This window comes from Sturnus vulgaris, chromosome Z, assembly GCF_052056855.1.
Source record: "Sturnus vulgaris isolate bStuVul1 chromosome Z, bStuVul1.hap1, whole genome shotgun sequence".
NCBI classification, from domain to species: domain Eukaryota; kingdom Metazoa; phylum Chordata; class Aves; order Passeriformes; family Sturnidae; genus Sturnus; species Sturnus vulgaris.
The window spans coordinates 60,156,553-60,300,731 of NC_142283.1; the positions used below are offsets into that span (position 1 = coordinate 60,156,553).

The window sequence follows — 144,179 nt, forward strand, 5'->3', positions numbered from 1 at the left end:
CCTCACTGGAGTCTCCAGGCACCCCTTTGGCAAAAGCTACCCCTTTGGCAAACTAAGTTCTGTCTTTCATTCTTCCTTTACAGCTGCAGGTCTGAGCAGCTGCATCTCAACCCCCACAGAGAAGGCTAACATTCGAGGCCACTGCACTCTACAGCAAAAGAAATGTGGCATTTTCAGTCCTACTCTTTCTCATTGAAAAGGCACAGCTGTTGACACACAAAAGCAAACATAAGTGATATACACTCATTTATTATTCCTTTGTTCACTTCTCTTTTACTTGGAAATACTCTTATAGTATTACATTTTTACTCTCAATAATGTTTGATGCCAATTCTGATATGGACCCATGGAATGACTTGTATATGAATGTTTGGTCCAGATCATGTCACTGATATTTCTTCTCATCATTGCAGCATAACATAGTATACTTACATTTTCACTTAAACACTTAAATGACCTGTCACTTCTGCCTTGAAAAATCTTTTCCAAGCAGGGCTAGACCTTTTTCTGGAACATTAGCTTTCAATCTAAACCCTACCCTAAGACCAGCTGGGTCCTTTTCATGCTGAAAATACATCATTCAACATCTCCCTTTCCACACAGAGTATTTTTGGTCTCTGGCACCAAATAAATGCTGAGTGAATAAAATCACAGCTCTCATACACAGCCCTTCAATTGTAATTGTTCAGTGTGCTGACTTCATGCCTTTGGGCATCCCCTCAGACACTTGGTACACTCTGTCTTTCCTTCTTCTGATGCAATGCAGCTAGTGTTATTGAAACACTCCACTGCTGCTTTACTAATTAGCCTTTATTACCAGAATTGGTCTGACCTTATCTACTTTCAGTACTGTTCTTACTGGCTCTGTTCCTCCAGAGCATTATCATCTATTCTCATGTACAGGAGCTTGTTTGGGTTATGAGTCAGAAGGTAAGTCCGTCTCCCAGTCTCCAGCTGGAGCTCCTGAGGCTTAGCTGTGATCTCCAATATTCTTTACAGTAATTGTTATTTTTTTACAGGGTAGTTTGAGGGATTGATATCTAAAAGCAGTAGAGATATTATTATAATTTGCTTGACATTTGTTATCAAAACTATGGACTATACAGAAAATTTTGCAGCCATAGAAATGCATGTCCTGAATACTTTTTCCCTGCTGTTGGGCATAGGGTGAGTGTCAAAAGTCTCTAGCATGAAGTGGACAGTGTTTGGAGGTTAAGTAAGGTTTTTTTCTTCCATGTACTTCTTGGTCTGACAAGGATCATGAAGGCTGGTGGGAAGCTATTGTCCTACCTTCTACTTCCTGAGCAGCAGTGCCAACAGTGCCATGCCATAAATAATCAAGATAACAATAACTTACACTGTACTAACCAGCTCTCTGCTGGGTAGCTGTATGCTGCAGTCTCCTGCAAACATGCTTATTTGCTCACCAGCCTCAGGTGATGTGCAGGAAGCCTGGCCAAAGGGTTGGTTCACCAGCAAACAGCAAGGTTACACCAGATTATGGATTCATTTAGCTGAAAGGCTATGGTTGCTGCCAGAAGCCAAGGAATCCAGCCAACAAGAAAGTGGATGCTATCAGAAGAGTTGTTGCAGAGCACATGGGAGACCGCTGGTGCTTGGAGATTTCAAACAGACAAAAGAGCAGAGTGTTTCTCTGAGAGGCTGATTTGTTCATTCCATAAAACTTCTCTGATTTCTTCACACACCTGAGCCTTTTGCCTTAGTGGACCAGCAGCACCCTAAAGAGTTCAGGGCCAAAGCACAAGGAATAATGTATTATTAAATTGCTATTCCCACCCTGCATTTCAGAAATGTCACTGCATTAGTGTGGTTGCTTGTCAATGTTAATGTTTTGCTACCTAGACAAAAAGTAGGAGGAATTCCCTGCATTGAATTACTGTGATTACATTACTCTGATCACAACATGATTTAACACAGAGATTTGGGAAAGATTTTCTGTAAGACACATTTTTGCACTGGAAATTGAAGAATTTCCCGCAAAGTGGGAAGTACTTCTCCAGAGGGGTCTCTGCCTTTGGCTGCCCCTTCCCCCTCATCAGACAGATGCACTTTATACTGCTTTTTTATTATGCTCAGCATATTTTAAAGCACAATGCATTATACTTCTAACACAACATTATGGATAAACCTGTGTCATGTTGTCCCCCATATTTGAATTATAAGCAGAGCAGACAGCTGGTGCATGGTATATACTGTAGGCGAAGAGGAAAAACTATTTTCTTGTGAGGCATTGTTAAATACTGACAGCATAAAACTGCACAGTTTTTAGCAGGCTGGAGCATATTGTAGTGTTTGGAAGAACATTTGCAATTTTCCCTGTAGATTTTGACCTAAGAGAAGATGGTGTTGCCATTATTCATTCTCTTTATAAAGCTATAGCAATTTGGCAGTCAGTCCCTCAGATAAGAGGGAAGGCGACTGTGGTCTTTACTTAGATGTAGCCATTTTTCAGAAAAATACAGCTGACAAAGACAGAAGACTTCCCAAAAAGTACAAATCAGAGTCACAAAAAAACCCTCTGAAATGCTCCCAACAGTGAAAGCTAAACTCCTCAAATGATGAAAACAATCTTGTGGTTATGACCAATATCTTATTCCCAATCAGAGGCTTTTGAAAAGAGATGAATTTTTCAATTCTTTTGACAAAACTATTTTCTTTTGATTGTGATGGAACAACTAAAAGACTGCAAGAAGCTGGCTAAAAAAAAAGAGAAATTAAAATTAAGGACTAGATATAGTATTAGATGGTGGCAAATGCCATCACCTGCATCAGCAGCATCTAGCAATGGCAGACTGGAAGGCTCCATCCAAAATCCTAAAATCACTCAAAAAGCACACTCAGCTCCCCAGAAACATAAAGCAATCATCTATTTTTTGAATGAGAGTACTCAAAAAAAGAGAGAACAAGGGACTGATCAAATTATAATGAAGGCAAAAGGACTGACTTGAGCAAGGACCAAGCTATAAAACATGAAACAGTCACATTCTAGATTCCTAACCAGGATGAAAGGCAATGGCATTCAAAGGAGAATGACCAAAGCAGCCAAGTAACTCCACAAAGACTTGGGCTAGTCTAGTGCACAATCTTCCATTTGAAGACAGAGCAAAGATAGGATACAAAAAGGAACTGCTGCCAGAAAATGTGGTGGCATAAACAGGGAAAGCATGCCCAAATAGAGAGGATACAAACTGCAGACATTCTGCATGTCATGAGGAAAAAAGTCTACAAAAAAGGGAAACAAAGGAACAAACCCACAAAAACAAGCAGGCATCCAAGGACTGCACATACATGAGGTCAGTGTAGCTCAAAGGAAACCACAACCACAAAACACACATATGAACAGAAGATTTCTGTAGAGCTCAGTGTGGAAGCAGATGCAAGAGAAGGGCCGAACCCATGTATAAACTAGAACCACCAGAACAGTTAAGGTTGAAAGGATACTCTGGAATTCATCTGGTCCAATAGCCCTGTCATGGCAGGGTTACCTAGAGCAGGTGACACAGGAACATGTCCAGGTGGGTTTGGAATGCCGCTGGAGAGGAAGAATCCATGATCTCCCTGGGCAGCCTGTTACAGTGCTCTGCCCTGCTCAAGGTAAAGAAGTCCTGCCTCATGTTGAGTGAAAGTTCTTGTGTTTCAGTTTATTGCCATTGCTTCTTGTCCAGTATCTGGGCACCACTGAAAAGTCTGGCATCATCCTCTTGGCACCCACCTTTGAGGTATTTATATGCATTGATGAGATCCTCTCTCAGTCCTCTCTTCTCTAGACTAAACAGGCCCAGCTCTCTCAGTCTCTCTTTGTAAGAGAGATGCTCCAGACCCCTCATCATCTTCGTGACCCTTCACTGGACCCTCTCCAGGAGTTCCTTGTCTCTCTTGTCTTGAGGAGCCCAGAACTGGATGCAGCACTCCAGGTGTGGCTTCACCAGGGCCCAGTAGAGGGGGAGGATCAGCTCCCTTGACCTGCTGGCCACACTCTTCCCAGTGCAGCCCAGGATCCCACTGGGCCTCCTGGCCACAAGGACTCACTGCTGGCTCACTGTCACCTTGAGATCCACCAAGGCAGCCCCAGCCTGTGCTGGTACTTGGGGTTATTCCTCCCCAGCTGCAGGACCCTGCCCTTGCCCTTGTTGAACCTCATTAGGGTTCTCTCTCTCCAGCTCTCCAGCCTACCAAGGTAAAGGCAGCAGAGCCTTCAGGTGTATCAGCCACTCCCCCAGTTTGTGTCACCAGCAAACCTGCTGAGGGTGCCTTGGATCCTTTCATCCAGGCCAGTGAAAAGCAAGGTGAGTGAGGCTGGATCCAGTATTGATCCCTGGGGAACACCACTGACTGCTGGATTCTACTGCCCTGATCCTGACCCTCTGAGCTCTGCCATTCAGCCAGTCCTTGGTTCACCCCACTGTCCATTCATCTAAACCACGTTTCCTGTGCCCACCTGTGAGGATGTTATGGGAGATGGTGTCCAAAGCCTTGCAGAAGTGGAGGCAGACAGCATCCACTGCTCTCCCTTCATCTACTTGTCCTGCCCTGCCAGAAGGTTGTCAAGCATCATTTCCGCTTGGGGAATCCTTGCTGACTACTCCTGATGATATTCTTTTCTTCTGCATGCTTGGTAATGGCCTCCAGAATGTTCTGTTCCATCACCTTTCCAGGGATGGAGGTGAGACTGACTGGCTGGTACTTCCCTGGATCCCCCTCCTTCTTGCCAGTTTTGAAGACGAGAGTAACAGTGGCTTTCCTTCAGTCATCGGGCCCTGTTCCTGTTTTTTGTGATTTTTCAAAGATGGTTGAGAGTGGCTTAGCTGCAGCATCTGCAGCTCTCTCAGCACCTGTGGGTGCATCTCATCAGGACCTGTGGATTTATGTGTTTTAGAAGTCTGCACAGTTGATCTGTCACCAAACGCTTTATGACAGGGGGAGGTCTTCTTTTCTCCAGCCTACCTCTCCTTGCCCCAAGGTCTGGCATTCCTGAGGGCTGGCCTCAGCAGTTAATGCTGAAGGAAAGAAGGCATTCAGTAATTCTGCCTTCTCTCTGTCTTCCTTCGCCAGGACACCTGTCTGATTCAGCAGTGACGCCACATGTTCCTTACTTTTCTTTTTGCTGCTAATGTACTTGAAGAAGCCCTTCTCGCTGTCCTTGATTTCCCATTATATACTAAATTCCACATGGGCATTGGATTGCTACATCCTCTGACAATGTGACTATAGATGTCCCACGTGGCCTGTCCTTTTTCCACACCCCATCAATTTTTCTCTTCTGTTTGAGATTTGGTAGAAACTCCTTGCTCATCTCTGAGGGTCTCCTGTCCCCTTTGCTTGATTCCATGCTCATGAGAATACACTGGTGTTGAGTTTGAAGAATGGGATGCTGGAGATGAAGCCAAAAGTGAAACAGACAGTGGGATATGGCTTTGTGATTTATATCACAAAAGTATCTCAAGTCTTTTGCAAGGAAAGAAAGTGAAATTGCAGCAAAACAAATCAAATTAAAATCATATGATAACATGCTCACAAAACTAGAATTATAGTGTAACTTAAAAGCAGAGTACAAGGAAAGAGGAAGGTTGACATTCAGGTAGAGAGAGAGAGAAAAAAAGAGAATGAGAAATCTCTGATTTTAATAAAATATATGACCCTTACAATCCCAGAGCCAAAAGAAATAGTCCCCTCATAGAAGTACGGCAAACTGAAGGTATAGCAGCAGGAATTAAATTTTATGTTCCATCAAGGAAGCTGGAAGGTGAGTAAATTACCATTATGTTTTAGTCTTCTTTTTTTTTTGGTGGGCAGAAGTATCTTCCAGACCTGTTATATGTAATAATAGATGAAAGAGTTTGGCTGTTATAGGAGCCAAACTTACAAGAGCCAAACAACCGACTATGGGAGTGGAAAAGAGAATGGAAAACAGATCATGTTGTCACAGAAGCCAACAGTTGGATGAGTAGCATGGTACTTCCTCAGAAATCAGGCAAGCTATTTGCCAGAGACCCTTAATGCTTCAAAGTACTAAAAAGAGCTCAGCATCAAAGGTCTGCAAAAAGAGACATATAAACTGAGTTAACAACAGCAAAACATGTTGGCAATCAGTGCCAACAATGGATATTAATAAAAGTAATTAGAGCTACTTTGCCATATTTGGTATGTCACTAGGTTGATAGGAATGGCAAAGAATAACATTTGGGGTAAGAACTGAGGGCAACTCCCAATGTTACCAGACAGATATATAAACAAAATTCCTAGGAAGTTGCATCATAGCAGATGATATTCTGGCAACATAGATATAATTGCTGGGGGAAGGCTGATGCAAATCATGGCAGAAATCCCCATTGTCTTCTGCAACCATTCAGGGATGCAGGACTGCAGTTGGAAGTGGTGTCACCGAGCCACTGACCACATAAGGCTTGTGATCTGACCTTGAGAAGGCAGAAGTAAGAAAACTCAAATCCGTGCTAAATGGATTCAGTCAGTTTATAAACTATAAACACTGCTAAACTATCTTCACTTCTTTCCCTAGAATCTTTAGGTGAAAGTAAATTTTCGTGGTTACTATTACACAAACGAGCCAGATATTTACTTTGATGTAGCATAACTATGCCACATCTCCAACATTAACTACACAGCCAAAAATACTGTGATGTGAACAGAAAAATGTGATAGAGAAGACACCTATTTCAGAAGTGGCAGTCGGTGCCTTCTGTGTTGAAGGCCACACTGAAGCAGGAGCCTTGCAGGACCTTGTACACATGAAAAATGCATGAGAAATATGTTCAGTTTGTCCAAGCACTGGAAACCTTCAAAGAGAAGGCGACAATGAATGACAAGCCTTTATAAAAAGACCTTACTGGAAGCTTCTAGAAACTTTCATCGCATGCCATTGGTACTGCAGAGCTGGCACTTATAAAAAATATGCTTCAGGGTACCAAAGGATACCTAGCTGGCTTCTTTTCCAAAGAGATATTGTGACATGAAGCATGGCAGCTCATCAACTTAAAGGAATTACTTCATCAGCTCTCAAGAAATACAGGAAGCTATGTGACACAGAACACTTCAATTGAGGTAGTTATGTGGCAGTTTCAAGACAAAGGTTAGAAAGAGTCAGAGAAGAAGCTGCATAAAAGAACAAATTTCAAGTGTTTTAACCAGCTGTTCTGTTGGGAGGACAAACAGTAAAATCAAGGCATGATCTTCCTCTGAGGACGGGTGAGATGAGGTGAGTGGACCATGGTAACATCACATGTGAAAACAACCGTATCACAGTAAAAGTTTTCTCTAGGGCATATTTGAACCAATCTGGAACAAAATCTGGAAAAGCAGAGAGGCCATAGACACCTAACCAAAATATCCTGTAATGACTTATGATATGAATGGGAAAATTCAAAAGACAACAAAATAAACCACTTGTCTAGCAGACTTGTCTTCATTGCAGAGATGGAATCTTTCATTGTAATTTTCTAGTGTTCTTCTAATAAAATATGCTTCTTAGACTCCTAGGGACCAGAGGCATGAAAAATATAATTACAGCAACTGCCCTGGATAATGCAAGGAACATAGAGAGAGCCTTCAATCTCACAGCATGGTTTCACAGGGGAAAGTCAGGTTACACAAAGCTTCGTTCAAGCTACCTGTGTCTGTGAAGTCACATGTATCACATCACTGGTAGTGGAAGGCCAGCTAGAAATGTTTTGGTTCTTTTATGTTCATTAGAAGTTTTTGTAGTTACCACAGTTCACCACTTCTGCAGTAAAATTTACTGAAGGCATTAATTGTGAAAACCATAGAAGAAGAAATCCACATGCAATTGTAGCCCAAAGAAGGGGCTTCCATTTTTACCCAGGTGAGAGGACAAATTTTCTGCTGTGGCTTCCATATTGCAGAAGAACATCTTTAACTGGAAACATTCTGTGCTGAGACCCTCAGTGTTACTCCTTAGTTTCTCCCCTTAATCCTTTGTTTTTCTGCTCTTCTGGGGAGAGAAAAATGAGGAGACAAAACAACTCTTACTTTTGGTAAGGATAGATTGAAAAAAATCAGTGAGAGCAGTGCCCGTAGGGGAGTGTCAGGCCATAGGATATTGCCCTAAGCATTCTCCCAGCCTAAACTACTGCAGCTTGGGGATATCCTGACTTAAATGTGCCTCAGATTATTTGTTTTTTAGAGGATACTTGACCAGTGTCCACTTGAGTCCCTGTTAACCTTTAGTAGTTACTGCTCTGTCACACTCTTATTTTATGCTTGCACACTGAGCACAGTCACCCACCTTAAGCTTTTGCTTGATTTCTCTATGTGGAGAGTTATAAACAATACTTTTCAGTAAAGAAAATCCTTGAAGTGGCACAAGGCTCGTGGTCTGTAACTACATTAATTTATAGGAAAGTCCTTGCTGAAGACAAGGAAAATAAAACATCTTAGGTTTTCATTTTATCAGATCACTATACCAAAAGGATTACTTCCAACTTAGATTTTATACCCACTGAAGATAGTTATATACTGAACAGAAAGTTACATCCAACAGGATTTATAATTAAATTACATTAAAACATTCCTTATTAATTTCTTCAGGGTTCTTGGACATCAGCCTCTGGCTGCATTTTTCTGCGATGTCCTGAACACTAGCTGATGTGGAAGCATCCGTTTGTACTGACCATCACTTATTATCCATAGGCATACAAAGCTCATTCCTAAATCTACCTATGAGAAGTTCCAATATCTCTAGTGACAGCCAAGAGCAGGTGTGGGCTGAACACAGCTGGCTGGCAGTACACACTCTTCCCCAAGCTGACCCATCTGCCATCACCTGCACTTCTTCTCCAAGGACAGATTTGAGAATAAGGGTTGGACCTTAGAGGGAAGGTAGGTCTGATATTAAGTGTTAAAAAGTTAAAAAGGCTAGAACTGCCTGCCATTGTAGACAAGAAACTTTGATCTGAGTTTATGACAGAGATGTTAATAACTAGACTGCAACAGATTCTTTTTTCTCAACCTGAGGGAGTTTTTAGGCTTTCACAATTCTTCTGTAGCTCACATCAAGGCAGAAAGTTGAAATCATGGAAGCCAAGACAAGTACTTCTCTTTTCTTCTGTGACATGTTTTTCAGTGTCTTTCACTTTAATTTTTCCTTTTTCTTTTATTTTTGCCCTTAGGAAGAAGTCATGTGTTATCTTTGATTTGCTATCCCTTTCCACTGGCCTTCCCCATCACAGTAAATGCCCACACCTCTTGCTGTGTCCTCTCACCACCTCCTAAAAACAGTGAGGCTAAGTTGGTGTAAGGTACTCAACACCTTCCATCTAACTGCTACTGTAATACCTCCTCAACATAATATAAAAAATGGTTAAAATTTTAAAAAACCTAAATGAGATATTTCAAATGTAAAGAGAGATACGTTGCAAGGCAGGAAGGCCTGCCACTGGGTATAGTGTCATAAACATTAAGTCTGGATAAAGCTCTACTTTGGTGGCTGACCACCTCTCAGGTAAAATGCAGTGGAGTTCCAGGACTGATATTTGTAAGAGAGAAGCAGGAGCCGAGCTTTTGCACCCTACAAGTGACTGTAGAGGGAACTGGCCTTGTTTTCCAGTGCTGGTTACTCTAGGAAGTCCAAATAAGGTTTAGCACTTTTGAAAGTCAAACCTTTTTATCAGGTACTCAAGCACAGATCCTGGATTTATCTTCACATGTAAATGTTTGTGCCCAGTGTTTTTCTAAAGACACCTGCAGGTACAGCCTTCACTAAGATTGCTGTGGAGGTGTCTGGACTACTGTTGATTTTTCTCAGACTATGACTATGTCATGTAGGGATCTATATTGTTGTAAGCTTCTTCTCAGAGCCCCTTTAGCTCCTTTCTTCTGGAGTCTGATATGTCTGTTCTCTATTTATCTCCTTTATTAACTCCTTCGATTATTTTTCCAGTTGATTTGCTTAAATTTAAATTAATTTGTTGAATTTCTTGATGCTCAACCTCTACAGAAGAAAAAGGGGCAAACCCATTACTTCTTGTTCTGCTTCCATCACCAAAGTACTGAGTATAGTCATGTCTGTGGTGGGCTTATACATACCCTATTAAAGCCAGATTTACTGTCCAATACAAAGATAGAGAGCAGTTTTATTAAAAAAATATGTGTTAGGCTTAGCAGCTTCTGGTATATTCTCTCTTTGCTCATACCACAGATGCTGAAGGGTGAACACACCTGCAGGAATATGAATACTTAACACCAATAAGGACTGTCATCCAGGTGGAGGTGCATACATTCTGTTGTGATCAAATGACATTTTCTTAATATGTTGCCTCCTTTCTCATTGCTCATTAGCATAGGAAGCAGATTGTAAGGGACCCTTTACAGACCGGGAATAAGTTGTCTTCCTCTTGAAGATTGCTTTTGTGCACTAGTACTCCTGCTGTGTCATCTAAAAGCTCTGCTCAAAGTCCATGACATTCTGGTTCTTGCGCCAGATAAGCATATCAAATCCACAGTGCCATACCTTATTTTTTGCTCTCACCACATCTCTTTTAATGACAGGACACAGCAGTCCAGTTAAGACCCCTAGCCTGCACCTTCTCTTGCTCCAGCAATGGAGCAGTGGTAGTCAGCTAATGCTATTACTGCAGGAGCTGGCAGTCAGCTTGCACACTGGGACACAGTGCCAAGCAGTGAACAAGCACAGAGCAAAGGCACTTTGGCACTTGGAGACTGCAGCAAAGCAGAAAGAGGAGTCTTAGGCAGGTGGAAGATGGGGAAGCAGAAGGAGGGAGCTGGCTAAGCAGAGAGACTATTTATAGTCAAAACAGCACATGGGCAGTCTAATGCTGTCAGGTTGTTTCTGGACAGCTGCAAAAACCAGCCTAGCCTCCCTCACCTGCAAACTACTGCAAAAACACCTGTACCTCCAAGATGCCTTGTGTTCAGTGAGCCAGCACCCGAGTACATAGAACTCAACCAGAAGGTAGAATGGAATCAGAAGTCTGCTTAAATCCATTCCTATGCGTTTGGAGATGGGAACAACTAAGTAGGGTTGGTAGTCAGGAATGTGCTGAATTCCCTGAAACCCCAAGCACTTTTGTCACCATGAACGCCACTCAAAAATATCTCAGAGAATACAACCATGGTCCTAAAAAGTCTTCTGGGCACCTGAATGCACAGGTCCCAGGACTGGCCATTGTCCTAGAAAATTTTGCCAATGATACCAGGAATAGAAGTTCAAACAGAGACCTGATTCACTGGCGTTTGTTCTGTGAAATCTCACACTGATGCAATTTTGAGCAAATGCACATAGATGGAGTCAACCCACTTCTACTTCAGGTAAATAGCATTTATTTATTTTCCATGCCCATAAATAAGCAGAATCAACCTGCTCCCTCCTTTAGCCCTGCACAATAGGCCGAATACACTAATCCAGAAGTAAAAAGTGATTTTTGCAAACTGACATGGGTTTTCAAGTCAACACCATTTCTGCAAGAATCCTAGAAGAATGAAACTGCAACAGAACATAAGCAAAAGGGGTGACAGCAAAATTTTAAAAACCCGGTTACTGGACACTCAATTAAAAAATCTGATTAACAAAAAATTACTGTGATTGGTGTTTCTAATGTCTTGGCTTAGTGCTGTGACTTAGCAGACAGTACGGGAGAGCACTTAGCCTTGCATTCCTAGCTGTGGCCCAGATCAGTCCTTCATGTAAAGTAATTCCTCGAAGAAGCTTAATGAGGAGCAATGGCAAGGACAGGCAAGGGAGTCCCCCTGCCAGACGTCTGTCCTGGTGGATGCCAGCAGCAACACACTGTGCATATACCACAGACACATAACATACTGTGTCATTTGCACTTCAGGGCATGTGTAAAACGGCTTGTTCCAGCCTCTTCCAGCTCCTCCACTGCCTCAAAGACGAGCAAAGAAGTATCAGAACTCAACACAAGGGTGTTGCATATCCCTTGGCAGTGCAACAAAGTGCACTTCAAACACAAAAACGAGCTCTGGTGTTTGCATACAGGGCTGCTGGGCTAACTGCAGCAATGCACACTCTCATCTCCTAATGCAGTCTTCAGCAGGTTTTTAATTTATTTGCTCAGAAGTATTTATCTGCCATTTTTAGATCCCACACTCACAAGGTTTCAGCCATTGAAAAAGGTTTAAACCATTTTCACCTTTCTACTTTATTCTGATGTTGAAAGAATGGATACCTCGTATGCATTATTGAACACTGAAGTCAGGGATAGAATAAAAAACCAGAGAAGCTAAATCTAAACAAAATATAGTCATCGCTGTTCTTACAGCTCAGTAAGACTCAGACAAAATTGCCCTGTGATACCCAGACTGTGCTGTGTACCATTTAGAAATCAGAAGCTGAGGAAGATCTTTGGCAATGTTTTGTCAGCAGATAAGCCGGCTAAACATTAACCTCTTTTTTGCAATCCCTAATCAGAGGTTTCCATTCATATAGCTGCTCTGTACTCTGAACCTTGAGTTAATGTATCTCTATTTCTCAGGAAAGCTTTGCTCACACTGCTTTTGGACTCTGCAGACTTGACAATGTGACCTCCTGCTGCCAGCTCAGGAGGCAACCTGATGATGCCTTTGCTTAGGTCATGTTAGTTAGCAAGTTCACGTCAGGCCCAGTGCTTAGCTTGCTAGGAACAACTTGTGGTTTCCAAATGAAGTGAACCTTCCTGAAATTAAGATTTTCCTTACTGAAAAGAAGCATGATGATTTGGAAAGTCATATTAGATATACAAAAGTATTTCCAAATCCCAGTGCAGAAGTGCAGCAAGCTGAAAAAAGTTGCTTCCCTGGAAAAGCAGACCCTGCCAAGAGAGCATCTACAAGTTTTCGGGAGAAAACATGAGACATATTGGTGTTTATTGATAGTATATCAATCTGGTCTATTTTTCACATGTAAATAAGAGAGAGAGCTAATTGTTGTCATTTATCATTATTAGATATTAAAAATGAAATAGAGATAAGGTGCACAATAGCAGCAGAAGTGTTGGATTTGGACTATGAAGACTGAATTTTAATTTTGGTATTTTAGAATGTTTTGTGATTTCTCAGTAGTGTGAAGCAGATGCAGTTAAACTGATATGCAGGGCCCAGGGGTCAGAGCAGCTCAGTGGCTCTCTGTGACAGATCCTGGGCGGCAGAATGCAGTGGGAAAGATTGGAGGATCTGAAGAGGAGGAAGCATCCAATAACACTCTCTGTCCAACCTAGCCTGCCTGAATTCTGGTAAAGTTTTGTGGGCAGTGCTGGGCCAGCAAGTACCACACAATGGAACCATTCTATCTTCCCCTCCCAAATTCTCCAGCTCTGGGACTTGATGAGTGTGGTGAGAGCTTGGAGGAAGTCTTACTTGCAGTGTCCTGAATATCTGACCCTCATGCTTAAGTATGCCTCTGCAGATTTGGTCTGTCTCTTCTGTATCCTGAGAACCTAGTTTTGAAATGCTCTTCCTCAGCTCCTGCTCAGACATTTAATTTTCCAGGCAAGAAATATAGCTCAGTCACAATTCCATGAACAATTCCTATACCACACAATACTTCATCACATACTTAATCGTAACTTTAGCACTGACCTGAAGGGGATGTGAACACATACTCAACTTGCTGTCCATGCTAAATTATTTTCCTGAGCGAGGAGTGACAGAAGGATCAATCCTCAGCTGAACTGAGGTCTTGTCAGATTTTATTTTTTAGAGTTCAGCTGTTTTTGCTGTTGTTTACCCTAACCCCTTGGCCCCAACAACAGCATAACAGCATTGCAAAAATTTATTTTGCAACACAAGGAAAAATATGTTTTATGTATTCTGCCTTAACTCAGTAACAATAGAAAAGACACGGCCCACTGAGATAATTTATTTCTGGTTGGAAATCAGAGAACATTTTAAGCAGAAAAAGTGAATGTTTTTCAGACTCACAAAAGGTGAGAACTCAAGGGTGATAACTGTAACTACCTTGTGGTCTTACTGCAGCCTGCATGCAAAAGCTCCTGGGTAAATTAGATCTTCTCACACGCAGTTTAAGGCAGTAAAACCTCTGTAGAGGTACTTACAGCACTGCAAAGCAGTTGGGTGAACATAAGACCAGGGATTATATTTATTCTTCCAGTTGCACAGCTCCAAGCATACTGACATTAGCCAAGTAAGGGACAGTAGCAGAGCAGGACAGCAGGGTCAAATACAGATCCACATTAAGAATGCAACACGAGTGATTGCATTAGCTTTGGATTTGAGTACAGATAAAGATACCATTTTCTGATTGCATTACAGCTGTGGTCAGGATGAGCTTTACACCAGCTCTCAGCAACCACAATTCAAGCCTGAAGATCTAAGTTTTAGACTCATGCAGTGAAGAGCAGTAACACAGAAGCCTTCCCTCTCTCTCCATGTCATTTCTGTATGCACCACGTGGCTGAGGCACAGTGTGCTCAGCTGCAGCTAGCCAGCAGCTTGTAAGTGTGTGGAGCCCTACTCCTGTTACAGGCACACATTCTGATAGAACAGCCCCAGTGCTGTGCATGCAGGATGGAGCAGAACCTCAATGTGGAGCTCAACACTGACCTAATGCCCTGCTGAACTGCCTCTCCAGATCCACATGGAGTCGTCCCTGTCTTGGCCCTACTAAAAGTAGTTATTTCCCAAGATCTTTCTCTTATAGACCTCTATAAAGTCTTCCTACAAGCTGTTTCTCCTCACTTAGGTGGATCTGTTTCTCTCCAGAATCTTGCTGTGCTCATTTAAGAGACTAAGAAAATAATTTCACCCTAAAAAATCAACGCAGCTTTACTCATAAATCCCCTGTGACACAATACCCTTGTGAGCAGATTTCTTTACCATTTTTTATGTCAGTTACAATCTAGCTTTCATTTACATGTGTCCTAGGCTCCTGTAATACAAAAGATTTCCAACACATTGAAGCAAATCCTGGTAACTGTTTAGGACTAAGCAGTATTATCTGATTTTTTTAGTGTCTCAAGAATGGTAGCATACATTACTCTGCAGTAAAGCCATTATAAAATGACCCATCTGTGGAAGAAATGTTCTCATGAACCTAGTGGTACAGGGACAACCCATTTTAGGTGTCTATCTCTTCTATATGAAACAGAAGAGTATGGCTAGATTGCCCAAAGCTGCCTCTTCCATGAAGGCAAATGAGAAGTCCGTGGATGGACCCCTGGTTTGCTGGAATACAGTTTAGTATGGACAGGCTGCATCATTACAAATGTCTGTATCTGTTTAAATTTACCTCTGTGGTCACTGAGGGACAGCAGAACCATACAGTGTCATGTGCAAATTACAGACTTCATCCTTCTCTGTGTGGGAGGAGACAACACAGTTTTCATTAAACATCTTTTTATCCCAAACTAAGAACTGTCCACAACAGATCAATAAACTGGAAAGCAAATTATATCTTTTATTCAAACTAATGAAATCTCAAACTGAAGTATAAGCACAAAAGGTCAGACTATGATGTCAAGGCCAGAGAACAGCACTTAATATGGAATAATGTAGGTTAATTCTGGGTGCCAAGGAGATAAGGGATCAGCACTGCCGTGAGGCAAAACCAAAAAAATAGAATGAAAGAAAGAAAAGTAAAAGAGAGAAGTCTGATGAAGTGCTGTCATGGTTGTATGGATCTGAGTGGGTTTTCCTCTGCAGAAGTATGTGAAAAATATTTGCTTATATTCTGTGTGTTGGTGCACTGACCCTTCTCTCTTAATGGATTTTCACAAATATGTCCCATTTCAGATGAACCCAACTGAACCTATATGATGTATTGCTACATATGCTTATGTGTGTGTATGTTATGTACAGTTATAGGGTATATACTAGAGACCATAAAATATGTGTTCTCTGCTTCAGAGTGACCACAATATACAGTAGAAAACCAGCAGTGATGTTTTAGAATATCCAACCTGCTGAGTAAGCCACTGAAAGTGTCTTCCTGCCCTTTCAGCACATGCAGTAAGGCTGGACCTTCTCAAGACTGAAGTGGCTCGGCAACTCTTGTTTTCATTGCTACTGTCTGAGTTTCTACCAGTTTATCTGATTTGTCTCTCTCAAGACAGCAGTTGGTGATATGAAAGCTGCACTGTGAGGTGTTTTCTGAGTTGCTTGTACTTACAGGTGATCACAAGATTTTTGGTTGTTAGTTTCCATGGCAAATTTTTTTCGCTTGCAATTTCCCTCTTTTGGCTTGTAGGTATGATTTATAGCTTAATTTATTTTTTTTGTGTGTAAGAGCAATTATTCATTTCCTTTCTACATGAAAACTTTTACATGCTCTTTTGTGCCTGCTTTCCCCACCAAGTTTGCTGTTTCAGATGATATAATAGCTCCTAACTTTAACAGCTAGAGTTGTTGACTGCTGGTCAACAGTTGGAACACGTGGGGCAGTAGGGCTAGATGCAAGCTGCAGTGCTGATGGGGGAAAGGAGCTGAACAAACCATGCCAACAATGCCCTACTTGCTGCTGTGAGAGCCAAATGCACACACAGGGACAGGCAGGACTGTCTCTGAGGGTGCATCTCTCCCTCGATCTCCATGTTCCCATGGAGGAGACCTCAGAGTGATTATTTGCAGGATTTGATAAGCCTTCCTCTGTTTGAAGAGCTATTCTCTTTAATCAAGAGAAGACATTAGGACAGGCCCTCAGCACACAAACAGTAAATGATGTTAATCTGCCTTTTGCTTATTTTACACCAAAATGACTACTTTAATTATGTATGTCAAAGATAGACATCCTCCTTCCTATCCAGCTTGGTATGCACTGCCAGCAACTTCCAGTGTCGTCCCTGAAGGTAACTGATTCATTGAGAATTATTTTAAAATCTAGTCCCATAAGCTTTATGCTTTGCCACAAAGCATAAATTCCAGTTTATCTTCATGACCATGCACAACTGCAAGTATAACTGACTGTGACAAAAATAACCACCTAGCACCCAGACCCAGCTTTTAACTCTATAGCCATTTTTGAAGTGTGAGGCACACATAGGTACAGTTCTGCTGCAGAAAGGTGGGGTTGGGAGGTCAGTGTGTTCTTCTGTGTAAACAGGGCACACAATCAAAAATAGCTGACCATTCTATCATTTCCTAAGACAAAGTGTCCAAATGAAAAGAGCCAGCAAAAGACACAAAAAGATAGATCTGGAACATTCAACTGAAGTTGAGTTTGTCTCTCATAACTCCAGAAGCAAGGCCCATTCTTGTAAGCATGTGGAAAGAATTTATGAGCACCAGGGGTTTGAAGTGACTGACTTGAGGTCCTGCCAAATGTGGTCAGTTAGTAGTAAGGTATCTGCATTGTATGAATAAATCCTCACATTCAGGCAACACAGCTCTTCATTCTGCTGCTCACAGCACACTTCACAAAACATGAATTTGCATGATCTCTAGGCATGAACAGGAATTCTCTTATTTCCAGGCATGAGGGAATTACATCACAGAAAAGTCAAACGATTTTCCCTCAGCCACACAAAGTCAGAAACTAATTGCAGGAACAGGTGATTCATCTTCCTGTCCTGAACCATCAGATGAGATCTGTTTGGGATGAAGAAAAACAGGTTGCTTTATCCATAGTAAGTCATAACTGCTCCACCACAGGGAAGATTGTAAAGCCATTTTTCCTGATGTTTGTAGACATTAAGGACACCATTTTAAGAGTTTAACAAAATGTGAACTATCATTATGAAATGATGTTCCATTCTCTGTCCTTCTTGGCGCTGGCATTAAAAATATAATCTTCTATTTCGTTTTGAAACCATGTCATTTTTGTATCTATTCTTATGCTCTAAGGACTTATCTCTTATGAGTTCTGTGGATATATTTGCTATTTTTGATAAACAGTCTTGTGAGAGGTCTTAGATAATGAATGCAAGTGATCAGTCCTAACTGCCTGTATATGTGCTTCCAGAGCCTCTCACAAGTCAGTGTGCCAACTCCTGACAAAGACCAAGGTTTGACTAACCAAGTTCTTTGATAAACTTAGAGGGACACTGAGCAGAATAGGTGCAATCTTTCTTTCCTGAAGTGCTCAATTTGAGTCAGATTTAAAACAAAGAAAGGCAGGGGAAGTAAAGAAAAAAATACCAAACCCATGACCTAAATATGGAAATAAAGAGAAATTAGTAGAGCAAGGAAAGTTTTAAATAATGCAGGGATCCAGTTCTTCAAGTAGAAAGAGTTTTTTTAAATTTTAAAATATTTAAGCTAGGAAATCTCCAGTAGGAACTATTTCAGATAATTCATTGCAGTAGAAAAGAAATATTATCAAAGGTATGTGTGAAAGAAGGCTAGAATGAATCAAACCCAGGATGATGAGGGATTCCTGTTATTTTCTGGGCCAATGCTTCTTATCATTTCCTGGATCCAACTTTTTTTCTAATTCTGTTGCCAGTTGCCCTGCAAGCAAGAGGAGTGAGCATGCTGGCTGAGGAGACAGAGCAGACTGGAAGAGACAGAGGCAGACTGGTTGTCAGGAAAGTATCTGCATATGAAATAGCACCAGGGAACCAGAGCACTTTACAGAAGAGAAGAGGTAGGGGAATGCTGCAGGGACACTGCTGTCTTCCTTGGATGAACTGGCCAGAACTTCGCTATTTAATTTCTGGGACATGCTCTCCTCTTTGTGCTTTGCTTTCATGTCTCATTGAGAGGGGAAAGAAGGAAAATATTTGGACACAGTTTGATTGTAAAGATTGTCTATTATTCATACAGGTATACAAGAAAAAGAAACTTAGTTGAAGGCCCAGGCTAGTAAAAGGACTGCAATGCTGTATCTACTTACAATGGAATATTTGGTGGAAAATCATCCCAAGAAAATATAACTTCCCCAGAGGAAGTGTTTTCTTCCTTCTTATGATTTCCTGTAGGCTCTTCTAGTCTTGGGGCTATAAGAGAAAATGCTTTCAAAGAAGTACAAAACAAATCATCAAATCATAGAATGGTTTGGGTTGGAAGGGATCTTAATGATCATTTAATTCCAAATCCCCTGCAATGGGCAGGGATACCACCCATTAGATCATGTTAAGTGAGAAATACCTTCCCTGTCAAATATAATGCCATTTGTCATATAATCATTGTATTTAGGAGCTCTCTTTGCTTTCTAAAACTCTCTTCTGGGTTCAGTTTTTGGGAGAATGAAGTCATTAGGCATATCCAAAACTATTAAGTCATCTACATTTCCCTGAACCTTTCGCTTTGCCACCCTGTGGCACATCTGTGTGGTGAGACAGTGAACAGTGGTTGGTACAAGTAGAAAAAGTCTCATAAGTATGGTACCATAGGATGGCTTTTGCTTGTTTGCTTCCAGATGCAAGATATTGAATGCATTTTGGGGTTGCAGTTACACATTAAACACAGCATGCACTGCTCTTCGTATGAATCCAATGTTCATCTAACACTCAGTGTTTGGCTCAGGCAAACACTGAACAGGCTGAATGAGACAGTCTGCTGAATTATAATGTATTCTGATGCTGTAAGAGCAAATTCTTTTGATGTAGAGGCATGTCACAATGTTGTTTGCTCATCTACAGTATTTGTACTCAGGTATTTTTATTACCTCCATTTGGTCTTCAGACAAAGTTCACCCCTTTCCTGTTATTTTGGTGCTAATCAGAAACAATATTTTTCAAAAGTTTCTCCTTCAACCCTTTCTGAACAATTTCTGAATGGAGATGAGTATCAAATCCTATGAGCAAGAATAAATATTTTTTAACAGACTATAGGTAGATGTTAGCATGTCAACATGCTGCAAAACTATAATTTAGTCTCAGGGGTTTACCTGGTGGTCAAAAGATTTAGAAGAATATATTTCTCTAGTTGCTTCATAATCCCATTACTGAAAGTTGTAGGTGGTTGCAGTCAGGTGGGGTTGGTCTCTTTCACCAGGCAGCAACTGACAGAATGAGAGGACACAAGTCTTAAGCTGCACCAAGGGAAATATAGGTTGGATATTAGGAAAAAGTTTTTTTATGGAAAGAGTGATAAAGTACTGGAATTGTCTGCTTGAGGAGGTGGTGGAGTCACCCTCTCTGGATGTGTTTAAAAAAAGATTGGATGTAGCACTCAGTGTTATGGTTTAGTTGAGGTGTTAGAGCATGGGTTGGACTCAATAATCCTGAAGGTCTCTTCCAACCTAGTGATTCTGTGAATTCTTTAAATTCTGTGAAGTGCTTTGGTCCCAAGCACAATTTATAGAATCAGTTGGGTACAAAAAGTTTTCCCAGGAGATTCCCAGCTCTGGTTCAGGAGAACCACCTTCCTCATGGCAGGACAGACAATGTCAGTAATGCTGTTAATAGCTATTTTTCATTAGCCATGGCTGGAATGGGTTTGACTTATATCTAGTAACTCTGATTTCTCGCGGCACTTCTCATGATGCATGTTAATGTGCTGAAATGTGAAAGAAGGGGAAACTTACAGGTTTTTTTGTTTCCAGTGTGGTGTCCCACACGGAAAGGTCTTCTGCAGTGCCAAGGATGCCTAATACTTGTATCTGCCATTGACAATGGGCAAAGCCCCCAACATTGTGCTAAGCTGATCTCTGGAGAGAATGGGGAGCACTCAGGGCTGAAAACTGGATGCAAATGTTGGGACAGTCTAGATTGCGGGAAGGAATTTGATTACTGCAAAGACAGAACTGAAACTTCACCCTAACTTCGACACATCCATTTTAGAGGATGTGGGGAACATCTGAAGCATGTCTGAATCTGGTAATTTTTTCCATACCTTCTGTTTTATTCTGCTTTTTCATATTGAAAACTGATTTCTTCTGCATGAGTGGTTTGGGGACAGCTTGCACTCCAGTGTTAGCAGTCCTTGTTGGTACACAGCTATAATAAGTTTTCAGGTGCTTAAAGAAGGGGGCAACAGCCCTACAATGCACACTTCAAATGTGGAGAATGAAACACTTTGTGGCTGAAGGTGGAAGAAGTTAACCCACAGAGAGGAAGTATTACTCTGTTGAGTTCTAAGGTGCAAAGGGAATAGTGCTGTATCATACATCTCTTCATCCATTCTTCCTGTAGTATAAAATGCTCTTTTTCTGTGCTTCTTTTCTTTTCGGAAAGTATATAAAGAAGAACAGCAAATGATTAAAAGAGCCCTGCTGCACTAAATAAATAACAAAAAACCTCAAAAAAAAAACAAAACCAAAACTCAAACCAAGCCAAACAAAAAACCCTCACCCAAACCAAACCAAACCAACAAACAAAAAAACCCCCCAAGAAAAACAGCAAAAAAACCAAAACCCAAAACCAAACCAAACCAAAAATTAAAAACTCTATCACACTAGGATTGTTAGGAGATTTATGCTGCCTGCCTTAACATTATGAATACCAATCCTTTCTGACTACACAGAAGAAGGTTGGTAGGATGGTTACATTCTTGTTCAAGTAATTACACAAGAAGCTTTTTGGTTTGGCTGAATACTTAGGGTACTTCAGTCTTCCTATTCATAATTTAAAAGAGTCATACACAGATCCTGAGAGTTCAATGAAAAAATAAAAAGTTGGGGTAATGACTTAGGTTGTAAATTAAATTTGGATTACCCAAAAGAGTGAAAGTCTTGAGAGAAGCAGAAAAGCTGAACAAGCAGATTGAATTCAGTCAGTAAATTTGTTTCTCATAAACACAGCCTTAAATACACTTATCAATAGAGAGTGATTCCACATTTATGTTCCTTATCCTACTGTTCCTGTGCTTTTTTAGTAGAGGGTCTAATCGGCTGTGTTAATGCAGTAAGTCACATCTTGCTTCTCCTGTGTCTGATCAAGTCTTTAGCATAGGATATAAAATCTCCTAAGCACAATTCTCCCCTTCTGCTTGGCCCAAATACAGTCCTTTCCCATATCATCAGAAAGACTAGCTTAGTCCTCCTTTAGGAGTCTGGTCTTTGGCCTGTGTTCTCTTTCCGTGCAGCACTTTGCTTCCTGCAATGCTGGTGAGTTAAAGTTAATCAGTGTAACTTGCGGCAAAAACCTTCAATAGAAAATTGTCAAGCTGACAATAAGGTGATGCACCTGCTGCCTTGTGAACAATAAAAGATTTGTTCATTCAATGTCCTATCTTTTAGGCAGAAGACCTTTTTTAAAATGAAGTGATTAAAATGTAACAATTCCATCATGAATCTTCATTCAGAAATATTGGTGTCCTTAGGAGACTTGTGGCTCCTAACCAAGGCTCATAATAGCAAAGAGGGTAACTGATCACAGAACTCAGCAGAAAGGTGAAACAACTTGTGTGTTATCAGGCTGAGAAACGAAAAGGTGAAGTATCCATAACTGATAAGGAGTTGGCAGTTAGAGATTTGCCCTGGTTTTACAACCTCTCACTACTTTTAAGACGAGGAACAGTTTGATCAGGGGTTTCCAAGATATAATTAATTAATTGGCAGAACTCTCTGGACTACGGTGGCTTGGGCAGATGGGTGAGATTTTAGCATGCACTGGGAAGAGGGAAGATGCCTTCTCCACACCAGGTTTAGTCGAGACAGAGCAGGTCTGGGGATGGAATTCTCTACTCCAGGTAGGAGAGACAGTGAAAAAGTGGTCTGTAGACAGCTGCAGCCATGGAAGAACAACTCAAAATGAATATGCAAGTAGGAAAGATATTTTCTGGAAGAAAAGCACAGGTTTGGAAGGAGCACAGAAAAACTGAAGAAAGAAGTAGAAAATGCATGTCTTCCTCAGCACTGGCATAGTGAACCTCGTAAGAGGAGACAGCTATGCAATGAGCTCTGAATAAAGTCCATGTTTGGCTTTGCCAACATCCTGTGTTGGCAAATAATTTCATCTTTCCTGTGTTTTTTCTCCTTCTCACTTTGGCAAGTCTCTTGCTCAGGTTAGCATGTGTCCTGGTTCCAGCCAGGATATTTTTTGCAGTAACTGTAATGGGGTGTAGGCAGAGCACAGAGGTTATTCTATACCACCTCATGTCATGGCCGGGAGCAGGGGAAAGGAACTCTCACTTCCAGTGAGAAGGAATTGCTTCTAGTCAAGAAAACGTGGTGGAGGGAGCTGTCCAGTGTTTTTCTGGGTATTGGGGATGTTTGTCCGTGTGAATAACTTATTTTCTTATAGCTCTCGTCAATAATATTTTTGCTGTTACTGATTGTTTTCTTATCTCACTGCTGTTTCCTGTAAATTGCTCTTATCTCACTCAGCCCATGATCTTTGCCTTTTGTGCCTCCTGTAGGAGCAGTGTATGGTTGGGAGAGTCTCCATGGGGCACAGAATTGGGAAGTACCATTCCTAGACCACAGCAGCATGGCTCCAGCACAGGAGAGCTCCAGGTTTCCTGAGCCCTCCAGACACCATGGCAATGAAATATTACCCTACTGAAACAGAAATTATAGAAAGGAGGCCAGGTCCAAGCACAGACGTGTAATATGAAGGTAGTAGAGCAGAAGGAAAACACAAAATGTCCAGAACCTTTTCTAGGAAGGAGGGGTGCTCATGGCCTCTGAAATGTCTGGATCTCCTTCTTTTGTCCATCCTTCCCTTCTTCTCATTCCCCTTGTATTGTGCCTTCATTTTATAACTATCAGCTGATACCCAGCAGCTAAAATCTACACGTATCATTTGCCACTAAAACTTGCACACGGCTAAAAACTGCCTCTCTGTTTCCATGGAAATGAAAGCTAATAGCATGACAATAAAATAGAAGAAAATCATCAAAAGAGAGCAGTTGAATACCTGTATCTTATTTCTGCTTAATATTAGCAAGAAGGCAAATGCATTCTGTCTAGAGCAATTTCCAGTGGTGGATCTCAAAATTCTTTCCAAGAGTAACTACAGCTGGCCTCAAAATGTCCTTGTCCAAATTGTCCTCTCACTTCCTAATGGACATTTCCTAATGGACAAGTGGGCTTTTTGGACTCTCTTCCCACGTAGGTGTGAACGTCCTTGTTTGAGACTGGACCTTTCAGACACAACATAGCAATGTCATGTAGCATGTGACATGACAGGATTTTATTAATATGATCAGGAAAAGATTCCTCTAAGACATGTCTACCTCATCACATCAGTTTCCCTCAAGAACAATCTTCTTCCTAGGTGCAGAAGGAAGCAAAATGGCCTTTCCTGGCTTTGTGGGAGTACAGATTGAAATTAAATACCACCAAAAATAACAAGTGGGGTGTCTGACTTTTATTCCCACCACCATTCTCAGACGAAAATTAGATCAGGGAATAATAAAGCCTTTCAAGCTCCTTTAAAACAATTGCTTATACCATATGCCTGACCTTCTTTCTCCCATTTCCATGGAAACAGAGCAGAAAAAATGCAATACAATGGGACAGAGGACAATTATGCCAAATATATGTAATAGTTCTCACTAGTATTTCTCACTGCAATTTCAGGTTGAGTGCATTTCTAGGAAGAGGAAAGTTAAAATCTGATGGGTATCTGAAGGTGGATCACTCACCAATACAAATCTTCTGCAGCTAGTCAAATGTCTTTTTCTTTATCATTCACATCATGATAAACTTTATTGCACTGATATGAGTGTGATTGAGCACTGGAACATGTGGCCCATAGAGACTGTAGAATCACTTTCCCTGGAGATATTCAAAACTTTCTGGGCACAGTCCTGAGCAATATGGTCTAGGGGACTCTACTTGAGCAGGGAGATTGGTCTAGATGCCCTCCAAGGGCTCCTTTCATCTTTAACCATTTATTGATTGATAAATCTTTTCAGCTTTGTTCTTGGTTGCACCAAACTTGGCTTCGTGGAACAAATGTATTAGAATATGCACAGATAAACACCACAGCCTTAAAACAAGTGCCAGACACATTGGAAATAAGCCTATCTATTTGTGGGTCTGTGCACTTTTGCAATACCTGTGCACTTATGTGTTTCCACTGGGTCAAGCATGTAGCACTGATTTCATATGCCAAATTCCACATAATTTCTTTGCTTTCTGGGGTGATACAAATGCTTTAATGAAATACATAAATCATTCTGGATGATTAATCCCACAGCTTAATGGGAGCACAGCAGCATTTTTCCTGTTGGTGAAATATGCACACACTCAACTTCCCCCTATTTTTGGCAGAGAGATGAGGAGAAACTGGTGATCATGGGTTCAAACACTTGCTTATTTTGTGACACTTACAGAAGCAACAAAAAATTCCGAAGCAGTCAGTAATATACAGTAATATACAGCTGTAATATTTTAAATAGATGAAACTGACATTAGGAAAAAAGGAAGGAAAACACTTCCAGAACTTTTTGATGTCATCCTGGCATGGAGGTGGTCCTGCATGTGCACGAGGTCTGACATCTGCATGGTCCTGTCTGTTGAGAAGGTCTGTTTGGGCTCAGAAGTTTGCATTTGAGCATGCTTTTGCAAGTTAAACCAGTCAAGTTTTCCAATGAAACCCTCCTAAAAGAAGTAATTCTCCATAAAAGCACATGCTCTTACACAGAAGGAAGAGAGGGGCACGGACTGTTAGAACTTTACCCAACTGAACAGAGCTCACTCTCAGGAAAGACTTTTTGAGCAGGAAGAACAGGTGGCCTTAAGCAAAAATTTTGTAAGATGCTGTAATTCCTTATTACAGCTGCTTCACAGCAACTTCATACTCTCTTCTGTCCTCTCTATGGACCATTCAGTCAGAAAATAGAGGGAAAAATGCCCTAAGACCAGTAGCAGCCTCCAAAGTCTCTTGTTAAAATACCCAGTATTACTCAGAAAAGGAGACAGAGAATTTCAGTGAGAAAAGGGGAGTTGCTGAGGACATGAGACAGAGAGACTTGGGGAAAGAAGAGCCATTTAAGGCTCTTACAAAGAAGAGTCTGCTGGCAGGAGGAGGAAGGGAGCAGGTCACTGAGTATTGTCTTGCAACATACTCATTGGGAAAATGCAAACAGAACAAGTGAGGGAGAGCTCTGGTCTGCTTATGGATATTGTGGAAGCAGACAAATAGGCTGATTTACGTGGATAAGTTATTAACCATGAATTACTCTTTCCACCTGGATGATTAAAAAGTCTGTTTATCTTTGTAGCCCATTTTGTATTTCTTCACAGACTTCACAGGTAAATGCAGAACTGGTTACTTAGGTAAGGCATTTTGATAAAGGGACAAGGTAAATTAGTCAACTTGATTACAGTGGCTTCCTGCCCAAGGGCATTTGACAGAGATTACGTTACACAAAGAAATAATTCAGATGTGCCTCTGAAACAACCACATGACTAGTTCTGACCCTTTATAAGCAATTGCTTACCTGCACAATTAAAAGTCTGTATCTCACTTTGGCCTGAATAGAGCCAGTTCAACTCTCCTTGAACTTTTTTACTCAGAAAACTCTGAGTTTAGACCAAGCAAAGCAGATATATCTTTACTGACAAAGCTGAGATGTTTTTGCAAGGTTGATCTGAGCTGTAGAGAGCTTTAGAGAGTTGTTAAGTGAGGGTGTCCTTTCAGTTCAGCAAAGGAAAGTGGGAACTGCTAACTGCCGGGTAATTTATTTATCCTAAGATACTGCACAGAAAGGGAACAGCTGTCCTAGGAGAGCCCTACTTTTGGTGGTAGGAAACAGTCAGAGCAAGGTTGGTCAGAGGAAAAAAAAAAAAGGTGCGGCCTTAAAATTAATCTCCTCTTTAAACTCTTTAGGAAAGCTTTGCTTTCTGCCCCATCTAGCTTTGCAATAAAGTGACATCACAGCAAATCAAACAGCTTTTGCCTGGAAGCCAGGCCACCCTGAGCAGTTTCTGAGAAAGGGAAGACAAAACTTTGTTCTTGGACTGATTGCCATGGCTATCTGTCTCTAGCCTGCTAGACCTGCTTATACCCCTTTAAGGGACAACGCCCCCAAAAACACCTCTTCAGATCCAGTTTGTACTTGAGGCTCTCCATGTGGCCTTTTAGTCTACATAGGTCATGTTAGTCCTCCTCCCATTATCACAGCTCTGCTGTGCTTTGACCTCCTTTGTTGCTGTACCCCACACTGACTGCAGAATGGAATATGTAGTTCCCACCACCACCAGTGCAATGATTTTTTAGTTGCTTACCAGAATATTTTAGTTCTGTTAACAAAGATTGTCTATGTATGAAAGATGAGGGTGGGTGACTGATGATAGGTCCTCTGCTTTTTAGCCTCCGCACTCCTTGCTCTATGCTCATGTTTGAGTTAAATACTTCTTGTCTCATGTGCCAGCAGTGGTTTTGCAGTCACTTGTCTCCCAGCTGCCTTAGGAGGAAAGTGCAGGGAGTCCAATACTGCAGGGAGGAAGGCTGATGTTCACCTTTGTGGGCTTTCTTTTCTCTTACTCTTGGTTAATACTCAGGTGCAGTAGTTACCTTCAGACCTAGATGGTGGTGTCTCTGCTGTTCTAGGGAAGCATAGGCTTCCTTGCCATGGACAGCTCAAGTCCACTCCTGTGGGGAAGGGGTGTCCTGCAGTGGGTTCTGTGCTGCAGAGTGAGGTTGCTCTTGGCCCACTAGGTCACTCTGCATTTGTACATTTGTGCTTTGCACATGATTCTGGGAACCTATGACAGGTCCCTTTCTCAGAAAATTCTCAGACATAAATTCTGGCTTTCTTCCAATGACCTCAAATTAATCCACCAAAACACCAAAGAAGGCATACGGTGGAGTGAGGCATGGTAAAGTTGAAGGTGTTTTTGCTTGATTCTTATTTTGGAAGTCATATGCCTTTTTTCCAGGAAACCCTTTGGGTCTTTTGAGGAGGGAGTTAGCTACTTACAGAGAGAGACCTGCACATCCCTGGATCCCAGGATCCCAGGATCCCAGGAGCTGTTTTCAGAGTTGTCTCTTTGTCCCTGAGACCAGATCAGTTCTAATCCCTCTATGGTGCAGTGCCTCCAGACTGATGTGGGCAGTGTGGGGTGGTCCTGCTGGGAGGCAGCACCCCCTTAGAAATCACAGCTGTGAGACTAGGGTGTGGGGCCATCTCCCTAAACAGATGTAACTGCAGCCCTATTACTTTTCTGCTTATGAGCTCAGGAATGTAACCTCGGAAATGCTGCTCAGTTTTCCAAATATTACCTCTTGCTCCCAAACATTCTTCAGTAATATTATCAGCAATGCTGTACAGTTTTTACATTGAGCTGGATTGCCAAAATAGCTGTTTAGCTGGGTTGTGACTCAAAAGATCTGGTGTCTGTTCCACACTCTGCTACCAAGATCATCTGCAATTGTGAGCAAATCCCTTCTTCTGGCTGTAATGCAGTGAGGTGAGCTAACAGCAAAGTGAGGGGATTTAATCAGCTAATGTTTTGCTTGTTCAGATGCAGAAATTATTCTGCCCCCACAACATGATAAGAAATAATGCAGTGAGTGAAAAACACAGATAAGGTCTGCAAACCTTCAGCATAGCACGAGAGAACACAGAAAAAGAAAACACAACCTTCTAGAATGTTCCATCTAGTCTTTCAGCTACCTGGAGCCTTTTGAAATGTTTTAGCATTTATCAGATCAAGCTGATATTTAAATTTATTGATAAAAAAGCTGTATAGTTAAATAATTGTAATTATAAACATAAGATGCAGTTTTAAGATAGTTTAAAGCTCAATAGTTTATATATGCATATAGCTCTACACAAGCATAACTGGAGAACCAAACACTCTCAGATGTATAAATCTGTTTTTTTTCTCTTTTAAAGGAATGAAGACCACTTCTAGTATAATAAAGGTCTTGACTGAAAAAACCCAAACACAAAATCAGCTCACATCTAGCTCTCTGCCTTTCTAAATGTGGTAGAAATCAACCAATCTACTCAAAATATGTTGAAGAGACAGCAGACCAAAAACATAATCTTTGTTACTTTAGATAACTACGCCAAAAATCAAGCTTAGACTTCCAAAGACTTTTATAGCGCTCACACTCTACCATTTGCATAAGAAGTAATTATTTTAAAACAATTTTACAGAAAAAAGGTCTATCAAGTTGTTTACTTTTCTACACTCAGATTTCATTAGATTACTTACTGTATTTTTCACACTTGTCTCCAAACCTCTGCCCCTTTACTTTTTACTGTTGAAAGCAACTTATGAAGGAGCCCATTAAAAGTCAGCATAGCCTCAGACTCAGGTTAGTGATACAATGGATCAGCTCCTTCCTACTTAACAGCTTTATCTTGGTCTACAAGCAATTTTCAAATTAAACTTGTCCACCTGGCTGATCAGTGACTATACCCACCCTGTGAGCAGATTATGTACAGCTTCTAAAGAGAGCTCACATGTTTCCGCATGTTTTGATGGATGTCTGTGCCCTGAGTCCCTCATTGTTGTGTCTATACAAATGTCCTCAGCCTCTGAGCCATTGCTGCATCCAACTGTCTGGTCTGTAGTATGGCCCCAAACATGACACCACACCTTTGGAAAGACTGCTTGATGCAGGACTCAACTTTAAATGAAAAACTTCTCAGTTGCCTTTCAGCCAATACCAAGAATCATGGAATTATTAAGTTTGGAAAAGATTGCTAGATGATCAAGTCCTAACATACAATAGACCCTAAGGCCTCTTCTTACATTGCCCCAAAAATCTGTGAAAGAGTACTCTGAAAGTTGAGCACATTGAGAAATAAAAATAGATAGTCAGAAAGAATGAGGAATATGGGAACAGGACAAAACCACTAAATGATTATATTGTCCAGTTTTGTTTTGACACAAAGTGTTTATTCCTTCTAATTAATCCTAATTATAGAATTCTTTTTCATTACTATCTACATGGCATAATTTTTTCTTATTCTGAAGAAAAATGTGAACTTATTACTTGTTGTCACTGAGAAAGCTTATCCAAATTCTTACTCAGATTCTCTGTGAAAGGAACTAGAGCTGTTCCTTCAGCTTTCCAATCCTGGACTGCAAGCACATCCTGTCCATACATTTTCAGCAGTGGTCATAGGACCAACAGCATTTTCTGGGGACATCCTCACTAAAGAGATCCCCAGTACTGTTACTTCTCCATTCTACTGAAATTTTTATGGACATAACTCCCAAAAGTGGCCAAAGATGCAGAACTATATAGACAGACTGCTTGTCATCTTCATGTAGTCCTGAGCACTTTTCTACCAGAGGCTCCAGCCTGACTCCAGTGACATCACAGAATATTGAAGGAATTCAGCACCTTGTATATAGGGCTTGGCCCAAATAAATTATTCATTGCCTCTGGATGAAGCAATTTAAATTGACTCTCTTTGGAGCATGAAAGACACATTCTAAACAGATGATGCAATAGATAATAGACTAACTGAAAACTGGGAAAAAATTTGTTTTAGAAGACTTTTATAACTTCAAACAAAAAAGCCCAACTTTATGTATTGATGAAATTGTCAGTTTTATATAACTTTCTTTAGTGAACAGGGATTGAGAGAATCTATGACCATTTCCAACAGGTGTACATTTCTTGTTACTTCTCAACCACAGGAAACAGTGCAAAAGGTTTCTATTAGTCCCACCCATACATGAGTAGCCTTCCTTTCCTCTCTCCACTCCTCATCTGTCATCCTCATTATCAAACACAGTTTAATCTTCCAGAGTTTCTTATTCAGCAGCTACAATTCCAGGAATAGGAAAGTCATTGCAGCCTTCTAATGTGACCATTTATTAAACTTTGTGTGCTGGCCCTGCTTCTGTTTTGGGTAGTTGCTTATATGCTGTGCAGGTGCTGGCTTTTGGTCACATTTACATCCTTTTGTAGCAGCCTTTGTGCACTTTGTCCTGCCTGTTCCTCTTCTCTCCCTCTCCTCCAATATCCTGCCTCAACTCTAGTGAACACTGTATTATGGCAGAAAACATAGAAGTTGCAAATATTTACAACATCTCACAATCTACCATGGCATTAAAAAGACCAAGCACTTGCCTTTTTTTTCCTGAATTCTATTTCTTTAGGTCTTTCTGCTTTTAAAGTTACTACTGTAAACTTATAGAGATAAAGACAGCTTTTTAATTCTGGTTTTGCATCTTGTTGATGACAGTGGATTGTGTTCACAGCAATGATACAGTAAGTTGTTAGTGAGATGACAATGGTTTTATACGCAATAGGACAAAATGAAGGTAAACAGTGCCAGCCTGAAATAAACAATGGTTTTTGGAGCTTACTGGTAATCTCTCCAAGTCATTAGTTGATCAGAACCTGCAAAATTAAATGAATCATCAGATTCTGTGGACCTCTCAGGGTTTCAGTCACTATCCTGTCAACTACAGAAAATAAACATTTGCCTGAAGTTATTCAGTTACATGAAGGACCATTAATCCATTAGCATGAAGGCTGGGCTACTGCAAAACAACCATGTGGCACCTAATTTTTGAGAGTGTGTCTTTCTCTCATTCTTCTTGGCTGTACTAGTAGATCTCAATCTGACTTTTTTTGTAATCCAGTCCCAAGGATTAGCAAATGAAGATATTTTTACATCATGCAATGCTGAGAATTCCTTTGCTGTAGTACTGTTTTTCCTTTTTATAAGAGATCATCTGCTCTGATTCTGTTTATGAGCACCCATTTTAATAGAAAAAAACCCAATGATCTCTAGATTCAGTTATGGCCTTTTCCATTATCTTCTGGAGTTGTTAGAGCATAGTTTGTCTCCCTTTTATCTAGCTATTTTTCTACAGGGGAAAAGTTTCACCATCTTTGAAATGTTGCATGGTATTAGAGGGATTTAGGACCACAATATTTAATGAAATACAAAATGTCATATCAGATTATGTAAACAGACAATGAGGAAGGGGAGGTGAGCATATTTTAGCTTTGTAAAACAAGTGAAATATCTCAATTGCTGTGTGGAATAGCACTCAATGGAATCAGCATGCTGTTGAAGAATAATTTTTGCAGGGCAGCATTAGCCTAAATACACTCTCCCTGCTGCTGTAATCTGTATTGGTTGGCCATAGAGTCTTCAAAGAAGATGAAACATTGTTCTCTCACAAATTTCACGTTTATTAAAAGATTTCATCTTCTCCTGTACTATGTTTGCATCACAACACAAATCATCAACTTGCTTTGACCCTGACACCATTTTATAGGCTTAATAACAATAAATCTATGTCCTGAAATAGTTTCTGCAGATTACAGCAATCAATCAAAATTCAGGGAGCCTTAAACCATTAATGTCATTGGCAATGATCCAGCACCCTGGGAATCCATCTAAATCAGCCATTATTACTGAAAATGCTCCTTAAGAGCCTTAAGATAAAGGTAGTATTTGGGAGCATAAATTGCAGTTCTATTTTTACCAGCTACTGAGGGATGATTTTAATGGTGATGTTTTTTGTATCTGTTTAGAACAAGACAAAGCCAGAACAATTCCTGCTTTTGCCTCATGCGGCTCTTTTGGTTATTGGTACAGAAAAATAGAAGCCAATACATAGCAGATTGCTTTGCCTATGTGAAACGTGTTTGTTATGTAAAGGAGTCTCAAAATTTTTTGAAGGAAAAGGAAGGACCTGCTGTCACAAGCTCTTATTGTACTTCACGGAGACATTTCTAGTTCAAGGCAGTGTTTCTAAGAGAAGCTGTGCCCACTTTATGAGACTATAGATATCTACAGGTTTGGTAATTTCACACTCTCAAGTTTTGTTATGCAGAGAAACAATGCAAGACTTCAGGACAAAGCAACCTTTTCACTGAGAGATAGATCTACAACTCTTTGTCTCAGGATTTTCTGTAGCTGATCATTAGCAAACTACCTGAAAACCGTTCATGTAAAATAAATGATAATTTTGTAACATTGCAGAACTCACATATATTTATCTTTTATTGGTAAAACTGTTTACTGTCTGGTTTGTGCATAGATTTTTTAAAAATAGTTTTATTTTACCCGTTGTAACATGTTTTTTAATATTATTTTTTGCTTAGCTGTTTTGATTGAAGGATGCTAATGAAAAAGGAGGTCCATATGCTTTGGAACAGGGTCTTTTGAAAGCGTCTAAACTGTATCCTGCTGATTATTTTGCTTATTGTTGTCTGACAGCTTGTTCCCACTCAACTGTGAGCACACAGTGCATCCCAAACAAATCAATGCAGGCTCTGCGATCAGCCTTGTTCTGAGAACAGCTATCATTTTATAAAGATCCCATGTCCGTCACTAGTGGCAATGGATTCAAGGCACCACTGAAGATTAGGCCAGGCTCACAGGTTTGCTAGAAGCCTGGCCCTAATGGACAGTGCTGTGGCAGTCCAGCCGTCTCTCAGCACAGATCCAGCCAGATAGCTTATACAACCTGCTAGCAAGCTCAAACTAAAAATGTTTAGGTCATGTTGCAGGATTGTTAATCAGATGATCAGGCTGTCCCTAGTACAGGATGTGTCTGAAAAGGGAACTTTTTTCCTCCCCCTATGGCCTAATCCATCCACGGGTACAGCTACACTGTTTCCTTGTTCACGACTTGAACTTTCTGCAGAACACAGCAAGTGTAAACTGAATGGACTATTTTGAATCTTCATACCAATAAAACAAAATGAAAGATCAGCACCTTAAATTTTTACCTAATTCAAAAGAAATATATGTTTTAAGCTTCCCATTTCACACTGAAAAGTGGAAAATGTAAGGGAATAAGTTTCTGGTTCCCTGCTCTAGTCTGACTCGGTGGCTACCTGTTTTTGTAACTGCTTTAATTCCCTGGTAAGAGACAAGCTGAGTTTTACACTTGAAATATGACACAGGTATTGTTGCTAATAATGGTTCAAACCAAACTTCAAGGTGTCAAGGCAAAAAGATTTCGACAGCTGACCCATCCTCAGTGAGAAATCTCTAAACTTTTCTCCCAGTAACCAGGAGGTACCTGGATCTATAAAATTCTGGTCCCATCAGAAGCATGACAAGGTTCTCTACTTGAATCTGGATTATAGCTTGTGCAGTCTGTGCAGCAGAGAAAGAAAATTGTAAGAAAAAACCCAAACAAGTATTGTCCTTTTTCACCGGTTCTGTGAGTTAATGGAAGAATAATCTGTGAATATAATTTCCTAAGGAGCATGCAGCTAAATCTCCTTCTCTGGTTCTTCCCTTAACCTTACATTTCCTAAAATGGTACATTTGACCTTTTACATCTTTTAAATTTGATAGCAGTATCTTTTAAAAACAGACAGTCAATTGTGACCTTGTCAATGTCAAATAATTTTCTCTACCATTAGATGCCAGTCCTTCTCATTTAACTGATTTACATTTGGGACTTCAGCTCTGCCTGAGCTAGGTGGCTGCTAATGGGGCCTATTGCTGTGGTTGGTGATGCAATGAGCTATAAATGCTACCTTTTATCTTAGCTTTTACTATACAAGTGAAACCAGTTACTGGAAAAGTTGGTCAGATGGGTGACAAAGCCCTTCAATTGAACAATGTAGCCCATTCTACATCTGAAACTTTGCTACAGGCATTGCAATTAGACAGCAAAGGTGAGGACTAAAAAGCTGCAAGTTCAAGACTTTGGAGATGGATAGCTGCTACTTTAACTGAGCAGAACAAGAAGCAAAGTTTTTGTTAGGTTATTTCTGACACAAGTTTTCTAGACTTCTAGACTGAATGAAAGCATTCAGCTAAAAAAGAGCTACATGAGAAGGAGAAATTTAATTTCTTGGAGTTCATGATATTCCCCAGTATCCCAATTATTTGTCTGGTCTAGGATCTCACAGGTGCTACCCACGCAAGAGGACAAATGCAGGTTTCTCTGAGTTCTTGCTCTTTTACATCTCTGTGTGTAACACCTATCAGGCTGGACAGGACTTCTTCAGGCTCTGCTCTACAGCTCTAACTAATAGTTGTGAGATCAGTATCTGAAGTGGTGCTGTGATGTAGGAATGAGCCACAACAGATCCCCTGACAATGATGAAACCCATGGACCTGGGCTGTAAAAGAGCTCAGGGATGTGCTAGGTAATGACCTAATCCTCAACTGAGGGTAAAACTAGCTTCTTTCTGAGTGGCAATTTATCTTCAGCAGAGCTAGCAAAGGCTAGTGAAATACCTACATATGGTGCAAACAGATTTGGAAGATTGAAATCCATGCTAAGTTTTGGGATGAACATTTGAACTTTGAACATCTAACTCTTGACACAGTATCTCTGCTCTTAGAGGAGGGTTATCTTATCTAAAAGAAGTACTAATTTGCACTGAGTTATATTTCTATGCAATCTAAACAGGAAGAGGGTATTTCAGAACTGATATGTCTGGTGTGTGTGGACTCCCTGTACTTATGAATGTTTACTGTTTCATTTAATGTTTGACCTTCCAGTTCTGACTGTCTGGTTCTGGAAATCTGAGGGGTTTGATCTGTGAACTCTCATCTTTCTCCTAAATTTCAAATTAAGACATCACAACAAAGGAGAAAAGACGAGCAGGATCACCTGCATGCAGAGTATCCTGTATGGCATAGACAGTTTTTCTGGCAACTAACTTCATCTCAGAGATTTCTAACTCTCTTGGTTCTTTTAAAAAGCAACCCAGATTCTGTCATATTACAGTCTGGTGAAACTACATAAAGGAGATTTGCTGATGTAGTGACAGTGTTTTTACTACAGTAGCTAAATCAGATCATAACCTTATGAATCTACATCTGATTTTTACAAATATGTACATGTATTCGAAAGAGAGTACATTGCACTTAGATAACCATATGCATAAATTGTCTCTAAAAGCTGAACTTTTATTATTTAATGTATTTCATCCTGTTCTACATTCTTGCAGATTTACACCATCAAGAAAGTGAAAAACTCACAGCTGTGGGATACTCCTGAAGATAAATGAAGACAAATTAGTATAAAAAGGCCTAGCCTTAAAGTATATATGTCTTTCTAAGTAAATCAAACAGGATCTTTCTGACTTCAGATTGGTTTAATCTTAGCAGATTTCAGCTTCCTCATTTACAAGTTTCACACTCCAGAAGACTCAAAATTGTTCTGTTGCTTCAAAGAGCTTTGGGGGTGTCCCAGTTCTGCTGGTACCAGTAGCAATTGGAAGTTATACCAAAAGGCATCCCTTCCCTTCAAGTGCACAGCCTAGTCCCATGTCTAGTGCAGGGTAAGAGGCTCCCTAGGAATATCAAGTATCCTCTAGGATACTTGAGCAGTTAGAGGCATGAAGCCTTAAGGAACTTGAAATAAAGAATACAGATCAGAAACAGCACTGAGCTACTCAATGATTATTCCTGCCTACAGGAACTAGGCCTTTCAGATCTGGTACAGATACAAAATAAAATAATTAAGCCTATAAGTTGGCAGGGTGTGTTAAAGAGAAAATTGGAAAGTGAGCAAAGAGCTAAGTATAGTCATGCAAAAATGTATATAGAAAAAATCTTCAACATTTCTGGAGGCTTTTCAAATCTAATCTTCAAACCTAAATCATGCCCTCAAGTGAGCTGGTTCTCCCAATACCTGTCTCAGTCCTTCAGATTATTTCCTCACTGGATGAGGACCAGAGAGGAAAAGCAATATGTGGAGGCAGGTTGGTGATATAGGAGAGAGCAATACTTACACTATTGGCTTTATTGAGAGGATAATTTAAGGATTAATGCTTACTGCTTATTGCTTTTGAGGCCATTTCTGAAGCTGAAGGGAAGAATTATTATTTTAATTATTATTCTGCTAAATATTGTAGAGGGACATTTAATAATCTCCAAACTGTCCATGTGGAGGTGTTGGTTCTCTCCAAATTTCTAGGAGGTAAGGCAGGCTATCTGGTGTCTGTCTGTTGTTTAAGAGTTCTAAGAGATAGGGAAATTATGTAATGAACAGAGGACTAGAGCTCTTTTCCATTAAAAAAATAATGAAGATCTTGCATTAAGAAATTGTTAAAAGTGTCTCTGAGTCTTTAATTTTTTTGTAGCTATGTGTTGTCATTCCCATGGGGTCAAGTTGGAGTCTGGATGGGGCAAGAGAAAGCTGAGCATACAAAACAGTCTTATCTGCACAGTTGTAGAGTAATGGTCTACAGTTAGAAATTAATTTAAGCATTTCAGCTTGATGTTTTAGTGAGGATCAGTACACCCAAGGCCTAATGAGGCCTGTAGAACGGATTGGTCATAATAGAGAAGCAGCTTTTATCATCTCTTTTTTCATCCACATTATTCTATATATAATGGGAAACAACCTCAAGGAGTTACAGCTTTGAAGTGTCTAATAAAGACAAGTTTTTCCTTCTTTGAAATGTCAAGTGGAAGCATCTATATTGTGGATGATAATTTCTGAGTGAAATGAGTGAGCAGAGAGCTGACAAATATGTAGTGAAGGATTTCTGAAAACTAGCCATGGTTTTGAATCACCAATTGTACATTAAACCTGTACGTGACCTGACATTATGTGCAGCTCTTAGCAGAGGTGTAACAGAGAAATATATTGCATTCAGTGTTTCCTCTTTTAGACCTTGCCAACTATTGTGTAATTCCTTGTGGTGACAAAATTCTTTGAATCCTAAGAAGTTAAAAGAATCAGTAGGTGCTCAGCATCACTCCTCTGAGACGACTGCAAATCAGAACTCAGGGCAGTGCTGGTAGGGAAGTGATAACCTGCTGGTGGGCAGAGGCTGAAAGATCTATAATCTCCCTCATCAGCCTCACTTCAGGTAGGCTCAGATGCAGTCCTGAGGCAATGCAGCAATTTGTCTCTGTGCAATAGTGAGCTGGACTTGGCTGGACAGGGAGTGTCTGATTGAAGTCCCATCCAACCATGGTGATCCTATGCATGCCAGCTACAAAACAAGTTTTCTGTAGTTTTCTACACTGCAGCATTACAAAGTGTGCCACACTTCACTGGTTGTCTAAGGATATGGCTTCAGTTCAGGACTAGAAATCTCACTAGGTAGAGCAAAGAGGAAGTAGCTTTTGCACCACACCTATATGACAGCTATGATAACATTCAGAAACCTTCAGGATCTGACCTGATTATTTTGTTGGGCAGAAAAAATCAATCTCCAGCATAAATTTATCCTTTAATTTTGAACCCTGTTCCTGCTTCCTCAGAGATCCTGTTTCAGCATGCTAAAAGGCATAATTTTTCATTCATATTAGCTCAAGCAATGCAACTCGTGCAGTTCAAAAACTGCTATGTTAAGCTGCAGGCTAATATGCTCAAAAACGTGTTAGCTGCTCATATTTGGTTGGGGGGGTAGTGTAGGCTACAATTCGTTGTAGATCTTCAAACTTTGCTTTGCACTTAATGAAGTATAAATAAAATCAAGAAACCATATGAGTATAAATATATTCCAAGAGACATAACTGTCACTGATATGTATGTATGCAGGTAGATGTACATACAGTGTCACTAAGTTCTCTAGCAAATTTCCAGTGGCATTCAAAACAGTGATATGAGAGCCCACACAAAAGCTACGGGGTGTAAGAGAGTTACTAAAACATTTGAAGGTTTCATCTGTGTACTGCGCTGAGCTTTTCAATTACCATAAGTTAACCTAGCTGCAACTTTTCTGCTCCTAAAGAAGAATGAAAGACCCATGATCAAAGACACCTCTTCCTTATTGCTGACCTGTGAAGAATGACATTCATCTGACTGAATAGTCAACCTAAATCAAATAGTTGTGTTTTGCTTTAATAAGTTTATACAAGATACATAATTTCCTATTGGTCCTAAAGCAGATGTCATGTTGATGCAAGTAAATTTCGGCAGGGGTTTGCTTCCTGCTTTCTGATTTCAAACCCAAACTAAGAATCAAGGTTCAGTTTTCAAAGGATTTAGGATTATAAAGTCATTATAGAATGGTTGGGATAAAAAGGGATCCTAAAATCATCCTGTTGCAGCTCCCCTGCCATTGTCAGAGACAACTTTCAGTAGACCAGGTTGCTCAAAGTCCCATTCAGACTGGCTTTGGACACATGCAGGAATGGGGCAATATATGTAAAGTTCACTGGATATCCTTTAAACTGAAGTTTTCTTTTGTGAGGCTAAAGAGAAAACAGAGTTCCTTTGGCCCCACTCTGCAGCTCCTGCAGCTGCACAGACTGGCAGCTCTGCCCCAGCACTGTGGCTGCTCCCTGTCCTGTTTCCAGCTGCACCCTTCTCTGGGTCTCCTCTCTGGCTCTGGCTTAACTGCGGCTTCCTCTGCACCTGGATGATGTGCGGGCAATGCAATCCTGTTCAGTGCCTCTGTTTGGGTGCTCAGGTAGCATCTGTGCCTGTAATGTCCCACAGCCCAAAGGCAAGGCAGGGCTGTCCTTGCTCTGAGCTGGCCCTCGTGCCCAGGGAGAGCGTGTTCCCTCAGCCCACTGCTGCAAGGAGGCTCAGGAGGAAGGGCACACGGCTCTCACACTTTGATGAGAAGGTCTTGCTTGCCAGTTCAGCCATCCTCTGTTGCTGCTGCCATGCCACCTCGGTTTATGGACACGGGAGCACTAACATAGGATTTCAAAAAGCCAGGCCCAGTCAGCACTGGCCCTGGTTGCAGCAACAGGAATTGCTTGGATGGTTTCCAGACACCCCTGTGAGTGCAGAGCCTGGAAGGAATGCCAGGCAAGTGATGCTGGCCAGCAGTGCTGTCCTGCCCTGAGCTCAGTGGGCTCGCTGCAAATTCGGCGACAGCATCGCCTCTCACCAGGGCTGTCAGAGCCTGGAGGAGCCAGGGAAGGTTTCCTGCTGCACTGGGGACACGGCATTGCTCACCACCCCTGCAGCAAATGGACACTCTCAAGCGTGGAAAGCTGCCACATCCTCAAGATCCTTCCCACCCAGTGTGTGTCCCCAGCCCAATTTGGGCACTTGATGGCTAGAGCTGCTCCAAACCACAGGTGGCTGCAGCCACGGGGCAGGACACGGTGCTTGGCTGTTCTGTATTGGCATCCAAGGCACAGGGCAGGGGGCTGGGAAGGGACAAACAGAAAGAAAAGCTTTTGGGGCTGCTCCCCAAATGAAGTGCACAAACAGCAACACAATTACCATCGATGCAATAATCATTTCATGGCCCCAGTGTAGCAACGCTGCTGTTTTTAAAAAGGGGACGAAAATGGAAGATCAATTCATGATTTTTCACAGAAGGGAATTGTCTATTCCTCAGCTGTAATGGCTTATGTGCATTTTTCCTGACAGAGAAATAAAATGACTCTCTATTCTCTAAGTCCTTGCACTGCAGGGTTCCTGGTGCACCTTCCTCTCCACTCCCTTCCTCCACCCAGCCTCCAACAGTTTTAGGAAACTACAGGAGGGGGCTTTGTACTGCTCTAATCACCTCTTGTTTGTGCTGGAAGTACTCACGGTCAGGCCTGCTTCACATCAGGCCAAGCACAGGTCAGGCTCCCCAGAAGGTCGAGCAAAGCATGGTTTACCTTTCCCTGATGCTGTTAGCTTTCTGAATATTCTGAGTTGGATTCCTCTGCCCACTGCAACTACCATGTCTCAAAATTTTGGAATTGCTAATGCTTTCATTGCCAAAAGACAGGACTGCTACAAATCTAAGCCCCACCTGCAGCAGCATAGCCTGACTTTGGCATAAACTACAAGGTGTGGTGTAACCACCAGCTGAGCACCAGCTGGAAGTGGTCCAGCAATGAGCGTGGTGATGGTGCACATGGACACCTCGTTCTTGTCCTCTGAAGGACTTGATCCCATGCCCAAATCAGGAGAACAATTGTCACAGAGAATTTCATTGTCAGAGAAACAAAACAGGGCTCTGGAGAGCCAGGGGCCCATGGGGCAGGGCAGGGATAAGCTAGAATCTCAACACCTTGTGCATTGTCCCAGCAATTTTCATCCCTGTGAAAGAGAGCAACAGAGCTGGAAAACTGAGTGCCAGGCCTCCAGTTTTGGACAGCTGACTTGCATGGTGTGGCAGGACTACTCTGGCAAAGGGTTCTCCACTGCTCAAATGAGTTTTTCTCAAAACTTAACTTACTCCTTGCCTCATTACACCAATACTTACATACTTCTTAGGGGGTTACTGAGGCCCGGGGCACAGGAACCACAGTAATTGCTCTGTGATTTCTGATCATATACTGGGACAATCTGATGGCCACTTTGCTGGCTCTTTTTTTTTCTGCTGATCTTTTAAAAATTATTATTTTTTAAAATTTCTGTGCAGTTAAAGTAAAAATAGTGGTGGCAGATTGCCTAGTGAGGGATGAATTGGAGTATTGGTACTGCACAAGCCCATCACAAGCATAAAACATGATACTGATTTTGTGCCTCCCAGAGGTTTTTGGACAGCTGTTATGGTTTGTTGTTTCAGTGTTTCAGTTTCTGTTTGAGATAAACTGTAACCATAATACATAATTAAAACTAAGAAAAATATTTCCTATTCCAAACTGGAATAACAACCTATGTGTAAGGGCATTTCCTAGCCATATCCTGCCCAGCACTCTTTCCCATGAGAGAGATTCCTGCACCAGCCCTTGTGGTCCTGTACCCCTGCCTGATGCCTTGTGCTCATATTCACACGACTTCCTCCTCAACACAACCTTGGCCACCAGTAAAGCTTCTTGAGTGCTTTCTTCGAAAATCTAACACAAAAAATATCCAGAGCACTCTTTCAGTCTCTCCTATTAGTCATAGCTTTAAAATATCTAAGCAGTTTATTTTAAGCCACTCCTTCACCTAATTCCATGTCTCTAATCAAATTATCCTGCTGTTAGCTGTTCTCTCAGTAATCCTCAAAAAACTGTTTTCCAGCTGAGCTGATTTGTAACAAAGTCTAGTCCACCAGCCTTAGTGCTGGGGCCAGAGCTCTTGGCCCCTCCACCCTGACCCAGAGTTTGTAATGGCTTCAATGTGTATGCTTATAAAGCACAACACTCTTCCAGAAGTACTGTGTCCTTGGTCATTTCTCCCAGACACTGAAAGTGGAAGCTCTGCAGTCACAGGGCTTGGCCAAAAAGCTTCTTTTAAGAGTGTTTTTTTCGTTTTCCATGTGTGTGTCTAATTTTTTACTTTTCATCTTCTATGGACTGAGTGTTCTCTTATGCCTTTCCTCCCCACCTCAATGAAGCTTGTGGCAGAAAGCTAAGAAATTAGGCTCTGCTGAAACAGAGAAAAGAAGAAATGTGACCAATTGCAATGACAAGCTTGCACTGGGTAATTTCATATACACTCACATGAATTCTGCTTGCCTAATACGCTGTGTTAGTGCAGTAGTCAGATGGCCACAAGGAAAACAGAACAAAACAGAAAGGAGAAAGAAAGAAAGGATCTGAGAAGGAAAGAACCCACCCGTATTTCCAGGTAGGGGTGAGTACATTTTCGGCACATGAATATTTTAGGTGAATTATGTCTCCTTCCCAGAGTCATCTAGAACAAAGGAGACAGGCTGATAAGAGTCATCAAGCTTTCTACAAGCAGCCTGGTCTAACAGAAAAGCCTCCCAATTAACTTCTATTAACATAAGGCAAAAAATTAAGTACGGTGGCTCTAAGGCTACTGAGTGAGACAGGAATCAAGGAATAGACACAGGTTAACAGGCTCATGTAGCACAGTGGGTCCTCTGACAGACCTTCATCTAGTGCCTGGAATGAATTCCAGATGTATATGCTCTCCACTGAACAGGAGGAATTGTGATATCTGCTTTGAAAATTATTCAGGACGATATAATTTTTACTAGTAGGACTAGTAGGACTCTATCTAAAAAGCATGAAGGAAAAAATTGGCTTGTCACTGTGTTAATCTGAAAATTGTTACTTTTAAAAAAGCTTTTTCTAAATTAGGGGCTTTTTTAGTTTTGTCTCTTTGTTATTGTTTTTTGTTCATTTTCGTTTTTTGGTTTGTTTCGGGTTTTGTACCTGCAGTGTACGGAATAGAAGCAGATTCTATTTTACTCATATTTGTTCAAGTTATGAAGAATGACAAAGAAGACAACGGGCAAGAGGGAATAAAAATTTAGAAATTCATCAGGTGGAGAAACACTGACTAATCTATGATAATTCAGGGATTAATGGGCTGAATGCAGCATAAGCCTAGGGCTTTTGTTTTCTCTCCTTCAACCCCAAGACAAGACTTCCCCTTATGGATAAATGTAGGGAAAAAATGAAAGAAAAAATCCTCATGTTTATTACACTTGGTGAGTGTTTTCCAGAATGGAAAGGAGGAGGAAGCTCTGTTTGAATGACTGAAAATTTAAAGGACTAAATTATCAGGAAAATGTTTCTAACCAAGTAAATGCCATTTTCATGCAGTATGAGTTCTGAATATATCTGAGCAGGCAAATACTAAATCTATTATAGCCCACTCCATATTGGATGGCAGCTAATGAACTCTTTCCTTCGACATGTTAGGATAGAGTAGTACCTTAATTCTTCTTCCCCTTCCTGTTAATGGGAAGAAGAGCAGCTGGGAGGAACATTTGCTGTGGGCAGAGTATAGACTGCATTAAGGATCAAAAATTTAAAATTAAGATTGCATTTACCCTTGAAGCAAAAGATCATATGAATGAAATAATAATATTTCCTTATTTGTTTATGTTAAGAAATACATGGTATGATTTTAGTACATGTAGTTATGGTACTGCACACTCCAGAGTCTGAAAGTGAGTCCCACAGACTCTTGCAGAGATGGCATTCCTACAGATTTTTCCAGAATTTTTATTAAATCTGTCATGAGCTCTGGGAGACTAAGTGACGAAAAAAAAAGGAAAAAAGTAGTGTTCTAAATGTAAACCAAAATTTTGTGGAAAAGGCAAAGCATAACAAGACCTGACATTTCTGAATGTAGAGCTACGTGGAGTTGATCATCGCAGGTGATGCTATAAAGGGTCCAACTCCCAAAACTTCAAAAATTTGGCATCCAGGTCCGAACTATTTTAGTATCTTTTTATTATGTACTTGATTAGTCCCTGTATAATAGCTTCTGTGGTTTACCGTTCCTTCAGTTCTACCCAAGTCTAAGGATTTTACTGCCTGTCGTTGTAGCAGCAGTTTTTCAGTTCAGTTGTCCTGCTGTATTAGACTGCAATGAATTTGTCTAATCACCCTTCAGTATTCGAGGTTTCCCAGGCTAAAGAATTTCACAGTTCATCTACATATTATTTGTATTTGTGTGCTTTAAATTAACCACTTGTTAAGTTTGTTTGATGCCCTTGGACCTTGTGTTCTAAGAAGCAGTAACTAATTTTTTTCTGTTTGCCTTCTCTCTTTCAGAAGTGGTTGTACCTATCACACCTCCTTATCAGCCTCTTTTCTGAACTAAAGCACCCTAGTCAAGCTTATGTGCACTTTCAGTGAAGTTATACCACACCTTTGACCACATTTGTCATGCTCTCTGTAGTTTTGCTAGCTTTTTCATCTACTTTTCTCCCTGACAAAAAAGATAACAATACGTAGTCAAAGACTCCTACTGTCTGAAACAGCTGAGTTGTTTACCAGCTTATGAACTGAGCCTGTTTGGGATGGGTACTATATAAGGTTTTCTCAAAGGTTCAGGTCTGATAAGGCAACACTGAAGCGTGAAGTTCCACTACCAGCCCGAGGAAAAAAAGGTGGGTCTGTACGGGTCTTCAGGCTGATTGTCCTCATGTTGCCAGGTGGGACTCTAGCACTGACATTTACTTATTCACTTGTCCTATATGCCTGGGTAAACACTTACCAAAAAAAAAACCAAAAACCAACTCAAAAAGCAAACTAAACCAACCAACCAACAAACAAAAACCAAGCAGGTTTTAGAAGAATTGCAATTTTAGAAGAGGAAATGTACACCTCCCTTTGCCTTCATGACTAATGAAAAAACCACTTCCTCCCCACACCCTACTCCAGCTATCTCCACAAAGAAACAAGAGATAAAAAATGTTGAACCCTCTAAAATATGGTAACCACCAAGAGAATATTTTCTCACCACCCTCTGAAATTTGGTCTCATACCAACTACTTGCCCCATCCTGAAAGGGTGGGGCTTCTGATGACGGGCTGAGACAAGTGTCTGATCAGACTGTCAATTTGCCCTCTCTCCCTCACTCCCACCAGTTTATTTTTCAGACAGGGAGATGAACACACAGAAGAAATTAAAAAGACAAAATTCACCTTGTGTGGACAATGTATAAACAAAATTTATAGCTCAGATCCAAAGGACAAAGAGATCAAGAAACTTGGTCATCTGTAAGAACAGTCAAGCTCCCTAATTGGGAAAGGCAAGTTCTCTTTTCCATTGCAAATATTATTCAGGTGCGGTAGGGGCCATCAGTCAGCCACAGAAGGGGAAAGGGTTCCTATGACACTACTACAAAAGCAGTCCACAGGAACTTCTGGCAGAAAAATTATCTGAGACAGATAATTTACATTTTCTCACTTACAAAAGCAGTATCATCTGATTTAGATAAATTATTGAAAAAGTTTTCAAATAAATAGCCTAATGGATATGATCACCATTTTGCTGGTTGAACAGCATTTGAACAAGTGTTCCTACAATAACCTGCAAAAGGGATTGTCTGAGTGAAGTTTTAATGTGACTTTTCTTCTGCTGAACTTTTAAAATTAATACACCTGATGCAATTTTATCATTCACTCATAATTTTTGCACTTTGATACTGCTCCCTTGGAAATTATAGGAGAAGACTTTCTTCTTAACAGACTATGCAAGTTTTCAAGGCTAGGAGGCCTGACCAGTGATTTTAGTTCAACCACATTTAAAAACGTTGGTAAAGAAAGCAGAAATAATTTAAAAATATTCTAGTGTAGCAGGTAGGCAGGGCTATCACTTCAATTTAACACCAGAAATAGTGACCTGAATGGCAGCCAAGTCTACCTATAGGGTAGATAATTCTGGGGAGATGTTTTGTGCTGAGATTAGATAAAATCAGTGAACCTAAAGAGATTTTTGGCACACACAGCTCCACATGTGTATTTGTCCATTTCAAGTTCATACCAATTTCTGTTGTGATTGGAGTAGTCTGGAGGGAAGGGGTCTGAAACAAATAGCAAAGGGTCTTTTCTAATGTGGAGTTTCCATCAGTGTAATAGTTAGTTATGCGTTATGGTTAGTTTTTTATGCATCCATAAATGATTCTAACACATTTGTTGGCCCTTTTTTTCATTGCTGTGTTCAAATGTTTGTGTTTCCGACCTAAAACACTATGCAGTAACGAGTTTTTCAGTATAACAGAGCCAAACAACAACACCTTTGATTTCTGAATGGATAAGATATGATTATGAAAATACCAGTCAGTCTGGTTTCTGTGTCATACTCAAACCTGGCTAGGTTTGGTTTTCTGTTCCGTTTTCAAGTTACATATGTCCAAAGCAAAAGGCCTGTCATTTCTACAATTGCATATGATGGTTTTCCATGGTGGAAAATCTCCTAGACTTTGATACTTTGGCATCCAAAGCCAGACTCACACTGCAGACAAATCAGGCCTTAAAATGTGAATATTGATCTAAAAATAGTTCTGATCCAGATATCACTTCTTGAGCTGTAATACCCAGTAAAAACCAAAGAACTCAAACCGTCTATAGGAAAACATCACCATCTTAATAACTATACAATTATCCATATCAGCCAAAGCCTGCCTAGTTTTCCTGCTCTAGACATGCAGTAATCACTGAAGCAGGGATGTGAATTCTATCTTCCCTTTTCTCTGCTGAGTGATGAAATAACCAGGCATTATAATCAGTTTTCTTAATCCAAATGAATATTTTTATTTATTTTATTTTATTGGTGGACTAAAACCACCAGTGAATTGAAACTATTTTTTATAGTTTTTATGCTTTATAGCATAAAGCATTCACCTAGAGCATCTTCTCTCTGACTTCAGCTTCTGCTCACAAAAGATACTCCTAGATCTCACATGCACTAAGTGACGATCACTGTTGGCTAACAGGCTTTATTAGATGGAAAATGAAGTCCTGCTTTTGGTTTTAACCTCCATATGGGCCATTCACTTAGGAGTTGGACTTGATTATCCTTATGGATCCCTTTCAACTCAGAATATTCTGTGATTCTGTGATCTGTAAAAGAGTTCTGCTGAATTCATAACCCTTGAGAGGATTTAATATGAAATAAGTGAGGGTTTTTAAATAAGAATTTCTCTTGAAGAATGAGTCTTCATCAACTCAAATTTGTGCATACTGAGCTTATCTCTTCTAGTCTCTTTCAAGGTTTATGATTAAACTAGTTTCTAGGAAAGGATGGAGAATGACGACATCTTGTTGCCGAGTGTGTCATTTGTATGATGCAGAAATATAACCTTGTATTATAAAATGCATCAGCACTAGCAAATACACACTAACTTTGAATTGATAAGGATATTGGGCTGGAAAACTTTATCCTCAATTGCCTGCAGAGCAAAATTATAAAGATAAATAAATCCAAGCTTTTAGAAGACTGTGTGGACACCTGGTTATATTTTCATGCCTTGATCTTTCCACTTGCATTCAAGAAGATTCACCAAGAATATAATCCACTGAAAATGGGTAGCTCAGGAAAACAATGGAAGAAAACTTTTTTCATGTCTTGTGGTCCTCCTCTTGCAATGGGAGCTAGTTCTCAAAGATCCAGAGCTAGATTTGCATCAGAAACTTTAGAGGTGAAAATGTAGATAAACTTCAGATGTCACTTATATGCTGGGGCTCTGAAGATGTCAGCTCAAAGAAGAAGACACTCATGTTGAATTGGGCATGGACACAAAACAGTCAAGGACTATGTATGCATTACCAGATGGGAGAGCACTTCCTTTGAGTTTCTGGATCAGGCACGTTTCTCACATGCATCCTGATTTCATATTAGGGCGTAAGTCAGCCATCACCTTCCCTCACAGCTCAGTTGTCATCGAAAACAATCCAAGTGCGTGGGTAGGAGTAGCTTTGGCTGCTTCAGCTGATCAGCAGCCAGAACACTAAAATCTGAGCGCAGTCAAAAAGACCACAGCTCTTGTTTTTTGACTGGAGATAAATATGTCAGATCTGATCTACAAATCGTAAATATTGTCTTAGTTTGAATGGCAGGTGTCCGCCAAGGAACAGAGAATATCATCTCCTTCCCTCCAAATTATTGTAGCTTTGAAATTAAGGTGCTCTCAGGCAAAGAAATGGGAGAAGGAATAACAGTTAGAACAGAACAGTTAAAACAGAATAGCTGGTATGTGTGTGTAAAACAAGGCAGACAAACAACAACAACCACCAAAACCCCGGAAACCCCAACTGAGGCTCTCCCTCCTCCCTGCAGTTTAATCCATTGCCCTTGGTGCAGTTCCGGGCACGGCCAGCACGGGGCGCTGCTGCTGCCCGGGCAGGGCGGGGGCGGTGATTCCTCCGCTCCGGCAGGGGGCGCTGTGCGCAGGGCTCGGGCAGCACGCGGTGATGGCGGCCGGGCCCAGGCGGGAAGGGATGGGAGAGAGGCCTTGGTTCACAAACCCTGGGGCAGCGTCGGTCCCAGTGCCCAGGCGGGAAGGGATGGCCGAGAGGCTTTCTTTATAAATTCCCAGCGGCAGCTGATCGTGGTACCCCTCTGGATAGTGGTGAGTCATAGCAGGGACCTTGAAGCAGCAGCTGGAATGGCAAGGATGAGGAAAGTCCCGGAGTAGTAGACGAGATAGATGATGAACTCCACAGCTGTAGTGGGAACCGCAGGAGGTCTCGGCAGGCAGGGGTGTGGGCTACAGAGTAGCGGGAAAAGAGCCCGGAGCGGCAGAGAAGCGGCTCTGGGCAGTGGCAGCCTGGCTCCTGAGCACCGCCGGAGAGGCTCCCTTGGAGGGGGAAAGGGGCTCGGGAGTCCCGGCGTTTCCCCTGAAGCACTGAGCAGATGGCGAAGCGTCTCCTGTCCCTCCTGAGGGAGGGTGTTGGTAAGGCCCCAGTGCAAGGGCCGCTGCCATGAGCAGAGCTCCACTCGTGGTAGAAGGCAGCAGGAGACAGAGACCTGCAGTAGGGGCAAATTCTTCCCACAGAGAGAGACCGCAGCCTCTTTCCCCCTCCTGCAAAGGCTGAGAGAGCGAGACAGATTTAGGAGCTGCTCCCAGCTCCTTCCCCCAGCTTTACGGAATCTCTGTCCTTCCCAGGACAATGTCCCTCAGCTACCATGGTAAAGCTAGCTGCACTCCTCCCCCTTTTCCACGGTCACTTTTCTTTCTCTTAAGTACCGATCGTTACTGCTTTTTTAGCAACAAAATGGGAGAAAATGCCCTAAGAAAAAGAAAACAAAAATGGAAAAATCCTAACCTCCAACAAATATGTACAATACAGATGGGATCTTTCAAGCTCCACAAGTGTCCATAGGGGAAGATTCCTACAGCAATGTGTTTCACCTGGGCAGCATTGTTACTTCTTTACTGAGGCATTGACATGAATTTCTTTGGGTTCTCCAGTGGCTTTTCATCAATTTTATACCAGTTTCAAAGAATGCTTGAATTTCAGAAATTTTGGGAGAGTGGCGTTTTGAAAAGAATTCGTGGGCACAGCCTGGCTAAGAAACTGAACACATTTTCCATTAGTTGGCTTGTCTCCAGAACTAAGGTCACGTTATTGGGTGTATTCCACTAAGAAATGTCAGGTGAGGTGTAGGTCATGGATATTGAAGTCATTGTGTCTCCAACAGAGACATGCTGAAGGGATCATGTGCAAACACATTGGTATAGTGAAAATAAGGGAGGACTTGTTCATGTAATTGCCACAGCTAACCACCTTCCCCAGTAAAAGGTGCTCTCTTCAACCATCTTGATAGAGGATGTGCTCTTTGGTATGTGACACTAAAACGAAAATTCTTACTATCAAGGCTTTAATAGCAGTCCCTTTCTTTCCCTGCCTTCTCCTATACTCTGGAAATGGCTGTTTGGAGTCAGGATTACTCAAGAGTTGACTCACACAGCTGTCAGAAGGGTACATAGGCAAATCGTGTCTGGTCTCTGGCCACACCCTGCTGGAAGCACATGTGGCCCAACCAGATAAGAGGCATTTTTTTCCTATGGACAGCCATAGACAAGACCTAGCTCATCCGTGCCTGCCAAGATTACAGTGCAAATTTGACAGACCATGACAAGATTTCAGTTTTAGTAACACTGTTATTGGCAATGAAGATGAAGACATTTTGAAATATCAATGTAATTTAATTGTGTGTATTTGTACACAGGTGGCTTCTTTTTTTCTTTAGATTACTTTGTCCTCTCATTCTGTCTGAAATACTCACAGTCCTGCAGGAGAGTGGCTGTACACATTTGCTCACAAGCTAGGTCAGTCTGTTTTCACCTAGGAGCAATATGCTTTTGTCCAGAAATCTACAGTGCCTACCATGAAGATGTGCAATGCTGTGAACCCACTCTGAGGATTTTACTCACATATTCTGAGGAATCCTAGTGCTCAAGGGTTGGTAGTCAGTCCCTGGCTTTCTTGTTTACATTGCCTCTTATCAGTAGAGCAACAGGCTGTTTGCATAGCAGCTTCTCTTCTTTCATCTCAAGACTTCTGAACCTTCTCCCTAAGATGTTCCTGCCTTTGACTTGACACTGAATCTGCTCTAGAAACTGAGGTTATTAAAGTCCTGATCTTCCATTTCAATGCACAGGGAAACTCCCCAGGCTCTCCACAGACTCTTCCCAGTAGAACATTCTGCACTGAAAGGTTTGGCTTAACTGCAGTGGGTATGCACACTCTCATGTACCCAAAAAACACCATGGGACCTGCCACCTTCTTGAATTTTTCATGTAGTAGATGCCTGGGGGATTTCACACAGTTCTCCTGCCTTGAGGTAGAACTCAGTTTGATGGGGAGTTAATTTGACTGAAGTCCTTCCTATCTTAATTTTACTATCGCAATACCCCACCCTGTGGTCTTGGCTATGAACCAACTGGAAGGAAATAAAGTCAAGTTCCTTAAATTTCCCCTGGATAAGAAAGGAAATATAGATGTGGTGACTAACAAACAGATCTTACTTAGAAAAAATAGCAACATCTTCTTCATCCATGTCTTTTCAGTGACCACATGGCTGGCAAAAGCCCAAATTATTCCTCAAAAGACAGGTCTATAGCCCTCACAAAGACAGACTGTTGGGAGGCACTGATAAGGCAGGTCTGAGGCAGTGCCAGGTTTTTCCCTGAAGCAGTCAGAGAAGGCGGTAGTGTCATGGCATTACTGCTTATCTGTGTTCCTCTTTGTGGAGTCCAGCATTGCCTCTCCAGGGAAGATATGGGCCAGCATCTTTTGAACCTGTCTGTCACCTTTGCATTTATTATGAAAAACCCAAGTTCTATAAACCAATTGAAATTCCAGACCCAAATTAATTGTCCTTTATCATTATGCCTAAGAGCAGAAGACATTGCAGCTGGTACTGGAAAGATTAAAACTGAACTGCCTATCAGCAGGGAAGAGACTGAGTTCATCTAACCTTAGCCACATTGAAGGTGCACATCTAGCATATGCCATTTGCCTGGGCTCTCCTTCCAGTCAATGGAACAATTCCATAGAGTGATTCACTGCATCCTAAGAATAGTGCCTGAGGTAGGTGGGGTGAATCACTCTGAGGAATTGCCTGGCTCTTTCTGAAGAGAGTTTTGCCAGACAGCTTTGATGACAAGCCTTTCTTTATGTGGTTAAAATTAGATGAGATGAATCCCACCTCTAAATGTTCAAACTCACCATCTTTCTGAAACAAGGAGGAGCTGCAAATTGCATGAGAATGCAAACAGCTGATGCATTTAAGTGACAGCCTTTACCCAAGGCCAATCCTGCATGGATATCACAAGGAAGGTGGAAGGTAACTGGACAGTGCAGTCTGGGTGAGAGGTGTGAAGCTGTTCTTCTTGCCTTTGCTCCCTGATTTGACTCCCGTTCTGACACCTGCTGATTTGCATTCCTCTCGTATTTCCACATCATGGTCTATGAGGTCTCTACTCCCATTTAGCCTTGCAACAAACAAGCTATTAGGAGTTGCTATACTTTTTAGATAGGTAAAGCTTACTGCTCATTGTAAGTGCAGTGACAGGCATGAGGGCCCACGAAAGACATCACCTGTATGAACCACTGCCATGGGAACTGGGCAGGCAGGGGTAATGGATGATCCTGTCACACAAACAAGACACACATTTCCCTGTGGAATTGACTCCAAACATTGACTCTCAGTGTGTCTGTTTCACCTAACACCCCATGGATGATTGCTGAAGGACTTCCACCAGTCACAACATGAAAAAAAATGTGAAAAAGATGAATCCAGCAATATTTGTTTTTTACCAAACACAAGATTTTGGAGGGGTGGGGGGGAAGTAAACCATGTAGGAAACAAACATTTATAGAGGATGAAATGCTCTCAGGTATGAATTCATTATCTTTCTTCTCAGGCTGTGGTCTTCTTCTTCTGAGTTAGGAATACCAGACACACAACAGTGAAATCATCATCTGAATTAACTGTATTCATGTCCAGTTTTGTCAATATTTTTTGTTCAAAGACCTGAGAATGGAAGGCTTTAGATCCTGTGTGCTCCCTGTTGAATTTTAGTCCTGTCAATATTTGCACATTTAAATCAGTAGCCCTAAACACCTCAATTTTTAGTATGCAAAGGCAATTTCTTCATACAGGACAGAATGGCACAAGTGGTGTCCTTGCAATGCCATTCTGGCAGAAAACAAGCCCTGGAACAGCCCTGGATAAAAATCTGCTTTTCCAAAGAAGGGCATTTCTGGTTATCTGATTGCTTGATCAGAGGTCAAAAGGCTTGTCCCTGCAAAGATTATCCAAAGTTTAAATAGTGGCTGATCAATTAATATCTGTTTACCTAGAAGGTCCCAACAGAATTTCTCTTTTTGGTCGTCTATGTATGTGAGGACACAAGTCCTCAAAGGGATTTAAAGAGACACCAGAACCATGTGGTGCTCCCATGGTTCCTGCCTTTTGTTGTACCAGAGGCAGTAAGGGAGGCCTTATGCCTCTTGCACAGCCCACGTCTGTCTGGAAGCATGTCTGACCTTCCTCCCCCCACAAGCTTGTCTGCAGCAAAAGCAAAACCACTTATTTTTAGCCTTTGCTCCAGTCAGGGTTGCTGGCAAGTCCCTGCTGTTTGCTGTTTCCTCAGTCTGCAGCCTTTAAGTGAGGGAATGGGGCCCCTGTGGTAAATTCTAGGTGTATCCTACTGGCAATCATCTCAAAAGAGTCCCCATATGAGCAAGAGGGGCTCTTCTCCCATGACGGCTGGGAGGACCATTATGGGCAGTGATAGGTGGCCCAGGGCTTCAGAAGAACAGCTATCCTTGCCCCTGCCCTTCTGTGCCTGGCTGCAGCCCTGGGAGCACCTGTTGGTCCATGCAGAGCCATGGAAATGGCAATAATGAGTTTCAAAACGTTCCCTCCCCTTTTTGGCTTCACAGCTCAGATAAAGAGGTCTGTGTGAAGTTACTTGCACACGACTTTGCACGAACTTGGGAGAAAAAAATCCCAACCCATGAGCATTCCCAGGCCTTTAAATGTATCATACCCACTTGTATCTGCACAAAGATAGATTAAAGCAGTTTTCCCCATGATTCTGTGACCATCAAAGTTTAGCAAGGAAGCAGAGAGGGAAAGTGGGGGAGTGTTTGTCTGCAGATAGTAAAAATAGAATGGCATTTTTGCAAACCACATTTCTAGTCTGCCAAGTGTGATTTCTAGACAATGTATGATACTGACAAGAAATCTACCAGTCCACAGATTTTTCTGGATTATGCTGATTAGTCTTAATTTCTCTCCAATAGATGATGATAGATGATACATGATTCATCACCTAGCTCACCTTATTTTTCAATGACTGTGGCTGCAGAAGCCTTTGTGATCCCCAGCATTGGTTCAGGGGGCAGAAGTGAGATAAACTCAGTGTAAGTATAAAAGAATCAGCCTTCCAAGAAAAACTGCAACAGATGCAAGTGCTGGAGATCTAGCCCCACTTGCTATTAAGCAGGCTAAAAATACAGTAATAGCCCTTAGTCTAAGTTTCTTGTAAGAATCTCTAAGGGCCAGTGACAATGTTGTGGTTGTTAAAAATTATTCAAGTCTTTGCTGACTATCTCAGTCCAGGGTATTTCCACATTAGTGTGAGCAATATGTAAGCAAATTTTAGAATGGAAACCTTGGACAGATGGGAATAGGAATCTCTTTCTTTTTCCAGAGTAGCTAGCTGACTTCCCTAGAGGACCTCTCTTGGGGCAAGATATGAATGAGCTCTGAAGAAGTCAGATACCATATACCAATAATGAGGGGAAGCAAACAATAGTCACAATTGGCCTTACCCAATTCCCTCTGCCCATACTTAACCTTCTTCAGTCTTATGCTGGTTTTCACAATTAGATGCTGACAAGAAACTGGTAAATAATTTTTAGTAGCAAAAGCTGAGAGGCCAGCTTCATGGAAACCAATGAAAAAACTCACACTCTTTTCAGAAGAAACTGCATAACTTTATCTGCACTTCTGCACTGCAAGAGGCAGATAACAGATCATGAGTATTGTACTGTTTTTGTACAGTATAGTATGAGATGAGCAAAACTGTCGTTTTGTCACTGTTTGACATGAGATTATTTTGGAGCTACTCAACTACCTAATTCAGTTCAAGACACAAAATGGCTATGAGTCAGCTGAAACTATTTGCTCCCTAGTTTCCCTAATAATAAGAGCATTTGGATATCATTTTCAAGGAAGGCCACATAGAGATAAGAAGAGTTAGGCAAGGATGCTGGAAAATAGACATCACAATCCTTATTGAAACCTCAACAACTGAACTGCAGTTTCAAAACAACCTTTATTCTGCTTGAAGACTTATTACAATTTTTAAAGCAACTCAAAAACAAGACACAGCTCCATCAACTCTACAGCTTGAACAAAATTTTAAGGAGGCATGTTTTCACTGTTGCCTTGTAAAGGCAATTTACAATCTGCTTTATCCTCCACCTCCTCAAGACAATTTTAAAACAAAGTAATCTTAATGTTTAAAAGACATGTAACAGAACAGAGCTTGATTTTCCAAAAACAAGAATTACGAAAAAAAATAGCAGCATCTTGGGCAGCTAATGCAATCTCATCAGGACAAGTGCGATGTAACCTTACCAACTCCTACAGCTGAGTCTCAACTGCAGTAGACAGCACATGATTCTACATAAAATGTTGCACTTTGTAACCTTGTCCCAACGGAGGCATTATGCTTTGAGCTGCCCATTTCTAAAGTGACCCTGAAAAAAACAGAATCAGGATTCACTTTCCCAACTTAATACCATGCATAGCAAAAGCACTGTGTGAAAATCGGCAGTTTTCCCCATTAGAAGCATCTGAATGTTTTCCCAAGCATTATTTCATTGCCAATTACAAGACGAAGCCATTTTGTCACTACAGAACAGTTGACACCAAATAGAAAATCTGAAGATTTGGTTTTACAGATTGCTTGACAAGATAACGGAACCATACAGACAAGCTTTTTTTTTTCCTTTTTTTTTTTTTTTTTTTTTTAAAGAAACTATCCAACAACACAGAAACTCAGTTTAACTGTATCTGGAAACATGCTGCACCCACAAAGGTCTAGTGTGCATGTGTGCGTCTTTAAACAAAGTTAATGATATCACTTATTAAACTCAGCAAAATGATCATGTTCTGTGAAAATGCATCTGTATTGGGAACTGTTCATACATAAACACAGCAAGTGTGTACAAGTATGCACAGACACGCATCCCCAGCTTGCAAATTCATATTTCAACTTAAGTAAATCAGAAACTCTTAATTTTGCTTGTGAGTTTTGGTTCTCTTTGCTATGTCTCATGCCTTTCAAAGGCCTTGTAAAACTGATGCTGCAGTGCAGCATAACTCAGGGATTTAAAATAAAACAAAAAGTTTCCAAAACAAAACAAAACAAAAAAAGAAAAAAGTAACAGAATAAAGCCTGTCCATGAGTTATATTAGAAGAAAAAAACTATGCATCAATAGAAATACAGAAAAACACTGTGTTTCTTCTGTTATATCCCCATGCTTTTTTTTCTGTATATAGTAGTCTGAGATCAAATCAAAACTGGAGTGAACAACATGGTACATTAAAGACAAACAACTCTGCAGTGAATAGGGCCTTTGGCAGGACTTAGCTCTGTGCATTAAGGAGGGAGAGAAATGCAGAGGCCACACAATATGTAAGTACCAAAGAAAACCCACTCATGCCAATTTGAGGGCGTAAATGATCCCTGCAAATTGCACAGACCCTGTGTAGGCAGAACATCCCCTTAAGAAGCCCTAAGCACTCATCCTTACAACAATAGTGGTTATTTCTCATTGTTGCTTGTGCAAGAAAAGCAAGTGTCAAATCTGCACATACACTATTTTTTTTTTCTGCTACAGCCACACACAAAGAGAAGTTGCACAGCACACAGGAACGAATTATATTCCATACTGGGCTGAGCATGCTAAGGATATGGCCCACTGACATAGCAGGGGTTTTCTTAATATGAGGAAAATTAGATCCAAATGCTTTAACTATGATAAAATTTCTTGACAAATGCTACGTGAAACATCAATTCATATTACATATATTTTGCCTACAGAAAAAAAATGCGATTTTACTCTTAAAATATTTAACATTCAGAAATTAATATATATCCAAAGAGTATCTTGGATTGCTATAAGTGTTAAACTGCTGTATATTGAACTAATCTGTAACTTCAAGCCCAGTAGTATAACTGGCGTGCTAGAGTAATTGTTGGTGTTTTTCATATATACCAGTTATCAGTATATCAGTATCAGATTCACATGGTCCTACAGGCCTGAAAAAAGTGTGGAATGAGGAAGGGAAGGCATGAAGACTAAACTTCTATTCAGGAAAAATATTCAGAATTATTTTCTAAGTGATGACTATCATGAAACAATATTTGTTGAATCTTGTTTCTGATATAAATTCTAGTAAGAAAATACACCTATAGGAAAGCAAAGACAACCCACCAAAAAAAAAAAAAAAAAGAAAGAAAAGACCACAAACTCAAAATAAAATCTGAGCCTTACAGCCTCAGAACTGAAGTAACAATGACAATGTAAAAAAGAAAAGATAATACAAAGATTATTGGAGACTGGCAAATTTCTTATTATTATTTCCAATAGCTTATAAAGCATTACGTACTTTGAAATAAAAAACAAGGATCTCTAACCAGCTATTATGAGAGAACTCCATGGATCTCAGTCTTTTGATTGTGTGTGCAACTCTCTTTACTAGTAATGAATCTTATCTTTTGCATCTTGGGGGGAGAATAATTTCACACGTTCACTTAAATATTTTCTGTGATTTCTCTGAATTTCATTACTTTATTGATTTGCAACGTGTGCATTTCCTCAGTGGTCAGGACAATAAATAACCATTGCAAACCATTGACAGTGAACCATCCCAGGATTATGGGTAACTCTTTTTCAGTGAGATTTATGTATTTGTTTCCTTTAACTGAACAATGATTTTGCAAGTCTCTGGTGCCCTAAAATTATGGAAGCGTTCACTTTGATACTGCCTCAGCCTACAGACTTTTGAAAATACATATTGTAGCCTAATCTTTTTCAAGTCTTAATTAGTTCTATATTATATCCAAATATTCTCAGTAGAGGTGGAAACTTTTTTTTCCACGATACTAATACAAAAAACAAACCTAGGCAACAGATTAGAGAAACTTCCTTCATGTGAAATGAAAATACCTTTACAGGCTGACAAAAATTCTGTCACAGGAGGTCAAGAAGTCATTTATTTACTGTGAAGGTGGATTCATTCTGAGATCCAAACTACCTACACTCTACACTGCAGTAGCAAAATATCCCCATTTTTTTCTGCAGTCACTATCAAAGAAGGATATGCTATTTTTCTTGTCTTCCACATATAAAGACAATCATGATAGAAGTTCAAAATGCTTCAAGAAGCAAATGTAGCATGGTACCGTATTCTAAAGATATCTCTGAAACAGTATTGTTGGACTCAGTGATATTTTGTAATGTTCATATATTTTTTATTGAATTAAGCAGCTTTGAAGCTTATCAGGCACTGCCCAACAAAATATTTAGTCAAAAAAAATTTACTAACTTTTTAAACTTTGAGCTAGTAGCTCAATATTCTATATAGTGAAAATTGTAAAATATTTCATAGTTTTAATTCTCAAGCCAACTCTTGCTGGCTCCCTGTACATTAAAACAAAACAAAACAAAACAGAATTAAAAAACCGAAACAAGCAAAAAAACAAAAACAAAAAACACCAAGAAAATTATTAACAAAAAATAACCAAAAAAATATCCTTAGGCAAAAGAAAGAAAAAAAGAAGACAAAAAAGTAAGAAAAACAAGCTTAATCCGTAGATATGCTTGAGAGAAGACTACAGCCTAAAGAAAATCCAGTATTGCATAGCATAGTCTAAAAGTTCAGCTTTCAGCGAACAGAAAAGGAAAAAACAAAGCAGTTTGGTATTGACAGTTTCCATCAATGACAGTTAGTCATCCAGTACTATGTACATTATTATACACTGTATGCCATTGAAAATCCTGTTTTCTTCAGTCTTAAATATATTCCTTAAACAGGATTTTTAATCATCTAAACAAAACACTTCCTGGCACTTCACTATTAAAATTACTCTGAACAACATACTGTAACTGAAGTCCTTTTAAAGTGTCCCTTAGAAATGAAAGTGCCACTCTGCTACATATCATTCACCAGAAACCAAAATAGAACCACAATTCTGTATGTCTGGATCCACTGAGTGCAGCAACACCATTCCAAGTCAGTTGTGACCACGAAATTCCAATAACTGAATGACACAGATCTCATATACCTTGTGTCTGGATAATCCAATGTTCTAGCTGGTAAAGCTTCAGAAGTGGTCGTAAACAAGCACCATGCTTAAAGGCCTCTATGTCCCTGCAGGGAGATCAGGTTTGGATTTTTCTCTTGTGTTTTTCTTTTGTAATTACAAAAAAAAAAAAAAAAAAGTACTTCAGATTACAAACGTATATTCACAGCATAACGCTGTGATCTCTCCCACTGCAGTTGTGAAGGAAATCTCTAGTCCCATCTGAAGACAGATAGCTTTGATACTGCAAATTCTTGAGTAAAGCTGAAAGGAGCCTTTTCTCTCCAGAGGCCTCAATGTTGCCAAATAATTTCATTAAAAAAAAAACAAACAACCCCGAGTATTAAGATCTTCATCGCCTCTGCTGTGCATATACTGGGTAGGCTAGTGTGACATTGAGAGAGTCATTGTGCTGCACAAGTGACGTGTGTTGGTAATGTAGCACCAGTTCTTTGAGCGAGTTGTACAAGTTGTATGGCTCTGCAAATCCATACCCAGTAGGTGTTTTGTTTATCACACAGTGCTTTACTTCACCATCCACCCTAAAAAAAAGACAAAAACAACCAGTTTTCAGTTTGCGAATACAGTAAAATTAAGATAGAAAATAAGGTATTAGCAAGGCATCATAAGATGCTAGTCAGTACACAGAATTCCTCTGCAGTAGGGTAATGATAAAAATCTATTTAGTCCAAATTTGTGAACGTCATCCTAGCAGGAGATAGGCAGGACTTAGCAGCTGCACAGAAAGAAATGTACACGTTTTGGTTTCTCATTCTGAGTGAGACTCCTCTGTGGAAGTCGCACAGGTTGGAGCCATGTAGGAAATGGAGCAGCAATAAGAATGGCCTCAGGACTGCTCGACCTGCTTCTGAGCATAAAGGTCCAAGAGGAATTGTGCACATGCAAATGTCTATTTGTCCCCAACTGAAGGTAGCCCCTCACATGTTGGTTATATCATTCACAAGTTAGGCTACATACACAACAGAGCAGGCATAGCAGCCTTGTTTGCTGCTCTCTCGAACAAGGAATGTTCCATCTCGTTTTCCCCGTAGCAGATTTTCGGCTTGGCTTCTGTTGATATTTCCCACATTCCATGTTCTCTCATCATGATGGGGCAAGTCCTCATCATCTTCTACCATAGAGTATTGGCTGTCGGAAAGAAAAAATGTGTTTGTGAAACACAGAACAAAATCCACTAATTAAGTAGTCTTTATTCCATATTACAGGATGCCTCCTTGCTAAAACTAGAGATTTAAACCACGTAATACTGCACTCTTTAAACCACTGGATAAAAGTAAAATATAAGCTTTGTTTCTTGTTTCTTTGAAAATCACTCACATAAATTTTACGAAGAATATAAAAAGATGATGTGTTATTTTTCAGAATATGCTGTGAGCACTTCAGTACTTCTGCCATTTCTCACTGTTTTGGTAAATAGAAAGCCCAACAAAATCAGTACCCTCTGAGTCAGCTTCATTTCCAAAGATCAGAACACTTGGTCAGCAGTGAAAAATCATGCAATGTATCAACTACAGCTGCTGCTTGGAGAATCTCTGAACAGTTGCACAGGGAGACAGATTAATTATTTATAGGCGAATGGCTTTGTGAAAAAGGTGCAATAGTAGAGTGCTTTCTCTCTCTCTCTCCCTCCTTATAAGCAGATTATGAAAATAGCATGCAATACATGCTTCTCTACTAAATCAGCCACCAACTATAAAGCTGATTCAGAGTTACAGAGAATCGTCTGAACTAAAGCCCACCATGAAAAAAGAAGCATCTGTTTCAGCTGTGTGAATATCACATTGGAATTCTGCAGTTCCAGAGCTCCCCGATCCCATAACAGCCTGTACTGCTTGGCCCTGCCTCTCCTGCTCAGCTTGCAATATGCCTGTGTTAGGCTAATGCATTTATTCTCTCTGTAATAGGCTTTTAATTAGTATTCCTTGGTCTAAGAAAAGATGACTTCTCACTCATCCATGGTTCTGCTTTTCTGAAGATTCTCAAAGTAGTCTACAGAAATCAGCAACTGCACACAGAATTCTATTTTTCATAAAGAGAAAAGGGTTCTTTTGTTTCAGATAACACTATCTCCAGGTCCCTTATCCCATCATTCTTTTGACCTGCACGACATTCACATACATTCAATAGTGGCTCTGCTGGTTTTAACCAGCATCCAGAGAAAGCAATTCTTGTTTTTCATCCTGCTTATTATATTGGGAGATGTTTTTCTGCAAAACAACTTCAGAAGGAAAGTCATATTTTAAAAGTTTAATTTTTCAGCAGTTACCAGACTTGTCAGCAAGGGGTATCATAGTGAGAGAAAATTAAGATTTTTTTTTAAACAGTTTCACTTACTATTTTGATGCTACACTAAACCCACAGAGTGTTCTTTGTCTACTGTTTAAGTGATAGGAACATTAGTGGGAACAGGTGCCTACGTATTTTACATCTCATCTTTGAATTGTGCTAAGACTGAGAAAACAACACAGCTTTAAAATGTGTATGTCATTTTTATCTCCTGCTTCTACCACAGCGATGAGCACAATTTCCAGAATAACAGCAGGAGACTCAATAAACCAATACAAATTAAAATAAATGTGGACAAGGCCAGAATGCAAGGCAGAATGCACTACAGTCATTGTCAGTCTGCTGCTTTCATTGTATATTCAACCAGGCAGCATAAAAGGGATGCACAAGAAACTACATAGGGAGAAAATGTTGATACAAATACTACTGAGACAATTTTGATTTTTCTATTTGTTCATTTTTCACTGTTACTGTGCTTCAGATATTATTCTGTGTCTTGCTTTTGTTTAAATTTGGTCTGTGTTTACACTACCCAAGCACTTCTTGCCTTTTTTCCCCGGAAAGAAATTAAATGTATTCATCAGCCTAGCCTCTGTCAGAACCTACAGTAAACTACACTGTTTAAAATAACAGAATACTACCCTGCCATTTTCCAGAAAAATAAAACAGACCACAAAACCAGAGGTTATTCCTCAGCACATAGAAATTTATCATCTTCAATAACAATGTGACACAATGATGTGGGTGCCCCTATACTAGATAACATAATGGTACTCACAGCTGAGATTTGGAAAAAGCCTGCTCATGACTAAGAGACCTTCTGAAAAATTTATCCAGCTGTATGACATCTCTCTAAGATACTAATAGCTTATGAACTTAATTTTGCTGGTAAGAAAAAAGACACGTTACATTTCAGTGCCTTGTTACAGTAACTTGATTATGCACTTCACTGAAGAAAGGAGAGTAGAGGGTGAGACAGCATCCTTTCTAATACAGGCATTATGTAGGCTCTCATGTCTTAACAGTGTGCATTGTTACAGAAGACCTAGGCTTGAGATTTCCTGTGTCTGGTCCAAGATTTAAATATGCATTATCTCACTTTGCATTCAGGTCATTTGAAACACCAGAAATATCTAAATCTTTCAATACTTACTCTTCTGCATTTTCATTTCCAAGCCATTCATTTAGCTTCTTTTGCCGAACGCCTTTTTGAGTCAGCCACCTGGACGATAAATGCAAATGAAATTAATTTTTAGTCATAAAAGTTGGATACCATTAAAGAACCAAACAACTTAAAATTTGTTAATTCTTGGTACTCACATCAAGTACTGATCTCTTGTCTTCCTCAGCTGTATGAGGTCTGGCTTAATGCTGTTCATACGCTTGTCTATCTCTCTGTATTCAGCTGCTTGCTTTTTTAAGTCTTCTTCTAATCTACGCCTGCTGTCCACAATTTCACTTATCCGAGACTTCAGTTTTTCATAGTTGTGCATTATTCTAGATGGAACAATATGTTAGGTTACACTCTGATTTCTTATTTATAACTTTATAGTCTGCTATTTAGAGGTGTAGACACCTAAGAGAACAGATTATTTCTCTAGATGTAGTTATAGATTTTGCCAGTTCACATCTACCCTATTTGAGGCTTCTTTGCTTACAACTGAACAATTTCAAGCTTGTCATCTTGCTTCAGTTTTAGGCAGACCTATACTTGACATTGTTTGTTTTTTCCAAAATCATACAATTTCATATGCAAAATCAAATACTGACCTTTGTATTTCTTTGTCATTTCCTTCCCTTTTAAATTTTTCAATGTATTCCTTACTGTATCTTTCTTGTGTTTGGCACTGCTCTTCAAATATTTTTATAGTTTCATTAAATGCCTCAATGGCTGTTCTTTTCATTTGAATTTCCTGAAAATAAAATAATTGTTATTATAGTTGTTATCAGATAAAGGGGAAGATTTATTGGCTTGTATCACAGAAACACTTCAGTGTATTGTAGAATATCTTTTCAATATCCCTTTACCAAAATGTATTCTGTCTGTTGAACTTCATGGCATAGAGACAACAGGCCTGTGCAAAAGGCTACCATGATAAGATTTCTATGATGAGGTTTCTCAAGAAATAGAACTGCTAAAAAAAAATCAGTTACAATCTTTGCTTTGTATAAATAAATTAATGCTTAGAATCTTATGGCAGTGCACTTTGCCCTTTGCACGAACTTAAGTCATTAGAGGCACAGCTGGCTTTCTGAAATAAGGGTGGCCTTGACAGGTCTCAGGAGATTACCTAGTTTACCCTCCTGCCCCTACATACCTAGCTGGTAGCCAAGTCTTAAGTCATTAGTTCAAGTTGGCAGCAATTCTCCAATTTTCTTCAATTCTTTTTAGGCATATTTTCTGCACACTTTAAGAAGCAGTAAAACTGGACTGATTCAGAGCACTTCAAGGCATGGCTAAAAATTGATTAAGCTGAAAGACGCAACTTTTCATTCCTGCATTTTGTCTACACACGTCATCTCTTTATCCTGCATAGGTAAACCAAACCCTTCAAAAACTCATAATAAAATGCAATACTTCCCTGCAAATGTGCCTTGAAAACTGTAATTCAGCTTGATGAGGTCAGTATACAGATGGTAAATCAAGACAGTTATGTGCTTGTTTTTGGTGGAGCTGTCAGACTTGGGCAGAGGGTGGCTTAGTTTACAGGTGGTGGCTGTTCAAACATGAGTAAGCAATTGCACTATTCTGAGCAAGCACATCAGGGCAATGCAGTGGTGGTGGAAGAGAGGAGTAGGAAGATGACAGTATGAATTCACAAAAATATTTAAAATCTGCAAAGTCTGCCATTCTCCCTTTGGTTCAAATCTACCTCACCTGAGATGTTCTTGTGTAGTCTTCATAGAGCCTGTCATATTCTCTGCTTTTTTCTTGGAACTGGGTATTATATTCATGTAATTTCTTTCCTACTGCTTCAATGTTATCCTCTTTTACAACTTGATCCTGGAATGATAAGCAGGAAGAAAGACATTCTGTTAGGAGACAATTATATTGCACAGCTTTTCTGGATAAAACTGCTTTAAAATGCTTAGATAATTACATGGAAATGTGATTCCTCTTTCACCAATATGGAGATACACTAAATGCATAATATGTAAATGAGAAATTAATGACAAAAAGGAATTTTGCATTGCAAGTGTTTAGCTTTATACTGAAAATTACATATTTCACCATTGAGTGGGTTAATAATTACAATGTTTATTTCCTCACAGTGTGTCTGCAGTATTTAAAGTTTTAAATATTTACATGAAAAGCATGTAAAATTTTGCTTTTTTGTTTGGAGTTGGTTTCAAACAAAAATATCAAGTTTTGTACTCACTTAATTTTTTCAAACATTAACAGAGCTGAAGTTCATGTTCTGCAAGTTCTGCAACAATTTCTCTGTATTTAAGTAAAACATAAAGAAAATAAACCAAATTACCTGCTGGTACTTAGATACTGGATAGAGTAATTTTACATCCAGTTTAGGATTATACTGGGCTAGGGATTCATTCCGGTAGTGGTTTATTAGCTCGACCACAGAGTTGAACGTTAATGGGTCAGAAAAGCCATATTTTCCATCTCGGTGAAAAATTTTGATTAATTTGTTATTTCCTCCTTTCCTGCAAATAAAGTATATTGAAAAGTTAGGCATGCTTCAAGTACTATTTCCTGAAGAATACTCTGCATTAAGTGCAGTTATTGCATTTTACTGTCAAGTATTACAGACCCAGTGTAACTAGTCTTACCTCAGTGTGAGTGTGTAGTCCCCATGCATTTTGGTTGAAGCATCTCGTACCAAAAAGGTACCATCAGCTGTGTCTCGAAGCTTCTCATTTACTTCTTCTCTAAAATGAAAGCAAAAGTAACCAATCATTTAAATTAGTTCTCACACACTTATTCTTCCACAGTGCCCTAAATTAAAATTCAAATGTTTTGAAATAAGTGTGTTTTAGAAGCCTTCTGTGTCTCCATATTAATACAACTACGTAATACCTTATTTAAAATTGTTAGAGAACAAGTGGGATGAAAAATGGCATACTCTGTGCTCTCACTACTGGACAAAATTATTATTCATGCAAAGCTCTTTCTGCTTGTTCATACAAGCCTATGCAACTGGAGCAGACAGTGCTGGTCTAGTATACCTATATATAGTACAGACAAAAATATTGCTTATATATGTCACTTGTTAGTCTGACTTGCTGGCTATTATAGGCTTCAGCCTACAGCTGAAGTTCTGAATGAAAGACCAGAACAAAATTCTTTCTTAGTGCTATCTTTTCATGCTAGCATTTCATATAAGTCTTAAAGTGACAGAACAGTCATTTCACATACTACATTCTAAGTGACTGCCAGCATCTTTTTAGTCATATTTGGAATAAAACCAACGTAATATGTTTGTGGTGGAAACTATCATAAAATTGCTTTTACTACTGTGAATTTTCTACACTCAGAGCATAATACATATACACAGAATAGCACAGCAAGAATAGCACAAAGCCAAACATAAGAAATACGTGTCTTGAGGTGATTTACCTTGAGATATCCCCCCAGTACCATTCCGCGTCTTGTAATGACATGTTGTTATTCATGCTATTGTTAGTTACGCTATTAGGTTTCGGTGGCTTAGGAGGCAGTGCTGCAAATGAAAGGGGGGAAAAGTTGTAACTTACTGAAAACATGACCATATATTCCTTGAAATGACACATTTTAACATAAATTTTATAATTCTATGAGTGCGTTAAAAAAAAAAAACTGGTTGCCAAATAGAGTTGTCCATCATTAACAGTGTTTAAAAGACACTATAGGAATTAAGAAATTTGAAAACAAAATAATTCAAAAATGAAGTTGTACTGTTTAAAAAAATTATGTTATCTTGCAATAATATATTTAAGGAAAATATTACACCATACTCAACTCCTGCCCCTGTGAAGAAAGCATTTGAGAAAAAAAAATCTGAAGTTTTGCTTTTACCTTGTTTCACCATCTTTGGGTGAACACAAGTAATAAAACATGCCACTTTTTTTCTATCCTCCTATGCAATGATCTTAAAGGAATTTTCCTGTTTTCTTACCTAGAAGCTGAGTAATAAAAGATGCAAACCCATAGTAATACAGTATATTTGAAGAAGAATCAGGGTTTTGTGATCCTCAGCATTCTGTGCAATGATTTGCAAAAAAATAAAAAAAACAAGCCCAACAGTTTAAGAAACCCATCTGTGACCCAAATATCCCCTGTGTTAATCTTAGTATTCTACAGAATAAATTGTGTTCCAAATGCCAGGACTGATTAAAAAACATCCCCCCCTCCCCCTTTTTATTTCAATGTCAAAGCTGCATATGTACACCAGTGGGTGCCAGAGAAGATACTGCAGCACTGACTTAGTAACGAGAGGGACTACACTGGAATTAGGATTAAAAATCAACTATCAACTCAGCTCTTTCAGTTCTCCAGTAAGTACATAATTCCTGTGCTGTATATTATGACCATGCTCAAAAGACAATGCTTTTAAAGTTGCAAGGAATATCAGGATAGTGCAATACTTTCATGTGATATGAAAAAATGATGCTACAACAGGCATTCAATTAGTATTTCTAGATTTTAGAAATGTTTTTTCCTTAAACAATCCAAGCCAATGATTTGCAATTGCTGTTTCAGGAAATGTGAGTGTTACTACAGCATCTCCTTTTAGGCACAGTGTGGAACACAGAGAGCAAAAATAGTAATACAAGAAATACAATTTTTACATGATAAAATAGCAGGACTAAAACTATATCTGATATAATAAAATCAAAACAGAAACAGGTCAATTCAGTAAAAATTCAATCAAGCAGTCAGGTATTTTAATATGTTAAGATTCTAATTACTACAACCATGCACTAATTCACAATTTTATTCTAATTTATGAAAAAAGGAAAACTATTTATATCAGTAACAAAGTAAAGAAATCCTACATATTCAGTAAGAATTTTTCAGCAGCTATAGTAAAGACCAAAATTAATTAAGTCTTCTATAATAAGACTGCAGTTTTACCTGGTGGATCCATTTCTATGTAAAACATCAAGTCTGTGCCACAATTTATATCTGTCTTAGGATAGTCTATGTCCAGTTCTTCCATATTCCATACAGTATTGTACATTTGTGTGAGTTTCACTGAGTAAGCTCAGATACAAGAAAAGAGTCAGGCTGTCTTTGTAATGGTGTCTTGGAATTCATTTTAAAACCTATAAGGGGCTGCACTGTAACCTATTACATCATAATCCTCAGCCAATCATGTCAAAATAATGCCACCAAACCACTCCTGCTTCCTCATTTTGTTCTACATTAATCTTAAAACAATTTCAGTTTTGGGAAGAATCTACATTTAGCAGAATTGCAATATAAAGCTGGTATTACACAAAAAAGGAGCAAGCGGGCTCTCCTTGCCCGTGTTCCTGGCTCATTTTCCTGACTTTGCAGCATGGTACAGTCCAATGCTGGCAGGATGACAAAAGGCTGATATGCTGCAGCACGTAGCTCTTACACACAGGCGCACACAACACACACACAGGGCAGCTCCCTTCAGAAGCAGGTCGGTCACATCTCAGGTGCATTCTCCTGCTTCAATGCCTGAAGTTTGCCATTGAAAAGGATTTAAAAGGATTCTAGAACTACTGCACATATTAGAAATGCATTAGAGAAGAGCATGACTGTGTGTGTACATCCATTACACATGCATTTTACACAAACATACAGAGAAATGTATATATCCACATAATGAAATATGGATTATATTTTTAAACGCTGCATATTTCTACTATTTTTATGGGCATATAGGTCTGATAGAGTTTATATTACTATATAAAGCATGCTTACTGCAGAGATGTCTTCCTCTATTATCATTATGTTATAAAACACAATTCAAATCAATCTAGATTAATTAATTTTGAAATCTAAGCCCCAAATATTGTAATCTTACACTCAGCTGATTCACTCAAATAATGGAAGAAAGTCATAAGTGAGAAAGATCTTAAAAAATGGTTTTGTTGAACATTAAAAAGGCTATGAGGATAAAATAAGTTTTAGTCTGCCTTTTCACACAATTTTTCTACCCTTTTCTCATTGATATATTTATCAAGTTAAATAATTTTAAAAGCAAGAGTCTCTTGTCAGTGTCCCCTTTGCCCCTTGACTTTATGTCAGCAGCATCTTCCAACCATTTAGAAATATTCCATCTTAACTGCCTCCATCACTGACTGTAACTCTTTCTGACTTCTTGGAATAAACATGGACAGAATAGGCTATTAACTTCAGAGAAGAATGCTATGTAAAGCAATATGAATGCTTTATACTTGCTACAATCTATAGGGGGAGAAAACCAGAGACCAAAAATAACTACAACAAAGACTTGCTGTAGTAACTAACTGTGCCTTACACCATAAGAAATTCTGGAACAGCTGAAATATGATGTATCTCACAAATACTAATTTAAAAAATTAACACAATTTATATGATTTCCAAATATTTTGCCCCTGCCCTCCCCTCTCACTCTGCCACTGTCTGTGCCTCTGAGCAGGTTATCCCTTTCAGACAAGCATCAACATAAAAGAGCATGTCTGTAGTACCAACATATACAAAAAGATGCATGCTAGTTTGCTTTGTACATTAAGAAGCTTCATTTTGAAGTAGACTCTCCTGTTCCTGTTGAGGTAGATCTGCTCCAAAGATTCTTTCCATTTCCAAAATGAAATAGGATACTTAAAATCACCCCAGACACAAGTCTAAACAATGAACACAGAGGTTTAGCCCACCTGCTACCCAAACAGTTATCTTGCCAAGGTAATTATTTCAATTAAGTTATACAGATTTCCCACAAAAACTGCATTTCTGCTTTTAGGTCTCATGTGGGATCAGTAAATTTTTTTATTCCATTGAATAAAGACTTCCCTAGAAAAATTACTTCCTTAAGAGTTTCACTGGTGGCCAAATTTAGGTCTGAACAAACTTGTATAATCAGGTTAGTGTTCAGCTCAGACTAGCCTAGCCTGCAGGCAAGAAAAGACAGAGAAGGCACATAGGCTATTACCTGGAGAGGTACTGAAGTACTTAAATTCACGTATCTTAAAAGACTCTTAAAGCTCTACCTGGTAATCAATTACAGTAAAATACTTCCAAGATTATGAAAAAAAACCAGAAATTCAAAATCACTTACTTTGTAAATTATGCATCGCAAATGATCGCCCTTGTGAAACAGTGGAAAATACAGTCCGGTATTGTTTTCCTCTTATAAAAATCGTGCTTAAAAATAAACTCTAAAGCCTCCATTGACTAGGTAGCTTCTCTGAAGCAATGAAGAAAAAGAGGCTGCTCTGCTTTCCATCCAATGTTCCATAAAACCCCCTAGAAGAGTTGTAACTTGCACTGAGAAAATCCAAGCCTTCTGTCTCAACTGCTTAAACCTGTGTGCTGTGCAGAAGGTATCTGCTCACTCTAGTTCATCATTAAAAAGTGAACCTGACTTCAGTACTGTGAAAAAAACTAAAAAAAAAAAAAAAAAAAAAAAAGAAACCACCACCCTCAGTAGCTTGCACGTCTCTCTCAGATAAAGATCTCAGTTTCATGATTAACTTGGGTAGGTTCAAATATTTGCTGAGCCAGGGATTTCAGTTGGGGGATGGGAGCCAGATTCAAAGTAAAAGTTGTCATCAGCTAACAAGTGGCCAATGCGGGCTAACTTTCTCATTTTAGCTAAGTAAATGAGAAGACCATTGTAAGAGGCCTTAAAATAGTCCCTATCACTGGCTGCTGCATGCAGTATTGAAGATGAGAAAAGCACCATGAACAGCCAAATACAGGAAGTGGCTAACTGCAGAAAAAAAATAGAATAAAAATTTTCCTTGAAAAGAGCTGCACGTCTAGAAGCAGCCCTGTGCAAGCAAAATAGAGTGCTTGCAAGCACAGCATCACCTTGTACATGTTCATGCTGAATCAGAAATAGATGTGCTCCTTCAAGATCCTTAGTCTGAGGCTGTGAGACTTTTCATCAATTTGCTATCTACATTATCTATATACTAGAAATATTAGGAAAAACATCTGTCTGTATTCATGGTGGTTTCCAGTATATCAGGATTGTTCATTTCTTGGGCAGGCAGGTGAGAAAAGGAATTTTACAGAGAGGGAGCTTTGGTTAAATCTATTTTCCTTGCCTTAGTGATTGGTGGAGATCAAACTTGTTAAAGGAATAGAGCAGCAACTGAAAAGCCTACTTCCCTCTGCCTGCAGAGGTTATTTTTTTTGCCAGTTATACTTCTACAAGGAAATAAATTCAAAGTAAAAGCAGATACATTAAGAGAAGGAGAGAAGGGGATTAATATTTTTCTCCTACTTCTTGCAAACAGTGAGAATTTCTAATAAAAATACTGAGAATTTATTTGAGATCTTCAAATAGTATAGAAAAGTTTTTGCCTCCTTAATACTTCACATACCTTAATCCTCCTATGCTGTGAAACACCACTTCCACCTAATAATGAAATCCCAAATATCTGCAGTACATTTTTGATGTTTTGCACTTGATTGACTATAATTCACCTATAATAATTCAGCTATAATAATCCCTTGCTTCCCTAGTTTTTGGCTCTGCATAATTGAACAATTGTCAGTTCTAAATATAATTTAAACCAGCAGAGTCATAAAGGTACAGCCTACTTCAAGTGGAGATGGAAACCTCTGTTTCTGAACTAATTCAGCTTCAGACTGTTGCTGATATACTTCTTGACTGTTAAAATAACAGAAGGGGCTGAGAACATTTCCTGGTTTGTAGGACCACATTACAGATGTATACAGTAAAATGAGAAAAGACAACCCAAACTTGGTTCACTGAACTTTTTCATCAATTAAAAAAGCACAGATACCCACACAGAGATAATGAGTTCTTAATTATCCTGCAGGAGAGAATCAAGTGTCTTGTCAAAAAAAGATACTGGCATGCACACACCTGTATTTTCAAATATTGCCCTGTCTTGTATTTTTATTTAAATTTCAAAATCCTGAGTGGTGCCTATTTTATTTTGCAGCCTAATATTCCTTGCAGTCATACTCACAATGTTCTTCTATTAACACAGCAACTTTCTCAAAAATTATGTCGGAAGCAGGAAAAGAATTGGTTAGGTTTGACGTGCTTCCATGTGTTTTATACATACGTACAAATACCTGCACACAGACATAACAATCTGTAAAAAAATGCTAATAACGTCGTATGTATTGTTTCACTATTATCAAATTCTTGCAATTAGGTATTGGAAAACATAAAGCACTGGCTTGTGCCAAAACTTAAGCCAAAGATACAGCATTCCAAAGTACGGTGGCTAGCCAAAGCATTGTGGTTTCCATTAGGTCAGGGATAAAGCCTGATTTTTATTAGTTTAGGCGGGGAGCCCTCTGCTGGGTAGGACACGGACGCACACGGTCCCTCCTGCCGTGGGCACCGGATCCGCTGTCCCTGGCACTCGCAGTCTTCTGCCTGCTCCAAACCACGCTCGGCGCTGCTGGCAGTCCAGCCAAGACTCTGACATGTTGCAGATAAGTTCTGACAACGGATAGCATTTCTACACATTTGTTTATGTCCCCAGGACAGCACCAACAGGACTGTGGTCTCAGGCTGATGCCTGTAGCAACACGGGTACCTTTGAGGAGGAATCAAATTCCAGGAGGAACCGAATTAGTCTTTACACTTCCCTGCTCTAGCTGTTATGCCACCACTCGTGAATATCTTTTGTAACTAAAAGCAAAGTGTCTGCACCTTGGTGATGCTGCCACGACTTTCACCTCATGCCCAACAAATGAGCAGTTACATATAAGGCAGCCTTATTACCTTACTCGTTCTTAGCTATGATGCTCTGAGTAATGAAAACTGCTTTTTCAGGCTACAGTATTTCAGTCTGAGCTGTTGTTTACAATCCTACATACAAGCCTGGGAAACAGGGATAAACTAGGATAGACAGCCCAGACAAAGCAGCTCAGCTCTAGTCAGTACACAGGCTATTGGAGGCTTTGATTAATTGATACAAGGCAGCTCTTTCCTTTGCTGTAGCTCTTCTTTTCACCAGCAATGCTACGAGCTCCCCACATCCCCTTGCTCTCTTGCCACATCCCACTTCCTCTTTGCCTTCCTAAGACAGACATTACTCTCACACACCCAGGCTCCAGAAAGGACCCCTGTCTCCCTAAACTCCCCACCCAAAATTATCTCCCAACTTTCTCTGTGTGGCCTGCCTTCACAGCTATGAGTGCTAAACTGACCCTGTTGCTCCAAGCACCTGCTGCACCTACTGTGGGCAGCTTTGGGATCTGCATCCAGGGCAGGCCACCTCCAGACAGAAAAAACAGGAGCCTTTAAGATCCTTGACAATAAACTGAAAAACTACCCTAGTCTTCTATACCTATAAATATAGCCAAATATAGCCTGTTTTCCACTATTTACCTTCTCAAGTCTGTATGATATGTGAGATTCTGTGAGACCAGAGCAGCACTATTTGCGAAAATCTGTTAACATTAAGATATTTTCTTCTAATAATATTGTTTTGGATGGCACATTTAGAGACTTGTACTTTGTTTCTCACTGTACTCTTTAATTTAAAATCTGTGCAGCTGTACATCAAGCTGGGATGCAAAAATCACCTACCTTGCCCACCAAAACCATCTTTTGTTTCTCCTATTGACAAACTTGAAGAATGAGACAAGAACCAGAAAATTGATCTAATATCTTCCAGTCTTATTTTTTCTGCAACATTATTTTGTCTTCATCTGCTACACAAAAATATATGATTCTATTAATAGGTATTGTTAACTTCAGTACTTTTATGTGGGACTAAGCACTATTTTAATCCACAAACTGTAATCTGTAGTTTGCTGATGAACACCACAACAGACAAAAAGTCCCAATCCAACTGTTCTGTGGTAATTCAAGTAACGGTCTAGGAGTAACTCTTCTTCTTGTGTTGTAACATCCAAGAAGCATCACTCTTGGCGAAAGATGTCCATCTGAAGATGCCTAATTTAAGATCTTAATTTTAAAATACAGTAAGATGTAAGGTCCAGCTGCTTCCTTTCTAGTGTTTTCAGGTAAGAAGTGTAATTAGTGGGTGATGTGGTAAGGAAAACACCCCACAGCTGTGCAAAGATCTACTTGCTATTCAGATCTGTTATCTCTTAACACCACATTTCATTTCATTTATATACTGCATAAGATACCACTAGAATGTCATGCACAGCTTGTTTTAGGCAGAATGTTCTCATCTTAACAAAAATAATTAAAAAATAATTTCACTCCAGCCTGTGAAAAAGAGATGAAACTGGCAGCACTGGCTTTCCTGTTATCACTTAGTTGTCATGAGGTTATTCTCAATCAGTAAAATTCTTTCTGCTTAAGACCTCTCAAATCCTCCACGTGTAAAATTCTATTTAGACTGTAATTCTCAAAATACTTACATGACAAATAAGGTGTATTGTATTGGGATTGTTTTATTACAGTCTATCTGAACACTCTTTATGGAAAATAAGGCCTCTAAAAGCAATAATCTTAAAGATGACAATTCTGAAAAACACACAGCATTTTTTATAGTTCTATGAGAACAATAAAAACAGACCACTTCAGGTGTTCAGGCCATTGAATGATATTGGTGTGGAAATGGACTCATGGCCTAATCCTGTAAACTCTCAGAACTTTCTATTAAGATTCAACTTCTGAAAATAATTTAAATTCTTTACAGGCCTGAAGGCAGAGACTAGCTAACCAGACACTAAAAAGCCTGAAAATTTGTATTTGAGGGTTTTTTCCAGCATATTAGTACATGTGCAAATGTTCTACTAAAAAACCATTTTACTAGATATGATGGACTTTGAAATGCACAGGGAAGGAGTTCTATTTTTGTAATATCACATGAAAAATCCTAGTAGGACAGTCAAAGTAAACTAGTGTATTATGCTATATTAATTAATGCAGAAGTAATATTAAAAACAATTAGATGTTCAATTATAATTATCAATGTAGTGCAAATCGTATAAATCTGATGGATATAATGGCATTTCTTCAAGCACCCTAATGACACTCTCAAAATTACTAGATTCCTAGTCCTCATTAGCAGTTCTAACATCAACACCTTTCACTTTTATACTTTCCTCACATGAAGCAGCTTAGGCAGATATGCAACTGAGTGATCTCTTAAATGCAACTTATAAAATTCTTGCTTTGAAACTGAATAAACTGTTGACCCTACCTTTGCAACCTCCCAACCAGTGCTTCTAGACATATATATTTGCATACTCCAAAGCATTTGCAAACGTGCAACTATAAAAAGTGCTATTAGTATTAGACTATTAGAATCCATTTTGCTTTTTAAGGCTTGTAGCATGTGACAAAGAAAATAATTCTTAAACAATTACCAGCTATTTGCTGATTCTTAGTAAAATAGTACAAATACTGTAAGTTTAGACTCTTCTAGTTGTTACAAAGCATTAGGCATAAAAATACACAGTAGTTCTGGAAATCCCTGTTTAACTACTTCACCAAAACTGAACAAAACTAAATAGCATGCTAAAAACAGATGTACACAAAATGTTAGGGACAGTTTCCTAACTAACAGAGCTTGCAAGACTAGAAAAGCCTTTCAAACAGAGCATTATAACCAAAAATTTTAGCCATTTTAAATTAATCTTCATTAGCTGATGAAGAGGATTATACAATGTGCCTACCTGAAATATAGAAAATAAAGCATATTTCTGCTGTGCTCTAGCTCTTCAGTTCTTAAGCAACCCTGCAAATCCTACTGCCCAGAACATTATTTTGTGCTTTGACTACAGAGGTGGGAAAATAGAGGGTGTCTAATGCTTTGTTCACCCTTTCCTTTGTTAGGATATTCTCTATTAATAAGCTGTGAAAGGAATTGCTGTCAGCTGATATGTAAAGTTTTCTGCATTAATAATTTCCTTTGCACATAGTTAGCAACTCTGCTTTGCTTCTACCAAATACTTGATTCAAACCCAGGGATTTTGCATAAATTTGTTTGACTTAATTAGATGCTAACTTACAGAAGCAATACAAGTAGGATCTAGCTTTCCTGGATGGGCTCTTAATATTTTTAACGTTATTGATATTGATAAATAAACTTTTTGCATATCTGGATTAAAAAATACATGTATGTAAATAATATCTCCATAGGGTATAGCAAATCTAAGAAAATTTGCCTGGGAGTAAATTGAGAGTTCAATAAAACCTCGAGAAAGACCCCTCACTACTGTATGATATACATTCTATTAGTTTACAGGTCTTAAAAAAGTCACAAAGTCCTATTTGCTGTTAACTGAAAGAGAACAAAAGTCCTAAGGCTGTACAAACTACTGGCACTAAAATGATTTTAATGAAAAAGACTATTTCTTATACAACACAACAAACATTGCACAGCACTATAATACATAAACAAATTCTGCTTAGCTCCGTAATTGTGCACTTTTGTTTTGCATTAAGTTTGATTTAAATAGAAAAAGCACAAGCATTTACTGTCCTTAAGTTGAATTTTAATGTTTAAGATATCATATAACTTTAAATTAAAAATATTTTTACCTGGTACGGGCTGTCTCTCATTCCATTCACTTGTGATTAAAACCTCTAGGATTTTTATGTGGTGTTCTGTATTATCAGAGCTGCAAGAGATGAATAAGGCAGTAAGAACTAGAAGAAATACAAAAGTTTATTTTAAATTATTAAAAAAATTGAAAGAATTTACTACAATGCCCTCACATCAGAAATAAGGTCAGAAAATTATTTAATTAATCTTACTTTGTATATAACTAATTCATATATATAGTACAAAATATGGTAAAGAAGACCCACATACCTTGCTATCTGGAATTTAAAAAGCAGAGGGCTGAAAATTTCAGCCAGAGACCTTGCATTCAAGAGATTTTTACTGGAGGCTTGACAAACTCTGAGGAAATGTTTGAGCAAATACTGGAGTGTGAGCCAATACTGGGGAGGTATATTTGGAGATCTGATCAGTTTCTTCAGCAACTGAGCATATTCCTCTGAGCTCTGCACTTCTGCAAGCAAACAGATAAATGGTTCTTGAAACAAGCACAGGAACATTCAAATAAAATGAAACTATATGTGACTCCTTTGGAAACACCAACTTTACAGAAAAAAAAATTCTGTCCTTCATTAGAGCCAAAAGATTTCTTTCTTCTTTTAAAAGAAGTGAAATGCTCAGGGAAGAGTAAAGAACAAGTATTTAAAAGTCAAATGGAAACAGATATGCATTTTGGTAAAAACCACAATGTGTTCAGAGTGTACTGGTAGAAGTCTGTCTTGTGTTTAGCGTCACACATGATTGGGTAATTCTGAGATGCACTAGATAAGTCTCACAGGTGCTGTTCTAACTTTGAAGGTTACCAGTAACAATATCCTGTCCTGAGATATATAACAGAATACTTGGCCCATGTGCTGAAAGCCTGTAAGCTGTGCTTGTTTGAAATGACCACTGTAGATGACGAATCTCACATGCATGTATTTCTCACTTCATAATCTGCAACCCCAATGTAACACAGCACTACGTGACCTCTAATACATTTACTTTGTCAGCACTGATAAAAAGTTAAAAATTAGCTTTCTGCATACAGGTAAGTCCTTGATTTTTTCCCCCAGTTCTTCTATAGTATTCCTATACTAGTTACTATCCTATCCTAGTTACTAAAATGAAGAGAACTGTGTTATCCCTTATATTTTACATTACATTTACTTAAATAAGTAACCGAATTATGCAGAATAATGTCTAGATCTGAACTGAAGCAGCTTTCATGGAATGGGGTAAAGGTATATTTATGGCTTCTGAGATGCTGCCAAGTTGTGTAGAATTTCTGCTGTTCTGCAGGTGACAGCTGGATCACCAGATATTCAGAATTCTAATAAAAGCCTTTTTGTTTGACATTGGAAATAATGCAATAATCATACCTTGAGCTACAGAAATCATGTCACTGTAAACAGCTGCTGGAATGATGGGATTCGGCAGGTCCAGGATATACCTCTTGAGAGCATCTGATAAAGTGTGAACATCAAATGTTTCTAAATCTAATGAGGAGGCATCTAAAGGGAAAGAGCAACATGGCTTTTAGACTTTGGAAAGTGGAAAAAATACACAAAATTGCTAACTTATATCTGGTTCATGGGGAACAATTCAAAAGAATGTAAGACACCAAGAAACATCTTTGAGATGAAGAGCACACAGAGTTTCAACACCATGACCAGTCCTTCGGCATCTGATGAACCAAACGGTTTCCACAACTGTGTGTGGCGTTCTGTCACATACAATTCAGGGCTGAACTCAGAGTAACAGTAGTGACTTGCTGCATCTTGGCAATGTTATGGAACAGCAGAATATTTTTAACAGGTCTGTGTTTTACGTGTAAATATTTTGTGTAAGAAGTAAGTATAATCAAAGGTTTAGTCAAATGCAGCATCTCTACAGGCAGCTACTTCTATTATGACTGAAAGTTTGATTAACATCTCAGGGATCCAAGTCTGCAAATATTTATGTAAGTAAGTTGAAACAAATATTCACGTGCAGAACTGTGTTCTTGGTGTTTTATGCAGCTGTTGGGATTTATCTTGTAAGACTTGATATCCTTCCAGGATAGTTATGACTTGGGATAATGTTTGGGAGTGTCATATAAAGGACTACTTGTTAGTGTTGGAGGAAAGAATTATTGGCAGCAAAAATAAAAATGGGAAAATACAGAACTCCATAGTAAGTGAAAGCAAGGTTAGGGTTCATCCTAGAACATGAAACTCTGGCACAGTGAAGTCCTAAGTGAATACGAAAAGATCCATATTTTATACAAATATTTAGAGCCATTAATGCTGATCAGCGTTCTATCTAGCAAGGTCCCTGGTAGAATAACTGTTGAATCCATTTGTCCAGTTTAAACACAGGCAACAGGGAAATAGAGGACTCAGATAAATAATGTGTCTACCAATACTGTGAAATAAGGCAGCCAAGAGGGGATGGTAAGAAACTTAGTGCTCCTCCACGTCCTTTGTTTTCCCCAACAAAAAGCGTGCAGTATGAGCTCAAATCTTATCAGACACCAAAGAATTTGCATGAGAGAAAAGGCAAACTGAATGTCGCAGATGATATAAAACTTGTAGTGTGGGAATGATTTCTGCAAGAGCAATTATGTGTCAGAGACTCCACAAATTCTTAAAGAAATAGCTTTTATTATTAGTTTGGTGTTCACTTTTTTATTTCATAAGCCACATTAAATCACGCTTCTTCAGTGTTGAGTATTTCTCTGAAGAATGTCCCAAATTACTATAATGAACACATGAGTAAGAATATACTTACTCTGCAACTCTCTCGATGCAATATCATAAATAGACCTGAATTCTTCCATCTGCTGACCTGACAGGATGTAAATCAGCTTTGATTTTGGAGCCTAGATAGTATTGTGTTGATGCTAACAGGCAGTTATCCAATTAAAAAATGGAGAGCATTTTAACCACTAGCAGAACAGCACACTGATGCAAGTTCATAACTCTGAGACCAAAGCTGATGTTGTCCTCTGAGTTAGAATTCTGCTAATTCAAAGAGAGAAGGCAGAGGAAATGAGATCGGTCTCTATCGCTGCACCTGCATACTGCACCAGCTCTGTCTTGGAAGATCCTAATCCTATCTTAAAGAGAAGTCCAAAAGAGACACTCTTACTAAAGGGAAAAGTTCTGTTTCTGTTACTCAAACCTAACTAGTAAGAATACATATAAACCAGGAGTTTTTAATCTCAAGAGACAGATAAACCTTTCATAACAGTATAGCTCGGTTTAGAAACTTAAGAAAGGATTCAGGTAAGTTAAGAGATACAATCGTAATGGTGCCACAGAAAATCTGGATTTATCTGGACTGAAAACCAAAAATATAACACTAAAAATGTGACTGCTAGCACGAGGCTGCTAGCACCACATGCCTACCTTCTTTCCCTGTACACATACACTTCACTCCTACCACAATCAGCATTGGACAGGATGCTCTTTTGTTTTGAAAAAACAGACAACTCAGAGTATCATCTCTTATTAACTTTGTTAATGTTTGCAATTATTAAAAATGCGGAGACTAAATCACTGTGTGAGTTTGCTTTCAACAAGATATGCAACCATTTTCATTTTCTACTTTATACTTTCATTGTATTTTTGCACTCTTTTAGACAAATGAAAGCTCACACCACACATTGCGCCCCAGCTTGTCAAGTCATGGTCAAATTCTTCTACTCTCATACTGAAACAGTGGTGCCATACCAGTACATTCTGGCCTGAAGGAGAAATTAAATATACCAAAAGAGAAGAGGAAATATATGTCAGGAAACTTGAATGGGTATGTGGTGTTAATGGTGCAGCTGCATTTTACTGTCTGAGAACTCAGCCTACAATATTAACTCAATTGTCTCTTTCACTCTATAGCTGGTAGATAATGGGCTGCTATTGACACCCCACCTACTGGACCAAAAAAATGCATCCCAGAACTGTATGCAAACAACTGGCCGTTTGTTTACAAAATAATGACCTGCAGCCTTTCAGGAACAATGTATCTTTACCTTGATTCTGAACAAAACATCTTGTTTTTTTCTATACAGCTAGACCATCAGTCTTTGAACAAGCGAGATGACAAGAGTTTAAAATAAATACTCTTGGAAAAAAAGGTGCAGTGGAGCCATGAAAAAATACAACTTGTAAAAGTGAAAAATACTTTTTGTAGCAAGTGTAAAAGTTAGAAAACTTTTTTACTTATATATGCCTTTTAAATAGTATATTATTGAGAACCAGCACATATGAGTGAGAGTGATCTGACCACAAATATCTGTCTAGTGCTTTAAGGAAGAGAACTGTACTTACCACATTCAAAAATTTGTCTTAATTCCACCGCGCTGCTTGAGCTTTGTGCTCCATACAAAGTTGAATACTCCAGACCTTCAAAACAAAATCAATGGGACACATTCAGGACAACATTAATATTTCAGTGACTGTTGCCCTGATGCCACATATTTCTCTTTTCTTCAATAAGTACTTACAGTATGAATTAACAACACTCTTTCACCTACAGAATGTGATTATTTTTTAAGGCTGTAAGACACCTCCTGAGTGCACTCAAGCTGCTGTGTCTGCAGAAAGAAATGGCCAAGGAAGATCAGAGATTCCAGTAGTCCCACTGGGAAACAGATTCACACTGGTGTCAGAGAAAATATCTGTATATATCAAATAATGTGTCTAATAATTCACCTGCATTATTAGAAGATACATCAATAAAGTGTTTTCACATGAAAGATACTGTTTACAACTTTGGTACATCAGTGAAAACAGAGAAGGCACAAGGAAAGAGACCATATGCAGCGATGCAGAGCACTGACAATTTAACACTATCAGTGGTGTCTCCTGAAAGCAGCAGTTCCTTATGCAACTGGTGCTAAATACTGGCCCTTCACGTTGATATCAGCAAGTTCCTACTCTTTCAGGACAGGATTATACTCCTTTAAAGCGCCAGAGGAGCATCTATGTCCCCAAGGACAGCAGCATGATTCTCAACAGAATAGCATTTTTGCTCTTGTTCCCCAGCTTAAGGCCCATAAATGAGCAGGACTCACTGAGCTGCCCCTTATCTCACCAGGACTATGAAAGCAACATCAGAGGAGGTGTCAGAAAGATAGAAATAGGGCAAAAGAAATATGACATCATAAAAGAAAGAGGAAAGCCTCAAAACGATGGAGAGACATCAGCACAGGAAAAGCAGATGACTGCAAAAAAAGCCATAAAAGCAACACTGGCTTATTATAGAGCAGCAATAAAGAATTGGCTCCTGAAGAATAAAACCAGCTCTCGAAACCTTTTCATATTTTATTCTTTCCTTTTTTCAGGACAAAACATTTTTTTTTCCTGCATGTCTGTTTATCCTACTCAATTTATGCTGGCATTTACATAACCAATTAAAGGTGCTTACTGGTTAGAAAAAACAAAACAATACCAAACCCTTCTCCCTTACCTTCCAATAATACTTATATTAATTATTAAATGCCATTTGAGGTAAGCTTCGGTTTTGTTCCTACAGTCCAAATAGCCTCTAATGAACAGAAAACATTAAACTTTAAAGGAGATTATTTTGGATGCTAAGTAATGTGATGCATTATCAGCTCTAGAAAGAGGACATGCCAGCTCTGGATCCAATTCTGCAGTCTTGGTTCACATTACCAAGAAAAAAACTTTGGTAGATCTTTCTTCAGCCTACCTTTCTTTTCAATTGTCTCTACTATCTTGACAAGAATCGGTGGAGCAACATCAGGAGGTGTAAACTGCTCTGTAAGGTCTGGAAGTGAAAAAGCTGTAAAAAAAAAAAGGAAGAAAAATAAGCCAAGCTGCAGATGAATGCAATTACTTGTATAAAAATCATGACGTGTAATGCAAACAGTTAATTTCTAATCACAGAACAAACATCCCACTTGTCAGGGCTATATGAGAAAACTCCATAGTTAATAAAAAAAATGGAATAACATTCTGACAATTGCATTTTTTACAGCATTTTCTTTCATAGACTTCAATCCTAGATTCACTCTCCATATCGTCTAGGAAAAGAAATCACAATAAAAGTTTGCAGTCTATGGATGTGCAGAAATACAATGCAAGTAAGGAAATAAAAAATCTTTTGGTCTGAGATATTTACATATGCTATGCATCAAGTGAAGGAGCTAAACACATAGCTGTCTGGGAGTGCCTGATCCCCTGAGTAAAACAGACCTAAAAAGGCCTGAAACAGCAGTAGAAACAAATATTTCACACTCATACACAAGCTCAGTAACTTCTGTGCATTTCAATTTTCAAGCATCATATTATTAACAGTATAGTTTACTTGAAGCAAGAATTTTCTTTTCTACATGGGCTGGTTAGGAATAAATAGCAGTATAATTGGAAAGGGACACTTACACAGATTCAAACAAAACTGCACACAGATTTTATACAAAGTCAGCTTTCATGCATTCTAGTTCCTTCATGGAGAGAACATACTCTATAAAGGTAGGTTCTGGCTCCATGTGGAAAGATCTATCTCTAAATACACAATTTTTGCCAAAAGGATAATTAAAAAGTTTTAGAATGGTCCTGTTTAACACTTGGAAACAAGAATATTTACATAAAGACATGAAACTAGTGCCAGAAACATCTGGCATAGTTTGATGGATTATGATGAAACATAAGATTAATCACTGAAGTAAAAATTGCCAGCTGCCAAAGCAATGGTGATCTCTGCTCAGTTAAACTCACCATGGACAAACAGAGAGCAATTCTTGAACACACATTCATAAAAGTGCCTGTATGGATATGTATAAATCCATATATGCATATCCCTCCGCCAATATTTTCGAAGACTGAAACAAAATTATGATGACAACTAAGTAGAAGGAGGAAAAAATCCCAGAAAATAATTTACAGAAAATTCTTAAAGAAAAAGTTTTAGTTAGCCAAAAGATATAATATATATTAACTGAGAAAGAGAGAGGATACCATTTTGGCTGGTAATTCACCCTATTTTGGATTACATGACTTCATAAAAATGCAAACAATTTTGCTGCAGTTTAATCCCAGCCAGCAACTAAGTCCCATACAACTACTCAGGCACTCTCTGGTGGCACACAGGTGAGAGTCAGAAGGCTAAAAGCGAGAAAATTAGTGGATTGAGGTTTAGATAATTTAATAAGGAACACAAAGGCTACACACAAAAGCAAAGCAAAATCAATTCTGTGCTATTATTCAGTGCAATTCAGTGGTATTAATTCAGTGCTTCCCATGGGCAGGCAGATGTTCAGCCATCTTCAGGAGAGCAGGGTTTCATCACTGGGAAGCCAAACACCATCACTTTTGTGCACTTTCTTATTCTTCCTCCAGATTTAATGCTGAGAACAGTGCTCTGTGGTATGGAACATCTCTGTGTCATTTGTGGTCAGCTGTCCTGGCAGTGTCCCCTCTCAATTTCTTGGGCACCCCATCTCCTCACTTGTGAGGTGGGGTCTGAAGCAGAAAAAGCCTTTACACTGTATAAACCCTGCTCAGCAATAATTAAAACATCCCTGTGCTATTAGCACTGTTTCCATCATGAATCCGAAATGCAGCCCCATGACAGCAACTATGAAGAAAATTAATTCTACCCCCATCAAAACCAGAACAAATTTTAAAAGCAGTAAGAGAGCAAGGAAGGGACAGAAGTTTGGAAATGTAGAGAGATGAAAGTGAAATGAAAGACAATGGCAGTAATGGAAGTGAAGCATACTGGCAAAAAGAAGGAAAATTATGGTACCATAATGATGGAAATACTTTCTAACCCATTCATAACTGAGGATAATAGAAAAACATCTGTTAGTCATAACAGTTTAACTTAGGAGGCCCAGAAGATAACCATTCAGGAGTCTCAAAAGAGTTGCCTTTGCAGATCTCTGGCCTGCTGATGCTTTTTAATAACTTGAGAAAATAAGAGCAATTCCCACAGATTCAAAGAGTTCTAATACCTGATCAGCACTCTGAAAGGACAAGTAACATGCCTACATGCTAATGTCATTATAAGTCCTGGGCAAAATAAAGAAAAACCTAAAACTAGGCTTATAAAATTCAACAAAAGACAGCAGACAGCACTGTAACTAAGGATCCTCTACACAGCTTTTTAAAGGATAGGTTCTTTCCTTAGTGGCATCTTTGTGAGCTGAAAAAGGCCAAAGAGTAGACATAATAAACTCCAAAATTCTGTCAGATAGTTTACTTAGTATAACACTCCAATTAAAAGCTAAATTCCACAAAAGCATGTCATATAGGTGTATTAATGCAGAACAAGCTACTCAGGGAGCAAATGGAATTTGAACTCTTTCCATCTTCAAATCACTTTCAGATTCCATTTGGAACATCTCTTTTACATCTGTTTCATCAATACAAAATGGGCTCAAATGGAAAATGCTGCACTCTAAGCAGTCTCTGCTGAGGCACACTGAAATACAGACCAACAGATTTGTAATATTCAAATCAAATAGTTCTTTTCAACCCCAAACTATGCATCTATGTTATGATATGGACAAATCTATTGAAATAATAAATCAAAGATTAGAGTAGTATCAAAGGGTATGCTATGAAAATATTCAGATTGTGAGATACTAAAAGACTCAAGAGAATGCTAAGGGCTTAAAATGGATCCCATGCATGGTAGCTGAGGAAGAACAGATTTTAAGAACACAGTTTACATATTTTTACCTATGAAAGTAACTTTCTGGTCCCTTAGGGAGCTAGTTACATTAAATTTCTCCCTCTTTCATAACACCAACAAAATTGCAACGTCTCTGAACAAAGATCATGTCTTAATTCCAGATGGAGGCAGCATGCAGCCACAGTCAGCAGTCTAAACTGAAACAGAGGAAGGAGACAAAGAAGGATAAATAGAGACAGAGGATGGAAGTCAAAACTGACAGACAGTTGAGCCTTATCAGGCTTGGCAGTTCAGGGACAGCCCATCCAGACTATTGAGCAGCACAATGCTTTCTTCCATTAATCAAATTATGCCTTGAAATGATAGCAAGACATCAACAAATACCTATCAACAAGGTCTATTTAGAAAAATAATTCCGATTTTCACTGAATTAGACTTTCTACATGAGGGATGGAGTCGAAGGAGAGCAAAGAGGAGAACCCAGGGTCAGGGGAAGATGTCAGTTTGGGAAGAAGCCGTCACAAGGTAAAGACAAGACAATACAGAAAACATTTTGTCTCCATGGGACATTAGGATGGTGCAGACCTAAAATTACCTAAGCAGAGAGGGCCTCTTCCTGATGCTCTAGGCTTTCATCTCAACTTTAAGCAGAACTTTAGCTTAAAACCAGGTTTGCATCATAATCTGTTACAAACATCTTTGTTGTGATTATTCATCAATGAATAGTATTCTTAGTTAAAGTGAAAGCCTTTTGGAAGCTATGCATTTCCCTTTATATTTACACAAAATCAGTACTATAGCCACAAAACGTGTATGCAATGAAAATGCGACATTGCTTAAAATGAAGTTTCCAAAACTTCTCTGTTAGCCTAAAATATGCATTAGGCATTCAGAGGATTTCTGATGTCTCTTCCTCTCTTTATCCCATTCCTTTCCAAAGCTGGAAACCTACCTAGCCAAAGACTAGACTTGCTGAATTTTTAGATATGACATGAGACATGTCAAGTGAACAACAATCCATTCCACAAATATACAGTCGGTAAAATAGATGTGTATTTGTCTGAAAACTCAGGTATTCACCTCTCTTTTACGCTCTACATCAAAAAGACAGAAACAACCGAGAGACACACAATGGCAAGTCCAAAACCAGCAGTTATCAGCAACACAAAAGTTGAATATCTTGACGGAAGAAAATACCTAAGTCACACACAGTTACAATGCTCAGCAATGTAGAAGAAAAACATTAACTTCATGGGCATGTCGAAGACAGCATGAACAAATTAAAATCTTTTAACCTCCCACCTGTTCTAGGATTTCCTACTCATTGTGTCACCTTCAATGTAATTAACACATAACATCATACTGACTTTTACTTCAAATTTCTTGACTTTTGCACAAAATAGAAAACTACGTTAATTTAAAGGCAAAAGGCTTCACAAGGCACATGTAGTCAGAAAAAAAACCCCAAAAAACTTAACAATACTCAAAGAACTGAAGTCACTTTATTACATTTATAGAGAAGACAACCCAATTTGGGAACAGTGCACTTGAGTTTCAAAATGCTGAGAGGAGATCTCAGAAGGTAAACTGAAGAAACCCACACCTCATTTCTGGAAAAAAAATATTTTTTTGCTCTAAGAGCCAGAATACAAGTAATGACTAAAGAAGACCTGATTCTAGATTAGGTGTACCAGGAGAAAACCCAGCATGCGTGCTAAGATTTGCAGTGCATAAGGAAAAATTTTAGATAGATCAGTTTTAGTAAAAGACAACTGGAAAAAACCTCAAATGCAACCTGATTTTAGTACCTGATTTCAAAGTTGTCTTTTTCTTTGCAGAACACTGTAGGGCAGCAAAGATGTTTGAAGAGCCAAATCCACTCTAAAGGATTTGAGCAACTTCGTAGATCCCTTTGATAAAATTCTGTATCAGTTTTTCATTTAAAGTGATATTTTCGCCCAAATGCTTCTGTTCTTTTTTTTTTTTCCTCCTTAATCCCAGGATCTCCAAAATATAATAGTTCTCAAAATTATCTTCCTTCTAGGTCTAGTAGTGGGTGTCCAGATAGTAAGGACGCTTCTGATGACACTCGATAAAAGCTGGATTTTCCACTAGCTCTATTTTTACCTTGCCACAGTGAGAACAAGTGAGATGAACCACAAATCAAGGGTTCTCTCCAACGTGAAAACTCTTCCTTCTCTCTGTTACAGACAGGACTGAACAGCTCTAAGGCAATGGCAATGTGTGGGAGATGAGAGCATACCTTACATTCAAAGGTTGCCAGCACAGCTACAAAGTGCAAGATGAAACCAGCACACAGCTGCACCTTTTGGAAGGCTTCTCAGTAAAAAGATATAGAGTTAGTACCTGGCAATGACAAGTGGAAATTTAAAGCTGCAATTTGGCTTCAGATGCTTCTGAGACATATCTTTCATTACTGCTAGAAGAAGAATGAAATCGAAAAACATGTATAATAAAACTGCTTAAAATGTACAGTACATGCCATGAAAGGGAGTTTAATTTCTAAATATGTACAGGAACTATATACTAATTCTACTTGAATTTAACTTTGAGTTAAGATTACTCCATGAATGTTCTTATTTTTCCAGAAATGGCATTAAAATTTGTGCACACATTTTGCTTTTGACGATAATACAGGTCTATATAAAAGTCTACTATTTGAGAGTTCAGGTCTTAAGATGATCATAATACTTATGGTGCATGCAGATATACTCTTCATACATGCAATTGTATCCACTAGCATAATGATTTTCTATAGCTTTACACATGTCCTAATTTGAAAGTCATACAATAACTCGAGACATGAAAGGTTTTACCAGCACTTAAACCAGATATATTAAACATAAGCATATTAATTAATGCAGGAGAAGAAATGCAAAGGTAAGGATCATGGTCAAGCAAGTTGTGATAATGCTCCAACAAGATTACCCAACAAACTGCAAAGAAATTATGGCTGCTCAAGCACCTAGAATACTTCCACCAGCAGCACCATCAGTACAATGCCTTACCAGCTGCGGACAATGGGGGGTTTCCTACATAGTTCAACACCCATGCTTGCTGTTGAAAATTCTGGGAAACACAGGAACTTACTTTCTTACTGAAATACTATTATTTCAGCAGTTATGTACTCCACTAGGTATGGGAAATAGAATTCAAACTATGTTCCAGTATTATCACCCATCTTCCTTGAAACAGAATCCGAATTTCAATAAGGATGCATAATGTCTGAATGCAACAGCTTATCAGTACACACTGTGGAATTCCAGTGAAGATGCACTGGAAATGAGGGCAGTTTGGCAGTTCTGCAGGGCCTTTCAGGCAGCAGTAGGTTCCATGTACCCCTCCAGGGTGCTGGCTGCTAGTGACCCCCACATCAGAGACAGCAGAGGAGACTGTTGGGAGCACACCAAAAGCCATGCCTGCAGAAACACAAGTTCAGACCCTGGAAAGGTGGAAAGCACTAGGAGGTACATCATCACATAGATGATGGCACAACCTGAAGCTTCTCATGGCCCTGTGGTGGCTGCTGGTACAGATGCTGAGCCTCAGCCATCCCAGCTCTCTCAGCACCTGCTGTAATCAGCTGGAGAAGAAAAGGCCACATGAGCTTCACAATACATCAGAGTGAAAGGAGCCTTACTGACAAAAAACTCTGAACTCTTAGTGAGAGGGAATTCTGTTTCTTAACAGTCTTAAAAAGTAATGGGTTCCTGCAAAAAGTTTCAGTACAACAGTATGAAAGACTAAAAAAACCCAATGAACTCTATCTCTGGAGAAATTTTCCATAGAGATCTGTGCCTTGGGTTCAGTGTCAGACCAACACAAAAGGTAAGTCTGGTATTACAATTAAATACCAAAGAGCAACTCACTATGAGATATGAAGAGCTTAACCTTGCCTTGACATTTGCATTTTCAGATAACCTAACAATATTTACCAAAAGAACAATGTTCAGAACTGCCCAACTGCCATTAACAAAAGGTTTTCACTGGTGAAAGATGAAAGACAAAAAGGTGAGATTGAAGAGAAAATGTTACTGTGTGTCTCAAATAAATCAAAGACTGCAATAGATAGTAAATTCAGCTGCAACTGTTGGTAGATACAGTTAAGACTAAGAATACCTCTTATTAGCCCCTACTGAGATGATTTAGTTTGGCTATATGTAAATGCTACTAGAGGCTGAAAACACCATTTAAAGTGTCAGGAGGAAGAGCTGTTCAGGGCTTAACTTTCTCCAGACCTGGCTTCAATAGAAAGATTTTAAAACACAACAGCATTCATAGAAAAATATGACAGAGATTCAAGCTTCCATAAATTTGACATATCATTATAAGCAGCTTGATAAGTCTGCCAACTATTACTTGTCCCTTACTTTTGTGAGATGCCATCAGTCAGGCAGGTTGCAGACTCAGAATATCACAGAAGTCTTGGCAGTAGAAAAGACTACATTCAGGAGAACTGAAGACAAGGTAAAGAGTATTGCATCACTAGAAAAAGAAACGGTCATGCCCACCAAAACTATGAGCCTTTGGGCTCAGAAGAAGTCCATTTATATGAAGGCAAAAAAATGTCTGAGACTCAAGATTTATTGTGATATGAATGACCTCAGAGGTATGAAAAGAAATAAGGAAATTATGCTGGCTGGTGATTTTAAATTTCCGGGAAACAACTGGAAAGCTGAATTAAAATACTACCATTTTATAATCCTTGAATATTATGTACCCAGGACAGTCTGCTTCTTCCACTGGCCCACAGGTGTTGGGTATGAACTGGAGGACAACGTGGTAACTTGACTTACATGTTCCCTGTTAACAGAACACTGAAGATCTTCTGAAGGAAATACAGATCTGTACTGAGAAAATAGTTTATTACATCTGCTGTCACTTCTCTTTTTACTCTGTTGTCAATGGAGGAACACCTGAATAAAGCAGAACTGAATAAAGCCTTTCAGGGGCATCTCAATGGCAACATTTAACCCTCACGGCCAAACAGTATTCTGGCAATACACTTTCAAACTTCAAATATCTTTGTAAAGCATTCATAATTCTGCTGTGATCCTACATCAGTAACACCAAGTGACAACTTATCCAAGGGGCTTATTCCAAAAGGATGACAATGGCAGTTCTCATGAGCATGATCTACTGACTCGTCAGTCCCAGTTTACTGCCCAAAAACACATCTCCAGATTCGTCTGTGTAAGGTAGATACTAACAACATGGCCAATACACTTGAAAAGGGGATCTCAAACTGACTTTTATAGAAAAATGTGCAAAACTTGTCACAATATTGTGGCACTTAACAGAATAAGGTGGTCATTTTTTTCAGAAGGACAAACACATCTATATTAAGATTGGGCCATTTATAGTCCAACCCACTAAATCTAAGAGGATCAGAATAAAAACGGAATATTACTTCATTTTATCCTACTAACACATAGTATGTCAAAAAGACATAGTTACCTGCATAAATCAATGCTGTAACTGAAACCAATAAAATACTTTGCCTAGATACTTCGCAGGGTTATCAGTACACATGCAAGCAATGCTCTGGTTGACAAAGTATCATGTGCATTGTGACTATGCAGGGAATTTTGGGGGGCTAGGAGAACCAATTCCTCTCTTCATCCCAGTTAATGAAGTTGTGCCAGCTGCACTCTCAGGGCTAAAAAGAACAAGGGGTGAAACAAGCCCTGATAAATGCGGATTAGTACAAGAAAATAATCTGTAAAGAATAGATGGCAGGACTAGGCAGAAAAAAGCTCTGATTTGATATTTAAAGTCTTACTTAATAAGATACCAATTCTCTGAAAAAAATACAGGACCTTTTTACCCTTCTCTATGACGAAAATGAATACTTGTCCTAGAGCTGCTGCATTAATCAACTAAGAATTTCTCTAAGACAAAGCAAAATGAAAGTAAGGAAAGAAAGAAAGAACAAAGAGATTGCGTCTGGCTTGAGGAAAGTTTAGTTGCAGAGATAAGCAGAAAAACAAAACCACAAAGCAAGTTAGTATAGAGAATTATATTCCTTTATTACAGTTTAATACTTTCAATTGTGGCTGATAATCATGTTTCACACTTATTAATTTAATGTTTCATAAAGCCCTGTTTCTATCATCAGTTGAAAGGGAAGTGATAATGTCTGTACTGGGAAGGAATTCTGTACATAATATTCTATCAGATTAAACCTCAATAACTTTATGAATTATGAGCTGTTGGACACTTTTCTCATCTGCTACAGAACATACTTCTTAGAAATAGAAGCTATAATTAAGACAACAGATGTTCTTTGTTGGCTTCATCTGAAGCCTGGATATTTTTTAAAAAGCAGCTTGTAGTTAAGACAGTATTCTGCTTCCCTCTATGGGCAAAGTCTTGCAATACTCTTTTTCCAAACAGAATTGAATTTAATGACTGCAACTATTTACAACTATTATTAGCATGATTAGAAAATATGAGCGATACTATTCTGAGGTAAAAAAAAGACATTAACTAAGTAAAATGTTCTGGCAGGAAGTACACTGCATTATAATACCGTACATAATGTATACATAGTTTTGCAAAGGAAACTCTCTCTCCCCCAAAAAGCAAAGAACAGATAAGAAAACCACCTGCGTATTCAACTCTTCTTTCAAGGACCTGTGAGATAAACAGAAAAAATAAAATAAAAAATAAGCAAGTAGAGGAAGCACTAGAAAAATGAGCAGAATAGCGTGTAGGTCAGCATAGACATAGTTGGAGCTGAAACCCAAGGAGACTAGCACTGGGACTTTGAGACTGCTGGCTTCCAGGATAGGCACATCTCACCTCCCTCACGTGGTCTGGAGCATTGGCACAGCTTGAGGCTTCCCATGCTTTTCTCAGGCGTGGCAGACCAGCAAGTAATTCTTTCTTATCCTTCACTCTCAGGGATCACCCCAAGCCCTGCGTGACATGCAGAAGCAGAGCAGAAGTAGTGTTCTCACATTCCCTACCATCACTTTAAATGGAAGGACAGGTTAATGTCTCTAAATAGAACAAGCCAGCATGGATTTCAGTGCACGATTCCAACGACAGAGAAAAAATATTTTAATAAGCCAACACCTGTTTTTCATGTCTTGTTGACATCTGCAGGTTCCCTGCCAGCAGTTTTCAGTCAGAGAGATATTAGCAGATGAGAGGTAAACTGTGATGTAGGTACCAAGTTACTGCATCACCATATGCAAGGAGATGATGGCAGAGATGACAGAAAGGAAGGAATGGGACAGGATCAACCAAGTAGCTGAACCAGTAAAGTGAAGAACTGCCTTGTTCATGAAGTGAGGCTTGTTATATTCTCTCCTCTTCCTTCAGGATTACTGTTCTAGGACTAGAAAAGAGCTGAGATCTGCAAGAATTTGAGTAACTCGGCCTACTCAGTTCTCCTCAGAGACTCTAAATGACAATTTCAGCTTCTGGCAGTGGTTTGGCATGAAACCATACAGGCTATCAAAAAGGGAAATATATAACACTGAATGTTCAAGTGTAGTGTGGATAGTGCTGGCATGAGGACAAACAGCACATTCCTCTGGCAGCTGCATCTTGTGACTTACTTATCAAGTTCCTGGTGCTTCAGTGTTACTATTGCCATTAAACATCCAGACTGGTACATAGAAGTTCTTATTAGACAAAATTTTGATAGTTCTCTAAACAAAAACTGCCTTACTGGTATTACGATTAACTAAGCATTCCCTTAGAATTATTGCCAGCTGCCTTCTCACAAACTACTTCATCATTCCCAAGGATATTTGTGCTATGACTTCTATTAACTTCTGCACTCTAGACTTTTTTTTTAAATAGAGCAAGAGTGAAAAATTACTAAAAATATGATTTATTGTAAAGTGACTAGATGTAAGTTAATATATTTACATGGTACTTTTGCTACTACCACTCTATAAGGAATGAGCAGCAAAGCTCCCTCTGATGCCTGCTATACTACACAGACACATTAACAAAACTATATTGTAAGAGCATCAAAACCACCACGAAGATCAAGAACTCAAAACTGAAGACCACAAAGAACTAAGGCTGCATGTGCAATTTCAGTTCATGCTTTCATCTCTTTTCATATAATAACATAGAATTTTCCCCATGAAATTACACTGCCCATTTCAGTGCACAAGGGATAGAGTGCTCTATCAGATAGAACTGTCAAGGAACAAAACTCAGCCGAAGAACTGAGCAATTCAGTACCTGGAATATTATCTAGATTGTAAAGGACACATGGTCATGCAGTAGCTTATAGTCTCCTGTTTATTTTCCTCCTCAAACCTGAATTTTCATCTCAGAATGGCTTCCTAGGTAAAAGTACTTTGGTCCACAATTTGCTCTTGGGCTCTTCTTAGCAAGTGGGAGAGGAAATACCTATTTGGTTTTTCCTGGAAACACCTGACACATAGGAGAGAGGCAGTCACATATCTTTTAAGGGAAGAAATGATGAGGTCGATCTCAAGAGGCACTTGAAAATGTTGGTTCTGGCCAACCAATGGAAAGTCATTGTGAGATTATTTCAGTGACCTCTATCAGATAAAATTTCATAGAGAGAGCAAGTTCGTGTGCTGGAACCATTTTCGTTTAAAAAGTAGTAACATGCATTTTCTTCTGAGTAGTCTGGTGCTATCCTACAAGGATTACTAACATCAATTCCCTTTCCACATATAAATGGTGATGGTTAGAAACAGTGCTCCAGCAGCATCTCCTCTTTGTAACCAAGACAGGACTGCGGATGAACCTTCACTGTCAGATACCATGGCTGCTAGAACATGGTTGAGAATGACCTGAACTATCTCTGGAGGATCCTTGATCCTTATTGCTGTTTCCTTCTTTTCTGGTAACATAAAGTTTCTTATTCAAGACCATCACTGGTTTGTGATAGTATCTCTGCTTAAGAAGCACATTTAAAGCATTATCTTTTTATTCAGTAATCATAATTCATAAAAATTCAGGGCAGTATGTTGTTGTACTCTAAAAGAATGCTTTGTTTTGTTATCTTTTTGCTGTAGAGAAACTAATGGGAGAAGAATGCCAACAAATCCCTGTCAAACTATCCATGGACAAGAAATCTAGAAGGAAAGAATAGGCTCTTCACAACTGCAAGAAAAAGATAATGCATATTACTATGCTTGAGAAGTCAAGTTGTTTAGATCTGGAAGATTTACATAAAAGAGCTGGCAGAAGCTGCTGACAGATAAAAGTCACTGCTCCTTCATCTTTTGCGAATTATGTGAAACATTTGTAAGTACATAGAAAGTTAAAAATAATGAGAGTATAGCAGTCACTCAGAAAAAAATGCAAACAATGGCAACAGCTCTCCAGCACCATGACTTTTATTCAAAAAACTAATGTGTTCCAAATCAAATCAAACACGTTTCTTCCTCTGAAAAAAAAAAAAGAAAAGAAAAAAGCAAAAGCTTAGAGCCGTAGCTGTAGCAACAGAACAGAATACAGCAATGCTGAAAAGTAGTCTTATAAGAAAGTAAAACTGGGTTAATCTTTAGAGTCATTAAACCATGGAGTGATCTGACATAGATACAGAAACAACATTATTAGGAAAATCCTGGACTGAATCTACAGAGAGGTAATCCCACCATCCTCTACCTTCAGATGAAGAAGAAAACTCAAAGTTTATATGTAATAAGATTTTTTGACCCATATCATACTCCTATTGAAATTTGTCTGCATAGCAATATCAATGTTATTTTCTCATTCCAATATATTTCACACTACCAAGATCCTAAACAAAAAGGATGTAATGCAATATCAAGTATATGTACTTGATGCATGAACCTAAAAATCTCTCTTTCATAAATCATTGTTTGTTCACACTCTGCTGCTGAAGTAGCTTCAATTTGGACCCTAGCACTCAAGGTGATGAATTAATTTCATGAACCTTTACAAAGCCATCAGGGCCCCAACCGGTTAACTAACTCTTACTCTCAAGAGACCTTCATTTGTGTACTGATCAGCACACTGTGTTATGAAATTCATATAGTGTAAAACCTGTTTATAGGAAGTGTATGAGAAAATTGAAAATAATAACAGAGATGGTGCTCATGAAAAACTGGCTGTTTTTACATCACCATCTGCAAGCCAAAGATTAACTGAAGTCAGGGTAAGACGGTATGAAACAGGATTTCAGTCTGCAGTGAGAGTATTCATATGCAAAGAGACCAAAAGCAAGAGACAAAGTCTCTCTAAGAAAACCCAAACACTTCAAATCCAAGAAATCCTTTTGCAACCTTACAGTGTTAGATTGTCTTGTGGTCTAAAACAAAGAAAAATGTCTCTCTTGAAAACCAGCAGTGTATTGTAAAGGAGGGAGACTGAGCAGAATAGGATGAAATAACTGAAAGAAATATTTTGTAAGTGATCTTGGAAGGTGTAAGTTACAGAAGGACAAAACTAGAAAAAGCATAAATCTGGTTAAGAACTGTCATATTCTCTTTGATCTTTAGCTCAGGTAGATCAAATAAAAGCAGCTCTTTCATGAAATAAACGAGGGATGCAGAAGCTCTTCTCAGGTCCTCTACAAAGACCCAAGAGATGATCACGAAGCATTCTGATGCATTGTTTCCTTTCCTTACTTCTCTTACTCAGCAGCTGCCCTTCATCAACTCCAGCACAGCAGAATATCCTGTAGACATTCTCCAACTTCCTTGTAGAAAATTCATGGGTAACAGGATCAATTCTGTCTCTGAACTTAGAGGACTAAATGTACACACGAGAATGACAAGAAAAACTAATGTCTTGAATATTCAAGTGCTGCTAGTGCACTAGTGTGCATCTTCTAGATGTCACACACGCAAAACACCCAAATCAGCTTTTCCACCATCCTGCTCCCATCAAGAAAGTTTCCACATAAGTACAGAGCTTAAAGTAACAGTCACTTGGTTGACTTGAATGTTGCTTATAGGATGTAATATAGGAGTAAAAATGCATTGCTGCCCTGCACAAGATGTGATCAAACATGCGTAAAGGCCTTCAAGCTATGAGTCACTATGAAATGGGTGGGGGATTGAGAGGCTGAAAGGCTGACTGGAGTAAACCTTCTGGCCACACTGGTCAGCAAGGACTGAGAATTGACTATTCTGTCAAAATGCCAGGTATATCCTGGTTGTTTTCCTGCTATCATACTGGGTGTGGGGTGGTGTAGGGAGTGGGGGAGAAGAGAGAGAGACAGGAAAGAAAGGAAGTCTTACATTTATGGTCTATTTGTTATTGTGCTCCAGAGGAATCCCTTGGTCATCTCACCAGAAGAAAGGGCCAATTACCTTTATTTGGCCTTAGCAGAAGGGAACGCCTTTTCCTCATTTCATTTGCCTTTTCAAATTCATTTATATCTTTATTTATCTATTTATTTAAATGTCAGCCATGCCAGAAGGAAAAACGGTATCTCATTTGACTCCCAGATAGAAAATCATTCCAAAAGAACCAGTTCCCTGCTGCGAACAGGAGAAAGGGGAATACATTAATTTTAAGCTGACCTGATTTTTCTAAAACGCAAATGAGTCCTTGTTTTTAAGCACAGTTCACATGAACTGCCTGCATGAACCTGGAAAAACTTGTCTCCTAAATAGCTCAGATGTGGCAACTTCAGAGAAATTTACTGAGGATTTTACAAGATAAAGCTCCTCAAAAATGGCAGATGCAGCAGACAGCTGGTCTAAATCACCTAAGCTCTGCTATGCTACCACCAGGTACCTATTCATTGCAGGACCTGCTACCTCTCAAAGGATTATTAGCCTTTCATGGTAAATGATGTGCCACTAGTAGCCTCTAAAATAATTTAGGCATATCAGTATGAGCAATCATCTAAACTGTGGCCTTATTTAAAGGGAAATTCCCTTTTATTTTTGTTTTTTGGTGGTTTGGTTTTTTTTCAAATAGCATATTTCTTGATCTCTCAGGGGAGCCAGCCCTTCTGCTTCTCTTTTTCTTGTTTCAGTATATCAGTCTGCTTTTCACCTGTCAGCTTCCCGTATTTTAAACCTTGTTCTCAAACCAAGAAGTCTTAGGAGAAAGAACAAGGTGGCTGGTAATTCTATAATGGCATTCAGCTAGGAGTGAACAACACAAAGGACCAAGTAAGTGAAAATGCTAATCTGTGTTGCCTGAGGTTGAGAAGGAAGACATCAAGAAAGTGCAAGGCCACAGGTGTAGACTTCTCTAGATACACATACTTAGCTTGTTTGTCTGCTGATTCAAAAACATTGCAGGATAGTTTTGTGCTAAACCTGTATGTATAAAGACTGGGTGGCGGGTTTATTTTTTTTCCCAAAATAGCTACAAATTACATATCACAAAATTAAATAGAGAAATTTAACATATACTAGGAGGCAACAGTGTAGTCTTGAATCATGCTAATTAAGACAAGAACAAAGTTTCAGAGTTGATTATAGTGGCCACTTATGTCACAGTGCAACAGTGCTCTGTAAACATCCAAAACAAGCTGCGCTTTTAAAAAAAATTTGAGTCAGAAAATAAGCATGGACTAAAGATATCTGACAAGCTGCAAATAGGTAACCAAATAATACTTTGCATGATAGAAAACACATTATTTTCCAGAACATTAACTTGATACTGAAATAAGAGAATTTCATGCTTTTACTTCTGCATGGCTATCAACTTGAGCCCAACAGAACAAATTGGAACCACATTCAAGTCTATTTTTTCCTGCTCACTTTATAGCTTCCCCATGCTTTCTGCACATTACACATTCCCTCTCTTTTGCTCTCAGCATTTGGACTCTCTCCTTCAGGCATTCTGTAATCCTGCCAGCCAAAGAGCTTTGCTTTTAGTAAGTAGATCTGCCAACTTAAACACCAGTCTCCTAAGGCAATCAAATAATGAAACACACATGTATGTACTTGCACATAATCTGTCAAATACCTCTCTAGCCCACTACAAATGATTTTTGCAATCTGGGGTTTTCATAGGAGCATGCATTCGTACATAGTTTTCAAAGATCAAATGCCACGGTTCTCTGGAGTTCTGTGTCTTGTTTGTACACTCAAGCCCAATGACCCCGCAATTTTCATATTAACATCTGAAGATAAGAAAAATAAAAAACTTAAAAACACAAAGGTTGTGCAGAAAACTTCATATGGAGTAAGTATATCCTTCCATTTCTCCAATTTGGCGGAGAGGTCTCCTGCAAGACAGCACAGATTCCTCCGTGGCAGGACACTCTTTCCACATTTCTATTGTGTCTGGAAAGTTAATGAAAAACCATTCCAGGTGTCAAGAGTATTTTTCATACCTCCCCCATTACTCATCTATCATCCATACTTGATGTCTTGACTTCTACTTTCTAAACTAGTGTTTCCTGAAAGAGGAATCTAATGTATGATGCTAGCAACAGAGTAACCCAGGAAAAACTTTCAACTTTGTCCTACTAGGATGAAATTGCACTGCCACATCTTGATTAAGTAAGATTGCAGTTTACTACATGGCAAGATAAAGATGGGAGCAAAAGCATCTTCTAAAGAAGCAAGTTATTGATTAGTATTAGAAAAACAAAAATCAAGTTTCAAGAATGGTAATTTACTATGTAATGTCACTATTTGCAAAAATTCCTGCATTGTGAATCACGACTGTGATACAACAAAAACCCCCTCAAAACTAATAGAGATGCACCATAAAAACCTAAAGTAAGAAGTGCTTAAAACACGTGTCACTGAAACGTTCTACAACGAAACACGCTTTACATGTATAACAAAGTATTGAGAATTTGAAACTCTGGATTTACAAAATCATGAAACAAGTAAGCTAACAGCAAATTATGTTACCATATTTGTTGAATCTGTGCACTGACATTCTAGTAATTCTTTATATTTGAAGTTTATATTTGGAATCCATCTGGTGCAGAAAGAGGTATGCCAGGAAGATTTGTTCTGCAAGGAATTGCTTTGGACATCCAGTACACAGTAACTGAAGCCATCCATGGAGTGAGAAGATGGTACTCATTCCTTACAACACATAAAGATTTACAAAGTCGAACCTAATGCATTTGTGATTCCTGGTTTTAGTTATCTCAAGGAAATGTAACTGCTAAGATTCTTAGACATTAAGAGCTTTTAAGAGTTCAGGTTCACTATTTTAAAGTGAAATCTACATGGCCCTCCTATGACAAAGAGATTAATCTATCTTAAAGCAGCTGGTTTGTTTGTTCGTGGTTTGTTTTTTTTTTTTAATTGTCTGTTTTGTTTACCTCATTCCTTACAGGAAACATGATAGCACCTTCGCTCATAACAGTGTCCTAAAGACGACTTAGTATTTGTCATTATGAAGTTCTATGAAACACTAATTAGTCATGTCATTGGAAAGAGCAGAGGTATCAATGAAAAAACCTGCAAGCAAGAATAAGTGTGAAAAAGGGTGGGACAACTACATCACTAAAAATTGCATCAGATGGTCGTACTTATATGTACACAATATATAAACACAAGTTTCAGGTGCAGTTTTGAAACCTTAATATTCTCCTACTGTAGTGTGCAGTTAATTGTTTAATGCACATACATCAAGGTGATAAAACTCTGTATTTTTTCAGAATATAATAATTTATTACAGTAAGAGAATATACAAATAAAACTGTCACCATATCACTTCCTCAATTATAAGAAACCTCTATTACCGTCACATTAGTTACCCAAACAGTTGTAAGGAAAACATCAGCCCTGCCAAAGTATCTATCAGTCTAGAGCAAATTTTTAGCATTTTAGAGCAAATTTTAGCATGAAGAGTTCTGAATATATTGAAAGAAAATAACTTGGTGAAAGTAATTTCTATACTGTCATAACCAAATACAATTAAATATATGTAGTCTCCCAAGTGAAAACTTTTTACTACTAAATTCACAATTCTTACCATGTAATGGACATTAAAAGGGATAAAAGGTTAAGTAATCTACACTAAGTATGTAATAAAGGAAGCAGTTTGGACTAATTAGCAACAAGCTTTAAATTCATCTAGAAGTTATGAGCTCAAAACAGGAAAAACAGGGTGAAATTACATGCCTTGCATTAGCCCAGGACCTCAGAAGAGATGCTCACAACAGCTTCCCTTACTTGTATTCAAAATTTATGAAAGGACAGTCAGACTCTGTTCTTTACATCAGCGGTTATGGTGTAGTATTTCATGCACATTCATATTCTACGATTCTGGTATACTGGAATCTCTTCCAAAAAGAGCTAAGATTTGTGCTCCAAACCCTAAAGACATTGGGAATTTTACCTAACAGAACTAACATCAAGAACTATGAGATTTTTCCCAGTGCTGGAAAAAATCTTGACTAAGTCTGATCCTGTTCCTTCTGAAGTCGAGATGGGTTTTTCCACCAATTTAAAGGAAAGTAGACTAGTAACCTATGGCTTCTTGTATGAACAAATCCTTGAAGTAAAGAAAAAAAAAAAAAAAACCCTCAACCATGTATAATATTTTCAAGAACATTAGTACTTCAAAATAATTTTATTTTTAGTTTACATCTAAAAGAATTTTGAATAAAGGATTTTAATGCTCTATTTAGAAGAGAGCAGCTCACATTAACAAGCATGGGCATGTTCCATCCAAACTACTAGATAATTTACCACGGTATTTGATTGACTGTCTATTTAGTTCAAACAGACATTGAGAAGGAAAAAAACAAAGTCAACCCACACAAAAACCCCCCAACAAAACAACCATTCTCATCTAATTGGCACGTTCTTACTGTGTCATAATAAAACCCTACATATTTGTCTTAGAGGAAACATCTGGGGAAAAAGCATAACAGTTGGTAACTGTCTTCCCCTTTTTTGCTAAACTGTTCATGCAACTCAAAGTCCTGCATCCTAAATCACTCTGGAAGGCACCAGCAGACTACTAACTTTTTCAGTGAAGGTTCTAATAATTACAGATGAGATTATCAACTTGCTAAGAAGCAAGATTCTATGCTAGTTGCTCTGTAGTAAGCATTGTTCAATCAGTGGTTTAGCATTATGTCAAAAAACTGTCCTGACAATAATAGGATTGCGAAAATCTCTCATTTCACATAAGGGGCTGAAGTTTACACAGGCTACCAGAAAGTTTTTAGAGTTGTAAGCACTTAGTTTGGTCCAAGAAGAAGTCAGGAAAACATGAAAGTTGCAGGGAATCCATGCTAATCTTTCAACCAACAGTAATGAATTATAAATACAGCAAAGAGAATTCAAACATTCATCACTCTGTGCCCTTAAGAAGCCCTCACTCAATGAACAGAGGTCCTAATTTCTGTTATCTCAGAAGAAATTATTGCTACTTGCTGTTTAGAATGTGTTCCTTAAAATTCTATCAATTAGCCAGGCCAGATTACAAGGATGACTAGAAAATTTTTATGCCTAGAACTGGCTTGCACTGGAGGAAAAAGCTTCCCTAAATCTTTTTCTAATTAAAAAAAAAGGCTTATTTAGGTACTGACAGCTGCACTATTCTGGCTTCAGAACAATTGAGTAGATTTGGACTGGCCAGAATATATTTTAAATTGTACTTAAACACCTGTACATATTTTACTCCAAAATACCTAAAATAAGCCTTAACAGAAGACCTGTGTGCCAGCAGAGACTGAAAGGCCAAGGAACAGATGACACCTCGCTGCACCCTATGGTGTCCTGGCACCCCACAGCTCTTTGCCGACCACATCAGGGCAGATGTCTCTCATGCATGTGCCACTCAGCTAGGAGCAAGGCAGGAAATGATGGAGGGTTTTGCCATGGTCTCTGTTGCTCCTCACCTGTGCCGAGCAGCTGTGTCTTTGCAAGGAGACAATTTAAGGGTAAGGTCAAAAACACAACAGACGTTTTCCTGTCTCCATCCAAGCGCAGCACATGAAAAATTGCAATGAAATTTGCATGAAAAAATAGCATGAGAAGACTGGAATGTGTGCTCTCAGTATTGGACACTATGTGCAAATAGGAAAAAGACTGAAACATTTTCCCCTTAACTGCATATTTCTGGAATGTTCCTGGATAGAGAGATAATGAAAACAGATGCAGCTGTGCAGCCTTATCTACCAAGATGCATAATTAGTGGTTTCTTTCATTAATTCCCTAATTTAAGTGCCTTCATCTACCTCCAGCAAAAAAGAGCTGAGAAAGAGGACTTGAAAATAAAAAAGTAACCTCACAAACTAAGAAACTTCTTTTTGAGACAGACTGGTGGAGAAGCCATACATGCTTTGAAACACTGATTTACAGTGTATCATTCAAAAGTTTATTTTCCAAGAATAGTCCTCCATGTTTATCTGCTATCTACCAGTGTTACTCAAGCAGGTTGAAGGGACCTTGGAAAAAATAGGTGATAGCACTTAAGGTTTCTCTCCTAACCCCAATAAATAAATTCCACTGTTATATCTGTAAACAAGACATACAAACCTAGTGCAGCCATGCCTCCTGCTAGGTTGTCGTGGTAACTCTATCCCAGCAAAAACCACCTCAGAGGTGCATTCCCCCTCAGACTACAGATCTCAGGTTGCACTAGTCTTCCTTCCTTCCCAGGTGGTAAGCAGGAGGCAATGGAATGGGAGTGTTCAAATATGCTGCATCCAGCAAATGCAACCCCACAGAGGAGAAAGAGCCAGGTAGAGACCACATAAATTATACCAAACAATGTGCTTGAGTGGAATAGTTTGGCCTTTTGCCGCTACCTTTACAACTTTAAGTATGTGTATGCTTTAAAAGGAAGCATCAAAACATTCAAGGAAAGCAGAGTTAACTTCGTTTTCTAAAAAACAGACCCTAAAAAACCCAGACCAAACAAAAAACAAAACAAACAAAGAAATGACAACAACAAAAAAAAACCAAACCAAACCAAACAAACAAAAAAAACCACCCCAAAAAATCACCAAAAAAAACACCAAAAAAACCCCACCAAAAAACCAAACCCCCCAAAACAAAAAAACCACAGACAAACACAGAGAAAAATCAACCTCATCTATTTCATTGAAAAGATACAATAGCTGCTCAAAATGTTCTGGAACCTGAATGGTTTCAAAGTAACTGCAACTCTTGCAAGAGATCTCCCTTCTGCAGGAGCATCTTCCCGTCCCAGATGCCACCAAGTGATTTGCCAGCAGAGACGGAAACTGGCAGACCTATCAAAGGCAGATCTCACTTCTTGCCCTCAACATCCACAATCTCCAGTAAAGAAATTATCTCAGATACTGACCTCTGGGAAATGCTCTAACAGCAAATGATGAAGAGCATATACAAACAGTCTTAGTGTATTGTATGAGAAAATTGTCTGGCAGCTAACTGAACTGTTAAAGACGTTTTTCATCATTCATGTAATAGTTTACATAGTAGTTTTGGAGTATAAGATAGTCTCAAAATATATTTTTAAAGTGAAGAACCCATATGAAATCACATCTTTCTCTGGATCAGGGCAGTAATATGTTTTTGAAACTCTGCCTTGAGGATCTTGTTACTTGAAAAGCTATCAACTTAAATATAATTGTTTAATGCTGTCTGACATGCCAAAAAAGTGGGTCAATGTGTGACAATAAAGAACAAAATTTGGGTGCTATTCTTGTGGACTGTGGCATACAGCCTTTATAAAAGACTGAACAAAACACAATCATATTAGTACAAAAGGTTAAACCTGCTAATACTTTATGAAAAGATTTCAGGAAATGTCCAAGGATCAGTTATTTCTACAACACACCAGAAAAAAAAGAGAAAAAATGAAAACTAGAACCCCAACAAAAAAATCTACACAAGTGCCTTCACTTAATGAAACCATCACAAAATAGAATTGCATTTTAGACATGTATTTTGCTGAAAGCACAAACAAAAGTTAGCAGCTATTAACCAGAGTTACTACTTTTTTTTTTTTTTTTTTTTTTTAAGCCAGAAACTCAAAGTTCTCCCAAGTACTTAGATTCTCACCAAAGTATTCTCAGGACTTAATATCCTTCTCCAGTTAAAATAATATCGTGTAATTCCCTTTGTCATTCTTAGCTATGAAAATAAAGAAGTTCTTTGTATTTTAGCCTTCAGACTGATTTCATGGATGTTCATCATGGAGAGCGGCTTTGGAGTAAGACGCAGATGTGAAACAGTGCACAGCCAGCTGCAGTTACAGACCTGCATTCTTTCACACAAGAAAATCTGGATGCATGTATGGCATCACACAACTATTTAAGTGGGCATGGTTATTTGCTCAGGGTGCTGAATGATCCATTCTTGGCAAACACTTAGTACCATATATTGCTGAAACTCACAAACTGATGTTATCATATGCAAGCCTAAGTAAGAACTATTTGCTAACCAGTGAAGGTTTTTTCAGAGGTTCCTGGATCACAGCTACAGGACCAGACCAAGATGATTTCAATGAGAGGTGTAGGTTAATTCACCTTTACCATGCTTTACATTTGCCCCAGCGTTCATGTCAGCACAAGGTATTAGCAGACAAAAACAGTATAAGAGAAGGCTAAAGAAAGGTAAACAAAGTCACTCAACAATAATGCCACTGTTATAATCATGGAAAGGAATATTAAAATCAGTATGATACAAAATAGACAAATATTTGTTACAGCATCAAAATAGGAGTGTCTTATTCTTTCAGCTTCTTAATGCAAAATGTGTAAAATAAGGCACTGTTTTTATTAGATTAATTAGATTGATACAGTCAGGGAAAAGAGAATAATTTCAATCATACAAGCCTTTTCAGTCTAAGGTCACCTTTGAGAAATAAAAGGGGGTTCTGTGTGCCCCAAGTGATATACTTTTCACAGAAATATCTGTTGCTTAACTGAAGTATTATTTTAAAAAGCTCTCTCTCTCTCACTTCAGTTTTCATCTTATGAGGATTAAAACGCAAACAGAAGACGCTGGTTTAAAGGTCCTTCCTCCTCCTGCTTCCTTCCTCCTGTACCAGCAGGTGGGGCCACGCATCAACCATGAACTTGCCCAAGCCCTCTATCCTACGTGTACTCGTACTTCCAAAGCCTGTCCCTGTGCTTCCTGTGGTGCTCACAAAGGCTTTTTTAGTTATCATCAACCCTGATATTATCACTGTGAAAAAAATGCTCTATCTCACTTCATTGGAGATTTCAAAAATCTTTGCAATCATCAGTGATAAAGCAAGGACTCTGTTTTCAGATGCATGCACTTATCTGAAATTTGCCTAGAAATGTGATCATAAGCAGCCAGCAAGGCTTTATGGCAGGGACTTGCCCCATTTCTCAGTGCAAGTCAAACTCAACTGATGTCAAAATTCATGACTGCAACGCAGTTCTGACAACTGCAGCAGGGCAAAGGTTTACACTAAACTGGTTCTAGAAAGAAAGAACTCAAGGGCTCTGGCTTGAATGGTAAATATATTTACCATTTGTATTTGTCATGAGATAGTGACTCATCACTTCATCCCATAATTTCCTTTTTCCATTTGCCTAAATCAGGCAAGATGACTGTTTTCTTCCCAATGGAGGCTCCAGGTTCGCTGCATTTCACTCACTCTTATGTTCCTCAATACACAAATGTAAATAATTTTCACAAATGGATTGCTACACTGGATTTATAACAAATTTAAAGAAACAAATCCTACACCGCATTCAGTTAAACCATGCACAAATGGTTTTATGCCCCCTGTCAGACTGGATCTCTGTCAGATATTGCATAACCTGGCTGGTGAAAGTAAAGAGTTTCCAAATGTTCCATGTTATTATCTTTGTGTAACTTGCTGATGTGTATCTGTTCTATAAGGAGAGTGAAAAAAAGTTTGTTCTTTTTCTTTAAAAAGAATGAATCTGTTTTATAGCTTCACCACAAGACGGAAGAGGTTCAGATTATTTTTAGGCTCAAAATCAGCTGAAATAGTACAAAGTGTCAACATAAACAACTCTTTTAAGTTACACAGGAAGTTGCAGGAAGTGCCAAAACATCAAAACAGACAAATTATTCATATAAAGTTCTGGTCTGCCCTTTTGCAATCTGATCTTCATTTCAAAGTGAGGATTTAACATTCCAAGTTAAATCTGAAAGTATTTCAGTCCATCAATCAAATTTATGCTCCAAAGTCTGCTTAAGATCAGCCTTCGCAAAACAGGTAGGGAAATGATGCTGTATGAATCAACTCTAAATGTATGCGGCCATATCAGATGAGCTGAATCAAAGTTTGCAAAATGTATCTGGACTTTGTACAGCTTATGCACTTTTCAGTTGCAAAGAATTGAGGAAACCTGGAATAAGCAAGAGGAACTAGCCTAATGCAGCTTGAAATGAAAAAAAAAATCATTCCAAGAGAAAAAACCCCAGTCACGTAAAATCTTTGCTGCATGACATAAACTTCAGACGTCTAACAGGGAGAACAAGGATGAGAATAAAGAATAATATGTCTCCTAGGTTGTGTCTCCACTGTTGCAAGTACCTCAATCCTCCCAGCAGCAGACAGGCACCCTTGCCTCATGGGAAAAAAAATGTGGCAGGTTGGGCCACTTGGAACCTCACATCAGTAAAAGGAATTCCATCTGCCTTGCCATAGCTCTGACGTGCATCAGGCCTGAGACTGGAAGGTGCTAGAGACTTCTTGGGGCTTTTGTTTCTCTTTTATTTTCATATCCTTTCAGATTAATTTTTTTTTAAAATCCCCACAAAATCTGACTAAATCTATTTCTTTATTGACAAAGATAAGGGGAAGACAGGCAAAATCTAACAGTCCTAAAATTCCAGCCAAGGAATGCCAATTCTTGTCCTAACCAATGGTTCTGGAAACTTGAATAAGTCACGAATAAAATAAAAATACAAGGAAATATTTAAGTGTTTTAATGGAATTTAAGATCACCAGCAAGGGGAGTATTTTTTTTCAGATTGTCTTTTAACATTTAGGAAGCTCCCTGTTTCTAAGTAAGACTTAGTGCATAAGACACAGGCCTGATGAGCAGCTCTGCCCGTATCACCAGCCTCACTGGCTGCAAAGTGTGTTCAGATGTGTAAGATTATTCGTGTATGAGTAATACGCAATTATGAGTACTGGCAACATTGAACTTAAATACTGCAAATTAGATCTAATACAAAACATTCTGGACATTAATCAGGCTTAATAAAGCCAAGGAAAAAAAATTCAGAGTGAATAATTAAGTATTGAAGAGTATTGAAAATATGAAAAAGTGTTTTCTTCAAAAAATAAAATGTGTGGCAAAATTAAAGGAACTTCTTTGATTATGCATATATATTCTTTGAAATCTCAAGTTTCTTATACTCAACATACACACAACAGGGGTACATACAAAACTGACTCCTTACAGAATTAAAAAAGTATATGGATTACAAATAAATTAGGTTTGTTTACAAAGTCTTAAATTACAGTTGCCCATTAATTTGTCATTTCAATCCACAGTACTTTCAATTCATCAAGTCGTGAAAATGTAAACTTGACTGCATTTGGTCAGGCAAGTTTCACACTACTCATTGATTTATTTGAAATACACTCTAAGGGTGTAGAGAGAAGTATCATCCTGGGAAGAGTCTTTTGGCCTACTGCCCATTACATTGGCTGCTGGACAATATTCCCAAATATGCTGGACAATGTCCCAAATGACATACACAAAAATAGTGAAGCCGCCTGGAAATCAAACATATATTGCTACATTGCTCTTTATCTAAACTATATTTCTGCCCTCACCTCTGCTTTTACCCTAATTTTTGTAGCATTCTGCTAACTTAAAAATTTCACCTTCATTTTTATAACACTTTTTTAGTAAATAAACATTTCCAAATTTGTTTCTAAGATTCAAAGCACTTCTGTCTTAGATCTCTTAAAAAAAAAATAAAATCTCTAAAGAGACAACTTTTCCTCATTTCTTTTAGGAAAGCATAGTTTATTTTAACAGTATCTAAGCCTGAAGTTCAAATTTCTATTCAGGAGGGTCTAATCCCTGGTCTTAGGGCATTATGGAGGTATCTAGCCTCTTATATGAAGCTTAAAATCTTTAATTCAAAACCAGCTATGGGAACTGTGTTTGGTTTGTTTTTTTTTTTTTTAATCAGAAGAAAACAAGGTTGGACTACAAGCTGATTCTTAAACATTTTAGAGCACAGCAGGCTTATGTCTGCAGACCTTGAGATGAAGATGCCCAGTTAAATCAGTCCCATGGTATTAAAAATAAATAAACACATTGCATGTAAAGAGTACTTTGTCTGAAGGCAATAAATCTCACATAGGAGGTTACATATAAGCAGAGCCCCCCAAATCTGCAGCAGAAGTTCCCAAAGTAACTCCTGAAACTTCCATAAGTGTCTGAGGAGGCTTGGAAACAGCAAGATTAACACTTGGACTTCCCAGTGCAGTGCAGTGGCCAGCTCACAGCATGGAGCTGTGAACAGAAGCATGTAGCAAGGGGGAGTACAGAAACCAAAAAAGTTACAAAGTGCTACTTTTTAAACCAATAAATGTCAAACTCGGGATGCTGGTTGGTTCAGCACAGCGTGCACGTGTAAAGAATGAGAATTTCTTTCCATTCCAAATAACCTGTCAGCAATGAGGTGCCTGTCCAAAAAGCCATGTTTATTCTGCAGTTATATAGGATGGTGACAACCATCTCCACAGGTGAGTTAAGAAAAGTCAGTGTCACCGGAGCAGCCCGCCTTAACGTCCAATACAAGGAATGGTCAAAGATGTAAATAGCTTTTCTTTTCAAAGGAAATACGCCGTTTTCAGAACTATGCTAATAAAAGAGAAAACATGAGGCTCTAATGACTACCAGTCAAGAGTTCAGGGACAGTAAAACTTAAAATGCCACCCTACAAATTCATCCTCACAATGATTTACATCTAGGCACTGCAGACTTGCAAGGAAAGCTTGCTACAGTGCTTCAGAACACTGGTATATAAACCAGTGCAGATTCCCTCTTCTGGCTTCTGCCAGGTTAATTTGTTTGCCACATACATTTTTACATATTTCTGCCCTTATTTTTGCTGGTTATTAGCATAGCTGAATATAAACTTATGCATAGAGAGATAAAAGTTGATAAACTGATACCATAAATCTGCAAGTGATGCTGCAAACATTTCTGTGTAGGCAGTGAGACAATACTATTCATTACTATGGTGTAATGAATTTTTCACTGTGAAAATCATGATCACATACTACAACTCCTATTACCTACAGTTAGAAACCCAGAGAATTTATGAAGTATTAGAAGTTGAAGAAATATAAGCCAATCTAGACTTCTCCAATAGGCTGTAAAGTCTATTTTAATATGTACTTGGCTTATTGATCTGTAAAACCCAACTATCAATGTCAGTAGGTAGAGATAAAATCACTTCGAGGACGGGGTTTTTTTGTTTCTTTTGGTTTTTTTTATCCCAATGCTTTTCCAATTATAAAAGAGAAGACTTGCTTCTTCTCTTAACAGAAGAGTTCTGATAAAATTCTGAGTTCTGCCTAACATACTGTTCCAAATACAGGTTAAAAAGCAACTCCAAAAGATATTTCCTCGGTTTAGATTTATTTTATATAAGGCTATCTTTTTCTACTGCATGCCATACGCCAGCCCAGAATATATCTCTTGCTGCTAGCAAAAGATTTGTGGTAAGAAGATACTTTTATTTAGAATGCATAGTGTTGGACTCACTGAGAATTTTCTCAATAGCGAGTTTGATGAACCACAAAAGGAAACACTCCCATCAGTTTCTTAGAGATGTAAAATAAATGTTAACCGGCTCATTTTCCACTGAAGTTTTTACAGTGGAGAATTAAAAACATACTTTTCAACCTGTGAGATGTACCTCACAATAAGTCACTGATCCTTGTGCCTGAGACAAACCACATGAAACTACAAACTAGTGTATGAGCCAAATATTACAATGTAGAAAAAAAATTCTTAATTGAGCTGTACACTAAAAAAGCTGACCAGCAGGTGCTATATACACGAATGTACACTCAGACTGTGAAACAAAAATACCTGAAACCATGAACCTTCTGAATACTGACCTTGTTGCTCACTCTCTGATTCAGCTTTTGCAGGACTTGGTGCTACTGGAAGAGGCCGAGGAGGACGAGGCTTTGGAGTAGGGGGAGATATTTTTTTTCTTCCAATGTACTCTACATAAGTTCCTGGGAAATCCCCCCTCTCCCCTGTGGTTTCATTAAAGCCATTCAACCAACCAATTTCCTCAGGCTTTGCTTCTTCCCCTTCACTGAATCCAAGTGCTAGTAAGGTACCTTTATTCACAGTTAATATATCTCCTAAGTGCAAGTCAATGTCTTCTTCTCGCTCTTTTTTGTAGTCATATAAAGCTCTGTATTGATATCCCTCAGCACTCATCTTGGCAAATGATTTAACATTCAAAAGTGCTATTAAACAGTATTAAAATGCGATTGTCCAGTTATAGTTTTATGTACAGAGAAATTCAAGATGAATTAAATGGGATGATGAAAAAGTCTCTTAAGTAAAAAATCCAACAGAGAATGAAAAAACACCAGTCCGCCTTTTCACTGCTGATATTTTTACCAATGTATTTATTCTTAGTCACTGTCCGTTGCAGAAGTTAAAAGTTCCAATTCTTCTGTGTCTAGCAATATTCTTCCAATTAGTTCTTTTCCTGGGCTTGCTGGCACTTCTGTGTCTCCATACACAAGCTCAGCTGACTCTTCAGCCAGTCACACTTTCTTCAGATGTATTTGCCACAGACTGCCCACATACCTTAAATATTCTGCCACCAAACTCTGCACACATGCTTTTCCTGGAAAGAGAAGAGAAATCTGATTAAATCACTTCACATTCTCTTGAATGTCAACTTGGTATTCTACCTATGACTTAAGCTTTCTGCAACTCTGGCAAAGGCTGTGTCCCACCTAAGAATCCTATGTAACAATAAAATCAACCAAGAGCAGAAATATTATCTCCAGCTAATATTTGCATTTTTATAAAGGATATATGTCAAATTACTTGAACTAAATTTGTACCCCTGCAGTATGAGGCATGCTTCCTTATTTTTGACTTATGGCTACTGAAAAGTCTCAGGGTGAGAGGGCTAAGCCCTGGAGCTATCCCTCTAACTGAAAAGTCTCAGGGTGAGAGGGCTAAGCCCTGAAGCTATCCCTCTAGTGCAGTATCTAACCTGGCAGCAAGATTTTATATATTATCTCCCTGAAGCCAGACAGCCACACCCCTTCTCCACAAAAGGTCTGTCAAGACAGAGGAGGAGCTTACTGTAATTAGCATTGATCACTGGGGTATTCAGTCTCCTCCTGTTTATTACAAGGGTGAGGATGGGCAACAATCCACATCCTAAAGCCTGTATTTCAAAAACGTTTTGGGGGAACTTATCTTCTCAGAATCTGTAAAAGAGCTTTTACTTGATGACTACCATATTTCCCCTTTTTCTTTTTTAAAGAGGGGCTTTACCACTCCTCCATCTCCCAGATGTTTTTTAATGTGTTTATGGTATAATACTAGAAAAACAATCGGCAACTGAAACAGGCACACCCAGACCACCTAAGCAGCCCTAGCAGGAGTGAAGTATCAGGGTGTATGCTTAAATTACATTAAAGGCATGAGAGCACAGGCCTGAACTTTTGGCTCAAGGTTGCCCAACCATAAAGTAAAAGAAAAAATATGACTAAAGCCCAAATCTATTTAGAGAACAGTTGCTTGAAGACATATAGAATAGTGAAAGCTTTCTAATCTTTATTTCAACTGTTACTCATTTTCATCTTAAAAAGGCAAGCCAAATCATAATTTGAAATGCTATACTGGAAACCAGAAGTACTAACTACTCAAAGCTACATTGAAAGTCCTAAACTGCATCTGAATAAAAGACCTGAGAGAGCTGTGTAATACCAGCAGGTAAAATATTGACTGTGTATTATGTACTCAATGTGTAGAAAGTTCTTTTTTTTTTTTTTTTTGTGAAACACTCCCTTTTTACATTGTAAAGAGACACCAGTAGACAGGGCTGGAACAGGGAACATCTGACAGCTCTTTTCCACATCATTTTTCCTAATGTCTCAGTAAGTCCTTTGAAATATGACTAACTGACAAGCTAGGAAGTGTTTATAAGAATGCATATGGGCTTTCTGTGCCAGTGAATGAACCTGATCCCTAATTTGTATGTGGGTCCTCTTCAGTCCATCAGGTCCCTGCAGCACATTGCACAACATCTCTCGTGACAGAAAGTCTTGTTAAGTTCTTGAAGAACTTCCTTATTATCCCTTGCAACCAGTTTTTGTTGTAGGAAAGAATGATCTGACCTGAATTAGACTTCCTATTTCAAAAAGCTTGCATGTAAGTATTTATTTTAGCAACTTGCAAATCTATCCGTGTGTATTAGGCACTCAGCTCCCACCAGTTTTAATTAGAAATTTCTGCAGCCACTTCTGAAAAACCAAACTATGCTGCCTACCTGATGCAACCAAGTATCACGGGCTTTGCAATTAACATGAATAGTTTCATTGATATTTAATTTTGTCTCTTCTACCAGAGAAAAGTCTACTGACAAAAACTGGAAAAAAAGTTCAAGTATCAATATATCAACTAAATAGCAGAGAAGCCTTTACAAAAGCACGATTTTCTCCTGTTTCATGTAGCAGGAGAAAAAAATGCACTTACAGAGTGTGGATCCAAGTGTTATGATTAATACAAATGTTTCCAATCAAAACCAGCTATGCACACAGCAAAGCCTGCTAGAAAATTACCACTTTGACTACTTTAAATACGCTGAAATATTTATTTTCTTTTTAAGGAAGGTTCAACAAGTGCTTTGCTACAACTACTTATTTAACTCCTACTGCCTATGGGCATTTTGGCAGCCAACAAAGTCTTCTAAATACTGCATAATTCAACTGACTTGACCTACTCGTCTGATCTTTTATTATCAAATGTATCATAGAAACTTTTTGGCCATATATTTAAAATTAGTACTTCTGTCTCTTATGCATCTTTTGAAAATACAGAACTGGAAATGTTGTAGTAACATAAGAACTTCTTATGACAATTTTAAAGCATGTTTTAAAAACCCAAAACATTAGAAAGACTCAGTGAAGCTATGGTAGCAAAGTTTCCTTAGATCCAGTTTTCCCGGGGCTCAGAGCTACAGTACCTGTTCATGCTCACTTATCAGCACCACCCTCAGTACAGAGTTCCCAGCATCTGACCTCCTGATCTATGGTTCATGTACTTGGAGACACTCCGTGAGTCAGCCATTCTGAACTTCTTGGATTTATGCCTTTTTCTATTGTTACTATGTGTCAAGTTCAGGGACTAACTAAGACTCAATAGTTCAAGAATTTTGCAGATAGACCTAACACAGGGACAAGCACCAGTTTTCTACAGCTGCTTAGTAACACCAGTGTATTCAAAACGCCCTCTTAGACTGCTTTGCTAAGATTCTGTATAAAAAAAATTCCCTTTACTCTAAATGAAGTTACACAGCCTCTACACTCAGGCATTTTGACTCAAACTGACTAAAGCTGACAGGTCTTAAAACATATAGCTTGGACACCATCCTAAATAGATTAAAAGAAACAAACCAAACACTTCAGGGAAGAAACACTCTTATATTTGAGATGATGTATTACTGGATTTCCATTTGGCTGGCCAAATGGAAAAGGAGGAAGAAGTATTGTAAGAGAATACATGTTCATTTGTTTTTTATTTACTGTCTAAGAGCTTGATGCCACTAAAAATTCCTGAGTTCAGACAGAATTCCAGTCTCTCAGCAGAATGGTTTATGTTGGGCATTTCAGTAGTGATAAAATTTAAAATTCAACAGAATAACTCAAGACATTCCTACAAATTTAAGTAGAAAAGGAAGGAGACATGAAATCTTCCCCTTTACCCTTCTCTTCTTCCCCTGTTAAAAATGACATCTGGCTCCCACTTCTCTGGTACCCAAGTGTTTCCTCCCACACAAGCTATCATGCCTTTGGTGTCTGAGAGCAAAAACTTCTACACTGCATATGCATGCACAGTGATACCATAGGGGTGGGCTGGTTACTGGTACAGCATCCCTAACACAAGATGCAAAGCTTTTCTTCACCTTTATATCAACAAATTTAATAACCATATCTCCTTGCACTGCAATCTCTATAATACTAATTCCAAAACTCCCTAGAGAAATAGTGTCTAACACAAGCTTCCCTTCCACTGCAGGATAAGCCTGGTAGATAGAAGAGCTGACTAACATACTCAGGGAGACACTGAAATAATGAGAATTGAGGAGTAAGCAAAGAAATTGCTTGGAGGCCGACTCTTCTCCCCACTAGGTGTCTACACACCTGTGACTCCAACTACAGCTTTCTCTGGAGTAAGCTCTCCAAGTGGAGACGACCAAATACCACATTAGAACACTATTTTCTGCAAGAAATGAGGTTCGTGATCTCTCACGAAGCAATACCTTTATACGGCTTCCAGTCTGAAATAATTATTTTGAATCTGTGGAGATTCTATCACAAGTCTTTGAACGAGTCCAAATACATACACATTGAATAAGTACTCTGAGCACTGTACATCACATCTCATTCTGAAACATCTCAAAGACCTTATAAAGGCTGCAAACGATGGACGATAGCAGGTAAATATCAAGACTATTTCGGTAGAATAATTAAATTAATAATTATAATTTAAAAACTTAGGAAAGCAGCACAGTGTGAACTTGCGTCCCGTTGAAGAGGCCGGCAGGTTAACCACTCCGGAGCCCTGCACCGACATGCAGTCCCCGCCGCAGAGCAGCCGCTCTCCGGCCGCCGGTGCCCGTGGGCTTGCAGCCCCTCCACCGCCGGGGCAGGGCTGCACCGAGCCGGCTCTGCCGGCGGCGCGGGGACGATGGCGGAGCCCCGGGCACGGAGGACGCCGCGCCGACCGCTCCTGCCCCAGCGTTCCCTACGGACACCCCTTCCACCGCCCAGAGGGCTGTATCCCGCCGCGGGCACCAACCCGGCTCCCCACGCCACCCGGGGCCGGGGCTCCCGGGCAACCCCGCGGTGGCCGCGGCGCGCCGCCCGCCCTGCCCGTCCAGGAAGCGCCGAGCCGAGCCGTCCCCGGCCGCAGGGGGAGAGGCTGCACCGTCCTCTGGGCTCTGCCTCGGTCGCAGCGGACGGCCCGCCCCGGCCTGCCGCGCCGGCGGGCTCGGCGGCGCCACAGCCCGCCTCGCACGGGGGAAAAGTTGCGCGGAGCGGCGCTGCCGCTCGGACTGCTGCCCCGCAGGGGCGGCCGGCGCCCGGGTTCCGGACAGCCTCACGGCCCCGCACCGCCCCACTCCCCTGCCCCCGCGGCCGCCCGAGGGGCAGCACCAGCTGCAGCGGATGCAGCGGGACTCGCTTTACCTCAGCGGCAGCAGCGGTAGCAGCAGCTGCAGCAGGAGCGGCGGGGCCGTCACCACCTCTCTCCCACCGTCGGGCAGCAGCTGCCACCGCGACGCCCCGCTCTCCGCCGTGCGCCCGTCGCACCGCGCTCCCGGACCCGCTGCCCACACCGCGCTCGCCGCCTCAGCGCCTCGGAGGTGCCGTGCCCGCCGCCGGCTCTGCCCCCGCCCCGCCCCCGGAGCCTCCGCCAACCCGCTCTGGCACCGCCCCGCCGCGCCCGCTGACTGACGGCGGCACCGCCCGCCCCCCGCTCCGCCGCGGGCTCGGCACAGCCCGCTCCGGGCCCCGGCGCTTCTGGGCTCCCCGCTGCTCCCCCCCGTGGCCGGGGCCTTTGGGTCGCCGTCCTCGGGAGCGGCGCCCTGCGATGCCGGCGAGCCTCGGGCGCCGCCTCAGCACGGGGAGGCCGGTCCAGGCCGGGAGGCGGCAGCGAGACAAGCACGTGCTTCTGCCTGGTTCCTCGCTGGGGATTTTCCTCCTCTGTTTTCCTTCCCGCCGCCCCTATTAGTGCGATGTGTCACGTTGGTGAAGTGTGAAGCTGGTGAAGTCCAGAACAATACCAGTCACTGTGGGCCGTGGGTGCCCGGCTGTCTGCGGAGCGGGGCCATGCAGTATAGCCAGCTGTCCTCCCTCCATGGGCTGCCTGGGGCTCCCCACCGCGGGACCGCTCGCCCAGGGCCGCCTGGCAGCGGCGGGCAGTGGCCACACTCCTCCGCGTGGCCCTGCCAGCCCAGTGCCGGGAGCCGCGGGCCACAAGCCTCTCTCTGGGTGGAGATGGCAGCTGTCTGCAGCAACTGAGGCCGCCAGATGATACCATTGATTACCAGTGCCCGAGTCTGAAGGCTGCACACAGTGCAGAATAAAATTGCTTATTCCCTACTGCCCCAACACCACGAGCTTGCAGCAAGGCAGTCATGCTGCAAATGGATCTGCCGCGTTGGGACAGATCTCTGTTTAGATACTAAGTATGTGTACAAGTGTTACCACGACTGTCCTTCCAAAGAAGGCGAAGTGGTCTAAGCAAAGAACACATCCAGTGTGGCAGGGAAGGAATGCAAGGGCAGCCGTTCAAGAAGCAAGGTAAAGGTTCATGGAGGCCTATGGTGTGAACACAACAGCAGGGGTTGGCCTCCTTAAAAGCAGCTAAAAGAGAGATAACACAGAATGTCCAAAGTGTTTGCTGCAGACAGCACAAGGATCAGACCTTGAAATACCTTGTAAGAAACTGTGCGTCTGGTAAAGTAAGACAGTCTGAACTTAATAATCTGAAGAAGAGTATGTATTGTCTGGGCAGGAGGGAAGAGTGTCTTGTTTTAATTTGCGATTCTGAAACAGCTGATTACTTTGTGGTCTGATCATGAACAACAGAAAGAAAAAGTGGGCCAGTTTTACTACAAGCTTCTGTCAGGTGCAGTAGATCAGGTTTTGGAATCCCTAGTCTTTTTGGAGGTATTTACCTGGAAAAATGTCCTAAACCAAGAATTTTTATGGTACCGAGTATGGGGTAAATGTGGGAATCAATTATTAGTTACCATTCCTTTAAAAGTAGCACTTCACTGGTCTATTATTCTTTGCAGCAGATTTTACTTGTTTCCCCACCGTGTTGCTAAATTTTCAAGTTTCCAAGAATCACTAGGATGTTTTCTGGCACCCATTAATGGTTTTTGCATTGATTCATTAAGATCCAGTTTGCTTCAGGACTGCAGGTGGGAGAGGATGACAGCTTCCAAGGCCTATAGGGTGACAGTGTGGGTCTGACCCCACAGGGGTGTGAAAGACCACTGCAAGGCTGTATCCATGAAGGTCCAGGACCCAGACCCTGATAGATGGTAAAAATGCCTTCAGTAGCCTATCTAGCAACCTAAAGACACAGAATGGCTTTTTAAATTAATACTTCTTTTGGAGTAGAGACTGCTTTTTGTACACAAGCAAAAGGATTGCTATAACAGTAAAATTTTTGAAGGAAATGTCAGCTCATACAGGTTTTTGGGTGTTTTGTTTTGTTGTGGGGGGGGGTGGGGGGGGTGAGGTTTGTGGGATTGAAAATGCAGGCAGAAGAAGAATTAAGAAATTATGTTCCATTTCTTCTGTCCGGACTGCTGTCTGTGGTATTTGCTATTGCTGAAGGCAAAAACAGCATGGATTTTTGGAGGATACTAGGCAGACTGGCTGGTTGGAATCTCTTCCACTTCAACTGACAAACTCCTTATTTTTTCTTTACTGGCACATTTTAACCAGCAAGATTTCCTTCTGTTTCTTATAGGATGTCAAGGCAAATCCATTTGTGAAGTAAGATGCCTAGATTAATGGACAGTATTAAGTTCACGGTTGGACTCAATGATCTTAAAGACCTTTTCCAATCTAAATAATTCTATGATTTTATCAGTGCTGAATCTGAACTCCTGGGATAGGTAGACAAAGGTGGAAGAGACTCTGCAGAGAAGTTTTATTGCAATAAACCTTGGGTGTGATGAATGCTAATGGCATATGCCATTTGCTAAGTTCAGAAGAGAGTCCTGTGATTTATGACATAATATTATACCATCCTGCTGCAGGAGGGTTTTAAGCCAGCTGATTTGAGGGAAGAAATTGGAGGAGAATCAATGCATACATCCATTTTACTCCCAAAGATGAGATTTTTTTCACACAGTGTAATTATACTGTTCTACTAACACATATTGCTAAATGACTCATGTAGAATTCCCAAAGGAATGGAGTCAGGAAAACAACAGGAAAAACTATCCATAGTTGTTGTAGACATGAACTAAATGTAAAATAAATACAATGGATCACAAGAAGGACAAGCATCAAAGAGTATGAATGGTGATGTTTTCCTGTCATAGCCAGGACAAGGAAACGTTGCTGTTCAGAAATGTAGCTTTAAGTGTGTTTCAGAAGTCAAAACACTAGCGTGAAAAGCAAGTTCCTTCACTGCTTAAAAGCTTTCTAGCATGTAAAGGAAAGAATGAGCTAAAAATAAGACAGAGAAATTCAGGATAGAAAGAAGCAAAACTTGAAATCTCATTACGAATCAGAGAAGTAAGCCTGACAACTTTCATTTTAAAACTGGAAGGAAGCTGATTAGCAGCATGCCAGTCATGCTGTGCATTGCAACGTGATTCGGTTTGAATTTATTTCAGTTCTGTGGGAAGAATAGAATAGTGTCTCTCTGGCCAAAACTCTGACATCAGCAATAAATGTTGATATCTCAGCTAACCAGACAAATCTGCCTTCATGGACATTTCCAGTTTATATTCATGTCGTGTTTTACATCTAAGGCTGTCTTCCATTTTTCAAGATACAAGGCACCTGAGGAGGTGATGGAATCTTCATTGTTAAATGGTTTTAGGAAGGTAGTCGAACTTCTGCATGGCAGAGACACTATCTGTCCTGACTCAGCCAAAGAGATAGAATTGGTGGCCACTGGAGACGTTCTGCGATTCTGTAAGTGGACATATATACAAATTATCAGAAGGAGGCACAAACCCTGAGAAGTTATATTTTCTCTTAAATAAATTTTCCCATGAGAATCAAAGTGGCCCAGAATTTGCTCCCACTGCTTCCACTTGACATCTGAAAGTCAGATAACTACAGCTGTAGAAAGAATAGGGCCTTGTTTCTGCAATATCATCTTTTAGCAAGGAGTTTCTCCAGTCTACTTTAGATCACATTTTTAAAACACAAAAGTAGTGGAAAATAAGATTTTTGTGTGCTAATCCCATCTAGGAAATACTTTGTGTTCATAGAAATTCTTCAAAGTATTTTACTTAAAAACATCCAAACTACTTTTAGTTGTCTGAAAGTTGATTTTTTAATTCAATTTTTTCTTTAGTCTCATAATTTTGACTAAATGTATGAAATATGCATGTTGTCAAGAAACTTTTAAAAATCTTTAAGAAATAAGAAATATAAGTGTAAATGGTTTTCTATGTCTGAAGCACAGTCCAATTGATATAATAATGTTATAAATATAATATCTGCAAATGCAACATCTGTGTTTATCTTTCAACCATATAAAATTACACAAACAAGGATTCTGCTTTTTATGAAATCTATGAGTAATTCCTCCTCTGCTCATTCAGTGCTTGTATGCTAAATGATGGAAAAGTCAGGTTTGACAGCCATGTAAAACTCATGTCTACTGTGTAGACAAGTGATGCAGAGTGAACAGAAATTTTAGGAGTTTTCTCATTCACTGTATCATTTTTGCACCAACAACTATACTGACATTTCAGCTCTGTCTGAGTAAGACTGCTAGAAATAATTAGACCTCCATGTGTAATAATGTATCTAAATATTCAGGGCCATTTGTAACTGCATTTTCTATTAAGACAGTTTTCCTAAAGATGCTGTTTGTAGTTTTTGGTATTGACACTGATCACAGGGAAAATTTAATTCTGAAGAAATAAACTCAGAAAAGGATGCTGCTCAGCTTAGGTTGAGACCATTTAGTAATTTTGTATCATTTTTTACAGGGTAAGAGTTGTGTAGTCTCTTCCAATTACATCAAGGTGGAAGGTGTCACATATTGTTACAATTTTCTGAGAAATCCTGGACCCTTAAATCAATTATTCAAAGGAGTCACTCATCACAGTACATCTCGGTATAGATATTTGATAGGTGGTACACTCCCTTCTCTTTCAAAGTGGATAAGATGCAAGACCAAGCGTCAGAAAGCTTGCCAATTTAGATGTGTTTTTGTAGAGCCTGTGAAACCCACTGCAATATGTGCATGAATAATCCAGACTCTGCCAGGCAGGAACATGTGCTGTTGCTCCTACATAAAATGCATCTAAAGTGACATATCCAACAATTACAGTACTAGGAAGCAAATACAAAATTAGAGCTCATCCTGTGAAGCTAGTAGGAGTTCAGGGCCAAAAAGAAGTGTATTTAGTATCCTCTTGCTTCTTGGACTAGGAAAGTAGGTGGGTTTTTTGTTTGGTTCTTTGGGGGTTTTGTTTGGTTTTTCAGGGACTTTGTTTGTTTGTTTGTTTGTTTTGTTGCAGCAATAAATAAATGATTTCTTGGTGTTTAAACTGATGGGTCAAAGCTATCATATTTTTAAATTTTGAGAGAAATTTGCAATGTGATTAATTGGATGTATCTGTGCATTCTACTGCTAACTAAGGGTGCAGCCCTAAAATTTCAAGCTTTTTATTCCGAATACTATCACACAACATGAAAGTTGCCATTCAAACAAACTCAAAATGTTAATACAGGAGCTGTGACCTGCACCTTAGAAAGTCAGGCTTCCTTAAATCTCAGTTAGTTGAGAAGGCTGTGAATATTTGCCTTTCTCTTTTTTTTATGGGAAAATGCATGGCAGCAAATTGCCTTTATATTTCTACCTACTCCTCTAACAAAGGAGCAGCAAATAGAAGATTTTCAGTCCCACCTTTCAGCTATAGGACAGGATGATTCATCATGGGTCTCCTCAGTGCACATGCATACCAACCAACACATATGCACATATAACTGATCATTATTTGTGCCTGCCATCTGAGTAGGGCGTTTGTGTCATTTTATGGCAACAGCATAGTTGCTGCACTAAAAAAAGATATATCTTACTGTGAAAATGTCACAAAGCTATTAAATGAATGTCACTGTAAAACAAGCAATTATAAAAACAATTAGTGTTTGGAACCTTTTTCAGTTTACATGATCTAAATTTGAAGTTAGCCATGCTTGGAGCAAATTACAAAGAATGGACTGAATAACCCCCAGTGGTCCTTTCCGATGTAAATTATTCTGTGAGTCAGTGATTCTATGAAATTTTAATTTCTTTCATTTTGACTTGGAATGTAATAGAGTGAATATATTATATGTAACATTCCTAGATGACTATTTATTGCGTATGTACGACTAGGAAGCCTTTTTAATGAGATAAAAATAGGATTTGACAAATGTATGTGAGCGAATATATTTCAATATAAACTGAATAAATGTTTAAATTGTACTTTCTTTGAAAAAAAATAGGGAAAATAATAAATTTCTTGAAAGGCTCATATCAAGACAATTGCATCAAGAATTTACTAAACTGAAAAACCCAACCAGAGAAGCCCTCAGTTACAAGCAGAAAAAGAAAATGCTATCCTTGGTGTTCAGTTGTCATTTTCGTACTATCAGCAAGTCTCAGAATAACAGAATTATTTAATGTTTTTACATGTAGCGAAAGTGGTGAAACCTCCTCCTGTTCTGACTTTATCTGTTAAGCCACAAAGGAAAGCGGGGGGAGCCTTGGGGGAGGGAGAGCAAACCACAGTTTTAAAGCAAGGTTTTGGGTCTAAGAAAAAGAATGGAAATTCGAAGATAAGGATGTCTGCACATTACCCACCAATTTGTACATTGTTGCATGTTTCATATGAGAACAAGTATTTCACTTCTCTATGACATTGGAAACAGAATGCATTTTGGAAAAGAAGCACCTCAGCAACCTTCATAAGACAGGAAAAAGAGCCTTGAACAGAGCCGTGTAGTCTCCAGCAGTATTTGTTAGTGGTGTATGGGGTGGGTTTGTTCGATTTGTTGGTTTTGAACAAGGATAGGTTTAGATGGTGAACAAAAATCAGTGTCTGGAGCAAAGATACCATAATCGCCTGCAAATCAGGACGAAAATTAGTTATGCTTTTGCTCTCACCATCCTTGTTTGAGTGTACCAGCTGCCTGGGGCAGAAACTATGTTACAAAGGGCAATTGATTCATGCAACTTTCTACTGAAAAGTACTCCCTCGATGTGATACAACTCAGGCTTATGGTAGGGTCACCAGCCTCTTAAGAGAGAAGACTGCTCTCTGTCCTGTTTTCTTAAACATAGCTTTCTAAAGGAAAGCAATTTTGGGAACTTGTAGTTCATCAGCTGTGTCATATCATAAATCAGATCTCAGAGGGATCTTGTGATAGCCTTGAAGATGTAAGAACTAGCTGAACTCAGTACAGAAGTGGATTGAGACAGTATCCAACATAAAATGTGACACAGGAAAAACCTGCCATTTGTGAATTGTTCTAGAGAGAGAGTCTTGAAAGAAGCAGAAAATGCCGATAGCTTGAGTTTAGGAAAAACAATGCAAAATGTATGGGCTGTGGGAACAGAGCAATATGGTGAGGTGCACTGTAGGAAACATCATGGTTAAACATAGGACAGAAGAATTGCTGCTACAGCAAAACATTTTCTTGGAAGCTGATGAGAGGAAGTGCTATTAAAACAGTGTGACATGTTCTGAAACTGTGGCTATTCTTGTATGAGACTGAATTGAATTACTGACAAGGGTCTGGACTGTGGGAAGAAAATCTCCTGTCTCAGATCTGAGCTCTACAGTCTACATTTTTTCTGAAAGGCCCTGAAGTAGAAAATGGTGGTCCAAGGAGGTCCTGCAATCTCTGCAAGGTTGTCTTCTCGCAGTGCTCATCTTAAGACACAGATGCCTTAGCAGGTTCACAATTAGAGTGCCACATAAAGAAACTCCAATCTGAGTGAGCCTGTGGTGTGCCTTGCTCAAATTATGTGCCTTAGTGTAGCCACAACTGTCTCTCAAAATGGAAAGGAAATGGAAGAAGGTGGAGATCAAAGCTTTGGCTTATACAGGTCTACAGGAAAATTGAGGTACAGAGACAAATGTGGTACATTGATCTCTGAAAAAGTTGTAAGCAGCTGTACTTTGAGAACATTTCTTCTTTGAGTAGAGAGAGACAAAGGGAGGTCTGAGTGACCACTGTGCTTAGTGTTTAATGTACTGTTCTCCAGTGTTAAACTCGGAAGAGCTGGGAAAATATGGGGCCTGTTGAATTCACCATCAAATACCTCAGTTTTAAATCACTGAAAACTTCCCCTATGTATTTTTTCTCTCCGTGTGTGCACATGAATTTTTGCTAATGGTTAACAAAATGTTGCAAAGAATGCTAGAATAGAATTTCAGTGATAGAATAGGGAGCTGGAAAAAACTTTATTCAAAAGAAAAGTCAAGGATTTTATAGTCTACAGATAGTCTTTTCTATGAGCTGGGAGTCCTCCTTTATTTCAAGCTGGACAGTATCATGTGTATTGAATTTTTAAAAGAACATTTCAATTCTCTGCTTTCATATAATGCAACCTTAATTTGCTCCCACTACTTGTAGCAGAAACAGGGACAGGCTGAATAGATGCCTCATCTATGTATCAGAGTCCCATACATTAATATAAAAGCTAAAATGGGAACAAAGTAATTCCACTCAGCCTGGTGACCTTGTTTTCCGCACAATGCTAATTTCATATTTATGGCCACCCCATGGAATCTCAGTGAGCCTTGGCAAGAAGGAGAGGCAATTTTTGGAGGCAGACTGATATAGACTTCCCTTTCTATGGAAGTGTTACTTCTGAGGCCTCAGTATTTCTCGAAGAGTTCACCCTTCTTCTGTGAAGACAGCAGGATATTTAGTTTGTTGTCCTGGCTGCCTCTGTCAAAGGACATCTAGTCAAGTCAGCTTATGCTGGTGATGAGGCCAGTGTGCATACAGAAAAAGAAAAAAACCTTTTCTTTCACAATTCCAAATGAGATGAAAAATACCTCTGTAGTAGCTTTGCTGCAGGGGTGTCTTCACAGAAATATATGTGATCCATAGCTCTTAATTTTTGTTGGTTTATTGCCTGTAGTGAGATGTATGAGCAGGATCCAAGCTCCTGCTATGCTTATCTTTGCACAGGCATTGCAAAAAGAGGCCCACTCTGGAGAGCTGTCTGGTAGGTAGGTAAAGGCTTAGGTCAACCAGTGCTTCCCTCTCTGCTCAGTACTGTTGCAGTGCTGCTTCTCTGTGGCTTCATTCTCCACGAAAACTTCTGTTGGCTTGCACACCTTGACCTTGATTCAGTGCTGTGTGTCAGGGCAGGGAAGCATGGTATCCCTCGGGGTTGTTGCTAGGACTGGACAGTCAGGCTTAGAATCAAGCTGGAGACTTCCATAATGAAAAACTTGAGTCTCGGTGCTTTCCCTGCAGTCAGATTCCATCTATGGAAGTTACTTCTGTTCCATAACGCATCAAGAAATATACAGGTCCAATGGGGAAAAGTAGTGCAATGCTGAGAAACCTGCTAGGATTCTGCAGAGCCTGGTCTTTGGCCAGTGAGTTCACACTTTGCATATTAACTTTATCCTATAACAGTAGAGTAAATCTGTAAATTCCTTCTTCCCATATGCACTCACAGAACTTAGACCTCAGTCAGCAGGTCTACAGCTTTATCAATTCAACAATCCAAATTTCTCACCAGCCTTTATTTTTTCTATAATCTGAGCAGAAAGCCTAAAGTTCTGTGCTTGCAGTTCATTGTGTCCAAGTCACCTGGCTACAGCTTATGTGCTAGAGTCTTCTTATCTGCAGAAGGCGTGAAAAGATCCTGGTGGGGTACTGTGATGGATCATTAATTCAGTACATTAGGACCTTGTTCATGTATAAGAAAGGAAAAGAACATTCTCCAGCTTTAATGTTTCAATACAATTTTTAATTCATAGATCTCAACCCCTAAGAGGAAGGTGCAGCCCTCTGTTATGCTAGAAAATTGCTGGCTGATTCTTTATTTACATACGTCCACTACCTTGCATGATAAATCTGGATGGAGTGCATTCCACTGAACATTCCTTATAATTGCAGGACCTACTTTACCTGTGTGAAAAGTTTTTTTATTACTTAGAAAACTATTATCATATCTTGTCCCACAAAGGAATCAAACCACATAGTCCCATGTCCTTGTGTTGAGTCCCGTTGAAGCCTACATGTAGATCCTCACCTGAGGTGAGCCTGCACATATTTATTTAAGCCATTAATTTATTTATGTATTTGAATTTACTGATAATAAAACAATGCAGTCAACTCTCTTTAAAGGATTCACTTTCTGGAATGTTACAAAATAAAGTGCTAAATATTCTTGGCATAATTATTTATTTAGTCAATAGGCAAGATTTAATTGGATTTTATTATTAAATTGCCACACAGACCTATTAAATAATCACAAATATTTTATTATTTGTGATAATTTGTGATGCATGTAAACATATTCCTGTATCTACAAATAAAAGTACTCTTCACTATAGACTTATAAGCATTACATACCACAGAAATAGTATCCTAAACACTTTGATCCATTTTTATACTACTATGTAGGAAAATGAAGCCTTCAGCAAATCTTTTTTTTTAATTTAGAGTTATTTCTTTGAAGAATTATTCCCCAAATCTCCCCGCTAAATGCTAACATTGTTCCTGGTAGAATCCACTTTATATACTTGAGTGCTAAAATTTACAGTGCATTTTCTCATTTGTTTATAAGCCATCCTCAAATCAGCGATTAACTAAAATAGTTGCTCTCGTAAATGGAATGTAACAATAGTTAATAATTTATATTTTTCTGATTCCAGTGTGCAAGAATGTGAAAATGAATGACTAATTGGTTGTTGATATGAGAAGGAATTTTAATCTTTTATGAGAATGTTTTGGCTGTTGGTATGCTTATCTCTGAGAAACAGAGATGGAATTCCTCAGTGGACAGTCCGTGAATATTATTGAGGCAGTGTTGGAAGTAAAAATAATTCAATGAGGATCTAGTAACAATTTCTTCTTCTGTATCTTATCAAGAACTCTCTAAGCAAATTGTTAGCCAATATGAAATGGTATTATTTTAGATCGAAACCATTCATTTATTAATTGAACATTAATTGCTTCCCTTATAGGATACAAAAGTCCATTGTTACAAACAAGCTAAAAGAGCAGTTTGGCTCACTTTTAATAAACGTTCTGAAAAAGGTGGCTTAATGACCAATATAAACTTCGTTGCTACCTTAATTAGGATTTCAGAAGAGATGGTTGTCTCTTTGTATTCTGGGACCATTTCCCTGTGTCCTACTCTTAGGTTCATGCTTCCATTTAAAGTTCACCGGTGTGATTGAAAATCAGACCTCGTGATTGCAGGGAAAAATTAGTGTTCTGCCTTCACCACCAGCACTGCCTGCTGCAATGTCCTAAGTATATTTTTATGCAGCCTTTTTAATCAATGTAGCTGGTAGGCAGAATAAAGAATGAAGCCCTGGTCAGCTCCAGCAGTCTCAACTCTTTGTTAGATGTGTAGTCCAGAAACACTTTCCCATATGTATACTTCCAAGAAATTGTTAAAAGTCGTTAATACTGGATTTACTACCTATCTCTCTCAGTAAATCACAGCATATAGAGGATAATGAATTAAAGCACTGCCCCTCAAAGTCTTTTGGTATTACTGTTTATGATATAGTGGTCAGTAAAGATATGCAGTAAAGATAGAAATAGTAAAGAAATCTTCCTAGCAAAACCCAAGAACAATGACCTGACTTGCCTCTTATGCACATGCATGCTCACCCATACTACCTACATCATTTTCATACTCTGCCATTTTCATTATCTTCTCCTGTACAAGCCACTCTTTTCTTCAGACAAGAACTGAAATGACTAAAGGTGCTGCGAAGCCCATAGACAGTCTAAGAAATGTGGCCATTGTTGTCTTAGGCAGAAACAGTGACTTAAGACCTGTTTCTCACCATCTTTCTTTGGTGTGTGTTCTATTTGCTGTCTCTCTCTTATTCTCTTTCACCTCACTGATTACCACATTCTCAAAGCACTCATTTTACCTTACAATTCCTGCCCTGAGAAGAGGATGCCTTTCTTTGTGCTTACATAGCACCTAGGATTGTGAAACTTCTGTCCATTCAACCTTCTTAATGATGTTGTAGTATGAATAAGTGATGCGTGCTATCTTAGGTGCCACTGCATTAACTCCAGTAGCTGAGGCAGATTTCCATTCTTTTAATATCTTTGCATCCCTCATATAGTGACAAAATCCAGACTTTGTAGATATAGTGGCTGATGAAAAGTAATTTCATGGTCCTTCTCATTACAACTGTCTTTTTTTGTCCGAGGTGCAGCAAGAGCAGGAATAGAGGAGTGTGATGGCCATGACCAAGCCAAACAGAGGTTGTAATGCCTCTGTGATTTCACACTTAAGAAGCAAAAAAGAAGTTACCATGCAGATGTAATTGGGCTCAGAGAAGAGCAGAGTTAGAATATGTGAAAGGAACAGTCCTGAAGACACCAAGATTGGTGAAGGAGGAACAGGAGTTGCTCCAGGGGCCAGAGCTGAGGTTCCCCTGCAGCCCCTGGTGCAGCCCATGGGGAGGCAGCTGTGCCCCTGCAGCCATGGAGGGCCATGGGGATGCAGAGATCCACCTGCAGCCCCTGGAGGAGACCCAGGCCACAGCAGGTGGATGCCCAAAAGAAGGCTATGACCCTGTGGGAGGCCTGGGCTGGAACAGGCTCCTGGCAGGACTTGTGGATAGACGAGCCCATGCAGCACCAGGTTTGCTGGCAGGAGCTGTGACCCTGTGGGCCACAAACACTGGAGCAGGCAGTTCTTGAAGGACTGTTCCCTCATGAAGACCTGCAGCCCATGGGAATGACTCACACTGGAGAAGTTTGTGAAGAACTGTCTCCTGTGGAGGGACCTCATGCAGGAGCAGGGAAGGACTCCTCTCCCTGAGAAGCATCAAAAACAATCTGTGATGAACGGATCATAACCCCCATTCTCCAACTCCCTGCACCACTGAAGGGGAGGAGGTAGGTCCCAGGGAGGAGGTTGATCCCAGGAAGCAGGAACAGATAGGGGAAAGATGTTTTAAAGATTTAATTTACTTCTCATTATTCTGCTGTGATTTTGATTGGTAATAAATCCAGTTAATTTCCCGAGGTCAAGCCTCTTTTGCCTATGACAGTAATCAGTTTGTAATCTCTCTCAGTTCTTATCTCATGAGCCTTTTGTTATATTTTCTCTCCTCTTTCCAGTTGTGGAGCAGAGCAATATGGTGGCACCTGACGTCCAGCCAGGGTCAATTTGTCACACATAATCTTGTCAGCTCTCTACGACTGACTTTGTTTTCTTTTTGGAAAACAATACGACTGGAAATTAAAACCATTTAGTAAGAAAGCAATCAAATTTTAACATTTGCAGTGGCATAGATTTTTATTTCTCCCTTTCTTGTTTTTTGGAGAAAAACCTGTTCTGCTTTTCTTCTTATAGTCTAACATGACTACTTCTATATTTGTTTGGCTTTAAATTTAATGTTTCCCTTTTTTAATTTCATAAAATTTCACTTCTTTTACAGAAATGTAGAAAAATGTTTTATACTTTTCAAACAATGCACTTTCAATTATATTAAACTCTTGTGAAAGTGGAAATAGAAATGCCCTATTATATTTCTACTTGATGCTCTTCATACCAAAATTGTTGTATATAGCTATTCTCAAGTGCCTTGAGCAATAACATTGTAAGTGGTTCTCCCACTCTTCTATGAAGGGTAGCTTTATATTCCTGTAGGCTTCCCTACTAAACACTTTTCTTGATATGTCACATTAATTTCAGTGCACTTCTGACAAGTCATCTACCTTCGTGCTTACAATAAGCAACTTTCTCTCTTTTTGTTTTAAGGAGTCTTATTCCCTTAACTTTCTAGATTGGTTCAAAAAAGCTCTGAACAGTCCAGTTGCTCTTTCTTTTTGCATGAACCAAAAAATGGCATCAGAGCATGTGCAGTATATATGCTTTTTTGTGCTTGTAAACTAACATAATAGTAAGTATGTGAACATTGCTGCTGCCCTGTTGATTTTACACTGCAGATGAGATGCTATTATTGGCTTCAGACTCAAATGTCATCTGGGTTTGGAGTCTTCCAGATTATGATTTCATCTCTGTAAATTCTAGTTTTCATAAGTCTGTTTATATGCACTGTAAACTGAAATATTCAGTCTGAAATAGTTTCAGACAAAAAATGCTAATCAAAACATTTTATGGTTGAGTTATGCCTGCTTCCACTCTTTTAAAAATTCTGCTAGTGAAATCACATCACTGTGTTTTAGATTAGATGCCTAACATTTCCTTGTTTATGTACTTCCTTTATCCAGACAAGCCACTATATTCAGTTAAGCAGGGCTTGGGTCTCCAAAAGAGATGGTATTTTTGGAAAAAAACCCAAATGTAATGATGACATTTTTATTCTTTCCAAGACAAGCTTATCATTGGGGAATTTGTTAGTTTAAATCAGTTGCTTTCTTTAATTTGCTAGCTACCTTTAAAGATCATGCAATTCCTTTAAATTCCAGGATAAATGCCATTATAATATGGTACAGAATGGGGATGGGTGATCTTTTGTATGTCTCAGTGAGCAAAATAGGTGACAGGAAACAGTTCTGCCTGCTTAGACATTCATCCAAATCCCGCTATAAGGACTGGAAGGACATCCATTGACTTCACTGGGAACTGGATGAGTCTCTAAGCGTCAATAAAATCAAAGAATTCTCACAGTGAATCGGCCTATCTGGCACGCATTAAAATAAACGATTGTAAATTTTGAAAATGACTCTTCTTGCAGCATAGGCCAATTGGTCAGCTGCAAATTTGGCACAGCTGTGCAGCATGTGTCCTGGGCAGTCCACAGGAACATGATGTTCTTTTTCACTCCTGAGAGCTTTGGAGAATGAAAGAAAGGGCTCAACCAATTGCTGAAGTCTAAATGCTGAAATAATGGAGCTAAATAAAGAAATCAACAAAAGGCTTACAAAGGTAACATTTCTTTTGGAAGAAAATAAATTAGCAAAACCTCCAAAAGATGAAATATTTTTAAGACGAGGGTACTGCTTAATTGGGTGTTCTGGAAAGAAAAGAACAGAATTTAGAGAATTCTCTGGCAGAAGATGATGGAATTTGACCTTTATATCAATGCACTGTAGAAATCAGGCAGAATTCCTGAAAAAAAAACCCAAAACGAAACACTTAATTTTCATCCTTTAACCATCTGCGAGGGGAGTGAAACTGATCCAAAGAGAAGAAAAACTACTGAGCCCTAGGCACCCACATTGCTGTGAAGAAATGCTGCTGATCTATCTTCAAATAAAAGAATGATTCTGCAGCACAGACTCCTAGATGATGCCTTTAAAGCCTTTTGTGGTGGGTATGAACTTTAGAAAGAACAGGTAGATAGGTTTTCACCTGCTTATAAAGACAAAAGAGCAAAAAATTTCACTCAAATATTATGGTTCATGTAATGTGTGAATAAAGCCCAGCACATGCACACTTAGGCTTGAGAGCAGCCACTGAAAAGCTGGTTTTGATTGCCCTGATTTCCCACAAAGAAAGCTTCTCGTGCTTAGAAAGCTGGACCAATGTCATTAATGGAAAAAAAGCTTCACCACAATAAACAAATGCAAGGTTCAGTATCTGTACCATGCTGCTCAACACTAATCCCAAGAAACCTTAAGTGTAGAGCTCTTACAGATCAGCATTTTGCAATTACATAGCAAAAGAGACTTCACTGAAGCTTCCTTATTTCATGTCTTTGGGGGTAGTCTGCACTGGCAAAACAAGGTATCACAAAATATTAGTAACTAAATATCCCTGTGACCTAGATAGCTGCTTCTCTCGAAGAAAAATGATTCCTGAAGGGTCTCTCTGCAGTTGTTAAAAGAACTTGAGAATGTGGGGGGGTTTTGTTGTTGTTTTTTATTTGTTTGGTTTGGGTTTCTTTTTTTGTTTTGTTTTGTCTTCGTTTTTCTAGTTTTTTTGGTTTTTTAAAAGGTATTAAAAAGTTACTATTTAAAAAAAAAGCAATTTGAAATCAGTATTTTAATTTGGGGGGGCTTTAGAACTCCAAAGTTTCATCTGTATTTTGTTTTGCTTTTTACTTCCAGCTGTTGCATGTGATCTGGAGTTCTCCTCCTCCTCTGCTTCCCTGCTGGCTCTGAATGATTTGTGAATGCATTCCACAAAAACTCAGTGTGACAAGAGTAGAATACATTAAAATACCTTTTTGAGGCAATTTTATAGCTTTCTGTTTTGCTAATTCAACTTTTTTTTTTTTTTAAGTGAAAAAACCTAACCACTAGTAGTTTAATTTGACTCATTGATGCTAACGATCCATGTCCACCTCTGTTTCTATGGAAATGGTTGCCAGCCTGAAGAGTGGGGAATGATTTTAAACATATACTTCATAGAAGCTGTCACCTATCAGGTGTCCTTTATTGCTAAAATCTGACTTAGAAAGGTGTCTGGCTGAAAAATGAAAGCACTGCTAAATAGTTTCTAGTACTGCTAGTTGAGGACCAAATAAACCAAATACATTTTCAAGTATGTACAGAAGAAAATCCCAAGTCCACTGGCTTCTTGATCCTGATTTCTTATTTTCTTGCATCAAATGCAATAATTCACCAGATCAGAAAGAATATATCAAGTGCTATGAAAGTAGGATGGGTGAATAAAGCGTTATCAAAATGGCACAAGATTGCTTCATTGTTCTTTGTAAAGAAACAGACAAGGTGAGAAGGAAAGAAGGGAGAAAATCTGGCAAATTTCAAATATCTGCTCTTAAAGGGAGCATAGATATTGTTCTCCCAACAGAACATTGACTATCTATAGAGGTTTTGCAAGTAAGGTCTAAAGCAACATTTCTCTCTGAAAGCTAACACTATGTAGGAGCATTTCCTTAGGCTGAACAGGTTGGTGCTGTGTTGAGGTTTTTTTTCTGATTCATAGGTAAAATTCTGGATGATTCAACAGATAGCAGTATCTACAGCTGAGAACAAAATTGTTTCTAAACATGTACGGAAAACTTAAAAGCCTTTTCTTTTCCTAGCAAGAGACTGAAATACTTAATTGAGAATATCCCATCCATGTCTCCAATTTGTACATGCATGTACACACATGATCTTGGTGTCATATAAAACAGTGAGGAAGGATAACATGTAATGAGTATTTACACAGAGTAATATGACAAATGCAAGTCACTTCTACTTTTTAAATTAACTTCTCTGGCACAACATGTGAAGGCAGAACACATATCCTGGTATGTATGCTATTTCAGAAGATTTTGGAATATGGCCACATGCTTGTTTCCACGAGTTTTTTTAATGGGTTCTCCCATTGGCTATCACCTGGTTTTAGGTTATTTGAGTCAAATGAAATCTAACATGCAGCATGCGTATTTTAATGCCTGTAGCTGGACATACCGTAGCATCTCAACAACATAGCCCCTGATAGATGTAACATACTGAGCATTTTGTATAGTGCGTGATGCATGGATTCCATATGTGCTTCTCATCATCTGAGGTCTTGCCCTTCATGCCTTCATCATTGTGCACTTTGTCCCTCCACTCCATTGATCAAGTGGCAATTGGCTTCATTGAAAACAAGGCTGGCCAGTTTGCACCTGGTTTGAGCAGCTGGCTTAACATTGATCTTAACACAAAGAAATCTTTTTGACAATTCATCCCAAAAACTTTCCCTGAATAGGACCTTTGTCCTGGGAAAGTTCCCACCTGGAAGAAGGTTGTACCATTATGTGGCAAGTTAGGATTTTCACATTCACTGGATGGACTAGAGAAAATCTTTCCTTGTTGTATTTTTTATGCTTTCTAAAGTGGAGTAAGAAAAAGAAACAGGATGGGGCTTTTTTCCCCCAAATGCTATGGAGGTAGTAGGTCCTGTCATAAGCTACAAACTCTCACTTCCCTCACTGAGCTGCTAGGATGTATTACAGGAATCCCTGATCATAGTACTATGGAGAAAACTGAAGTCACAACACACGAATATTAGCATATATCAGATTGATCAAATTTGGCAATGTTGACAGTAGAAAGGATTCAGCTGAAAACTAATATTGTGTTTAAGAATAAGTTGAAAATAATTTTCTGTTGAAATGAGGTTTGCACAAAAAAAACCCTCTCAACCATTCATATCTGAAAGGCCAATACTCTGCTGATGACAAAGTATTTGGTTGTTACTTTTGTACAGATGGCTGCATAACATTCACAGAAGGAATGATTCTAGAAGCCAGTTTTTCAAATGTCATCTTCTACATATGTAAGTGCAAATGGGTCCCTACATATCACTTGTGCATGCAAATGATAGACCTAGCATTTGCACATCAAGCACAGATCATCTTTGGGCATTATCCTACAGATGGACAGATACAGTGTGAATCACATTTATTCAAGGAAATGCAAACTAAAACCCCTTTAGAAAGGCAGTCCCTTGGTTTGTCTACTCCCAACAACATACAGTTTCTGAGGTAAGCAGTTATCCTCCACAATTTTGTGAAGAGAATTTCTTCATTCTCTGAATATGCTTTTATTAATCCTATTTTCCAAAGGTCGGATGTTGGGCCAGGGTCTCATCAAATCTAAGCTGATTCCATTGGCTTCTATATAAGTTATGTAGTCAGACTGAAAATAAACACCTTCATTGAGACTCAGAGTAATTTGGAATAGTGTTAAAATGCTAATAGTATACTATGTATAGATGTGTTAATACAAATATGATAGCTGGACATGCATCATATATCACATTGAAAGTTTTGTTACTGCCTCACTGAATGCCAGAGAGTAGGAGCAGTTCTCCAAACAGTACCATTTTAAATGTGCAACATGCAATAAATTACATCTTGTCTAAAGAATTTAAATAGTATTTATATTTCAAAGGAAAACACCATAACACTTTTCTCTATTTAAACACAATTCTTTCTGAAGGAAAGAGAGGTCAAACATATGATTTTAAGCTTTTGTGGATATTTATTGTTAGCTTTGCTTCAGTATTCTTGACATTTTTTAAGGAACTCAGTTAAATGTTATTAGCTCATTTGTCAGCTATTTGATGTCAATAGTGTTAACACAGGTTAAATAAAGTTCATGGAAAGTATTGTATTTCCGAAAAACAGACAGCTTAGCACGATCTCTGTTGGTCTGGTGATTGGTCTGGTCATATGACAAGGGGGCCTTATCATGACATGCTTGGTTTTATTATTGGAGGTAAACCTTTTGTATGTGGTGAGCTATTTGACCGTTACGGTACTGCATTTTGGATAGTGAGCCATAAACATGTTTGTGTGCATTCAGATGTATAAAAAAATTAAGGACTTACATAATCACCCATGAAGAAAAATCGAGTGCAACTTTTTTTGGATTCTGTAGGAAGCACAGCTCAGATGAGCATTAGCTATCTTCTGACTGAAGGCAACACAGTTTTTTACTTGTTTGAGATCTTTGCATGCATATAGCTAACTTGAGAAGACTTCAAAAGGCTTCCAGAAGTCATAGTGCTTTTAAAATTTTTTTTAATATTAAAAAAAATTAATTTTTTTTGCATACTGATGAACTTACAGCACTTAAACAATGGAGGAAAAGAAGATACTGGAGGAAATTAACATCTTCTGAGTCCAGGGAGAAGGACCAGAAGACCCAAAATAGTGGACAGTGGATGAAATTTTCCTAGAGGTAGTAACACGCCAACAACAAAGCAAGATGTCAAGTGGGTGTAGCAATAGCTACATAAAATTAATATTTCCTTCCTCTTCTCTCCACAAATAGATTCAGAAAAAAGGACCTTGTGACTTCTTCCCCTTTGAACTTCAATTCTTTTTCTGTCTGTCAATTTCTGTAGCCATCTGTAGGGTGAATATGACATAAGCTTTGCTAAGAAAAGTGTGAAGAAATGGAGAAACTGAGTCACATTTTCAGTGATGTATAGTTTTGAATGGGAAAGGAATGGACAAAATAAGCATGACAGGAAAATTAGTGTTAAGACACAAGATCATTGTGTTACTACATAGTTATCTTCAAAGACAGGAATTTGTAGTGGAGTCCATCATGTAATTCAGTTCTTAGACAGCATCTGAGAAGAGCATTCTTTTCTGCTATTCTCCCTTAAGTCCCACCATGCATTTTATTGAGCATGAAAGACAAACATCTGTTATGAACAATGAAATCATGTTTCTCCTACTTTGAAGTAAAATGCTGGACCACATAATCTATTGAGAGCCCTTTCCTATTTAGTTTTCATTGATTATATTGTTGAAGGTAACTTCCCTGTGATCCTACAGCTTTCTTCAATGCAAAAGCAAAAATACAATTAATTAAAATTAAAGCACTATCTAATTTTCTGTCAGAAAATCATTAACCAGAAAGTAAAATGCAGGAAAGAAAATGTTCTGTCTCTTCTTGAATCAATGTCACTCTATTGCCAACAAGTTAATTTGTTAATGTGGAGATGCACTTTCGTTTGTCCTCAGTGCAAATCCTAGTTCGGGAATTGTACTGCCTTGCCAATAATAGGGATCTAATGAATTGATATTTGATATGCTTACAGCTAAGTAAATTCAAGATCAGTTTTTACTAATGACACAGAACTGTGCAGCATATCTAAATTCTGTGCTGAGCATAACATTTCCAAGATAGGTGATAGATTTCAATTTATTTAGCATAAAATAGCATATACTTTTAATTAGCAGAAAAGTACCTTTTACTTATGAATTATAGGCATCCTCCTGTCAAGTTTCTACAAAAGATGGAACTGTATCCAAGAACTGATAGCTATTCAGAATGGACAACAAACTAACATGAATTCACTTTGAACTCACCAAATGTCAAGAGAAGTTATCATAAATTCTGCCAAAATTTCTGGATGCTTTATACATGCGATAAACAAAAACCAGACAGCATTCTGCCAGCAGACATGATCTTGAAAAGCAGTCTACTCCTCTCCTTTCCAGTGCTGTTGCTCCTTATAGTGGTTATTGGGTCACTGAAGTGTCCGCTGCATTTCAATAGCCTTCCACGTACTGAGTGACAGGTTTCTTACACAGAGTTCTTGAAATGACAGGTATCCTTGATCAATACTCAACCATCCAGATTTCTTGAACTCAAGTTCTTTGTCTTACAGGTGGTTATTAACAGCTTAAGGAGGGTTTCAGAATAAAACATTTGTAGTTAGGTAAGGAAGAATGATATTTTGAGATAAATAGCTCCAGAAAAATGGGTCTATATATTGTTCTTTTAAACATCACTGCCCTTCAAATATGATAAAGAGAAAAATGCTTTGGCCTGAGAATTTGAGCTAAGCAGAAATAGTAATAGTTATTTTTTCTTTGTTGGATAAGGAATTCTACCATTGTACTCTTTTGACTGTATACTGAGAGATAAATGCAGGTATGGAAATTTTGCAATTGTCTCAGAGAAAAATTCAAGCATGGAGATGTGGCAGAAGGGAGATTGTTGGGTTTGTTTGTTTGTTTCTTTGTTTGTTTGTTTGTTTTAATATTTCAAGTAAGTCTAGAAGGTCCAAGAGAAATGACATGTTTTGTCCTTGAATTGTTAGGTGGATTTTTACATGGGGATGAGAGAGGCAAGAGCCGTAAATTTAGATTCTAAACTGGGATTGGGCTCACTCCATACAAGTGGCCACAGATGCCACTTAATGTTTTTTAGCACTCAATTTTACTTCCTGACTTTTGTGACTTGTATCTCTCTTATTCAGACCCTAGTTTTAACAACTGCTCGGTCCTTTCTCTCGTACACATTTTTCTGCACTTTGCCTCTAACTGCAAAGTGAACAGTTCTCTCCTGTACTTGACACTCTATTCTCTTTCAGAGGGTAACACCACACATTCAGTGGCATGACTTCATAGCCTCTATAGTCAGTCCAAAACAGCAGTCTCCTTCATGTTTTTCTGTACTCCTGGAGCTGTTTGGAACTTGTTCCTGGGAGTGGAATGCAGACTAATAAAATTCCAGAGTACATGAGGTTTATAAATAAATTAAAGTATTCTCATCTGAAACACTTAGAAGGGTATTTGTGAACATTAACTGTAGGCATGCACAGATATATACCCTTATTTATCATCTCTTGTTGACTTTAAACAGTTCATCCACCCACTGGTATACATGTGTAAAACACTTTCTCTGTTCACAGCATGCATTGCTCTGCATTTTAGCAAACACCATTTAGAATCCCATTGGCAGGTGCTTCTAGAGCCACATGAGCAAGAAAATTGCTACAGTATACTTCAATTTCTCTAAAGAATTTTACAACTTTCAGGTAGGGAGTCATATGTAATTTTCCCTGCCCTGCATCCAGTTTTAAGAGTATTTCAGTGAAAGGGGACTAAAAGAATTTACTTATCCAGTCCCAGTCAAGCATGTACAATTAAATCCATGCAGATCTTTTGACCAAGGAGCAAGAACTGTCATTCAGGCAGTGCTATGTACCTCATCTTATAGCTGCTGTCCCATAACTACTTCAGTCTTATAAGACAGGTCAGTTATGGCTGTAGGAAAAAAAAATAAAAAGGTCAAATTACAGATACAGTAATATTTGAATGATAAACATATATTTATCGACAAAGAAAGAGCCTCTCTTCCTCTCATGGAAGACTCTCTTTTTTGGTACCAAATTTGTGCCAAGGCTGGGTTTTTGATTGGTTGCATTTTGCATGTTCTAAGTCAGAACTGTCAAACGATCAGTATACTCGATTTGATTTTCTAAATATGTTTCTAGTTTCTATTATATTTCCTTGTGATCCTGTTGCAGGGCAATAGGTAAGGCAGATTGAAGCCTCTGGGCCTGATGAACTGTGCATGTGCCCCACTGTGCAGGTTGTAGGCTGGGCAGGTTTCAGGGCATAGAGGAGAAGGTAAATCCCATGAATATACACTCAGGATTTGTGCATAGAGAGCTGAATCTTTATCAGGAATAGATGTTGACTCTAACCTAGATTGTTCAACACACCTTACCTCATCTTCAAAGGTAAGGATGTTTTTAAGATACAGTGGAAGGACAATAAATCTCAGCTCACACTGCAGAGCACTGTACATCTCAATACTGCTGGCTGTATTTCTGCCTCATTTACTACGGCTTCTTAAGCTGATACTTCTCTGTTTAGATTTTTTTTTCTCATTTGGCTTTGATCCCATCATCAGGAGTTTCCATTTTCAGTCTGTAGGAGAAGGCTGCTACAAAATATGTTCAGTTTTCAGAACACATTGAATGTTGAGTTTGTCAGATGGAAGAATGTAACTTCAATAGTTTAAATAGATGCTATAAATACCACTTATAAAAAAGGTGCTCTTATTTAAAAAATTTGTTTCAAAAATGTGTATGATTTACTGACACTAAAAAATAAAATTAATGTAGATTTACAATTAAAAACCAAAATGATCTTTTGCCTGTTCCTTTCTGCAACAGGTTAACTGTAGGATTACAGAGTTTTATTCACTGCAGAAACAGATGACAAAACAAGATGTACTAAGCAACCAACTAGAAGATGGCTTTTCAAGTGCTGACTCTAAGTGAGTTTGGAAACGTCCCCAGTGAAAAAATAATGGCCAGAGGCCAGAAGCACAGCTCATCAAGAGGTGGGAATCAGACTGTAGAATGAAATAAGATAAAACACATTAAATTTCTTGTGGAATGAGGTCTTAAACCCCAGAGGATTGCTTCTATCACTGTGCTAATTTCAGTGTTGTCACAATGCTTTATTATAATTTGGATATCCTTTTCATAAATAGAAAACAGTAAATATTAAATGCTTAGTACAAAATCCAATTGTTACAGTAGAAAACTGCAGAAGCACAATGAAGTCCAAATAAAGTATCTTGCTTTAGTTGAATCAGCATGTTTTGTCACAACATAACTCTGTGAGGAAGCTTCACATTTTATCTCAGTATACTAGGAATAATTTTTGTCTTATGTACCCTAAAAGCCTGAAGGTACAAATGTGACCTCTTATTTAACATATCTCTTTTTTTTTTCCTGGATCAGACTACACAGAAACCTTTGCATCAGTGAACAGCAAGTTCCAAAAGTTCTTTCACTTCATTTAATAAATTGATTTCTACTTTAACTGAAATAAGTTTTGAAAGTCAATCTCTCTAGGCCTTTGAGAATTCTTCCATCACTGAGCTCTTACAGATATCACTAACAGAAAAGCGAATTGATACAGAAGGCAAGGTATTCTAAGCTTGTTGGTCTTGTTGGTACCTTGGCCTCCCAAATGCAATGATTTTTGTATTAGTGAGTTGTCCTCCTATGAGTTGTTGTATCATATCAGCTATCAGAAGTAATTGCTCCCAGAATAGCTATGGTCTCCTACAGCAAATATCTCTTTGTAGTTATGGCAGCTTCCAGTAGCTGGAATCCTGTTTGTAAAATGCAAGACAACTCTCATTATCTGTGAAGTGTGTTACATTTATCCTCTGCGTATTAATCTGAATGGTGGATAGAAAATATAAAATCTCAATTAATTGGGAAAAAAAGAGTTGTCAGTGAGAATATGAGTTCTCATTTCTGGGTAAAGCTCATAAATTCAACTGAAGAAATCAGAATTGGAAAACGGGGATTCAGGGTGTACTCTCCTCCCACTGAAGTAATTGGTGCATATTCCATTGCAGTTGGAGAGCATACAAAAGGACACTATCTAGCACACTTTGTATTGTATTTAACTTTCCCAAATGATTGAGTAAAACTTGAGTCCCTGGCTTAGTCAAGTCTGAGGTAATGTCCAAAATTAGCTTGATCTTCCTGCATGTCCATAGGTAATCAAAGAACTGTTACATCAAATTTAGTCACAGTGAAAACTTGAGGATTGAGTCTGCAGGACCTACATGGCCAAGTGGTTGAATCTGGCTAAGCATCTTGACAAAAAACAGGGACTGCAGATACTTAAATAAGCTCTCATCACCTCGAAGAGTGGGAAGTACTTCCAACTCTGGGCATCTGGGCCTAAGTTATCTAAACTGGGAGTTGCAGCAAACTTTGCATATGTAGCTAAGGGACAGAGCCTACACGGAGTAGGTTATTACACCTCCACCCTTAGTACAACTGACTTCAGTATTTGCACATCTTCCTTCTCCTGATCGAAATCAAAAGACACACCCTTTTAAAACTGCACGGACATAATGGAATACATCTCGTAGCATGACTTATGAATTGCTTTGTTGACACAAGGCAAATCCACATCAATTAGTCTGTCAATGGACAGAGGCAATGCTAATTCAGCAATGTGAAGTCCAGGTATAGGGCCCTTAGCTAGTTTCTTTGTAAGAACCACATCTGCCCTAGTGCAGATGTTAGTCTCTGTGCATTCTTGTGTGTTTTGAGCTGTAGTTGTAAGTGAACTGAAGTATTTTTTATTTTTTTCATACTCAAAAGTTCTGTGAAATACTTTTGGATCTTTCAGTAGAACCATCAGCCAAAGATGTTCATTGCATGAAAAAGGTCTTAAGTTTTCGAAGCCTAGAGATACCTTCACCAAGAGAAGACCTAGCTGAATGTTTTCTACTCATGTTGTTTTCACCTGCTTTTCTCGAGATCTCTTATTAAAGAGGTATTTTGACTACTACAATTTACCCAACTACATGACATTTTTGAAAAGTAGCTATAAGAAATTACACTTGAAACTTCCAAATTCTTTGGGGTTTTTTAATGCTATGACATTTTAACTTTATCTTCAATGATAAAATTAGGCCAACATCAAAGTACAATTTGCTTATCATACTTCTACACCAACACTGATACTTCTATTCCTTATTCTAAATATTTGACTGATTTTTATTTCTGTTGAAAAGCTTATTAAACCTTTAGTAACTCAAAACTGTCAACTTTTTACCATTCCTTGTCTGCTGTGTAATTTTAAATTCAGAATTGCAGAAACAGCATGAACGATGCATCACAAAACAACAGTCATAGTGTTATAATCTCTTGGTTACTTATTAATACAATTCATCAGCCATCTAAATTACTTAGCTTTGGTTTCGTTGTAGCAATAGCAGGATTTTGAGTGTTCTTTCGGTGAAAATCTTTGGAGTTTTTTTCTTGGGAAGAAATACAGTTTCATTTCTCAGTGTATCCAAAAACTGCATTTCACAAATGCTCTGAGAAACGAAGTTCATTGGTCATTAGTAATGCTTAGCATTTATTTCAGCAGGGAGCAGGATGACAACTTGAGTCTTGTTCAGGCAGAAATGGATGGAATACAAAGTGCTCTTCTTCACTTCATGTCACATATAAATTATTAACATTCCTAAAAATTTCTCTCCCTCTCAGTCACCTCCTGTTATACATAGTCATATTTTTTCCTAATGCTTTCCTTTTTTGTACAGTCCACAGTAAGGGACTTAGCTGACAAAACAGAGGAATCATGCCAGCAAAATTGCAAGTACGATGAAGTTCCTTCATTTGAAGAATGACTCAAGTTCCCCAATCTCTTCTATATTGTTGATTCCAGTAAACAACTCAGGATGCAATTCAGGAAGTAAAAACCATGCCCTAATAATGAACTTTCATTTAAATCATAAGCTACTTTGTTCTGCTCCCTTCTCCTTCTGCCCACCTCCTCAAAAAAACCCCAAACAAAACCTCAATGGGAAAGACACATTACTGTTTCTCCATCAGCAGCAGATACTCGTGATAAGCACTGGTGGCATGTGCATCATTACCCCTTGACATCCTCTATGTGGACAAATGTTAGCCTAGTACTGAACGTCAGTTACTTCTGTCCCCCAAGTGACAGATCCATGTAGCTGAGCAGATACCTCCTGTAGGGTTAAGGGTTTCCAAGCTGGCAGTGCAGTCAACACAGACTATAAAAACTATTTGTCATTGCCCTGTTGGTGCTTCTGTCCTGAATTAGCAGCTATCTTCCATGCTCATTTCAGTGATGTGTTGAAGTCAGTACCTAACCTGACCTGGAATTTTCCCTACTGCTGTTGAGGTGATAATATTAATTGCATGCAGTGTACTTAAGCAGACAGTTTGAAATGGGACTTAGAAGCCAAAGAATCGGTTTTCACCTAGTTCAAGAATACAAATTACAAAAAGTGCCTTCATCAGGGGCTGGGATGCCTAAGATGAAAACCTCTACAGAGCCAGAACAGCAGCTGGAGCTAGCCTCAGGTGTATCCACCAAAGCGAAGGCAATTCTGGATTGAATCATTCCCTTTAAAGTTTTGTTTTCTGTTTGGCAGCATACTACTCAGAACCTAAAGCAATACTCCCCAGGATGTTGGGTGTTCTGCTGTGATAGGGGTTCACACTGCACTGCTGCTCAGCACAGAAGGAAACTCCCTGTATGCCAGCTATGATGGTATCTGCAGCAACACTTCTCATTTTGTGGGTTTCCTATAAACAGCTAGCAGTTGCCCACTGGCCTCAGAACACACCTCGCCAATACTCAGCCACATGCCACCACATGAATACTGCTGCTTATCTCAGCAGTAACGGCAGCTGGTTTCCCAATCCAGCTGCAATCAAATGGTTTGCTGATCAGGTGTTATAACCATAAATATGGCAGTTAAGGCTGAGGGACACTGCAGATGCTGCTCCTTTTTTTCCTGTGCCACAGGGCAAGGTGATTTCTCCTGCAAACACTGTGGCTCACCATGTCTCCATCCTGCTTTCTTTACTTCATGTTGCTTCCTTCTTCCTCTGCTTACCTTTACTCTTGTTCTATACCAGCCAGACTTATTCATTTGTCCTGTTCTTCAGCTGTTCTCATTCCTTGAAAGATTCCAGTAGAATCAAATGTATCTCTCAGTTTGCAATTAAAGGGTGAGCAATTAATTTCCTGAACAGTCTGATCTTTAAATAAGAAGCCTTTAATAACTTTGAAGTCAAGTACGGAGATCAGGTTTTCTTGCCTGACTAAAACTTATCTATAATTTTTGGTTTCACATTAATTGTATGAATCTTTCTGTACTACTCTGCTGTCCAGGTTCACAGTTTGCAGACAGAAAACTATATTTTCCCTGCTGTAGCCTGAGGGGTTTAAACCAGGCCCCAGATAATTAACAGTCTTTCCTTCACTGTCTCTGAGCAAGATAACAAAACCTTTTGGTTCTTATTTTTTATCTTTCATATATGTCCCCCAATTTGTTTTTTAAGTCGGCTCTGTTCTTGTTTCATGTGTTTACGGGATCATGTGCAAATGACTTGAGATGACCAGTGAAGTTTTTGCTCAAGTCTTTGCTTAGCAACAGGTAATTTAAAGCCAGAAAACAGCCTGAATTTCAAAGGAAGTGAGTAAGAAGGACCTGTATTTGTGAAGTGGGTGTAGACTATATACACGAGGTCTTTTATCTTTCATAAATTTGCACGTTATTTTCAGGCAGAATTGTAATTAAATCATATTCTCAACAAAATCATAATCTATTTTACAGGTATACTTGCAGATATTTTCTGCAACAGTGTCTGTACCAACATGGCTGGGAACAATTTTCAATACGCACTTTTGCCTACCTCTTTTAATCCCATGCCAAGACAAGACACAGGTTTTTATGAAGACAGCTCCTTTTTTTCTCATCTTCCAGTTCTCACAGCACACTTCATGCTGTGCTACTGGTAGATGCCAAACTCTGGCATTTATTGAAGTGTTCCCTTGTAATTTACTTGATGGCACAACATGGTTGAACCACACGCATGATATGCCTATCCTCCAGCCATGTACAGAGTTAGCTCAAACAGGCTGCCAAGATGCTGGATGTATTACAACCATCATGCTACAGCATTTATCAGACTCCTGTTTGCAATAGCATGATGTAACTTGCTACAGATCTGTGCAACACATTAACTAAAAGCAAATTGCTGCTAATTAGTCAGATTCACTCAGGGAATCACAATCTCTGCAAGTTCCTTCATCTGCTCCTCTTAGGAAATATCTGGATCCATTCTGCTCTGAAGAAAGCACCCCCGGAACTCAGCCTACAAGACAAATCTATTTGCAATCCACTAACACCTTTGGTGAAAATAAAATCTGCTTCTTTGAAGAGCTGTGGAATCTCCTCTGTAACAAACAAGTCTTGAAGATATGATTGCTACACAATACCTCCCCTCTCTTTTTAATCATAACTGTAAATATCCAGTTTGGAGCACTAAAATTTCAGAGTAATGATCTGAAACTTGTAATATCCCATGTATATTTCTATCCATATGGAAAAATTAGTTCTTTGTGATTTTTGCCACTAAGTTCTTAGAAAGCCACAACAAGATAGAAATATTTTTTAATCATATTTTTAATTTAGGAATAATATTAAACAATAAAAAAGTCTGTAAAAACTCTTCATTGCAGTTTAAGCTCAAACCTTACCCTATGAATTTCACTAGGAACTCCCTTCCCCTTTTTCTCCTTCTCTGCTGCTGCAGGCTGCTTCCTAGGAGGCTAATGAGATGTGTGTGACCATGCCCTTTGCTGGCTGACCTTTGTCTTTTCAGCTTGTAGCCCCAAAACCTTTCACCCTGTTTGTGACCTGGGAATTGACCTTGCCACATATAGTTAACTCATCATCCCTATCCTATATTTGAAATCCTATTATTAAATAACAGCATTAAACCCAGCACCAACAGCAAATGAACTATAGATTCACTTTTAATCAATATCTGTATTTTTATAGGCAAGAGTTTGATTATTCATGGAGTGAGAACATGCAACAGTTGCAGTTGTGGCTGAGAAATCAGTTAATGAGTTGTAGTAATATATTGGTGGGAAAGCTTCCTGTTGCTTGTGCTTCAGTAGACATTTTCATGAGATATTATGATACACTTCCTAAATCACATATGGTAGCTATAATGGACTGGAACAGAGCTGTATCTCTTTTGGTCATCCTTTGTGCTTGACAGCACTCAAGGTGACACCAAATTATTCTTCTGATCTTATAGATTCCTGTGGAGCTGCTTCTCTGTGTTGATTTAAGACATAAGAGAAGAGTTTCTCTTGAAGCAATATTGTCAGACAGCACATGGAAGTGGACTCAATGTACCTCAGCTTTACCCAGTGGAATCAGATTCAC

The 144,179-nt window shown here is 39.1% G+C and overlaps 1 protein-coding gene across 4 annotated transcripts; it reads right to left on the reverse strand.

The window, feature by feature from the left end:
* Positions 1–54,540: 54,540 nt before the first annotated feature.
* Positions 54,541–114,687, reverse strand: PIK3R1 (phosphoinositide-3-kinase regulatory subunit 1). Of its 4 annotated transcripts, none has more exons than XM_014881390.2 (16): positions 114,501–114,687; positions 109,167–109,918; positions 81,240–81,332; positions 79,856–79,930; positions 76,928–77,059; positions 75,819–76,020; positions 75,545–75,624; positions 65,485–65,587; positions 64,698–64,796; positions 64,391–64,571; positions 63,787–63,912; positions 62,679–62,821; positions 62,229–62,405; positions 62,062–62,130; positions 59,580–59,750; positions 54,541–59,143 (listed from the first exon to the last, which is right to left on the reverse strand). In XM_014881390.2, the coding sequence occupies exons 2-16, from the start codon at positions 109,498–109,500 to the stop codon at positions 58,954–58,956; spliced, it is 2,175 nt and encodes a 724-aa protein (XP_014736876.1). In that variant the 5' UTR covers positions 109,501–109,918; positions 114,501–114,687; the 3' UTR covers positions 54,541–58,953. The 4 variants fall into 4 exon arrangements, with proteins under 4 accessions (XP_014736876.1, XP_088013170.1, XP_014736880.1 ...); XM_088157044.1 differs by lacking the exon at positions 114,501–114,687 and adding an exon at positions 110,125–110,288; XM_014881394.2 differs by lacking the exons at positions 75,545–75,624; positions 75,819–76,020; positions 76,928–77,059; ... (2 more) ...; positions 109,167–109,918; positions 114,501–114,687 and adding an exon at positions 69,140–69,433.
* Positions 114,688–144,179: the final 29,492 nt, after the last annotated feature.

Coding starts and splice junctions, on each gene's coding strand:
- PIK3R1 (XM_014881390.2), bottom strand. CDS start 109,500: ATGAGTGCTGAGGGATATCAATACAGAGCTTTATATGACTACAAAAAA. Junction 81,333..109,166: donor ATCAGAGAGTGAGCAACAAG/GTCAGTATTCAG, acceptor TTTTTTTTACAG/CTTTTTCACTTCCAGACCTT. Junction 59,751..62,061: donor GGAAATGAAAATGCAGAAGA/GTAAGTATTGAA, acceptor TCTTTCCGACAG/CCAATACTCTATGGTAGAAG.